Source organism: Marmota flaviventris, chromosome X (assembly GCF_047511675.1).
Source record: "Marmota flaviventris isolate mMarFla1 chromosome X, mMarFla1.hap1, whole genome shotgun sequence".
NCBI lineage: Eukaryota > Metazoa > Chordata > Mammalia > Rodentia > Sciuridae > Marmota > Marmota flaviventris.
This window is the reverse complement of record NC_092518.1, coordinates 69,105,771-69,249,949: the sequence shown is the minus strand read 5'-3', so window position 1 is coordinate 69,249,949 and position 144,179 is coordinate 69,105,771. Positions and strand designations below refer to the sequence as shown.

Here is a 144,179-nt window from a genome sequence, read left to right as displayed (position 1 = left end):
GTCCTAGGCTTTTGTTGGTTGGTAGACTTTTGATGGTATCTGCTATTTCGTCACTTGAAATTGATCTGTTTAGATTGTGTTTATCATCCTGATTCAATTTGAGCAAATTATATGACTCTAGAAATTTGTTGATGCCTTTGATATTTTCTGTTTTATTGAATTATAAGATTTCAAAATAATTTCTAATTATCCTCTGTATTTATGTAGTGCCTGTTGTGATATTTCCTTTTTCATCATGAATGTTAGTGGTTTCAGTTTTCTCTCTCCTTCTCTTTGTTAGCATGGATAAGAGTCTGTCAATTTTATTTATTTTTTTCAAAGATCCAACTTTTCGTTCTCTCAACTTTTTCAATTGTTTCTTTTGTTTTAATTTATTTCAGCTCTGATTTTAATTATTTCCTGTCTTCTGCTGATTTTGGTGTTCATTTGTTCTTCTTTTTCTAGGGCTTTGAGACGTAACATTAAGTCATTTATTTTTTGACTTTTTCTTCTTTCAAGGAATGAACTCTATTCAATGAACTTTGCTCTTAGAACTGCTTTCATAGTGTCTCAGAGATTTCAGTATAGTGTATCTGTGTTCTCATTCACCTCTAAAAACGTTTTAATATCCTCCTGGATGTCTTCTGTAACCCATTGTTCAGTTAGTAGCATATTATTTAGTCTCCAGGTGTTGGAGTGGATTCTTTTTCTAATTTCATTCCATTATGGTCTGATAGAATGCAGGGTAGTATCTGTACTTTTTTAAGTTTGCTAAGAGTTGCTTTGTGGTATAGTTTATGGTCTATTTTAGAGAACAATCTATGTGCTGCTGAGAAGAAAGTGTATTATCTCATTGAAGGATGAAATATTATATCTATCTATATATCTATATCTATCTATATATCTATATCTATCTATATATCTATATCTATCTATATATCTCTATATATATATCAGTTAAGTCTAAGTTATTGATTGTATTATTGAGAACTGTAGTTTCTTTGTTCAGCTTTTGTTTGCAAGATCTATCCAGTGTGAAAGAGGTGTTTTATTTTTTTAATTTTTTATTGTTGGTTGTTCAAAACATTACATAGTTCTTGATATATCATAGTTCACACTTTGATTCAAGTGGGTTATGAACTCCCATTTTTACCCCATATACAGATTGCAAAATCACATCAGTTACACATCCATTGATTTACATATTGCCATACTAGTGTCTGTTGTGTTCTGCTGCCTTTCCTATCCTCTACTATCCCCCCTCCCCTCATCTCCCCTCCCCTCTTCTCTCTCTACCCCCTCTACTGTCATTCATTTCTCCCCCTTGTATTATTTTTCCCTTTACCCTCACTTCCTCTTGTATGTACTTTTGTATAACCCTGAGGGTCTCCTTCCATTTCCATGCAATTTCCCTTCTCTCTCCCTTTCCCTCCCACCTCTCATCCCTGTTTAATGTTAATCTTCTTCTCATGCTCTTCGTCCCTACTCTGTTCTTAGTTACTCTCCTTATATCAAAGAAGACATTTGGCATTTGTTTTTTAGGGATTGGCTAGCTTCACTTAGCATAATCTGCTATAATGCCATCCATTTCCCTGCAAATTCTATGATTTTGTCATTTTTTAATGCAGAGTAATACTCCATTGTGTATAAATGCCACATTTTTTTTTATCCATTCGTCTATTGAAGGGCATCTAGGTTGGTTCCACAGTCTTGCTATTGTGAATTGTGCTGCTATGAACATCGATGTAGCAGTGTCCCTGTAGCATGCTCTTTTTAGGTCTTTAGGGAATAGACCGAGAAGGGGAATAGCTGGGTCAAATGGTGGCTCCATTCCCAGCTTTCCAAGAAATCTCCATACTGCTTTCCAAATTGGCTGCACCAATTTGCAGTCCCACCAGCAATGTACAAGTGTACCCTTTTCCCCACATCCTCGCCAGCACTTGTTGTTGTTTGACTTCATAATGGCTGCCAATCTTACTGGAGTGAGATGGTATCTTAGGGTGGTTTTGATTTGCATTTCTCTGACTGCTAGAGATGGTGAGCATTTTTTCATGTACTTATTGATTGATTGTATGTCCTCCTCTGAGAAGTGTCTGTTCAGGTCCTTGGCCCATTTGTTGATTGGGTTGTTTGTTATCTTATTGTCTAATTTTTTGAGTTCTTTGTATACTCTGGATATTAGGGCTCTATCTGAAGTGTGAGGAGTAAAGATTTGTTCCCAGGATGTAGGCTCCCTATTTACCTCTCTTATTGTTTCTTTTGCTGAGAAAAAAACTTTTTAGTTTGAGTAAGTCCCATTTGTTGATTCTAGTTATTAACTTTTGTGCTATGGGTGTCCTATTGAGGAATTTGTAGCCCGACCCCACAATATGTAGATCGTAGCCAACTTTTTCTTCTATCAGACACAGTGTCTCTGGTTTGATATCAAGCTCCTTGATCCATTTTGAATTAACTTTTGTGCATGGCGAGAGAAAGGGATTCAGTTTCATTTTGTTGCATATGGATTTCCAGTTTTCCCAGCACCATTTTTTGAAGATGCTATCCTTCCTCCATTGCATGCTTTTAGCCCCTTTATCAAATATAAGATAGTTGTAGTTTTGTGGATTGGTTTCTGTGTCCTCTATTCTGTACCATTGGTCCACCCGCCTGTTTTGGTACCAGTACCATGCTGTTTTTGTTACTATTGCTCTGTAGTATAGCTTGAAGTCTGGTATCGCTATACCGCCTGATTCACACTTCCTTCTTAGCATTGTTTTTGCTATTCTGGGTCTTTTATTTTTCCATATGAATTTCATGATTGCTTTCTCTATTTCTACAAGAAATGCCGTTGGTATTTTGATTGGCATTGCATTAAACCTATAGAGAACTTTTGGTAATATCACCATTTTGATGATGTTAGTTCTGCCTATCCATGAACAGGGTATATTTTTCCATCTTCTAAGATCTTCTTCTATTTCTCTCTTTAGGGTTCTGTAGTTTTCATTGTATAAGTCTTTCATCTCTTTTGTTAGGTTGATTCCCAAGTATTTTATTTTTTTTGAGGATATTGTGAATGGAGTGGTTGTCCTCATTTCCATTTCAGAGGATTTGTCGCTGATATACAGGAATGCCTTTGATTTATGCGTGTTGATTTTATATCCTGCCACTTTGCTGAATTCATTTATTAGCTCTAATAGTTTCTTTGTAGACCCTTTTGAGTTACTAGGTATAGAATCATGTCAGCTGCAAATAGTGATAATTTAAGTTCTTCTTTTCCTATTTTTATGCCTTTAATTTCTTTCGTCTGTCTAATTGCTGTGGCCAGTGTTTCGAGAACTATGTTGAACAGAAGTGGTGAGAGAGGGCATCCCTGTCTTGTTCCAGATTTTAGAGGGAATGCCTTCAATTTTTCTCCATTCAGAATGATGCTAGCCTGAGGCTTAGCATAGATTGCTTTTACAATATTGAGGTATGTTCCTGTTATCCCTAGTTTTTCTAGAGTTTTGAACATAAAGGGATGCTGTACTTTGTCGAATGCTTTTTCCGCATCTATCGAGATGATCATATGGTTCTTATTTTTAAGTCTATTGATGTGGTGAATAACATTTATTGATTTCCGTATATTGAACCAGCCTTGCATCCCAGGGATGAATCCTACTTGATCATGGTGCACAATTTTTTTGATATGTTTTTGTATCCGATTCGCCAGAATTTTATTGAGGATTTTTGCATCTAGATTCATTAGAGATATTGGTCTGTAGTTTTCTTTCTTTGAAGTGTCTTTGTCTGGTTTAGGTATCAGGGTGATGTTGGCCTCGTAGAATGAATTTGGAAGTTCTCCCTCTTTTTCTATTTCCTGAAGTAGCTTGAAAAGTATTGGTATTAGTTCCTCTTTAAAGGTTTTGTAAAACTCTGCTGTATACCCATCCGGTCCTGGGCTTTTCTTAGTTGGTAGTCTTTTGATGGTTTCTTCTATTTCCTCAATTGATATTGGTCTGTTTAGGTTGTCTATATCCTCCTGACTCAATCTGGGCAGATCATATGACTTAAGAAATTTATCTATGCCTTCACTATCTTCTAATTTATTGGAGTATAAGGATTCAAAATAATTGTTGATTATCTTCTGTATTTCTGAAGTATCTGTTTTGATATTGCCTTTTTCATCCTGTATGCTAGTAATTTGAGTTCTCTCTCTTCTTCTCTTCGCTAGCATGGCTAAGGGTCTGTCGATTTTGTTTAGTTTTTCAAAGAACCAACTTTTAGTTTTGTCAATTTTTTCAATTGTTTCTTTTGTTTTGATTTCATTAATTTCAGCTCTGATTTTAATTATTTCTTGCCTTCTACTTCTTTTGCTGTTGTTTTGCTCTTCTTTTTCTAGGATTTTGAGATGAAGTATGAGATCATTTATTTGTTGTTTTTTTTTCTTTTTTTAAAGAATGAACTCCAAGCAATGAATTTTCCTCTTAGAACTGCTTTCAATGTGTCCCATAGATTCCGATATGTTGTGTCTGTGTTTTCATTTATCTCTAAGATTTTTTAAATTTCCTCCTTGATGTCTTCTATAATCCATTGATCATTCAGTAACCTATTGTTCATTCTCCAAGTGATGTATGCTTTTTCCTTCCTTCTTTTATCATTGATTTTTTGTTTCATTCCATTATGATCAGATAAGATGCATGATATTATCTCTACTCCTTTATATTGTCTAAGAGTTGCCCTGTGACATAATATATGATCTATTTTTGAGAAGGATCCATGTGCTGCTGAGAAAAAAGTGTAACTGCTTGATGTTGGGTGGTATATTCTATATATGTCAATTAAGTCTAGGTTATTAATTGTGTTATTGAGTTCTATAGTTTCCTTATTCAACTTTTGTTTGGAAGATCTGTCCAGTGGTGAGAGAGGTGTGTTGAAGTCTCCCATGATTATTGTATGGTGGTCTATTAGACTCTTGAACTTGAGAAGAGTTTGTTTGATGAGCATAGCTGCACCATTGTTTGGGGCATATATATTTATGATTGTTATGTCTTGTTGGTGTATGGTTCCCTTGAGCAGTATGTAGTGTCCCTCTTTATCCCTTTTGATTAACTTTGGCTTGAAATCTATTTTATTTGATATGAGTATGGACACTCCTGCTTGATTCCGAAGTCCATATGAGTGATATGATTTTTCCCAACCTTTCACCTTCAGCCTATGTATGTCTTTTCCTATCAAATGCATCTCCTGTAGGCAGCATATTGTTGGGTCTTGTTTTGTGATCCATTCTACTAGCCTGTGTCTCTTAATTGGTGAGTTTAAGCCATTAACATTTAGGGTTATTATTGAGATATGGGTTGTTCTTCCAGCCATATTTGTTTATTTTTGTTACTAAACATGGTTTGTTTTCCTCTTTGATTATCCCCCCCCTTACTGTCCTACCTCCCACTGTTGGTTTTCATTGTTATTTTCCATTTCCTCTTCCTGTAATGTTTTGCCGAGGATGTTTTGAAGAGATGGTTTTCTAGATGCAAATTCTTTAAACTTTTGTTTATCGTGGAAGGTTTTAATTTCATCTTCCATCCTGAAGCTTAATTTCGCTGGATACACAATTCTTGGTTGGAACCCATTTTCTTTCAGTGTTTGAAATATGTTATTCCAGGATCTTCTAGCTTTCAGAGTCTGTGTTGAAAGATCAGCTGTTATCCTGATTGGCTTACCCCTAAATGTAATCTGCTTCCTTTCTCTTGTAGCTTTTAAAATTCTCTCCTTATTCTGTATGTTGGGCATCTTCATTATAATGTGTCTAGGTGTGGATCTCTTATGATTTTGCACATTCGGCGTCCTGTAGGCTTCTAGGATTTGGGATTCTGTCTCATTCTTCAAGTCTGGGGAGTTTTCTCTTATTATTTCATTGAATAGATTGCTCATTCCTTTGGTTTGGAGCTCTATACCTTCCTGTATCCCAATGACTCTTAAGTTTGGTCTCTTTATGTTATCCCATATTTCTTGGATGTTCTGCTCATGGTTTCTTAACAGTCTTGCTGAGCTGTCTATGTTCAAAAATATGGAATGCTTCACAAATTTGCGTGTCATCCTTGCGCAGGGGCCATGCTAATCTTCTCTGTATCGTTCCAATTTTAGTATATGTGCTGCCGAAGCGAGCACTGAAAGAGGTGTTTTAAAGTCACTCCAAATTATTGTGTTGTGGTCTATTTGACTCTTGAATGTGAGAAGAGTTTGTTTGATGAACATAGATGCTCTATTGTTTGGGGCATATATATTTATAATTGTTAAGTCTTGTTGGTGTACAGTTCCCTCGAGCAGTATGTTGTGTCTTTTTTTATCCTTTTTGATTGACTTTAGTCAAATTTGAAGTCTGATTTATTTGATATGAGGATGGAAACTCATGCTTGCTTCCACAGTCCATGTGAGTGGTATTTTTCCCAACCCTTCACCTTCAGTCTGTGGATGTCTTTTTCTCTGAGATGAGTCTCTTGGAGGCAGTATATTGTTGGGTCTTTTATTTGTATCCAATCTGCTAGTCCATATCTTTTGATTGGTGAGTTTAGGCCATTAACATTCAGGGTTAATATTGAGACATGATTTGTATTCCTAGCCATTTTTTTTTAATTTTTGGTATTTAACATGACTTGGTTTCTCCTCTGAATAGAATTTCCTTTAGTGTAATCCCTCCCTCTGCTGATTTTCATGGTTGTTTTTCATTTGCTTTTCTTGGAATATTTTGCTGAGGATGTTCTGTGGTGCAGGCTTTCTAGTTGTAATTTTTTTTTTTATTTTTGTTTATCATGGAAGGATTTTATTTCATCATCAAATATAAAGCTTAGTTTTTCTGGATATAAGATCTTGGTTGGCATCTATTTTATTTCAGGGCTTGGTATATGTTGTTCCATGATCTCCTGGCTTTGAGGGTCTGGGTTGAAAAATCTGATGAGATACAAATGGGTCTCCCCTGATATGTGACCTGATTCTTCTCTCTTGCAGCTTTTAAGATTCATTATAATATGTCTTGGTGTAGATCTATTGTAATTCTGTACATTTGGTGTCCTGTATGCCTCTTGTATTTGGTTTTACAATTCATTCTTCATGTTTGGGAATTTTTCTGATATTATCTCATTGAAGAGATTGTGCATTCCTTTGGTTTGAAACTCTGTGCCTTCTTCTTTCCCAATAACTCTTATATTTGGTCTTTTGAGGCTGTCCCATAATTCTTGGATGTTCTGTTCATGGTTTCTAACTATCTTCAGTGTGTGATCAGCTTTATTTTTAGGTTGTATACTTTGTCTTCATCATCTGATGTTCTTTCTTCCAAGTGATCTAGTCTGTTGGTTATACTTCCTATTGAGTTTTTTTATTTGATTTATTGTGTCTTTCATTTCAAGGATTTCTGTTTTTTTTTTTTTTAGATTTTCTCTCTTTCTCTCTTGAAGTAATCTTTTGCTACCTGTATTTGCTCTCTTATCTTATTGTTGGAGTGATCAATTTTTGCCTGTATTTGCTCACTTAGGTCATTCTTTAATTTACTGATCATTTTAATTATGAACCTTCTGAACTCCTTCTCTGATATTTCATTAACTTTGCTGTCTGTGGGTTTTCTTATTATAGATTCCTGGTTTGTATAGGGCACTTTCCTCCTTTGCTTTTTTTTTTAATGTTTTATATGTGTCTTCCTTTCTTGCAGTGTGGATCTGAGATATTACATTTTCTTCCCTATATTCTTGAAGTACCCATGCAGATTGTCTGTACCTCACATTGGCGTTGGGCTTCTGGACCCTGTTGGTGTCCCTCAATGAATGCTACTGCATCCTGGATCAGGATCCTGTGCAAGTTAGTGTGGGTGAATCTGGGCCTCTTGGCTTGACCTCCCTTGGTGGTTGAGAGCAGGGGTCCAGAAAGGGCTGCTGAGGGTGGTCTGGTGTGGATCTTGCTTCCCTGGGTAGTCTGCTGATCTGTAGGGATGGTCCTGCACCAGAGGCTGGAAGGGATGGTCTTGCACCAGATGCTAGGATCTGGTGGGTGTCTGTCCTTCTGGGGGAGGGGTGAACTGGGTCTACTGAGAGCATGGGTCCTGTGAGGGCTGCTGTGCATGGTCTCTAATGCTGAATTTTATCCAATTATTTTTATCTATCCTAATTATTTCATTAATATTTTAGATTTGTGAAAGTGGTCAATTACATTATTCAGTTTTCTAATATTAAACATACATTTGTTCCAGGAATAAGTCTAATTGGGAATGATATATCATCATTTTATTGTATCATTTTTATTGTAATATTCTGTCTATATTTTGTTTAGGAAGTATATATCTATGTTCATGAGTGATATTGCCTTTAATTATATTTTTCATCCTGGCCTGGATGGATTTTAGTGTCATGTATATTCTTTTCTCATAAAATTAGTTGAGTAGGTTCCCTATTTTTCCTATTCTCTCATCGAGTTTTTGTAATATACATATACCACCTAAACCTAGAGCTTGTGGGTCAAAAGTTGGACAATTTATTCATTTTTAAAAATTTTTTTAATGTTTCTTTAACTTGTTTATAGACCTTTATTTACTTATTTATATGTGGTACTGAGAATCGAACCCAGTGCCTCACACATGCCAGGAAAGTTCACTACTGATGAGCCACAGCCCCCGTCCTATTCATTTTTATTAGTGGCCATAGTGCTATTCATGTTTTATATTTGAATCTGAGTAAATTTTGAACATTTTTATTTTTGAGAGAATTTTTCCATTTCTTCTGAATTTTCAAAATTACTGGCATAATATTATTTTCTTAAATTTCTAATGTAGTGACAATTCTTTTATTTTAACTCCAGATATTGGCTATCTGTCTCCTCCAATTCATTCTTTCTATCTCCCAAAATTCTCTATCTGAATAAGTATTTCCAGAGAACATTTCATATATAATATCAATTCTTTGAATTTTGTTGACAAATCTTTTGCTTCCCAAGTTATAATAGGCAAGTATTTTTCCAAAGGTTTTGAAAATTAATGGCATGAAACACCACATTTCCAGTCCCTGATTTCAGTTTTCATACTAGCCAATATCCAGCCTCTTAAGCAAAGCTATTCATTTTATATTCTATCATGCTTTCATTCCACTTTAAGATACAGATTCTATATTACCCAGAAAAAAACTTCAAAGTACACTTCTTGTACTTTTTAAAAGAAATTTGTAGGTATGAGTTGATGGGTTCAGATTTATTTTTGGTTGGGAATATTGGATGGACTTCATTATTTTATTCAAATCTATATATTTACTGATTTATTTATATTAGTCTTATGGATTAATTGCATGTTTTTTTCTATTTATTCATGTATTTTTGTCAATGTTGGCTTTATACATCTTAAAGCTATGCTATTAAATATAAGCAAATTCATTTTTTATATTAACATGTTAAATTAAAACTTCATTGTCATGAAATGACTTGCATGACCTACAATAATGTTTTCTAAATCGCGTTTTTTTTTAATATAGTTGTACTATTTTTAAAGAATAAAATAATTTGAAATGCTAATAACACAAATAATAAATAAATACACAGTAGAATGTTAGTTTAACATTTAGTTATTTGGCATTTGTTTATTTTAAATAGCAAATAAAATTGAATATATTTATCTTATATAATATATTGGTTGGAAATATTTAAACATTCTAGAATGGTTCAATTAAGCTGATTTACACAAACATTACCCCTTGTACTTTCTTTGGGGTGAGAACATTTAAAATCTACCTTCTTAGCAACTTTGGTGGAAATAAAACAAATTAACTATAGTGACTATTTTATGTAATAAACCTCTTGAACTTGTTTCTCCAATCTAACTGAAATTTTAAATCCTTTGATCAATGTCTTTCCAACATATCTCTCAACCACTGATAGTTACCATTCTATTCTGTACATCTCTATATAAATGAGATTATGCAGTATTTGTCCCTTTGTTCTTGACTTATTTCACTTCACACAATGTTCCTCAGTTTCATCTAGGTTTTCACAAATGGTAGAATTTCCTTCTTTTTAAGGTGAAATGCTATTTGATTGTGTACATCCATCATATTTATCAGTTCATCTATTGCCAAACAACTTAGGTTGATTCCAAATATTGGCTATTGTAAATTATTTTTTGAATACATTCAAAACTTTTTTTTCATAGTGACTGTGCTAATTTACATTCTAACCAAGACAGTAAAGGTTTTATTTTATTTATCATTCTCACCAGCATTTTTTTTGTTTGCTTCTTTGTTGATAGTCATTCTGTCTGAGGTGAAATGATATCTTACTGTGGTTTTGATTGGCATTAGTGAGGTTGAACATTTTTTCATGTAACTATTGCCTGTTGGGATGTCCTCTACTTGTCCATTTTTTGAATCACTTTTCCATTTTTTTGTTTGTTTTGCTATTAACTTATTTGAATTTTTGAATTTGTTATGTATTCTGGATATCAATCCCTTTTCAGATATGTAATTTGAAAATATTTTCTCCCATTCTGTAGGTTGAATTTTTACCTGATTATTATTTCCTTGACTGTATAGAAACTTTTAAATTTGGCCGTTTTTGTCTATTTTTGCTTTTGTTGCCTGTCTGTTTAAGGACATATCCCCCAAAATCATTGCCCAGACCAATTTAATGAAGCTTTCCTCTCATGTGTCCTTCTAGTAGTTTCACTGTTTCAGTGGTACATAACTGATATTGGGTTGATTTTTGTATATTCTGTGAAATAAGGGTCAATTTTATCCTTCTCTAGGTTGTTACCTAGTTTCCCCAAACTCACTTATTGAAGATACAGTCCTTTCCCCACTGTGTTCTTGGCAATGTTACTTTCCATTGAAATCTTGGTGGAAGCTTTCATAATCCCCTAACTCCAGAATTCTGCATTCCTCAGAACCAGCACCACATGGTTGACACCAAGGTCTGCTTCCATCTCCAACAGTAGCCAAGTCTCCAGAGTCTGTGACTGTAACAGCCTCTGAGTATCTGGGTGTCTGAGCCTGGTGAACAAATTACTAGGCTCTATGCAAGAAAGTTGTCTCTCTGGTCTATTCTCAAAGAAAATTTTTACTTTTATTCCTTTGAGCCTGAGATACTTGTGGTCTTGCCAATTCCTGAGATGTCCTCAATCTATCTTTTTCATTGCCTTTGGGCAAAGTCTTTAGCATTTCTTTAGTGGCAGCAGTGACTTTAACAATAGCAACTTCCTTAGCCACAGTTTTTTTCCCAGCTTTTAAGTGAAAGTTTTCAAATCTTTCTGCTCTGTTTTCTGCCTTGGATATCTCAATAAACTTGGCTATAAGACTCCAACAATACCAATGCTACTGCCTGAATGCTATGTTGCTTAGAAATTTCCTCTGACAGATTGACATGCCCATCACTTTTAAAATCAGCCCCACAGAAAATTTCAGGACACAGGCAAAATGCAGACAACTTCTTAGCCAAAATGTAACACAAATAGCCTCTAGTCCAATTTTCAATAAAATCCTCCTCTTTTGAAACCTCACAAACTCTGTATTTACTGTGGTCTTATGAGCTCCTACCAGAATCACCTAGGATGCACTGCTTACAACAGTCTAAAGACTTTTCTAGCTTGCATCACTAAAATTTCCACAATTCCTTCCAAATTCCAAAAGGCCCCAAAAGCCTCTGAATCACATGATGAGGTGAGTCACAGCAACCACCCCACTTCTCAGTACTAATTTCTGTTTTAGTCAGCTTTTTCAATGCTGAGACCAAAAGACCTGACAAGAACAATAAGAGGAGATAAAGTTTATTTTGGGTCTCACAGGTTCAGAGATCCCAATCCATAGACAGCCAACTCCATTCCTTGGGTCTTGAGGTGAGACTGAACATAATGGCCAAAGAGGGTAGTGGAGCAAAGTGGCAAAGATCTCACACCAGGAAGAAGAGTGAGAGCTCCTCTTAGCAAGGATAAAATAATATGCCCCAAAGGCAAGCCCCCAGGGACTCACTTCCTCCAGCCACACACTAATTGCCTATAGTTACCACCCAGTTAATCCCTGTCAGGGGATTAATTCACTGATTGGGTTAAGGCTTTCATAACCCAGTAATTTTACCTCTAAACTTTCTTGTATTGTCTCACAGATGAGCTTTTGGGGGATACCACATATATAAACCATAACATAGTGCAACTAGCAATTTATGAGTGTACCTTTTCCACCATATTCTCACCAGTATTTGTTATTTTTCTTATTCTTAATAATTGCCATTCTGATTGGAGTGAGATGAAATCTCAATGTAGTTTTTATTTGTATTTCCCTGATTTCTAGGGATGTTGAACATTTTTTTCATGTATTTGTTGGTCATTTGTAATTTTTCTTTTGAGATGTCTCTGTTTAGTCCTTATACCCATTATTAGGGTTGTTTGAGGGGGTGCTAAATTTTTTAGTTCTTTCTTTATTCTGTACATTAATCCCCTGTTTGAGGATCTGGTGCAAAAATCTTCTTCCTTTCTGTAGGCTTTCTCTGCAGACAGAATTGTTTCCTTTGATGTGCATAAGCTTTTTAGGTGGATACTGTTGCACTTGTTGATTCTTGGTTTTATTTGTTGACTGTAGGTATCATGTTAAGGAATTTGTGGGCTGTATGATTATGTGGGAGTGTTGTGCCTACATTTTCTTTGAGCAGATTCTGAGATTCTGGTCTGATTCCTGTCTTTGGTCCACTTTGGGTTGACTTTTAAACAGAGTGAGAGACTGGGATCATTTCATTTTTCTACATGTGGATATTCAATTTTCCTAGCACCATTTGTTACAAAAGCTATCTTTTCTCCAATATATGTTTTTGGCACCTTTATGGAGGGTCAGATCACTATATCTATATGGATTTTTCCATGAGTCTTCTATTTTATTCCATTGGTCTTCATGTTTGTTTTGAAAAATCATCTATTTTTTTAAATTTTTATTGCTACATATGGTTCTATTTAATAGTGGGATTTGTTGTTACATATTTGTACATGTACACAAAATAATGATATAATTTTTCATTATCATTCCCCAATATTTAATGCCAGCACCATACTTTTATGATCACCATAGATTTGTAGCATATTTCTAATTCATCTGTGTGGTGCCTCTATCTTGTTCCTCTTGGCAATTATTGCTTTGGGTTTCTTTTTTTTTTTTGGGGGGGGGGGATCTTTTGTGGTTCTATCTGAATTTCTGAATTGTCAAACTACTATGTAAAATTGTTTTCATGATATTAATTTTTTGTACTCATTTACTTCCAAACATTCCCTAGCCTTAGATTTTAGATGATAATTTTAAAATCTTGTTCAATTTTGGCACTATAATCCTATACTTTTTTCCTTCAAACTGGAGCTTTAATTCCTTTACACTTAATGTAATCATTAATCACCTGTAAGCAAAAAATACCATGTATTAGAACAGTTCCTTTTCTTTATTTATGGACACAATACCTTTATTTTTTCTATTTATTTACTTTTTAAATTTTATGTTGAGGACTGAACCCAGTGCCTCACATGTGCTAGGTAAGTGCTGTATCACTAAGCTACGACTCCAGTCCCCCTTTTCTTTTTCTTATGCTTGTTTACATTTAAATCATTTAAAATTTTAATGTTTCTTTATGATATTTGGAAATCATGCATTTTATTCACCTTTAGTGTTTCCATAATTAATTATAATATCTATATTTAAAAAATCATAGTCCAAATTTAAAGAGAAATTTGCATATGTTTATTACAGCATTGTAGTTATGAACAGAAGTTGGGTTCATTTTGATAAAATCATACATTAATAGTATTTTTTTTACTCCATTGCAGTCCTCATTCCCAGTTCCCCTTTCCCTATTCTCCCTCCTGTACTATATTGATCTCCCTTTTGCTCATTTATTATTTACTTTTTATTGGTGTAATATATGTGTGTGTATATATATGTATGTGTGTGTGTGTGTGTGTATATATATATATATATATATATATATATATATATATATATATATATAAATTTTGTAAAATTGTTTCTGCATTTTTCCCTTTTCTGTCCCTCCTCTCTCCCTTTAATCTTCTTTCCCTTTTCCACTGATTTTCACTATGTAGATATAATATACTATGCCCCCACCCACCTGCCTTCTTTGCCTTAATTTGTTCTAGCTTGCACACATGAGAGAAAATATTTTGTTACCATCAAGGGGTGCCAAGTTTGTTGTCTCCATTCAGCAAAGAATTGAAGAACAGGATACGGAAATAGCAAGCTAGAAGCAGATTTATAGAAAAGAGCTAGAGAAACAGAGATATACATCTCTGAAAAGAATGGGCCCCATATCTGAGAATCCTGCAGGGGAATTTTGCCTTTTTTTTATGGTTCCTGGAATTTTGTCTTCTCCTCTCCTGTCCACATGCTCCTCACAATTATTGACTGGTGCCTCCTCTGTCAATACATCTGCTTTATTTTTCCCATTGTATCCCCTGCTTAGGAGCACAAGTACTGAAGTGTCTGTGTAATTGGCTCCCCCACTTGTGTCCACAAGTGCTTTCACCAAGCTGTAAGTTGACCTTGTCAGAAGACCCTCTCCATGCTCCTTTGTTCTTGCCCTGCCCCCAAACACCTCACTGACCAACTCTCCCTTACTACCTAAGCCCTTCTATAGCTCCCTAAATTTGACCCTTGATTTTCTGATTCTGGCTTATTTCACTTAGCATCATGTTCTCACGTTCCACCATTTTCAGAAAAATGCCATAATATCATTATTTTTTATGGCTGAGTAAAACTCCATTGTGTATATATAACACATTTTCTTAAGCCACTCATCTACTGATATTTATCATGGCTGATTCCCTAATTTGTTTATTGTGAATTTTGCTGCTATGAAGTGGAAGTATCACTATAGTATGCTGATTTTAGTTCTTCTGGATAAATGGCAAGGAGTGGGAAAGCTGTGATATATGATGGTAATATTTCCTTTTTGAGGAATTTCCATGGTGCTTTCCAGTCTGCCTGTACTAATTTGCAGTCACACCAACAATGTATCAGTATGTTTTTATACACACAGCCTCACAAGCAATTGTTATTATTTATTTTCTGATAGTTGCCATTCTGATTAGAGTGAGAATAAATCTTAGTATACTTTTGATTTTGCATTTCTTTGGTTGCTAGGGATGTTGAATATTTTCTCATATATTTCTTGGGGATTTGTGTTTCACCTTTTGACAAATGTCTGCTTAGTTCTTTTGTCCTTTATTATTGCATTGTTTGTTTGTTAGATGTTAGGGGTTTTTTTAGATTTGATATTATTATGGATATTACAGGAGCTCCTCTTAGAGGAGCAGCTGTCAAAGATTTTCTCCCATTCTGTAGCCTTTCTCTTCACATTCTTAATCATTTCCTTTGATGTGTGCAAGCTTTTTAACTTAATGCTGCCCCACCTATTAATTCTTGTTTTATTTGTTGATCTTTAGTGGTATTGTAAAGGAAGTCAGTCCCTGCACCAATATAATAGAGAGTTGACCCTACATTTTCTTCTAGAAGTTATAAAGTATCTTGTCTAATGCTTAAGTCTTTGATCCACTTGTATGTAGCATTTGTGTAGGATGAGCAATGGGGATCAAGTTTCATACTTCTACATATGGATACCCAGTTTTCCCAGCATCATTTGTTTTAAAAAAAGGACTTATCTTTATCCAACATATATTTTTGGCATTTTTGTCAAGTATAAGAAGGGTGTAATTGTGTGAATTTGTCTCTTTTATTCTATTCCATTGGACTTCATGTATATTTTGATGCCAATATCATGCTGCTTTTATTACTATAGCTCTCTAGTATAATTTGAGATTGGGTGTTGTGAGGCTTTGTGCATCACTCTTCTCGCTTAGGATTGTACTGGTCATTTTGGTCTCTTTTTACTACAAGGGAATTTTAGGACTTTTCTTTTAATTCTATGAATAATGTAATTGTTATTTTTATGGTGACTATTGGATCTGTATATGTATTTGCTAGTATGGCCATTTTGACAATATTATTTCTGCTTATTAAATTTCCTGTGAGATCTTCTCATCTTCTATGGTCTTCTTCAAATAATTTTCTTCTTCTATAATTTTCATTGTATAGATACTTAACCCTTTTTGTTAAATTAATTTCCAATATTTTATTTTTTGATGTGATTGTAAATGGAATGGTTTTCCTGATTTCTGTCTCAGCAGACTCACTGTTGGAGTATATGAAATCTATTAATTTTTGAGTGCTCATTTCGTATCCTGCTACTTTGAAGAACCCATTAATCAGCTCTATAAATATCTGTGGAGTGGTTTTAAGTCTTCTTCTAAATAAAGGATCATGTCGTCTGCCACCAGAGATATTTGACATCTTCTTTTCCTATTTGTATCTTGTTAGTTTCTTTCCCTTGCCTGATTGCTCTGGCTAGAGTTTCAAGAACTATATTAAATAGAAGTAATGAGAGTGGACATCATTTTCATGTTTCTGATTTTAGAGGAAATGCTTACAGTTTTTGTCTACTCAAAGGATGTTGGATTAGGGTTTGTCATCTATAGCATCATAATGTTGAGACTGTTTTTTTTTCTATCCCTGGTTTTGCCCAGTATTTTTAACATGAATGGATGTTGGATTCTATCAAAGACATTTTCTGCATCTATTGAGATAATTATATGATTTTTGTCCTTAATTCTGCTTAAGTGGTTAATTACATTTATTTGTTTGTATATGCTGAAGCAATCATCCATCCCTGGGATGACACACACTTGATCATGGTATATTATTTTCTTGATGGAGTTTTGAATGTAGTTTGCTAATATTTTATGATGGAATTTTGCAACTATGCTCCTAAGGGATAATGTTCTGTTGTTGCTTTTTTCCAGATATGGACTTAGGATGATTTTTGTAACATTATTATACTTGTGTCATAGACTATATTTTGGAGTTTTTCCTTGTTTTCAATTGTATGAAATAATTTAAGAAAGACTGGAGTTAGTTCTACTTTAAAGATCTGGCAGAATTCAGGTAAGAATATATTTGGTTCTGGGATTTTCTTTCTTGGAAGGCTTTTTATTGTTGTTCCAATTTCATTATTAGATATTGGTTTGCCTAGATTTTCTATGTCTTTCTGGTTCAATATGGGCAGATCATATATGTCTAGAAATTTGTCTAAGTCTTCTGTATTTATCAGTTTATTGGAGTATAAATTTTCAAAATAGTTTATAACTATCATCTGGATCTCATAACTGTCTGAGGTGATATCTACTTTTTTAATTCTAATTTTATTTCTTTGGGTCTTATTTTTCTTTGGGTTGGTTTGTTTATGTGTTTATCAATAGGATTATCAAAGAACCAACATTTTGTTGCATTGATCTTGCATATTGTTTTCTCCATTTCATTAATTCTTGGCTCTGATCTTAATTATTTCTGTCTGTCCCTGATTTGAAAAAAAAAAGTGTTTTTTTTTTATTTCATTTGTAAAGGCTTGTGGTATAACGTTCATTTATATAGGATATATATTTTTAATATAGGCAATCTGCTATAAATTATTCTCTTAGAACTGCTTTCATACTGTCCTCAAAATATTGATATGTTGTATTTCTGTTCCCATTTGTTTATAAGAGTATTAAAATTTTCTTACCTAATTTCTTCTGTGATCCATTCTTCACTTATGAATGCTGTTCAATCTCCATGTGGTTCTGTGGTTTCTGGAATTTTTTTGTCTTGCTGTTGATTTCTAGTTTCATCCCATTATGATCTGATAGGATCCATGGCATTATATCAATTTTGCCATATTTGCTAAGCATTTCATTGTGACCTAGAGTATAGTCTATTTTGAAAGTTATTCCATGAGCTGCTGATAAGAAGGTATATTCATGGTTGGAGTTGTGGCTCAGTTGTAGGGCACTTGCCTAGCACTTGTGAAGCACTGGGTTCAATCCCCAGCACCACATAAAAATGAATAAATAAATAAACAAAATAAAGGTATTTTAAAAATGACACCATGTTAAAAAAAAGAAGGTATATTCAGCTATTTTGGTGTGAAATATTCTTTAGTAGTTAATTAAGTGCATTTGATTTGTTATATTATTAAGTTTAAAATATCTTTATTGATTATATGTTTGGATAAACTGTCTATTGGTTATAATGATGTGTTGAAATCACGAGTATTATCATATTGGGGTCTATCCAGGATTTAATATCAAGTAGATTTTTAAAAATGTAATTATGTGTACTAACATTTGGGGCATATATATTCACTATCATTATGTCTCCTTGTTGGATTGTTATCTTTACCAGGATGTAGTGGTCTTCTTTATCTATTCTAATAAATTTTTTGCTTGAAATCTTCTTAATGAGATATGATAATAGCTACTTCTACTTGTTTGTATACTACTCTTAATTATTTTTATTTTTATTTATTTTCTGTGAACCTTAAAGAGCTCTAAGAAATAAATTCCTAAAAATTGAATCTCACAAGATGACATGAATATTCCTTCATCTAACAAATATTCATTTAGAGTCATCCACATATTTACTATCTTATTTTCTTTCATCACTTTTACACTTTCACAATATTTCTTAAAACTTTTCTTTTTGAAGGTTGTGTCTTTCAATTTATTTTCATTTGATAATAATTTCATTTTCAACACTACTTCAAAGAAATTATCAATAGATATAGAATTCCAGATTGAATATTATTTTCCCAGAACAAGGATTGTACCATTCCATCATCTTTGTGGTGTGTTTAGATATAGAGTATAACCAAAAGCTCATGTGTGAGAAAATGTAAGAACATTCAGAAAGAAATAATTAGACTATGAATATTTTTACCTAATCAGTGGATTAATATACTGATACAGATTAACTTGATGGTAACTGAAGGGAGGTAGAGTGTGACTAGAGGAGATAGGTCACTAGTCATGTGTCTTTGGGGTTAATATTTTGTCCCTGGTGAATGGAGCTTTCTCTTTACTTCCTGATTGTTATATTCTGAGATACTTTACACTTCCATGTCCTTCTGCCACGATATTCTGTCTGACCTTGGGCCCAGAGTGATGGAGTCAACCAACCATGGACAGAACCTCTGAACCCTTAATCCATGGTCAGCCAACTCCATCACAGTTTACCCTTACCCTGAGTCATCTAAACTTTGATAACCTGACTTATAAAATTTATGTTTTTTTGAGATTCCCAAATACTTTCAGGGCTAAAGCAGCTTCTGTGCTCTCATTGTATGTTTGGGTTTTTACTCTCCCTTCATTTTTTCCTGATAATTATGAGCTTTCTTTCATTTATTCATTGCTTCTAAAGATTTTTAAAATACATGGTTTGATCCAATATTTTGTTTTTTCCCCTACAATAGGCTTATTGGAATAACTTAACATTTTATTACCAAATCGCAGTATTTCTCTTAATTTCTTAGAAAATTAGCTATGCATTTAAAATAATGTTGCAACTTTTCCATCATTTGTAGGTGTAATGTAGAGAGAACATTTTCATAATGTCCAAAATGGAAGTCTACCCAGCTTATATTTAATGAATCTCCCATTATACATGTAGAAAAAAATGTTCCAATGAGCCAGGCCAAACTGTGTGGAGTCAGTCTCAACTCTACTCTTCTCCTTCAGCCCAGTACCTCAGCTAAGGTAAGCCTGAGGTGCCTGTAATGTGCTTCCTTTTACCTGAGCTATTTTCATAGAGCAGAGTTTTGTAAGGTGATGGGGATTGAACTCAGAGACTTTCACATGTTGGCAAGTACTGTGCCCATGGTATAAACCCCTAGACCCAGCAGAATTTTAAAAATATGTCCATGGGTATTATCCTAGTCCAATGTTTCTTACTCCTATCTTACTACATCAACCACTTGGAAAGTAAGACAGAGTATACCAGTTTAGTACTTTTTTATATTTTCTTAACTTAAATTTATAAAAGTTTCTCCCTGAAACTATTTTTATGCCTAATTGTATGTCTTTTGAGTTCTCCATTTTGTCTTAATCATTATTTCTTTTCCTGTAGAGTATAATGCAGAGGGTGAGTAGGTGGTAGTGTGGCAGTGGATGAAGAATTTTAAGCATTTAATTCCTCTAAGGAGCGTGTGTTACCAAAATTAGTTCTGTATTATAGTATGGGAAATCTACATTATATTACATTTGATTACTGTTAAGAGACATCCAATTTCAAGGTCTCTGGGTCATTTATACTATCTCAAAAATGTCATGCTTGATAGGAGTTTACATTTCCCCCTATTAGTTCCTTCTTTTGCTCTGCTTTCTCAAATCTGGAATTTACCTTCAGCCATTACCTCAGGATAAAAAGTTCATATATCTAGAAATCCCTTGTTACATTTGGAATGCCAAAAGTATTCTCACCTTTCTTCTTTTGTCAAGTGATGGTATTACCTTTTAGAAATCTGTGGTAATATCATCATCTAATATATGCTATAATTCAGATGGTGATGTAATTCAGATAAAAATGTCTTTGTACATAGAAGGTAGGCACTAAAATGGAATAATATCCATACTTTAACAATTCAGTCACTCTCTAAATTTGTAGTTACTTAATGATAAGTACACTTAATCCTACTTGTATAAGATCTAGAATTTTCCATGTGTATAAGCAATTTCATGTGTCCTGCTACTGTGTTCATTCAAGCTTTATAAAATAAATAACATGCTCTATCTATTTACCATCTGATAATGTCTTAACCTTCTTAAGGTCTTCATTTAATGTAATGTTTAATTCTTTCTGAAAATTTAACATTTATCATACCTTAAAAGTGTATTATTTTCAGGAGGCATTTAAGAGTACAATCACTTAAGACCACAAATATACATATCCAAACTGAAAAATGAATAAAAATTGTGTTTCCTTCTACCCTTTCTATTTAACATCCACCTCCATTTATCTTCCATTCCTTTTATAATCTTAATGCCTACCAGGTCTTTCCCTCTTCTCCTCATCTAATAAAAGGGCAAATCTGCTACTGTTAAATTTTTTCATAGCATGTAATAATGATGTAAGAAATTGTTTATTTTTCTCTCATTTTTCTAGGGAAAGATGAACCCTGCAGGAAGATGTCAGTTCCCACCCCAGGCCCAGGTAACAAATGTACAACAACGAACACTGGGTAAAGATTCCAATTTCCTGAGGAGCAAGGTATCTGGAACTTTCTTACTAAATTTTTAGTGACCTCAAGTAATTCTGGAAACTCTATATGCTTTGAAATTCTAAAGCTTATAATGATCTGACTCAATGCCTTTAGCCTTGACCCTTACATTATCATAATCATTCCTCAGGTTGGAGGTGATAGTGGATTATTTAATGCAGCTTGGTGCCCCTGACATCTGGATTCATCTGTACCACCATTCCAGGGTCACTGGATGCAGGCCACCTTTTCCTGACCTCTCAACCTACCATTTCCTTTTTGAGTATAAAAACGAATATTTAACTTTTTCCATTGTATAATGCCTGAAACCCTAAAATAATTGCAGCTAGTCCTTTATTCATTTTTTCACTCATTCAACAAATATTTATTGAGTGCTTACATTGTACCAGACAATGGTTCAACTTCTTGGAATGCAGCTGTAAATGAGACAGACAAGATAATTTACCTCATGAAGCTTACCATCTAGTGGGGACAGGATATACAGTAAACAAGTAAAGATTATATGATTTCACATCATATAGTGATAAGTTGTATGTGCCAAAAATAGGACTGTTTTGGAAGAAAGTGTATCCTTTATTTTTGATAGTTGTTCAAGTTATAATGAGCTTAATAGACTTTCCTATACTCAAGAGTTCATATTACTTTCAAGGCATTTTAGCATGCAAAATATAAAGTAGTCCATTCCTGACAGGAAGTAGGGGTTATCAAAAGTTGGTTCTGCTGTGTGATGCTTTCGATAGAAGGTGGGGTGTGAATATGAATATAAGAATGTCTCACCTTGGACATCAATGTGAAACTAAAGAAGAATAGGTCCATTTAGGGCTTGCTAGGTACTGAACTCATGATTACCTTTAACATAATAATTATTGAATATTTAAATATATACAAAATTAAAGAGAGAAGAATGAAGTCCATATATATCCATAACTCAAATTCAAAAATTGTCAATATTTTGCCACATTGACTTAAATATTTTCTTTCATTGACTATTTGAAAGCAAACCTGGACTTCATATATTTTTACCTCTACATATTTCAGTTTGTATCTGTGTAAGAGTGGACATTTTTTACATAATCACAATGCCAATATCATCCCTTCTAAACTGGAAATAATTTATTAGTGCCATATTTTACTCAGTGCATAATCAACTTTCTCCACTAGAGTCTTGTTTCAAAAAGAATGTGACTATTGCCTGAGCACAGAAGCAAATATAACAGAGTGTTTAGGAATAATAGGACTTCAAATTTAGGCATAATTACCATTGAATTACTATTTCTTTTACATAAAAATTTTTTGAGGCTCTCTAAAACTTGGTTCCTCCTCAAAAACTGGAGATAGTAATCCCTCATAAATTTGTTGGAGAGCTTAAATGAGTGAATATTTGTAAATAATTTATTTTAGTATGTAGTGTGAAGCTATCGTTTAATAAAATGGCAATCATTAGGATTATTAGGCTACATATTAAAAAGTAACAGTATACCTAAATAGGGAAAAAGTAAGTCTTGCCTTTTGCAAGTACTAGCTATGAAAAAAAAAACCCTGTTTCTCCTTACAAAACTCATGTTAAAGGCATTTATATAAATTTTCTTTATAAATTTCTGCTTTTTGTCATTAAAATTATCCATATCCAATATTTTCATCTGTAAAACGAAGTTAACTCCCTCCTCTCTGGATTTAGAAAGTTAAATAAGATGACATATATAACTATATCCAGTATAGTGTTTATAATTTTGGAAGCTTAATAAATGTAGATTAAATCTGAGTGAAAAAAGATCTGTTTTATTTGATTGCTGCATTAAATTATCCACATATGCTGAGTCTTCCTAGTTTATTTCTCATGACATACATAAATTAAAATTACAACAGAGGATATTGCTTAGGAATAACTTTGGAAAGAGAATTGACTACTTGAATATTTGTGGTCCATAGCAGCCCTATAATTCTAAGTTATACTGAATGTTTTTTGCACAGCTTTGGAATATCAATGTTGACCTTTCACCAGATAGAGATTGTCTTTTAAATTTGAGGGTATTGGTCATTGTCTCCTTCCAGGTGACTTCTACTTCCAGGTGAGTGCAGAACATGGAGAGTAGCCTCACTATAAGAAATTTCTGTCAGAAGGAACTAATCTACAAACAGATGAAATTCATGAGGCTCAAAAAGGAAGTTCCCATGATCTATTGCAAAGTTACCCATTTTGGCCAAGCATTACTTTCAGCTTCATACTTTTTCACACATTGTTTCAGTATCCACCTTCTACCACCTAGGCAGATACTTCCTCCGTATCTGATCACTGCGTTTCACTTAGACCACTGAGTTTCAAATCTTGCTTTAAACTTTTAGTCAGAACTCTAAGCCATATGATGCAGTCCCTGCCAGACTCAGGTTGAATTTAAAACTCTCTTGACCAACATTCTCTATCATTAACCACCTCAAATCAACTTCCCTAAAAGACACATCTGATAGCTCTGACTTCACATTATTTAAGGATGCTTTTGATTCTTGTTTATAAAGTTAAAGGTATAGCTTAAGTAAGGTAAATCATTACCAAATAGCTTAGCTATTCAATAGCAATATTCCAAAAGAGTACATGGGACTCTGTATAATTGCTAAGTAAATTATTCTATTTGTTTTTTTTTTTAACTCAATTTGTAAGGCACTAATACACTGAAATGTTTTCACTACTTCCACAGACTCATTTATTTCATATGTACTTCATATTTAAATAGTAACCAATAAAGCTCTAACCCTATAGATTTATATTTTTAGAACATATAGATGACTCTTGGGCTTCATACCAGTGGGAAAAAATGTGTCATATTGCCTGATCGCTCCCACCAACCCATTGTATTTTCTTTCCTACACATTGTCACACCAAATAAATTTGTGATGATTAAATGGAACTCAATTATGATACTCAGTAAAGGGATATGTACCCAGATAACATATCATTAGTTAGTATTCTGAAGCTGACTGGGAATTTTTATTGAAGGTAATATAAGAAGAATTAAAATAAACATTTATAAGACACATTTATAAATACTGATACAACACTTTCATAGTCTGTGTAATGCAACCAGTATTATAAAATTCTGAAAATGGTTCATGAAAACTTTATTGCCAAATATTTTTTCTATGTGTCATTTAGAAATGTACCTTAATAAAACAACGATTATCATTTAACTTTGAAAGAAATATGTCATCTTATGAACCTTTATAGTATATTTAAAGAACTTCATACTTTTGAGTTTGTTGTTGGGATATGATCTCAGAAGATGCTACTTTTCTGTCCATATGCAGGTCATTCCAGCCAGGTGTTCCCAATTATTTGCTTCCACCTCCAGAGCCCTGTCTAGCCATACTAGGATTATTAAAGTTCAAGCACAAAGCTAAAGAGATGCTTCACTGATCAAGATCCACCATGGTATTAATGTCTGAGAATTTACCTATGCATTTTCTGTGCTTTAAGCTTCTATGACATCACTATTGCTTGATTTGTTTTACCCATTGACCACACACTTATTTAATTGATAAATCATATTTCCCTGGCCTGAGTTTATCCTGTTTCATCTCTAATTTCCTTTTTTTGGTTTGTTCTTTACATATGCATCTGCCTGAATTTTTGCCTACTATTTGAGATCCTAATGCAGCTTTCCCAATAATTTGCCTGCTTTCTGATGTTTATTTTCTTTAACTCAATCATTGATTTCTGTAATACAGTCTGAACATCTCTAGGCCCCAAATCTTAGCTGTTGTGAATTTTGCTACATGTATCACTTGATATATTTTCCCCCAACTATCTATAATTTGGACTTTATTGTCTTGTTCTATATATTGATTTCTATATATGAGACTACTTTGTTCCATAGTTTCAGATCATTGGTTCCACATTGACATAACTACAGGCCTTTCCTTGTCAAACCATAGATCGTCAACATTTATCCACTCACTAGGATTGAAAAATAACATGATTGTTAATAGTCATTTTCAAATTATTATAAACTCTAGTTGAGCAAATATATCATTTAGTAAATTGTTGATCAATTGTACTAAGATAATTCACTTTGTACTTCCTTGTATTTTATTTTCCTTATCCATAAAATGATGGCAAAATCATATAAAAATGAGGCAGTATTTTCTCTCATCTAATTTTTTCCAAGATAGCTATTTCAAATCTTTAAATTTTTAGTTCATAGTAAGTTTTCAAAAGCTTGATAAATTATTGTGAACTTTTAAGAGTTAATTTTCCCTTTCTTTCTCAATACTCATTTAACCCCAAATATTGGTCTAACATAATAGTTTTCTGCTGCCTTCTTTTGTAACCATGTGAATAGCAACATATTTTGGCACTTTTTCAAATACACTTTGCTTTTTTAGTCAACAGTATTCTCAAGGCATTACCCTTAATTTGAACTGAGGACCTTACTGGTCTCCTCAATTCTTCAGATATTCTAGTTCCTTTAGGGATAAATAAGCCTTCTGAGTTCTTGGTTGATATCCTTGAGTTGATTAAAGACAGTACTGATTTGAGGCATTCTGGGACAGCTTATACTTCATATTGCTAAATAAATAATGAAACCCTTTCCAAACAATTTATCTGTACTATTACACTCTTGTGATAAAATATTTCACTGTATACATAGTCTCAAATCATTTAACTGGATATTTATTTACCTAGAAACTACCTACTCCAACAAGTTTATGTATAATCCTCCGGTGCCATAAAAATATCATTATGTTTGTGTTTGTATGTTTCCGGAAAAAAGATGCAAGGCTTTTCGCTTTATCAAAAGTATTTATAATGCCCCATCTGATTGAGCACCAATTCCAAATTTAAAGAAAGGCAATTAAAACTTACAAATAGGAAACTTCTTTTCCCAAACAATAGGATTCTACAAGCTTCCAGAAGTTGGTCAAGGTAAATATGCAGGTCTTGTATATATCAATACACAATTAGCTTTATTAAAATGAACTTGAAAATGAACTGCTTATTAACAGAAAAAATAATCAGGAAAAATAAAAGTTTTTCTTTCATGTATAAAGTCCTATGCTGACACAAAATTCACTGGTAAAATGTTTTATTTATATCTGATCTACTGAAGAATAAGAGATCAATAAATTCATTGTCTTCTATTACTGGTGACGAAACCTAGAACTATCCTTCCATTCAGCTCCATCAATCCAAAACCTGAAAGGCTAAGTCCACTTCTGCCTTGAAGGCATTTTCCTGATGAATTTCCATCTAATATTAACTGAAAATTAGTAAATTCCATGTTGACTTTAGTAGTCACTAACTATAAGTAAGTCTTCTGCATTCCTGATTTATTTATAGTCATTATGCTTGAACACCCCCAGTGACTTAGGCCTTTTGACTCTAGAAAATAGTACCTATCATTTTTGAATACTTCCGTTTTAAGTTGACACTTGTCTCCATCAGTTGTCTATTTTGGCCTTTGTTCTGTCCTCTGGAAAGCCACACAATAAATCACATCTATCTTTACCCCAGCAATTTTTCAAATATTTGAAGATAGTTTTATCTTGTCCAGGTTTTCTCCTCTTTAACCTATGCTTTCTCGGTTCCTGGAGTTTCGCCTCATATCATATATTTTTTGAATGCCTCATAATTCCTGGTTTCTGAAGTCATAGCCATGGGTGGATTATCTCTTTAAAAATAAAGATAATCAACAGAATAAAGCAAGTGTGGTACGACTAGAGCAGAGATCAGTAGAACTCTTAAATACTCTTAGCTAATATACTTTCATTATTGTAGTTTATTATGAATTATTTTGGTCAACAACTATGTTCTATGAGCTCATGTTGAATTTTTAATTTTTTAAGTGAACCTTTTCCAACATAGACATTTATTGCCAATCCTATACTTTTGCAAATGAGTATTGTAAATCTAGTGGGAATTATTTGGAGAGCTTTAAGCCAGGGGGTGTTTTGACATGATTCAAAAGTTATAAAGAATATTTTGACTTGTGTTAAAAGAAAGTATTGAAGAAGGACAAGAAAGAAGGATAGGAAACCATGTATTAGGCTTTCACAGTAATTCAAACTAAAGGGGATGGGACGTTTACCTAATAGACAATGAGGAAGAGGTAAGGGATGCTCAGATCTGGGATATATTTTGAAGGTACAGCCTTCAAATATACTGGTGAGTTGGATATAGATTGCAAACAGAAAAGATGAAAAATAGCCGAATGAATTTAATTAATTTTTTTTGTTATCTGGCTTTATATATGTCTTCTCTTCCAGTTAGAATATGAAATATTCAAGGATAGGAGATGTGCTCTTCTTTTTTTCTCATATTACCTAAGTTCCAAGCACACAGTAAATACTTTATAAATGTGTTAATTAATCATTAGTAGGTCATCTCCTAATTATTCACACTCACCCTTATCATTTCTTCTTTGAAATGATTTAGATTCTATTATTTGTATTCATTCCTACTCTTAACAGACTGATCTAGAAGCTGGATTACTTCTACAACTGTCTGCTTTCTCTCATTCCAGTCTATCCTAATCTTACCCAAAATCTACATTAATGACTAGAAAACAAAATTGCTTTCACTCATTCATTCAAGAAATACTAGTTTGTCTACTTCGTGTCCAGAAATTTCCTTTAAGTAGGGAACATCTCTTCACAGAGGTTTGACCACAGGTTTGAATCAAGTGAAAGAGTAAGTCATACAAATATCAGAGGGCACAATATAGGACAAGTTCTTTGATGTGGGCATCAGCATGACTTTCTTGAGAAATGGAAAGAAGGCTGGTATAATTGATAAGTGAGTTAGTGGCAGAATGGCAGGGGGTGAGGTCAAAGAGATGTTAAGGTCAGATCATTTAGGACCTTGAGAACATGGTGAGAAATTTGCAAGCATAGTATGAGAATGGAAGCCATTGGACAATGGATCTGAGCATGAATTTATTTTTGTTAGAAGAAAATCACTTAAGCTGCTTTGTAGATCCTTGAATGTAGAGGATTGTGGTCTCATATCCTAGGGGTATTGGTGGCTTCTAATCAAATCAAAGTTATCTGCTTATTTTCAAAGGCTCTTATTATCAGCCTATCCTATCTCCCACTAGTCTCAAAATATGCCATCTTTTGTCAAACTGGCTTCATCATGGCCCTACTCACATATATATTTGTACTTCTGTACCTTTGCCTATTCTTGCCCTTTAAACCTGGGCTTCCATTGTCTCCAATTGAGTAGTCAAATTCCAACTACAGAATGTGCCCCAACTTTCCCACCTTACTGATGTCTCCAGACAAAAAATAATCTAGCCCTTTTCTGTAGTTTATGACTGAGCATATGATCATGTAATTTATTACATTGTTGTTAATATTTACTTAAAGATAGTATTATCTTCCAAATGATGTTACAACTTCTATAATTGCAGAGAACAAATAAATTCACCATCTCTCATGGCATCCAACATATTTGTGCAGTGTTGTGCAGTGTTGACTGATGCAACATATGGCTTGAATTTTTCCCTGTAATGGAGATCACCCAGGTAACTTCTGACAGAATAGGGATTGAGGTTAGGTGAAGGAAACCCATAATTTCTTGTTTCAGCAAATGCAGTGAACCAATTACATATAACACTACACTCATTCTTACTAGAAAGTTCCAAAAACTAGATGGATATGATCTTGCATTTAATAAAACGGAAGGGAATTACCTGTCAGTTGAATGCTGACTGCATTTCTTTCTGGTATCACTTGATTTTGGTAGTGTAGGACAATTTCACTGAAAACAAATCTCAAGTTGAAAGACCAGGCAGCACCTGCTCAAATGTCTGTCATGTAACTACTATAGTCACTGGGATGTTCACAGCTATTCAGAGAGAAAGAGGTACAGAGAGGCCTGGCCATAGGTCCAGCTGATCTATGCAGGGAAGAGGCAGCCCCACTGCAGGCAGCCATCTCTGTTCCCCCTCCCCACTCTTGGGTTCTGGGCTGAGGCCAGGGACTGTCCGGAGCTGATCTCGGATTTCCATTGGCCGCTGTCTTTTGTGACGTCACGATCATGATGAGAATTGATGATCGGACACGCTGATTTCATTGTCTGAGGCGGCAGTGGAGACCCAGGAAAAATCTCGCTGAATCCGCCTGCCTCAGCACTGGCCAGATCTGGGATCCTTTGACCCCTTCCGTGACCGTACCACGCCCGGAGGTAAGCACCCTACCTGGGTGAGTGTGAAGGGCGAAAGAGGGCGGGCAAGGCACCGTGGTGATACTGTGCCCCGTGGGGTGCCCGGTTCAGTGGCCTAAAGAGGCAGTCAACAAATTGGTGCGGCTTTTGGAGAGCTAACTGCCTCTACCCTACCATCAAAGGCTGGCGGCAGTTTGAGGTTAAAATCGAGCGGAGGCTAGGGATACAGTGGTCTTTGCCAGAGAGCGCAGTACCTTGCTCCGAGAGAGGGCTATGTTTGGGATGCACTTCTGGCCGGGTAGGAGGAGGAAGTGGCATCTCTGCCTCAAAGAAAGGAGGGGGTTGAATTCTACCACTTCTAGATTTCACTGGACAGTAAATTACTCAGCCCCACTCTGATGCACGGAGGGCGCTGCGCCTGCGCATCAGAACCTTGATGGGGGGTGTGTGTTTCACTGTGAGGAGAATAGGTTTTGAGCTTGCGCAGGCGCTTTTCCGTTTCGCTGGAGGGGGTGGGGCTGAGCCCTCTCTGGGCTGAATGTGGGAAACGTTAGGGAGTTGGCCTTGGGATGTTTTTAATCGCCTGCTGATGTGGAGGGAGCTGCCTTTACTTTTAATCTGGCATACTGAGTATACCCAGACCCGGAATTGGGCCCAATAAATGGATTTAGTAAATTTGAGAAGGCAAAATTTTAATCTCCAGATATTAAGATTGAAATGACAGAAAGAACTTGAAGAAGAATTTGTAGAATAGAAAATTCTTAGTTGAAAAATGATTTGGAGGGCAGAGGTTGTGGCTCAATGGTAGAGCACTTGCCTAGCCTGTGTGAGGCACTGGGTTTGATCCTCAGCACCACATCAAAATAAATGAATAAAATAAAGATATTCTGTTCATCTACAACTAAAAAAATATTTTAAAAAGAAGAAAAATTATTTGGGGAAAAATAAAATGCATTAATTATTCAAATAAATATAACTTTTAATCTTTAAGGACCTCTGATTTGTGGTGACATTCATTGATTTGAAGGTTAAACTCTGGAGAGACTCAAAGAAAATTTCCTTTTTGTCTTTCTTTCTTGGCATTCTCTCACAAATATTTAGTCTCTCTTTCAAGTTTGGTGCTGTCCTTTTTTTAGTGTCCACAGAAGTCACATCCTGTTTTGAGGGATTTTGTTCAACACCCCTTCATTTGGAGAGGCACTTTACTCAGCTATTATGAAGAACAACCTACTTGTCTGTCCTTGGTGGGAAAATTGTAGAACATGGTTAATGATTCACTCTACAATCTGATCATAGATTCCTAATCAAGGATCTGGATTTTTCTCCATTTCTCACAGTTAAGACATTATCAAATATGGGCAAAATTTCCTTTGAATGCACTCTCATATCATCTTTCCACTTCCCTACAATCTAAACTCTCATTAACCCTCCAGTCACTAAAGGAGCTTTCTACTCAGCCTTCACCTCTGTCCAAAATCCTTAGTAATTCCACCAGATTAATGATCTGTGAACACATTTCATTACTATTTTCTCTAACCAAAGTATTCTTGGATCTCTGTTTTCTATTGTCCTAAGACAAATTCCACTTGGATTTCAAAGAACTTCATAATATAGCATCAGTGAGCCACGGGAACCTTATTTTACTTTATTCTTCAGAGCACAACTGTTCTTAATGGCCCCTGAACAATCTACCTACATAATGTTACTCCTTATACAACTATCATACCCTTCACCTAGGAAACCATCTCTTCTACATAATTCAAATCTTATGCACTTTGGAAACTCAAGGTATACATCTTCATAAATGCCTTTCAAGTCTAATTCAAACTATGCTTATAGATTGATTGTTTTGAGGTGTTAAGATTATCTCTCTTAGAATTGTCACATAAATTCTTATATTTGTCACTTTCTTATAGCCAGTTTTCTATTGTCATTTTATGTTTTGGGGTGTGTGTGTGTGTGTGTGTGAGAGAGAGAGAGAGAGAGAGAGAGAGAGAGATCTACTTCTTTATCATCTATCCACAGTTTCTGGCTGGCTAATAAAAATAGCTATAGCCATCTAGCCATCTAAGTTCTTTTTTTCTAGGACACAAATTTCCTGGGAAGTGAAGTAATATTGTTATAGAGAGAACTCTATTCATGTGAAAACTTATCCATCTTTGGTCAGGTGAGTGATTTTCCAGTGCCTAAATAAACCTCAATGTAAATCAGGCAAATGGCATTATGGAAAATCTCTACGTAGTGAGTGGCCTCCAAATGTGTCATGTCGTCATAAAAAGACCAAAGGAATATTAGCCCAGAAGTGACTTTGTCTCTATTTTTTTCAGTTTTATAAGTGCTACATTTACAAATATTCCATTTTTCAATTCTTCTATGTGATGACATTGCTACATGTTTCTTCAAATATACTATTTACTCACTTTTTATTGCATTATAACTTCAAATGCTATTTCACATTAATGACCTCTTGATAATTTTTATTTGTTTATTCCTTGATTCACAGCTGATAATTGATATGTTAGTATTATATAATAGTTTGGTTGTCACTTTCCTAACTCTTGAGCATCAATCTGCATTGTTCCATAGAATTCAAGTTTTACTTCAGTGATATTGTAATCATCATTTAGCAAGCAGGTTTTCATAGATTTTACTTGAGCTACTGCTTCACTCTGAGGGAACATCCCAAAATTACATCAAAGTTTGTGGTTTAGGAATATGAATACAAAGCAACCCTTGAAAATAACTGTCATAAATTATTATAAATTAATTATGAATATTGTTTATTATGATGGGAAATCCTTTTACTTGAATATATATATATATATATATATATATATATATATATATATATATAAATTCCATTTAAGCTGTTTTAACTTGTAGGCAGTAATTAGTAGGATATTCCTAGACTTTTACATGTAGACCAATAGACAAAATTGATTAAACTCTGGATAGAAAACAATGCTTAAAAATATACTGTTCATTTTAGAGGGCTTAAAATAAAAGATAAAAATTGGGATTTTTTTTTTTGTGTTTTAAGATTTTTTTTTATAATTCCTATCTGAATGACAGGAAGGTATTGGAGTTTTTTTTATTTAAGTTGTAGAGTTTGAGTTGAAATTTGAAATTCTCTAATAATAAGCCTGTCTCCTCATTTTACACACTGAGGAGTCAAAAACCCAGAGAAGTGAAGTACCTTGCCAGTATTAGTGCCAGACATTGTGCCATCAACTTTATATACATTATCAATTTAAAACCCCACATCTTGCCTATGAGATAATTTCTAGTATTATTTTCCATTTTACAAATGTGACAGATACTCAAAGCAATTGACTTACCCAATACTATAAAGCTACTAAACGTCACATTGAGGACTTACATATGAGTCTATTTGAATCATGAAAAACTATGCTTCAGCAAGGTAATATAATGAATTTTGTTGGATATTTAGCTAGAATACATGTCTCCAGAATCACAGCTCAATGTATGATGTGATTGTGTGTTTATGTTTTCCATGAACACATTAACACTTCTACAAAGCCAGGGAATTCTAAGCTTAGCCAAGGGTGTGTATTTATATTTATTTTAAATATTTTATTGAAATAAATTCAGTTTTTTTTATTGGTTGTTCAAAACATTACAAAGCTCTTGACATATCATATTTCATACATTAGATTCAAGTGGGTTATGAACTCCCATTTTTACCCCAAATACAGATTGCAGAATCACATCGGTTACACATCCACATTTTTACATAATGCCATATTAGTAACTGTTGTATTCTGCTACCTTTCCTATCCTCTACTATCCCCCCTCCCCTCCCCTCCCATCTTCTCTCTCTACCCCATCTACTGTTATTCATTTCTCTCCTAGTTTTTTTCCCATTCCCCTCACAACCTCTTATATGTAATTTTGTATAACAATGAGGGTCTCCTTCCATTTCCATGCAATTTCCCTTTTCTCTCCCTTTCCCTCCCACTTATCATCCCTGTTTAATGTTAATCTTTTCCTCCTGCTCTTCCTTCCTGCTCTGTTCTTAGTTGCTCTCATTATATCAAAGAAGACATTTGGCATTTGTTTCTTAGGGATTGGCTAGCTTCACTTAGCATAATCTGCTCTAGTGCCATCCATTTCCCTGCAAATTCCATGATTTTGTCATTTTTAGTGCTGTGTAATACTCCATTGTGTATAAATGCCACATTTTTTTTTTATCCATTCATCTATTGAAGGGCATCTGGGTTGGTTCCACAGTCCAGCTATTGTGAATTGTGCTGCTATGAACATAGATGTGGCAGTATCCCTGTAGTACGCTCTTTTAAGGTCTTCAGGGAATAGTCTGAGAAGGGCAATAGCTGGGTCAAATGGTGATTCCATTCCCAGCTTTCCCAGGAATCTCCATACTGCTTTCCAAATTGGCCGCACCAATTTGCAGTCCCACCAGCAATGTACAAGAGTACCCTTTTCCCCACATCCTCGCCAGCACTTGTTGTTGTTTGACTTCAGAATGGCTGCCAATCTTACTGGAGTGAGATGGTATCTTAGGGTGGTTTTAATTTGCATTTCTCTGACTGCTGGAGATGGTGAGCATTTGTTCATGTACTTGTTGATTGATTGTATGTCCTCCTCTGAGAAGTGTCTGTTCAGGTCCTTGAAATAAATTCAGTTTTGATATAAAACATTTTTCAATTTTGTATAAATTATACATTTTTAAAAACAATTTATTCTGCTTTTAAGATTGTACTGTATGGAGGGTATTATATTTTTATACAGCATAATTCCCAATAGAATATAGGACATCTGAATTGTTGATTTTTTTTTATGGTGGAGCCAGCTTAAATTGAAATTAGTGGTCTCATATGCTTGCATTGAATACACTATATTTAGGTATACTCATTTGGAAATAAAAGGTGATGATTCTTTAAAAAGTAGTCTGTATAAGAAAGGAGTTGGAAGATCTGGGGAAATGAAGGTGATTCAGTGGTAGATTGCTTGTCTGGCAAGGTGAGATCCTGGGTTAAATCCTCAGGGCCACATGAAAAACAAGGAGCTGAAGAGCACAGCATATTCAGAAACTATCACTGACACCCTGAAAATTTTCTAGTCTGCAAAAACTTAAAGAATAAGTTGAAACCCATCTGTCAAATAGAGTCAACCTTGTGCCAGCTGGTAGCCAAATTGTTTGTATTAAATCAGAGATCTAGGCACACTGCAACTGAGTATGTGAGATTGTACCATGTCACTCAATGAAACACTATATTTTACATCTGCCATCTGTAAATACATTTTCAACAATAAGTTCCTTGTTGGTCTCCTATTGATTTGCATCTATACTCATGTCTAATTAGGTTAATCCTTAGAATCATTAAATCTGGTATTTGTCAGAGTGGCAAAAATTCAGGAAGACAGCTCCTTAGCCTCTCTTCCCATAGAATTGGGGACAATTTCTTTTAACATTCTTAAAATAGCCATGCAAACATGCGACTTACATGACTCCCATGCACATTTTCCCATGTATAAAAGCATTTGTGTATGCTGCATATGTAAGATCATATAACTTTTAAGAGGCAGAGCCAGGACTTAAAGGCAAGTGTCACTCTAGAGACTACACTTGACTGCTAGCCTACTAGTTAATAGGTCATGAAGTTGGAATGGGATCTACCATAACTTAAAAACAAGTGTGTAGTGTATGTGTGTGTTTGTGCATGTGTGTTTGTTCCCTAACATCTTTTTCCTCTCAGGAGTGAAGAAATATATATATATATATATATATATATATATATATATATATATATATATATATATATATATATATATATATATATATATATATATAATTTATATATAGGTGTATATTGCTGAGGTTTAGGGGGAAAGGGGTCATTGTGTTAACCTTCAATGGCTTCAATGGCATAAGGCACAAAGACCCATATTCTTCCCTATTTTCTAACAAACCAATAGTAAAACCATCTCTTCATTGAATTTTATGAAACAATAGATTATAAGATTATATGTTTCATACTACACTAATTTATTGCTTTAATACTTTCTTATTTAGTTAGGTTGATCTACCTGTTGTATGTTTTATGGATGGAATAACTGTGCCATTTGAGAAAGTAATTATCTGAGACCCATTTCCCAAATAGCTTTGCCCTTTCATAGACCAACAATTTATTGTGTTGAAATTTCCTCAACAGCAACAATTGGAGGAGACCTGGGGCATTGTGAAATATGGTAGAAGAAATATATTCTGCACTAGTGGGAAGCATTATGTTAGATATTAGCTTTCCCATCCTTGACTCATCTCTAATATTCTAAGACAACAGTATACCCACATGAAATTATTTTTGAATATGTATGTTATTAAAGTAACCATTCAAGTTTTTTTATTTAGAATTTCTAAGATTACTCCTATCATCAATAAATGGCTAAAATATGTAGAAAGTCATTTTGAGGCTCCACCCCCATCCCTAGTAAATACATTATGAAGAGAGAGATTTTTTTTAAATCAGTATTTATTGTGATATGAAGCAAATTTAATTTTCTGTTTGTGTTTGGTTCTACTGTATCTATTAAATTATTGCTATTCAAAGTGTTTTCCCTGGAGTGTCAAGAAAGGCATCATCTCAGAAGTGCTTATAAATCGAAAAATCCCTGACCCTACTCCAGTCAGCCAAATCAGAATCTGCATTTCATTGTGATCTCCAGGTAATTCATAGGCCCATTAAAATCTGAAAAACACTGATATAAAATGAAATCTGATTTCTTTAACAACTTATATTTTTAAGAGCTGTAGGTCATAGAAAAAACTGAATTTCCTCTTGCCTGTATTCACAAGTGTAAAGAAATATGTAATCAACATATTCTCCATTGTATATTATCTGACTGTATGGATCAGCTCTGCTCTATTCTGGAGTTAATATTGTCTCACTGAGATAGTAACTATACCTGTGTTGTAGACAAAATTGTTAAGATTCTGGGTGAGTCCATTTGTTTTAATGATAGCAATAACCTTATTATTGAAATAATAATTATCCTAATTACTAGACTTGTTTAAGAGTATCATGGAATAATAGAGACAGATTGGGGACACTATCATGAACATCTTTAAGGGGAACTGTTTACATTATGCTTACTGCTGTTATATATTTCTACAAAATTAGTAAATTAAAACAACATAATTTTATTATTTTATAGCTGGGTGTCATAATGCATGCCTATAATCCATGTTGAGACATGAAGAACCCCAGTTCAAGGCCAGCCTTGGCCAGCCAAAGCCCTATCTCAAAATACAAAATAAAAGGTTTGGAGGATATAGTGCTATATTAAGGCACCCCTAGATTTGACCTCCAGTATAAAAAATATTATTTTATGATTTTGCTGGTCAGAAATATTAAAAGATGCTCAACAGGTTAATTCAGTGTGTCAGCAAGGCATTCATTTCTTGCGAATTTAGGGAAGAATCTATTTCTTTGCCTTTCCCAACTTCTAGAGTCTACCCATTTTCCTTGGCTCATGGCTTCCTTCCTCCTCAAAACTAGCAATGGATTATAGAGGGTCTCACATTTTATCACTCACACTAACTCTTCTGCCTCTATCTTCTGCATTTAAGGAAAATTGTGATTGTGCTGAGCATACTCAGATAATCTATGGTTACCTGATTAGCCCTTTTAATCCCAACTGTAATCTTTTTTTAAAATACTTTTTTTTTTAGTTGTAGATGAACACACTATCTTTATTTATTTATTTTTTATGTTGTACTGAGGATCGAACCCAGTGCCTCATATGTTCAAGGCCGGCCGCTCCACCACTGAGCCACAGCCCAAGCCCCTCCCAACTGTAATCTTAACTCAGTTTTTACATGTAGCCTAAATATTCACAGATTCTAGAAATTATGACATAAACATCCCTTGGGAGATATTATTCTGCTAATACAGGAATTAAAACCCTTTTTGGCTTATAAAGGAAGTTAGCATCCAGTCTTGTTATTGAAGTGGTTAATTAATGCCATGGGTTGCGTTGCGTTCACCCACCCCATTCATCTATTGAAGTCCTAACCCTAACCCAGAGCACTGCATAATTAAACCTTATTTTTAAATAAAGCCATTGTAGATATAATTAGTTAAACTAAGATTAGGCCATACTGTACTAGAGTGGCTCCTAAACTAATATGGCTAGTGTCCTTATAAAATGGGTGCATTTGGATACAGTCATGTGTACTGGGAGAACACCATATGAAAATTTAGACTGCCATCTAAAAATCAAGGAGTGAGCCTGAAATAGATTTTTCCTTCACAGTCCTGAAAAGAACAAACCTTACCAATATGTTGATTTCAGACTCCTAGCCTTCAGAACTGCCATCTGAAGGCTAGGAGTCTGAATACATTTCTGTTGTTAGAGCCTCCCAGTTTTGGCATTTTGCTAGTTTGGTAGCCCTACCAAACAGTCAGGATTGTCCTATACAATATAAAATATTATCATATTCAGAAGCCCTTAATTAATAAACTTGTGTTGTATAATATTCTAGGTGGACAGATTGATTTAGACATTAAAAAGCTTGATAGCCATTAGATACTTTTAATAAAAAAGGTTCTGATAAAATGTAGTAAGTGCAGTTGAAGTCCTCAAAATCAAAACACTCTTAATTACAACCATTCCAGCTGTTCATTGCCCACTTTCAAACCTTCTGCTTTAAATAGAAGTAAAGACAAACCCCTTTGTTCTTTTGGTTCTCTTGATCTCTTTGAAATTGGTTTAATGTTTATGTTCAAAATATGGTACATTAAAGTTGTCATGAATACTGTATACACATAATAAATAAATAAATGAATAAATTGTTAAATACATGTGGTGATACATTTTTATATCAGCAGCTTTTTAGAGAAGTGATTTGGAGAGAAAAGGGTTGTTTTGGAAGATGCTCTGTTCTGATTTCTCAGTAGTGCAAAGTGTGTCTTCACAATTTTCAGGTAAAGTGTAGTTCCTACGTAGCTTTAATTATCTTTTTAAAAATGGATATTAGGTTACCTGAATTAAATATTAGTGGTAAAATAACGTTGCTGAGTATGACCATTATCAGACTTTGCATAATATATTCCACACATTCAGACCTGGTTGATAACCACCAATGAATATAATTATAATGGAATATCCTGGAGCACGTTACTTGTATGAAAATATCTCCCTCTGTATCTTATAACTAGATATAAATATGACTGGCCAGGAGAAGTGTGGTGCCAAAAAATTATTAGGGGTTAGTGTTAATCCTATTCTTCAAACACATATAAGCCTATAATTTGACAATAATATATTATTTCTTTCTTAATGACACAGGTAACACATAGGGCAGGATATCTCAAACTGAGGTCCAACAATACCTAGAAGTCCAAGCATGTATTTTCAGATCTTCAAATTTTACAACAATTTTCAATTTGAATTTGTAGTTCACTAGCAGTCTTAAAATGAAAACAGCAAAATGAGCAGAAACACATTTACACCCAGAGTATTTTTACCAAGTTCAAAGACAAAACTCGTTCATAACATTTGAAAGATATCTGATGGAATAAGAATTGAGTCTCTTCAGGCAGAGTTCCTCAGAGACCCAAAGATAGATTTTGTTGATCTGGAAAGATTTTATTTTTGTTTCCATTTTTCAAAGGAAGAATAAAGAAAGGACTTTGCCCGTGGTTATCAGATTTTGGGTTGTACTCTATGATGCTGTTAAGTAAATAAACAGTTTTTATTTAATTAAACATATTTTTCATTATGTTTACAAAATTATAGTCTATTATGTACAATATGAGATGTTTTGATATATGTATACATTGTTGAATGACTAAATTAAGCTATTAACATATATACTGCTTCACATACTTAGCATTTTGTGGTGAAAACGTTTAAAATGTATTATCTTAGCATTTTTCAATTATGCAATACATTGCTGTTATCTATAGTCACCATGTTGTAAAATAGATCTCATAAACTTTTTTCACCTGTATAATTGAAACTTTGTATCCTTTTTGATTTGTATCTACCCAATCCCAGCCTCTGTTAACCACCATTCTACTCTGTTTCCTAGAGTTCAGATTTTTTAGATTCCACATATTAATGAGATGATGCTGTATTTATCTTCCTTTGCCTTGCATATTTTACTCAGTGTAATGTCCACCAGTTTCATACATGTTTTTGAAAATGACCAGATTACTTTTTTTTTAAAAAAGCTAAATATTGCAGTGAGTATATATTGCATTTGCTTTATCTATTTATCCACTAAGGGCCACTTATATTGATTCCACCATAACTTTGGTAGTGTAAAGTGGCAATGTACATAGAAGTGCAGGTATCTCTGCAACCTACTGACTTCATTTCTTTGGAGTATATACCCAGTAGTGGGATTGCTGGGTCATATTCTAGTTCTAATTTTAACTTTTTGAGGAAACATCATACTGTTTGCTTATAATGGCTGTACTAATTTATATTACCAACTACGGTTTTCTTTGTGAGGACAAATTTATGCTTCCACTATTTGATTAATTAAATACATATGTACATATCTGTGTTTATATAATTTGCCTACTCACCACTAGATGGTGTGCTTTGAGGGACTCTTCCTCTAACCCCTAAAGGTCAGGATGTGTTCTTAATATTTTTTTTTCTCCTAGGTTTATATAGACTGTTATAAAATTGGAAATAGGAGGTATAAGAAAATTGGAGAATTCATCTCTTTGCTTCTAGATGAAATTCTCCTTAGCTCTTAATATAGACTATGCAAATCTGACTTAAGAATCACTAAAAGAATGTCTAGTTTAAGTGAAGAAATAGGTTTTAATCTTTTTAAATATATTTTAACTACAAATGAAAATTCTTTCTGGGAGTATGGTGGGAGGAGAGGGTGGATGAAATTATGTGGATAATGAAAAAAGTTGAAAGAGAGCTAATAAGAATAAATTCTGAATAGAGTGAAATCAAAAGAACATATATTATTTTGATATAATCAATAATTTATTTATAATCACTGTCCCAATGTGTGGTTATGGTAAATTTTATAAATCCTCCCTGAACAATAAATTAAAATGAATTCTACATTTTAAAGGCATTAATTTAGACTGTAAGTTACAAGATTGTGAAATATTAGTTAGTGGTTGATGCTTGTAGCAGTGTGAACACTTCACTATTGAAAGGTAAAAGTGATTTACTTGCACAATTTTTTAGAGTTAGACATGTAAAAGGCAATACAATTTAATCAACAAGTATGTATGAATCAAGGTAGTATGTAGTTTATCACTAAATCCTATAAATCATTGGTCATTAACTGCCATATACATTCTGTATGAGAACAGAGCTAAAGATATGGGGAAATCAGTCACTCAGTTGAAGTCCTGTTTATGCTTGAATCACTGATTATCTGTTTGAAATTGATCTTTTTTCTTTTGAATGATATGAATTTTGATATTATGTATACAATAAGGTATTTATAGTTTATAGCTATTTTAATCTTAACATTAATATGTGATAAAAGCAAGTGTTATTAAAAGCTAATAAATCATTATTAATAAAGCATTCTAAAATCTAGGATTTTTTCTTGCTAATGTAGTTTTCCTTTCATACAAATATAACCCTCTTTAGAATTTACACATTAGGGATGTACCATAAAATCATGTGTATTCCTGTAAATATATATGTATGGTTGTGTGCTTATGTGGTGTGTGTATGTGGAAGACCTGGACATAAAATTGCCTTATAGCTTGTGTTCATGGCACTGTGAATATATGTAAAGCTTTCATGTAGTTGGTGAACATAAATATTAATTGCATAAAATCTTCAAAGGTTTTAAAATTTAAGTCAGTGTAGACTTTCTTTTGCCATGAGAAAGTCATTTACTGGTTTGTTTTTGGTATCTCATATCATAATTCTATGTAAGTGATAGAGGCCAATTGTACCTTTAGAAAGAAGGATCAGAAATGTGTGCAATGCTTGTCAGTAAATTATAGCCCACTAAACACATAATGAATATCCTTCCATGGTATTTGAAAGACAGGATATCCACACTAGAATTTATGCTTTGAAGATACTGGAATTCATTTTTGCAATATCTCCAAATTCTGGCAAGTTACTTTTAAAGTAGGTGAATAGAACAGCTTTTTGTAAAGACAAGGATCATTAAACTTAAGTGATAAAGTGACAGCTTCTGAGCATAGATTTACAATAGCAATTATTTTATACATGTTTAAATTTCATTAAGTTTGAATATTAGTTTGTAATTGTATATTTAATCAAGTTTTTCTTAAATAAAAACATCATTTATTAGATTTATTTTAATAAATCTTACCTAGTTTAATATGTCATCTTTTATTTTTAATATTAAGTTTACATTAAACAATTCTGCAGACGCATTTATATATGAGAACACTGTTCCCATTGATGTTGTGCTTAAGTTTTGCATTCTTAAACATTTTAAAAGATCAAATTCTCATCACATAGATGGAGTCACGGGGTTGTTTTTCCTTTTGCTATCATAGCAGAATAATATGAAGTTTATATAAAAATGATGCAGAGGGGATTGGTGTTTGTGAAAATAATTGTTCCCAGTAGGAAGGAGGACCAGTTGGTTAAATAAATGTTAACTATTTACACAAATAGACTTTTTTATAGCATATTATACTTTAGCAAGTACTTTGATGAATATAACCCATCAGGAAAAGAAAAGTAGGAGAGTTTTCTAGCCCCATTTTCCAGATGAAGGAATTGAGGTTCAAGAGGTCAATTATCTCTGCTATAGTTACAAGACTAACAAGTAATGAAGCTTAATAGATACGAATATATACAACTCCTGATGTGTTCCCACCCCATCATTCTAAAAGGCCACCTTAACTTATTTTTACAGCCATCATGAAGTATTAGGAAATAAGATTTCGTCTTTCATCTCAAATATTTAAAAAAAGCAAAATAGGAAACAATAGATTTCAGACCTTTGTCCACAGGCGGTACAGGACTTATTTCTGAGAGATGGGAAACGAATGTTTAAATAGTATGAGTGTCTCAACTGACTGCCTCAGGAACTTCAAAAAGGTATAGTTCAGGGAAAAGGAGCTCAAACTGCCTAGGAATCTGAGTTGAGAAGCCAGTTCAGGGAGGACAGGATGGCTAGATTTTGAGGGACACTGTAATACAAACACTGCATAGAGAAAAGAAAATAGCACATAGAACTATGTGTATAATTTCAAACTACTATTATTGTGCCTTTAAATTCAACAATGTAAAAAATTGACCACTTTCCTAAAAGAATGGAAATTACCAAAAACTGCTTTACAATGAATATAACTGAATATTTTGTGTCTAATTAAAGGAATTGAATTTTGAATTATTTTTTTTTTCCTTTAAAGAGCTCTTCAGACCCAAACTACTTCACTGTTGAATTTCACAAAACATTTAAGAGAGAAATGCAGGTTGAATATTCTTTATCTGAAATGCTTATCAGAAGTCTTTTGGAGTTCTGATTTTTTAAAAATTTGAAATATCTGTATATACATAATGAGCTCTCTTGGTGATGAGACCCAAGTCTAAAATGGAAATTTATTTATGTTTCATATACACCTTATACACAAAGCCTGAATGTAATTTTCTCCTTTTTTTTTTTTTTTTTTTTTTTTTTTTTTGTACCAGGGGTAGAACCCATGGTGTTCAATCGCATGAGCCAGATCCACAGCCCTTTTTATTTATTTTGAGTCAGGATCTTGCTAAGTTGCATAGGACCTTGGTAAATTGCTGAGACGGGCTTTGATCTTGTGATCTTCCTGCCTCAAACTTCCAAATCACTAGATTACCTGCCTGTGCCACCACACCCAGCCTACAATTTTAATGAACCTGTGTTTTGACTTTAATCCATTACATGAGGTCAGGTATGGAATTTTACACTTGAGTATCATATTGATATTCAAACAGTTTCAGGTTGTGGAGAATTTCAGATTTTTGAATTAGTGATACACACTCTATTTAAACTCTAAGGAAACACATACTTTGAAGTTCATTTGAACTCTTACTTTGTCCAGGCCTTGTTGAGGAGGCTGGAGAATAAAACACAAGAAAATTTGCTTCCTGACCTCAAGGAGTTTATAGTATATGAGATAAGTTAAGGAACTTCTCTTTCTGCCATACCTTAAGATTTGCATAACAGGTTAAGATAAATCAAAGCAGATTATCCTTAATTATATAGACAGTTGAGAATAAAATTCTTCCTCTGTAAAATCAGCAGTGGTGAACTTGGATGTCTGGCTTCCTTTCTCAGACATTGGTATACTAAAAGTGATGGAATGCCCAAATAGTTTAATATGCAAGTTCCTTCTGTCCAACAGTCTTAAGACTCTACAGCTTCATCCTTATTCATTTTTCTCTATTGTTGAGAATAAATTAATACTACATACAATATTTTTATTTACCTTAATAATTCAATATTAAGCAAAAGAGGTTATGGTTGCTCAATTTATTAAATAATTAGTGTCATAAGATATAATTTACCTCAACTGCATATCCACATGCACAAAGGGACTGATTTTATTTGAAATTTCTATTCCATTATTACTCAGAGTAGAGTGCAAAATAAAATACTCATTAAACTACCATAAACATTCACTGGCATAAAGAAGCACAATATTAATCCCTTGTTTGTATGGAATGCTTCCAGCAAAATCAGGGAATAATTCTCAAAATCTGAAAGGTGGGGCCCCAATGATAGAGTCACTGGTGAGCTTCTCAGGCCTTTCCTAAAAATCTCTGATGTTTAAGCAGATTACAAGAAATAGATCAACGAAAATCAACAAACCCCAGCAAATTAGAAGAGTGAGCTGGAATAAGGAATCACTAAAGGAAAACTACTGAAGGCATAACAAATGATAGCAGATAACAAGGAGATTGAGAGACAAATGTTAAAAAAAGAATATGTAAGAATCAAAAGCCTTTTAGTAAAGGGACATACATCCTTACATGATTATTAGAATATCATTTAATAAATCATGTTTATAATGATTTCCTGGTCTTATAAAAGACAGTTTAACAGTTTTTCATACTTCCTACTTAAAATATCAAGCAAGTGCATACCGAAGTTCAAAAGTATTTCCCTCTAATATCATTATATGAAAAATAGTTTCATGTAATAGTTATGAAAAATAAAATTTTATCATTGTAGGGGTATATACTTTAGCTTCCCAGAATGAGTAATCTCCCAAGATATATTAGAGATGAAAATATGGGGGTGACCTGAGAAACTGCAATTATTTTCACTCCAAATTTTAAAGACAACAAAACATACATGATTACATGCATTGTCCTGATCAAGAAAATTTAAAAGCCAAAAGAAAACTCCTGGAATTTTTTCTAATATCTTTAATTTATTGCAAAAATTTCAAAGGTTTAATTCATTCAAAACTGTAGTTATTCATATTTTTATTTATAAAATACTTCTGAGGAATAAAAATGGTTCAGTGGGGTGTTTTGTTTCTTAGATTCCCAACCAGCAATTTCAGTCCCAGAATGTTAGTCTTTAGAAAAAGTCAAATAAGTATTGGTTAAATTTGACTTGGAATAAAATTCCTTAGAGTTTAGTGTGATTTAATTTTTTTTAATTGCTAGACTTTTACTTCTAAGATTTTACTTCTAACTTTTTTCTGCTGATCATAGCTAAAATCTCTGGCCAATATTTTAAAAATAAAAAATTAATGGACTGTGGGATCTGAAATGTAAACAAAAGCAGGCAGATTGTAGAAGGGCATCAGAATTTAGAAAAACAGTGATAATTGGATGAGTTTCCCTGTTTTGTTCCATCCTCCCTCTTGAGGCTTTGAAGCAATATATGATCCCAACCATGGGAATTTATAGTGGTACATTTCTGGCTGAAACTGAAATAGTAGCCTGCTGTCTCAATAATATGAAAGGAAATCCTAAGTCAGTCTCTCTCTGTGTCTTTCTCTCTGTTCCTCCAAGTCTTCCTTCCTCTTTCTTCTACTGTTCCTCAAGAATTACTCTAGTTTCAGAGCTGTAATTCGTGGATAATGGATCAATCAAATAAACTCTGAGAGAAACTCTGGCTAGAAGATCAGAAAAGTGATCCTTGCATGGGGACAATATGTGAACAATCCCAGAAAGGAGAGGGCTGGAGAAGGGAATCTTTTAATAGTGTCTATAAGCTGGTAGAAAGCTCAGGCTTCCTCTTGAGTTGCTCATGAGTGAGACAGCAAAAGCAGGATGTCAAAGGCTTTGGAAATGGAACTAACATTGAAAAAAACACTCATATGGTACTAGTGTGAGGATAGACCCAAAGCAACATAGCAAAAGATTTGAAAATTGAACTGATGTGTCCACAGAAGGCAGAAGGAAATTACAGTCTAAAACTGACAAAATTGATTATCTGTGAACTGTATTTCCCCAAATTGCACTTCCCCAACTTTATCCAGAGATTCTAACAAATAATATTCAAAGGAACCAAGATACAATCTAAATTTACTCAATAATAGGTGCCAACATTAATATGATGACCCAGATGTTCAAATTATAAATGTTAAAGCAGCTGTTAAACTATGCTGTCTTAGATGAAAATAAATACCCTGGAAAAGGGTAAAGTGTTAGAAGTTCTCATCAAAGTAATTCAAGCTAGAATATAGCACCACATGGAAACTACAGAGCTGAAAAATTCCAGTATCTGAAATTTTAAGAAGTTTCTGTATGGTCTCAATAACATAATGATGATGACAGTGAGATGAATCAGTGGATTTTATGATAAATAAATGATCCCATTTGATAAATAGGGGAAAAAGGATGGCACAGTATGAACAGATCCTCAGGACCTGTGGGATAATATAAAAATCTAATATTCATATAACTGATATTCGAGAAGAACAGAGGGAATTGGTATAAAAATTGTGCAGAAAAATATTTTATTTATATTAGGCAAATAATGGATGGAAAAGCTCCAAATTTGGTGAAAAATAAATTGACAGATTTAAGAAGATCAAAGTGCTTGAAACAATATAAACTCAAAGCAAATAATGCTAAGGTACATCAGAGTCAAACTGCTGAAACTCCAAGATAAAAATATGTTGAAAACAGCAAGAGATAATTATATATAATTATATATAATTATTTGATACTATGGATTGGATTCAGGGGTGCTTGACCACTGAGTCACATCCCCAGCCCTATGTTTTTTATTTAGAGACAGGGTCTCACTGAGTTGCTTATCACCTCACCCTTGCTAAGTCTGGCTTTGAACTTGAGATCCTCCTGTCTCGGCCTCCCAAGCCATTGGCATTACCGGCATGTGCCACTGTTCCTGGATGATAAACAATATTGGTAGAAAAAATCATCTGAATGATTTCAGATTGCTCATGAGAAATCATGGAGCCCAAAGATAGTAGAAAACATTTTTTAGTTGCTGAAATAAGAGTTGTCAACCCCAAACCCTATAACCAGTGAAAATGTCAAGAATGATGATAACATAAAGATTTTCCCATGCAAAGTAAAAACAAAAACAAACAAACAAAAAACCAACAGCAACAACAAGAATGACAAAAAAACAGCTTTCATCAACAGATCTATAAAATGTTAAAATAAGTTCTTTGGAAATGTTACCAGAAGAGAACATGAAACATTAGGAATGAAAGAAGATCAAAATAAATGGTAAATATCTGAGTAAATAGGAAATATTATTTTTTTAAGTTCCCCAAAATAAATATAATTGTTGAAAGTAAAAAATAAAATTGTCTATTGGGGTTTACAGTGTACCTAAAAATGTAATGCATATGATAACTATAACATAAAGGGGAGAGTATAAAGGGACCAATCTGGTTGTAATTGAGGTTATAAAATATTAACTGCATAAAATGGAAAAATTAGATATGGGTAATATAATCCCTAAAGCAACCACTTTAAAAATGCAAAAATGGAGTCCTAACTAGGATAAGATATTTTCCATGCTTGTATAATTAATATCAAAATGATACTACTGTCATGTATAACTAAAAAGAACCAATAAAAATAAATAAATAACATGAAAAAATAGCTAAATAGGTTAGTGAAGTATAACAATACTAAAATTAATATTTGAAAAAAAAATCCAAAAATGTTGGAAAAGGTAGGATAGAAAAAAATGTCAGAGGGTCAAGCAGAAGACAACTAATAAAATGGTATGCAAATCCAAATATATCAGTAATTACATTAAATGTATCTTGTCTAAACATAATGACATCGTCATGCTGGATTTTTTTAAGTCAATTGTATGCAATATAAAGACATAGATTGAAATTAAGAGCATTGAAAATATTATAAGTGAAACAATCAGAACAAACTTGGAGTGTGTGTATGTATATATATATATATATATATATATATATATATATATATACACACACACGCACACACATAAAATCTGATAGTCAAATGGAAAACAAGGAATAGTACTATGAATAAAGAGGGGGTATTATTAATGATTAAAGAAAAATGGTTAAATAACCAAAAAGATATAACAATTCTAAATGTGTATGTGCCTAACAATCGGTCTTCAAAATATATTGGCAAAAACTGATAGAAATGAAAATAGAAATAGGCAAATCTACAGTTAGACAACTATTCCTCTTTCAATAATTAATACAACATATAGTCAGAAAATCAATAAGGATATAGGCAATCTGAACAACCCTAATTCAAGAAGACATAATTGATGTTTTTGAACTGTGCACCTAACAGCAGCAGAGTATACATTCCTTTCTGAACATTCACAAAAAAAAAAAAAAAATGAAAGAAAGAAAAAGAAAAAATTACACATACACACGTTCTGGGCTATAAAATGAACTTTTAATAATTTAAAATGTTTTAATCATACAAAGTACATGCTCTAGTCATAGCCAAACTAAACTAAAAATCAGTAACAGAAAAATACTTAGAAAATCCCTAAAAGTTTTCATTAAGAAACAAGCAAGGGGCGTTAGAATATATTTTGAACTGGAAGACAATTAAAATACACTCTATCAAAATTTGTAGAAGACAGTCAAAACAGTACTTAGAAATAAAGTTGTATGAGTTATTGCTTATATTTGAAAAAGAAGAAAGGACTCAGATCAGCAATATAAGCTTCCATCTTAAGAAAATAGAAAAAGAAGAGTAAATTCAATACAAACAAAGCAAAGTGAAGGGAATTAAACATAAGTGTAGAAATCAATGAAAATGACAACAGACAAAAAATATTAAAAAATCATTGATGCTAAAAGCTAGCTATTTCAGAAGATCAATGTAGGTCATACTTCTTGCTAAGCTAACAAATAAGAAGAAACAAATTAAAAATATCAAGAAGGAAACAGGTACATCATCACAGACCCTGCAGACATTTAAAAATAATAAGTAAGTTTAATAAGCAATTTCACAGCTTTAAATTCAGCAATTTATATGAAATGGGTCAATTCCTTGAAAGATACAAACTATTAAAACTCAATCAATATGAAATAATTTGAATAATACAGAAGTGATTTGTAATTTAAAACTTTCCAGCAAAGAAAACTTTATGTTCAGATGACTTCATTGGGGATTTATAACAAAGATTTGAAGAAAAAAAGTAGCAATTCTATATTATATTCTCTAGGATATATAATTAGGAAATCTACTCATTACTCTAGTACCAAATACAGTACAAGAAAAAAAATGATAGTAAAATATCCCTCACAAATATAGTTTTAAAAATTGTGAAGAAGTTGGGCAAGGTGGCACACACCTGTAATCATAACATCTCAGAAGGCTATGGCAGTAGGATTATGTCTTTGAGGGCAGCCTTGCCAACTTAGACCCTGTCCCAATAAAATTTTTAAAAAGCACTTGGGGGGGGTGCGGGGGCTGGGGTTGTGGCTCAGTGGTAGATCGCTTGCCTAACACATGTGAGGGCCTGGGTTCAATCCTCAGCACCACAAAAATATAAATAAAATAAAACAAAGGTATTGCGTCCAACTACAACTAATATATATATATATATATATATATATATATATATATATATATTTTTTTTTTTTTTTTAAAGGAGTTGGGTATGTAGCTCACTGATAAAATGTCTGGATTTAATCCCCAGTACCACATATCAAAAAATCCTGAACAAACTATTTACAAATCAACTCAAGTGATGTATAAAAAATAAAATTCATTAACACTAAGTAAAGTTTATTCCAGGAATAGGAGAAGAAATGAAAGGTTGCTTCACTATTTGAATATCAATTAGCATATATTATCACATCAAAATATTAAAGAACAGAAATTATATAATAATCACTACAGATTAAGGAAAATAATTTAACAAAATTTACCATCCACTCATGGTAAGAATAACTCTAGTAATAATAAAAACTCTTGGTTTAATAAAAATAAAAGGGAACTTAACCTGGTAAAGGGCAACTCTGAAAAACCTATAGCTAACATCACACTTAATAGTGAAAAAATTAATCCCTCCCTCTAAAAATCAAGAACAAGGCAAGAATGATCACTTTTATTAAGACAAGAACCTGTAGATCCTAGATACTGCTGTGAAGCACCATACAGGGGGAAAAATGCATGGATATGAGAAAAGAAGAAATAAGACTATCTTTATTTGTGTATATCCTGATTGTGTAGAAAATACCAAAGAACCAAACCAAAAGCTTCTGGAACCAATATGTGAGTTTGCAAAGTTTCAGAACATTAATTCAATATATCCAAATGAATTATATGTTGATAAACTAGGAATGAACAATTGGTGATCTTTTAAAAATGCCATTTAAAATAGCACCCTGCAAACAAACAAACAAACAAAAAAATACATAGGTCCCTAAATTTAACAGAATGTGTTGGATCAATCTCTGTGTTGAAAACTATAAATATCTGGTGAAAACTCAAGGATCTAAACAATTAGATATGTTAAGGAATCAGAAGAACTAAGATTGTTAAGATGCCCATTCTTCCTAACCCAATCTACATTCAATGCAGTAAATACAATCTCTAATATAATCCTAGCAGGATTTTTTGCAGGCATTGACAAAATGATTCCATATTTCATATGGGAATGAAACTGTTGGAAAATAATCAAAATTGAACAAAATCCATTAAAAAAGCACAATCTATAAAAAGAAAATAAAAGTAAATGTGTTTTATAAAAAGTAAAAACTCTGTGAAATACATTGTAAATAAAATAAAATACAAACCATAGAAGGAAGAAATATTTTCTTATTATATTTCTTTTTTTATTGATATAAATTATTTTTTATTGGTTGTTCAAAACATTACAAAGCTCTTGACATATCATATTTCATACATTAGATTCAAGTTGGTATGAACTCCCAATTTTACCCCAAATACAGATTGCAGAATCACATCAGTTACACATCCACATTTTTACATAATGCCATATTAGTAACTGTTGTATTCTGCTACCTTTCCTATCCTCTACTATCCCCCCTCCCCTCCCCTCCCATCTTCTCTCTCTACCCCATCTACTGTAATTCATTTCTCTCCTTGATTATTTTCCCATTCCCTTCACAACCTCTTATATGTAATTTTGTATAACAATGAGGGTCTCCCTCCATTACCATGCAATTTCCCTTTTCTCTCCCTTTCCCTCCCATCTCATGTCTCTGTTTAATGTTAATCTTTTCTTCCTGCTCTTCCTCCCTGCTCTGTTCTTAGTTGCTCTCATTATATCAAAGAAGACTTTTGGTATTTGTTTTTTAGGGATTGGCTAGCTTCACTAAGCATAATCTGCTCTAGTGCCATCCATTTCCCTGCAAATTCCATGATTTTGTCATTTTTTAGTGCTGTGTAATACTCCATTGTGTATAAATGCCACATTTTTTTAATCCATTCATCTATTGAAGGGCATCTGGGTTGGTTCCACAGTCTAGCAATTGTGAATTGTGCTGCTATGAACATCGATGTGGCAGTATCCCTGTAGTACGCTCTTTTAAGGTCTTTAGGGAATAGTCCGAGAAGGGTAATAGCTGGGTCAAATGGTGGTTCCATTCCCATCTTTCCCAGGAATCTCCATACTGCTTTCCAAATTGGCTGCACCAATTTTCAGTCCCACCAGCAATGTGCAAGTGTACCCTTTTCCCTACATCCTTGCCAGCACTTGTTGTTTGACTTCATAATGGCTGCCAATCTTACTGGAGTGAGATGGTATCTTAGGGTGGTTTTGATTTGCATTTCTCTGACTGCTAGAGATGGTGAGCATTTTTTCATGTACTTATTGATTGATTGTATGTCCTCCTCTGAGAAGTGTCTGTTCAGGTCCTTGGCCCATTTGTTGATTGGGTTATTTGTTTTCTTATTGTTTAATTTTTTGAGTTCTTTGTATACTCTGGATATTAGGGCTCTATCTGAAGTGTGAGGAGTAAAAATTTGTTCCCATGATGTAGGCTCCCTATTACCTCTCTTATTGTTTCTCTTGCTGAGAAAACACTTTTCAGTTTAAGTAAGTCCCATTTGTTGATTCTTGTTATTAACTCTTGGAAAATAAAATAAAGGTATTGTGTCCATATATAACTAAAAATATTTAAAAAAATAAAAATAAAAACAGTTCATCATCTTATAAATTAAAACATGTAGTTAACATATGACTCAGTGATGCCACTCCTAGGTATTTACTCAAGAAAATGACTACTTACCTATACACATGAAACTTTATGCAAATGTTCCTAACAGATTTATCCATAGTTTCCAAGTACTTGAAAGTGCCCAGATGTCCTTCCTTGGTTTAATGGATTCAGGTATATTTATATAATGAAATATACACCTAAATCTAAGAAATAAATATTTAAAAAAATACAATGAAATGAAGCAAACTGCTGATAACACCAAACAACACAGATAATCTCAGGTCACTATGCTGAGTGAAAGAATTTATGCTCAGGTGACTATATACTATAAGATCACATTCATATGGTATTATCGAAAAATCAAAATTGTAGGAATAGATCATTGGTTGCTAAGAGCTGGGATGACTGGAGAGATCTATTACAAAGAGGCCATACAAGGGAAATTTTTGGAGTAATGTAACTATTCTGTGTCTTCAGAAAATTAGTGGAGACCTTGCTGTTCCGAATGTTTCAGAGAGAAACCCTCAACTCATTCCTGTGCCCTCTATTACATAAAATTTTTCTCTAATCAGATCTTTTAACTTTTGTTAGGGAAGTACCTGTTGGAGAAAGAAAAAAAAAGTCAGGGGTGTAAATTGCAATGTATTGCTGTATGAATCTATAATTTCCTTATTAGATGGCTTCACTGTTCAAAGTATTGAGAAGAAGGGAAATAATTTTTATTTCCATGTCAGGGTATTTTATCGTATCCTTATGTAGTATACTAGAAAAAAAAGCTGTTTGGTTGATCTTATCATGTTTGTATTGTTGCTGTTTTCCTAATTAAAAAAAAAAAAAAACACTTTTCCTTGAGCAAAGATTTCTTTCTACCAACTTTTAGGAATACCAATTTCAGTATGATTGCTTTTCCCAAGGTGGTAAATTCTTTTAATCAAATTGCAAGTGTTCTTTATAGAAAGGAAGTGCCATAATTAATAAAAAAATAAAGTTTGACTTGCTTTTTATTTATAAGATTCACAGTTCTTTGCCATTGATAGTAAATACTTCTCTACTGGAAGAACAAATAAAGTTTTCTATTTTCTTTTATTTCTCCTTTTTTTTTTAACTTGTCTAGTTTCAGGGGTGTCAGTTATTTAAATATTACTGTTATATGGTTTATTTTTACTAAAATGTACATGAATTTGGGTTTTTATTTGCATATTATAGTTATAAAATAATTGTTTTGGTTAGTGTTGCCTAAAGTGACCAAACTTTCACAGTCACTAAACTTTGCAATTTATTTTTAAGCTTTAAGAAGAGCTTTAGATGTAATATATAAAAAGAACCACTTTATCCCAAAAAGAGGGGAAAATAAAAGCAAAAGCAACCTTTTGTTTCAGAGCACAGCTTCTAATTCTAAGACATATGCCAGATGCCTCCCTTGACAAAGAACAGTGAGTGTCCCTGTTGATAATTGACCACATATCACATATGGCTACCACCGTCTCTGGCTTTACTATCCATAAATATTTATTTCAGTGAAAGAACCCTTTTTCCCCTATGCACACTAGCCAGATAAGGGCTTTCCTTTTTTTCTTTTCGTCTTTAAAGCTTGTGCTTTTTATGAACAAATTCAGTGTGTGTGTATGTGTGTGAGAGAGAGAGAGAGAATATATATATATATTTCAGTGAGAAGCTGTCCCCATTCAGCACACAAATTACTGCCCATTACTGGCAATTGATTCATTTAAACAAATTTGCAGCTTGAAAGCACTGAAATTGTATCAAAAAAAGAGAAGTGTACAAATGTTACACATACCAAATTTTTATTCCAATTTTCAGAGTATCTTCTTTTATTTTTAGATGAATCTACGTTCTGTATTTACTGTAGAACAACAAAGGATTTTACAGCGTTATTATGAAAATGGAATGACAAATCAAAGTAAAAATTGCTTTCAGCTCATATTACAGTGTGCACAGGAAACTAAGCTGGACTTCAGTGTAGTCAGGGTAAGTATTGAGGTCTTACACTCAAATTTATAGCTGTTTATTTCAAGTGACATTTGTTTAATATGAGAAAACAATTCAGGGCATGAAGTCACTAACTTTATAAACAACTTCATTTCCCTGGTATAACAATAATAACTTTAATAAATTTGTAGTATATACATACCTTTTAAATATTTCAGTTTTTAACTAATAAATATATTTAAGATTGCTTATTGATCTTATACTTCCTTTAATCCTCAAATTAATCTAGACATAACACCCAAATGATAGTGAAAAAATCATTTTCCAAGGGAATTCTGTGTACATATTTTTGTTGTTTTTGTGTTTGAATTTTCTTCAGGCTTTTATGACTTTAGTATTTTTGTCTTTTCAGGAAAACCTATTATTTTTCATTCTAAATAAAATGAACACACTTTGATGGTTAGCAAGTGAGGAACAGAAATCCCAATGGAGGAAATTATCACAACCATAGTTGTTCAGCTGTAAAAAAAAATCAGAGCTGTTACACATTCATGAAAAGCAATGAGAATGTGATAGAGAGGAAGCAAGAGATAAATCTAACAGAACTAGTCACGGATTTGATTGAATGCATAGGTCCTTTCATGTTTGTTTAAACATGCTACAAATCCTCTTGTCTTGAAACCTTAGTGATTCAATGATTAGCAACTTTCTCTTCTTTGGCATACATAGGGTAATTTGGGGAAGAGAAAGGACTTCTGTTTTAAGTTTATTTTTGCTGTTCCATTACCTTCAAAGACCCTAGAGATAAAAATCTTTTGATACTTAGAATTCTTTGGAAAATATTTCTTAAAGACTGAAGGATATCCTCACCTTCAAATAGGGAATTATGCCACCAATTCTAAGGGAAAATATCCATCATTCTCAGATTTGTGTAAGAACTATAAATCTATTTATTGCTCTAAATGCACTGCTTAAAATTACCTTTACTAAACTTCAGAGGAAAATGTTTAATTCCTTTAACAAGTAATGTGGAAATATTTCAGATTGATGAGATCTCATTTTATAAGTACAAACTCTGTTTTTTCCTATAGTAATTTTCTTTTTTTCCCCCTTTATCTTGCATTACATTAAAGTGAAAAGCTTTCCCAGGCAGCTGCATTGTGGGCTATCTTTGTATTTCCAGTTTGTTATTACAATATTCCCCTCATGATTACCTTGATTGTCCTTGAATACTGATTGTGGAGATACAGATATTTATACTCCAAATGTAGGATTACAAGTATAACATTATATAAGGTAGAAGGAATTCTGTAAAACAGATTTATTAATTCCATTCCAGGCGAATAAGAATAGTAAATAAACTCAGACTTCCCAATCTAAATCCAAAAACAAATTTTGATAACTTTTCCATTCAAATGTAAAGGGATTTGTTAGTAAATTCACCAGTAAAAAATAAAATTCCTCCTTCCATATTTTGCCTGGTCTATATGTACTAACTTGGAAGACATCTGTTTTTATTATTTTAATAGAGTATTTTTATCTTTCAAAAGAACTCAAGTTCCACTGTATTAAGAATTTAATTCCAAAATAAAGATAAAAGGTGAAAACATCCAAGCAAAAATAAATATAATGGGGAAAAGAAAAAAGGTAACAAAGAATGAGGCATAGGAAAAGGAAAAGAGATTTAGACATGTGAATTTCTGAGAACTAAGATAATTTTATGAACACCAAATATTGTGACTAAAATTTTATTTTTTCCCTATGTAGTGTTGCTTTGTTAGTTCCTCACTGAAAATTCTCCTTTTATTGATATATGTAACATGTTTTTTTTTTCATTCTCACAATGAGGCATTTACAATAGGAATTACCTACATCTAATAAGTAGTCAATTTTGGATGGTCAATTTTGGATCTTATAACTTTTGGTGAACTTTAATAAATCTTTGGGAACTCTCAGGCAATGCATTTTCCTTACTGTCAACAATTTTATGTGGGATTATTTAAGTGTATAGTTTTGTGCTTTTCTTCAGTAAAAAATATGGAAAGTAATTGAACATTTACTTTTTGACTCATGATTTTCATTATAGAAATCAATTATTATTCTGTGCTATAAAATAATAATGCTCAAAACTTGTTCATGTATGTGGGATTATTTTCACCTTTATTAAAGAAGCTCAAACTGCTATTTAATGATTTCTTACATTGATTTTGTTTTCCTTTTTGTTTTCTCCTGGGTGATGTATAGTGAACATTTCTAATTTAGTGATATCAGGGTGCCTACCATTGACCACCTCTACCACCAATGCCCTTTCTATTTTGTTGTTTCTAATTTGCTGTAAAATAGGATACCAGGTTTTTTCAAATTACATATAAATTCATAGAAAGGGGATTCTAAGGTTAGGGGTTCTTCTATCAGTGAATTACATGGGTCTTGTTACATCTTGTATTGTCTGTGTTGTGGAAAGTGAGATTGATATCTATGTTGATAGATAGCTGTGTTTCATATGTACATGGTATTATTCTAGTTTATTTTCTTTATTGGCACATAATATAAATATTTACTAAAACACATATGTAACTATACATAATATACTTCTATATGTGTAAACCTACAAAATTATAGAAGCCATAAATTTGCAATGCATTAAGATCATTCTGGAACTTCCTAAGTTAGCTAATGTGTGATGAGAATATAGTATGTTATGGATTTTTTGAAAGATGGCCAGAGCTGCCCTCAAGATATAAGAGTTCTTGAATCCAAATGTTATCTGTTCACTGTGCTCTCCCATTGAAATGTTTCAATATAATGCTTGTATACTTTTGTTAAAATTATGTACAAATCTGTCATGTTTTCCACACATTTTTCTTAACTTGAAAAGCCATGTCATTGAAGCTGATTTAGGATATTTTTAAAATTAACCCTTCTGGGAATTTTATCTTCCAAAGATATTTTTCCTTATATATTTCTCTATAGTATATACTTTGAAATATTTTTGTTTTTCTCACTTGTTTTCTGTGACATTTATACTTATATGACCTTTGACCTCTAATTCTTGCTTCTACTGTTTTATGAAAGGAAATCAGAGTCAGTTTAAAATTTCCACTACCTTATGTTAAAGAAAAAGTATCATTGTGTTTTATAGAACATTTTCTTTGTGGAAAAAATAATTACAAAAGTAGATTAGACAACAGAGATAACTTTTAGTAGTTTCTACTCATTACACATGGGATAGTGGAAGAGGATTATATTTTGAGGTTAAGTAGAGGTTGACTGAATCTTTTCTCTAGTACTTGTTGGCAGGATGTCCTTCCACAAGCTACTTATTTTTCTGAACTTCAGTTTCTTCATATACATATATTTATATATGTGTATATATACTATATAGATATATATGTATGTATGTGTATGCATATATATGAATACACATATATGTGTACATATATGTATATATATAAATAAAACACATAAGGGAATCAATACATATTAGCTTTTATTTATAGCATTGCAGTGTCATTAATGTTATGTATATAATCAGAAATTATATAAATAAACTTGGAAAATTCAATAATTTGTGAGGTTTTCTGGAGCACATCATAGGAAAGTTATCCAGATATATCTACACCACATTTCTGCAAGACTAGTACATTTATTTTTTTCATTTATTCATTTATTTTGTTTAATTCTTAGGAGATTAATGTGTTTTGGTAGTTTATCATATGGTATGCATTATGAAATAATTACAGAGTCTGATAATCACATTAAGGAATTTAATGTTTCTTATTGCATATTTTAAGAAGAACCATGACTCAATGCAATAATACTAGGTAATTATAATAAATTACTTATATAAAAGTATGCATTTTATAATCAAATCTTAAGTGCCAACCACTGGCATTATTTTTATTAATAACTTTTTTCTGTTTATGGAAGTAATACATATTCATTGTATAAAACTTGCTAAGTAGAGAAAAGTGTAAAGAAGAAAATCACTATCATAAATTAATGACAAGCAAATACAATTGCAATGTGTGACAAAGTGTTACGATCTTTAGCAGAAAATTGTTCTTACAAATCACTTCAAAATGACAAATACCCCAATATAAAAGTAGGTAAAGGAAATGAATGAGCAATTCTATCAAAGTAATATAGTAACCATAGAAACTCAATTCAAATCAGCAATTATTTACCTTTTATTAACTCCAAAACTAGTGAAGACTAAAAAAAAAGAAAAAAATGAAAACCTTTAGTGAGAGTGTGAGGAAACCAGAACAGTCATATTTTTAGGGCAATGGAAAATAGCAGACCTTAGCAAATATCCGAGAATTACATTCTAATGAACCAAAAGAAAAAAAGATACATTTTAAATAAGTTTTATTGCAATATGGCTTATAATAATGAATGTTTCTAAAAATATTATAAATAGCTATCAGTATACATTAGAAAGTTACGTATATGTGCAACATAAATTGTTAAGCCTTATGATTGCAAATGTATATATGTTTAAAAAAAGCATTTTCTATTGACATTAAAGTATGCTCCCAATATTTTACTATTATTTGTAAATATATGATGAATATATATTTATATGTTTACATATAAATTTTGCCTACATCTGTTATTACATTTTATAATAGAGTCCTAGAAATGTATTTATTAGGTCAAAAGGTATAAGCATTTTTAGAATTCTTGATATATATTAATTGGATAGGTTTTGTGGAGGAGAGGAACAATAATATAGTCTGTTTTCAAAGTTCCTAGATATTTATCCAGAGAGTCCTTAATTAGCTGTTTAGCTACTTTCTCATTTATTGTTAGCTTTTTATTAACCTTTGCATAGGTCTTGATCTTATGATAAATAAGAATAATATTTATCACTTAGAAATTATTTTTTCTTGTTCTTAAACTTTTTCATAATACCGTTTTTTATCCTTTCAGACGTGGGTTGGTAATAAGCGAAGAAAAATGAGTAGTAAGAATTCTGAATCAGGAGGAACAACAGGAACTGTTTCTGGTACCGCTTTGGCAGCTCCAGACATTACAGTCAGAAATGTGGTTAATATAGCTCGACCCTCAAGCCAACAGTCTTCTTGGACATCTGCCAATAATGATGTCATTGTAACTGGTATATACAGTCCGGCCAGTTCATCAAGTAGGCAAGGGACAACCAAACATACAAATACACAAATTACAGAAGCACATAAAATTCCTATTCAAAAAACAGCCAGTAAAAATGATACTGAGTTTCAGTTGCATATTCCTGTTCAAAGACAAGTTGCACACTGTAAAAATGCCTCCCTGCTCCTGGGTGAAAAAACAATTATTTTGTCAAGACAGACAAGTGTGCTAAATGCTGGCAATTCAGTATACAATCATACAAAGAAAAACTGTGGAAGCTCTTCTGTGCAAACTTCTGAAATGACAGTACCTCAAAAGCCATCTGTGTGCCACCGACCTTGCAAAATTGAACCAGCTGGGACTCAAAGGTCATATAAGCCTGAACATACAGGTCTGGCATCACATAACTTATGTGGACAAAAGCCAACTATTAGAGACCCTTACTGTAGAACACAAAACCTGGAAATCCGTGAAGTGTTTTCACTGGCAGTCAGTGACTATCCCCAGAAAATTCTGGGAGAAAAGGCCACACAGAAATCTAACTCAGCAGAAGGAACTTGTTTGTCTATTGCAATGGAGACTGGAGATGCTGAGGATGAATATTCCAGAGAGGAAGAGTTGGCTTCGATGGGAGCACAGATACCAAACTACTCAAGATTTTATGAAAGTGGCAGTTTCCTTCGAGCTGAGAACCAAAGTGCAACTTTGTCTGGAACAGGAAGAAATATGCCAAATTCACAAATGGTGAATATCAGAGATTTGTCAGACAATGTACTGTATCAAAACAGAGACTACCATTTGACACCACGGACCTCATTACATACAGCATCTAGTACGATGTACAATAATACAAATCCATCACGGAGTAATTTTTCTCCACATTTTGCATCATCAAATCAATTGAGATTATCACAAAACCAAAACAATTACCAGGTAATGTGTAAACTTATTTTATAGAGGTTATTAAAAGCTATGTTTGGCTTAAAAACTGAGTTTTATAGTTAGATTTGGGACCTGGGTCATTTAACTTATGTTCTGAAGTAATGAGATTTTTGCTTCAAAGTAGTGGTTTGGGGTCAGCTCCTTAAAGAATCTAGTGCTTTCTTTGTCATGTTTAGACATGATGAGCTTTTTTAAAAAAGATGAAATGTAGCCAATTTTATAACATGGCAGCCTTCCCCTGACATTTAAAATGATTTTGGTCAGAAACTGGTAGCTTTATGGGAAGCATGGCATTTTCCATATCTAAAATAGGATTAAATTGGCTAGGCTTATCCTCTTGAATGTAGATTATTCTTGTAATTATTTTTACTTGCAATTTGGGGAGATGACATTCGATGACTGGTGCCTTCCTTGGGTACTTAGGCAAGTCATTTTTTTTTACCTAGGTGCTAATGACAAAGTCAAAGCCTGAGGTATCTCAGACAACCATTTTTTTTTGAAAGCAAACACTTTATTAAAATGTTGAATGGAACATCAATCAGAGATTTATAGAATGTTTATAGGGAAATAGCATATTGCAAAAGTAAGAATTAAAGACATTTATGACCTGTAGATGAAATACATGTTACTTCTTAACAGTTTCACATGTAAAATTGTTTCAGTAGGGTTCAGATAATCTTTTTAGCAGTGAAGTATAAATCTACATCAGAACATCTCTTAAAGTCACAGATCTTCTATCTGAAAAAATATGCTTTCAAGGATTTGAATAATAGGCCATAGATGTTTGTCATTTTCCTTGCTATTGACTAGACCTTCCTACCTGTTCTACCACAATACTTAAGGTTTATCAAGATTTAAGGGGCTTCCAGGCTATTGTCAAGTAATTTAAAGAACTGTCTTAATTCCCTCCATCTTATATCATCATACCTCAATGAAAAGCAATAATATTATAGGAAGCAACTTTTAGGCACCTGGCCTTAACAAAAGTGGGATTTGATTATCATGATTACTAGTCTTTTTTATTGAGAATTTCTAATTGAAAACTCTTTGTTATTCTTGCTCTTTATTAAAGCATACTTAAAGTAACATTAAATCATACCATTAATATCCTCTCCAATTAAAATCCTTCCTTTCATTAACCTACTCTTTTTTATTTCTTTGTCCACTTACTGTTGTTTGTAATAATAGTAATGAAATAATATTTACCATTTGTTAAGGGGCTACCAAGTTCCAGACACCACTATCAGTTCATATACCCCATCTGGTTTAATCTTCACAATTATCTGGACAGATAGGCACTTTTCCCATATTTCAACTTCTTTCCAAGGAATACACAGCTGGGAAATGAAGAATCAGGAGTACAACTCAGAAAGTGTATTATTCATATTTTATTGTTTCTCCTTTTCCATACAGTATAATTATTTCAAATCTATTTGAATTACTAGAAGGCCTGAGAAAACAGAGTTTAATTTTTAACTTTTTCGTAGACTTATAACTCCTTTACAAATAATTTAATCTTTGGTTTTAGAATTTTATAGTCTGTATTGTTTTCTGACAGAACTTTTATGGAATCAAATTTTTATGAAAGAATATTGTAAGTGCAAAAACACTTAGAGATTGCTTTTTGAATAATAATATCCTTAAAAGAAAGACACCCTGGAATAACTATTTAGAGCATGTACTTAGAGCCTGAACAAACCTGGATTCATACACAGGCTCTGCCACTTTTTATAAGTGTGACCTCATGCAACTAACTTAAGCTGTCTATATTATAGTTTTGACATTTGGTCAAGGGGTTTCATAATGACTACTTCACAGAAAACCTGTAACATGAAATGATACAATCTGTGTAAGGCTCTTTGTATATTCCCTGACACAAAAACTTTCTTATGCATATGAATTCACGATTTGAAAGTTAATGAAACTCTAATAGTCTTTACATTCTACTTCAAGTAAAATATTGCAAAGCCCACAATTATCACAGGGTAATTGAGTACGAAATAGCATTTAGTACTTGCTGAGAGAACACTTGGAGGTTAGATACCACCCTCATCATAGCTATTAAAAGGCAATATTCTTGTTTATGTTATTCTAGACCTCCTCAAGCCAACTTTATCTGAGAGAGTATGGTGGGGTGTTTGCAGAGAACACTTGGTAGATCACTTTGCCCTTTCTCTTAGTTGAGATTTGGGGAAACCAAGGCAGCCAGATGAAGTGGAGTACGTGAAGATTATCCTTCCAAGAATGTGGGGAAAAAAGGTACACTCATACACTGCTGATGGGACTGCAAATTGGTGCAGCCAATGTGGAAAGCAGTATGGAGATTTTTTTCTTGGAAAATTGAGAATGGAACCACCATTTGACACAGCTATCACTCTCCTCCGTCTGTACCCAAAGGACTTAAAAACAGCATACTACAGGGACACAGCCACATCCATGTTTATAGCAGCACAATTCACAATAGCTAAACTGTGTAACCAACCTAGATGCTCTTCAGTAGATGAATGGGGAAAAATGTGGCATATGTACACAATGTAATATTATTCAGCAATAAGAGAGAATAAAATCATGGCATTTGCAGGTAAATGGATGGAGTTAGAGAAGATAATGCTAAGTGAAGTTAGCCAATCCCAAAAAACCAAATGCCGAGTGTTTTCTCTGCTATAAGGAGTCTGACTCCTAGTGGGGTAGGGAGAGGGAGCATGGGAGCAATAGACAAACTCTAGATAGGGCAGAGGTGTGGGAGGGTAGGGGAGGGGGCATGGAGTTAGATATCATGGTGGAATGTGATGGACATTATTATTCAAAGTACATGTATGAAGACATGAATTGGTGTGAATATACTTTGTATGCAACTAGAGATGGAAAATTGTGCTCTAAATTGTTATAAGAATTGTAATACATTCTGCTGTGACATATAAATAAAAAATTAATTTTTTTAAAAAAGATTATCCTTCCATGTTCTGATGAAGGTGCATTACCAACACTTGCACCAGGACAAAATAAATCCTATGCTCATCTTGGCAAATTATCTAGCTGTGAAGCTATAAGCAAACAAGCAGTTCTCTTGAGATTCTGATGCTGGGACTATATAACAGAAATATCTACCTCTGCCCTTTGATAAACTGGTAATCTTCAAGCCAAGATTCTATTTCTGGAGAATAGTTTGGTCAGAAGCTATCTAAGAGAAAGAATACAATTGAAGGAAATTGTAGAGTATACTAACAAGTTGAAATCAGCTCAGTTGTGAGGACTCTTGGGAATAGAATCTTAAGGATTTCAGTGGTATTAAGGTATTAAACAAACTGGTAGGAGGTGACAACCAGGATACCATGGATCTGCTCCATTTCAGAAGCTTTCCAGGCTAACCTCACTGATGGAGCCAGAATGCAATCATATTAATCTCCAAAGTGCCATTCACTTTTTATGTTACCTCTGTGTCAGACCACCTGTTTCTCATGAGTCATGTTATGAATTAAATTTATTAATAATCATCTATCTGAAGATATTGAAGCATCCTAGAAGACAGGTGGTACAAATATGGGATTGATTTTCACTATTACTTTAGTTTGATAAGTAGCTGCATTCCCATCCCTGGTAAGGTCTTAAGAGACAATATAAGTAGAACACTTTTGTCTTCTTTTAAAAAGCACTTTACAAATGTACTATATACCCATTAGTACAGTAAAAGTGTTTTAATAGTTATGTCTCAATTTATTCAGAACTTACATGCTTTGATGCTTTTTAAAATAAATATGAAAATTTAGTAGCTGTAGAAACTTTGAACATAGCATCCTATACTAACACAAATTATATTTGTATGTGAGGAAAATGAGGACCATTAAGATTGAATAATCTGGTCAAAATAATTCTTTGGAAATTATTCAAGTTTTTTAAAAAGTAATGATAATCTGAGTTGAGTAGGTAGAGTCAGCAGGGACCATTTTTAAACAATTTTATTAAGATGCAATTCATATAATATAGAATTTACACATTAAATGTATATAATTCAGTCATTTTTAATGTTTACAGAGTTCAAGCAGTACCAGAGTCTAATTTTAGAACATTTCATCACTTCAAAAATGAACTTCATACCCATTAGCACACCATATCCACCATCCCAATGCCAAGTAACCACTAATCTACATTTTGTCTCTGTGTATTTATTCTGTATATTTAATACAAAGGGAATCATACACCAAGTGCACTCTTGTCACTGGTTTCTTTCAATTAGTATAATATTTTTGAGGTTCATTCATGTTGAAGCATGTATCAATTTTAATAATGATATTATGTATTCTATAAATGTGTATGTCTTTTTGCTTTCTAGATTTTTAATTTCTTTAAAAAATTTTATCAACTTTTCAATAGATGAAACTTGGAGTTCTTAAATTTATTCCTAAGTGTGTTATACTTTCTGAAACTATATTCAATTGAATTGTTTTCCTAATTTATTTTTCCTATTTTGTTTAATAATAGCATAACAATTCAATTATGATGATGAATATTCTAGCAGCTTCTATTTGTTTTGTATTCAAATATAAAAGCAGCAGTCCAATTTTTATTTTCCACATTGAATATTTAGTTTATTGCATTTTAATTGGGAGATTTTTAATTACTGCTTCAATTTCTTTACTCATTATTGGTCTTTTCAAATTTTCCTTTTTTAATGTTTCAGTCTTAGTAGGTTGTATGTGACTAGGAATGTATCCTGTTTTTTCTAGCTCATCAAATTTGTTGTCATATAATTATTCATAAGATATGCTCTTATGTTCTTCTATATTTCTGTTTTATCAGAAGCAATGTCTCATTACATAGATGATTTTATTTGCCCTTCATTTTTTATTTTATCAATTTAAATACTTGACTATTCTATCTTTAAAAAAACTTAGTTTCATTTTTATGTTTTCAATTGTCTTATTTCTTTTCTCATCATCACTATTTCCATCCGCCAACTTTAGGCTTAGCTTGCTTTTCTCCTTGAGGTTGGTTGTAAAGTTTGATTGTTTATTTGAGATCTGTCTTTTTTAAATATAGGCATTATTTTTTGCTGTTAATTTCCCTCTCAGAACTTGTTGTAGTTCATTTTCTGTTGTTATAACAAAATACTGGAAACCAGATAATTTATAAAGAATGGAAGTTTTTTTGGTTCACAATTGAGGAGACTGGGAAGTCCAAGACCATGTCATAGTCAACCACATGTTATCTGGTGAAGGTCTTTTTACGACATCATCACCATTGCATATCACATGGTGATGCAGAGCAAGGCTACTTGCTTGGGTTTCTATTTCTCCTCTTATAAACCAGGAATATCATCCTGGAGGCTCTACTCTAAAGACTACATCTAATCCTAATTATCTCCCTATGGCCCCACATCCAAATACCATTAACATATGAATCAGGCTAGTAAATGTTGACTCAGCCTTGTTGGGGACACCTTCAAACCATATCAGAACTACTTTTGCTATATCCTGTAATTTTTTCCTATGCTGTGTTCCATTTTTGTTTGTTTCAAGACTTTTTTCTTTTAAATTTCTTCCTTCAATTTCCTCTTGGACCCATTGGGTGTTCATGACTGTGCTATTTTGTATTCCATATAGTTTTGAATTTTACATTTCCAAATTTCCTTGCTATTGGATTTGAGTATCATACCAGTGCAGCTGGAATAGATACTTGACATAATTTTTATTTTCTTAAATGTATTAGTTTTATATGAACTAATATATGAAATATACTATAGCTAAAACAATACTCAAGTCTGCTCTTACTGATTTTCTGTCTTGAGCTTTCCATTTTTAAAGTGAGTTATCAAAGTCTCCTAATAATTGTGCCTTGCTATTTATTTATTCTTTCAGTAATTTTAATATTGCTTTAGGTTTTTAAGCATTGAAATATTTGGAAAAGATATATTTATAATTGTTATATATTTTGTTTTCAGTTCTGGCCTTTAAAAGCAGGTCCTCACCGGTGCTAGCCAAGTCCTGTATAACAGAGCTACATCATCAAACATTTTTTTTTTTAATTTTGTTAACTTGCCTAGGCTGGCCTCAAACTTGTGATTATTCTGCCTCAATCTTCCCAGTGACTAAAAAAGTGCACTGCCATGCCTGCATGTTGACCTCTATGTCATTAGATAGTGAATTTCTTTATCTCTTGTGACAGATTTTTATGGAAAGACTCTTTTTTTTTCCTAATGTAAGTATAGCAACTCTTTTGGTTACAGTTCAACACTTAATATCCTGATTCATATGTTAATGGTATTTGGAGTGGGGCCATAAAGAGAGATAATTAGGGTTAGATGTAGTCTTTAGAATAGAGCCTCCTTGATGACATCTGTGGGTTATAAGAAGAGAAATGGAAACCCAAGCAAGCAGGAATAACTTTCCTCATCCCTTCAATTTCAGCCTATAAGTGCTCCTAAAGTTAATGTGAGTCGCTTGTATGCCATCTATTGTTGGATCTTGTTTTTTTTTTTTTTTTTTTTTTTTCCCCCAGTCCATTCAGTCTCTCTCAGTCCTTAGGAGAATTTAATCAATTTATACTTAAAATAATATTGATTGGTAAAGACTTAATATTATACTTTCTTACTATTTTCTGATTTTTAAAAATTCTTTTGTTCATTCTTCTTACCATCTTCCTGTGTGATTTGATGATTTTTGTAGTATTATTCTTGGTTCCTTTTTGTTAATCTCTTGTGTATTTACTAGAGATTTTTTTTTCTTTTTGTTTACCATGAGTCTTGCATAAAATGTAAAATAATTGTCTTAAAGCGTTTTTTGTGTAAATCCAATGCATGCATTTCTTCAGGGACACTTTTTTGAGATTTATTTATTTTCATTGAAAAAGCAATAAATTCCTGTTTCTTTATATTCTTTATGAATATGAATTTATGAATTTTTAAAATTGGTTATTTGGAATAAATGTACATCCCTCTTTGCATTCTGGACGCATGCTGTTGGAGACATTCATTTATCAACCTGGCATGACATTTTATATCTCTTGGAACTTTTCTTTATATCTTCCCTGAGCCTGTGTACATGATATTTACCAGTTCTTCTATATGCATAGTTGCTTTTAATGATCTTAATTTGCCTAAGGGTCTCAATCCTTCTTCTCCTAGAGCCCCTAGATTTTTATTATATTCCTCAATTAGTAGTCTTTTTCTTCAAGTTTCTGTGGTCAGCTAACTCCTTATTGTTTTCATAAGTCTTGCCAATAGCTTCTTACAACTTCCCCTAGCTTGATATTTGAGTTACTTCACTTTTATCTGTTTAAACTACAGATAAGGAAATAAAGAGACCAATTACTCAGATACCTCCCCAGAAGGTTAGAACTTTGAGAATTAAATCAAATTCAGTCTGATTCTTGTTCACAGAGGAGACTGGGAATTAAGATACTACTTCCTCAATAGTATGTTAAACTACACCATGAAGTAGATGTGAGAAGGGCTAATAAAAATGTCATGGAATTTCACAAAATTTTGAATGTGTTATTTTCTTAATTGGGTATTTGCTTGGTTGCTCTATTTTTATATGGTTTTCATTGTTGCTACAAAGTTATTTTAGGCAGCCATTAGTTGTTTATTTAATGTTTCTAACAGGGGGTGTAGAGCTTCTTAGTACTTAATCTTCCTGACTTCTCTTTGTTGATTGTTTTTTAAATTGCAGAGTGCATACATCTGTGGATATAGAGTTAGTGCAACAAATAACCAGGGAGTTTCCATTAAAAGCCCATCGTTTGGTTCAATATAAAATTGTATGTAAAGTAGATAGGGAGCCATGATTCCTGGTAAGAACATGAGTCCAGTTCAGCTTGATAAAAACAGTAAATCTTTGCTGTTGTTTGGAGATCTGATCTCTGACTACACATGTAATAAACTATTTCATTTCAGTTACAAAAGTATAATTATAATTAAAAACTAATACTTGACAATTCATTTTTGGAAAATAGCAAGTAACTTTTGTAGTTTTCTCAAATGTCTTTTTATGAGTAAAATTAGATAATATGTTGAAATATTCTAGAAGTTATAATTTCAGATTTAAATTTGTAATTGTATATCCCTTTGAATTTTTATATGATTTTCATATAAAAATTTGAATCACAAGATAATCATCCACATACTAATTTATTTTATTGTACTTATATCCTTGCATTATATTAAACTGCCAATATTCCAGAAATCAGGTTTGTATTGTTATGGTTAAGTACTATTGTAATTTTATTAAAAGATCTTATAATTATAGTTTCCTTTATCTTAATCTCTCTGTATCTATAAAATTTAACCAAGAAAATATAGAAAAAAAAATCCCACTTTGGATGTCAGTTGCAGGAACTTTTCAAGCTACTAAACCTTTTAAACATCATTTTCCTATCATTTAATAGATAAAATTTTGTGTACTTAAAAGTGTTAATTGCTTGCCCCAAAGTAGTAGTATTAAAAGTAATCTGAAAAGATAATCTAATTTCTCAAATCTTTGCTGGAGACTTGATGGAGAGAAGAGGGGAGAAGATTTTTACATATGCCAGGACACCCTACTTTTTTCCAGAACACATTGTTCTCAACCAGAATTATTACTCACCTCCCTACAACATCTTACCCCATGCAACAGTCTTGAATATTGCCACTCTTGGCCTTTTGTTGCATTTCAGAAAGTCAGAGCTAGTGAATAATGAAGGCCCAAATTAATTCAATCAGTCATCAGCAAATATTTATTGAGTGCCTATCATATATATATATATATATATATATATATATATATATATATATCCAGTAGTGTTCTCTGTGCTGTATACCTCATAATTGAAAAATCACATAAGGAACCCTGCCAATTAAGCAGAATGATTGATAGGTTCTCGTGCTCAACTAATACCAAAACAACCCATAGAAATTTAAAACATTGATTTATGAATCTGTTACAGCTGAACTTTCTGAAAGACCCAGTTACTGCCTGATTGTTTTAATCAAATTATATTTAATAAAACACTAATTAATATAATTCTAATTTTCCTGGTTCACATAACAGTATGTTCAGATACTAGCAATAAACAAATTTTTAAACAAATGAACTTTTAAAAATTGTGTATTTGGGATATTTGCAGAAACATCATTATATAAAGATTCATGATCCTCCCACCTTGGCCTCCAAATAGCTGGGATTACAAGCATTCCAACAGGACTATATTTCCATAGTTTCCTTTATATTAGAGTCCTTTGTGTACCTGTCTTCGCTCTTTCTCTCAAAGTATAATTCTTGCCCTCCAGGAAATTACCTTTTATTTCCTGTAGCACACAAAATAGCACTTCATATAGAAGATATGCTTGATAGACATTTGAATGGAATTCAAAATATTTATTTTGGAAAGTTATATACACTAATTTTAATAATGTTCAATTAGTCATAAAGTTTCTTATGTTCTTTTACAATTGCTTTAAGAGCCTGAGGGATTATTTTAAATTCTTTCAGTGGTGACAAATCATCAAGTGTTCAGGGAAAATTTGATTTTGGAAAATAGAATTCATTCTGAGCCATGGTTAGCGAATAATATGAATGCTCAATCTGGGCTCTATAGTTTCAGTTAAAATAAAAGTAATGTGAAGAAATGAGATAATCTTTGCATGAGACATGAAGTGACAAATCCAGAAGTTCCCAAAATACTTTCAACAATGGCAACATAATTGTGATGAATTTCTTACATCCTAAATTTTCTACTTGGAAACTTGCAGCATTAATTTGGCCATGTAAATACTAAAATATTTGTTAAATAAGCCTTGTCTCCTTGTAGATTCATTTTATAGTTGTCCAAAACAGGATCTTGAAACTATGTTTAGAACTAAAATATCACTTAATCATGAAGTTATGGCCCTTCTCAGTTAAGTATTACATTTTATAGCTTTCAGTGAGTGAGAATCCTAATATCAATATTGCACGAAATAAAACTCCCGAAATTTAGGGAAACATTTATCTGTACTATGAATCAAAACAGGTTAAAAATTCAGCTATGCTGATTATCCATTCCTGAGTTTTACTGAAATGTAAGGAACTAAAAGACTATTAGAACAGGAAAGGTGAGTTGAATAAATAATTGAGTATCATGCAACTTTTCAGTAATCACTGTTTGGGGGCTCTGTCTTTTTTTTTTTTCAATTCATTTGGTTTAACATATTTTCTCTAGAAAATCTATGTAGCAAGTTGTGAATTGTGGATGGGAATGTATGCAGTGATACTCCATAACAATTGGATATTATGTGATTATTTTAGCTGATTTACCTTTCTCTTTTTTTTTTGTTCTTTTTAGTTATACATTACACAAGAGTACATTTTGACATATTATACAAATTGAAGTATGTCTTATTCTATTTAGGATCCCAGTCTTGCAAATGTATATTCCTCTCATCCTCACCCCCTTTTTGTGGGTTACCTTCCGTATATCAGAGAAAACATTTGACTTTTATATTTTGGGGAGATTAGCTTACTTCATGTGGCATGATAGTCTCCAAATCTGTCCATTAGCAAAAAAATATCATAAAGTCATTCATTTTTTATTACTGAGTAATATTCAAATGTGTATATATATATATACCACATTTTCTTTATCCATTCATCTGCTGAAGGACACCTAGGTTGGTTAAATAATTTAGCTATTTTGAATTGATCTGCTATAAACATTGTTGTGGCTGCATCATTGCAGTATGCTGATTTTAAATACCTAAGAGTGGTATAACCAGGTCAAATGCTGGTTCCATTTCTAGTTTTTTGAAGAATCTCCATATTGTTTTCCAGAGTGGTTGCACCAATTTTTAGTCCCAGCAGCAATTTGTGGGTGTATGATTTACCTTTCTCATTGGAGCTAACAATCAATTGATTTTGCAAACCCAATTATATATTGATGGAAAATTAAGAGTGTATACATTTTAAAGATTTTTTCAGAAGAAATCTTTTTATCACCTTAAGTAAAATATTGAAAAAAATAACTCATTAATACTTTGTCCGTATCCCCTACCATTTAGTTGTCATTTTACTGCCATGGTATTTTATATGTTTTACATATCCTTAAAAGTATCTGGAGTTATGAATTTTTTTAGCCTATGCCTTGCATATTGGTATCTTTGTAGCTCAAAATAAAGTGGCAGGTATGGTGGCCAGGAACTTTGAAAATTTACCTGAAGTTAGAATAATTGAGGTTATTTCTTAACTCTTACATGAACTATTTGATCATTATGCATTCTCAGGAGATATATTACTATATAAACCATCACTGTATACAACTTACCAAAACATTAAATGTTTGATTGAATATACATTACCAACACCACTTCCTATCAAGGCTGTTTTGACTTTTCAGTATCTCAGAGAGAAACAAGTGTATAGTAGGGGAAATAGGGCAAGCAACAAATATGGAGTATTATTTAATCCTTGTGTATCCCATGAAAAAAAATGTGATTAAATCCTTGTTATCATTAATCAAAGTTCCAGGACCACCTTAGTCTTTGTGAACACTCTCCAGAATTCACTCTCATCTATTCCCTTGCATATCTGTACTGAGATAATTTATTTATGGTCATTTGTCTTAGTATACTTTACTTTAAAAAGAATAATCATACTATTAGATAGGATTTTATAGAAGCATTGTTTCAATTTCAGGTGTGATACATAGACTAGAGATTATTGAAATTATTAAATCCTTGGCTACTATAATAATTTTTTTCTATTTTTAAAGGTAAAATGTTTCAACATTTATGGGATTATTAGACAGCATTTGATCAATAGCACTTGTATGCAGTGCAAGAAATATGTGCTTGAGGTTTGCAACATTGCAAAATTTCTCTACCAATGCTAAACACTGGAATGTACTTAAAAAAGAACATATTTTATGGAACACGATTTTTTTTCTAGAGAGGTTTCATGTACACATGATAATGCCTAAAGTTTCACATTTTCTGTTTTTTGCAGTCGTACATTGTTTACACAAAGTCATTTTTTTATTAACACTTAAATTTCACCATTTAATAACAAAGTGGGGAGGACATGGTGAATAGACTAATGAAATCACAGTTTGGAGAAAAATGTTTCATCCATTCCTATTATAGGCCTAAGATTTAATAAGGCACACGTAGTAATGATTATATTATTGCTGGTTTTGGAAAGTAAACACAGGTAATATGTTTAAAATGGTTTATAGTATACACCTTTCATTATGAAGTCATCTATTGCTTGATGATGATGCCTATTTAAAATGTTCTTGAAAATTTTTCACTTATTTCATAGGACACTGCTTTTCATTTTAATTATATCTTCAATAGATTTCTAAACACCCAACATGGCACCAGCAATTCTAGAGCCCCCCCCACCCCCATTCCCCCCCACCCCCCCCACACACACAGTGTCCTAGAAACCTTCTTGAAATTGCAGGAAAACTTTACACCACTTCTAAATTTTTTTCCACAAATTAATCCATTTAAATACTTAGGGAGCAAAAAAAATGCACATTTGCATATGCTCTGAATGCAAATGTATCTTGAAATTATGTATATTTTTTTTTCATTCTGATCAACATTATATGTAGTGTCAATGTATACTATACTGAGATTTGATTTGTTGTTTTCACAGATTTCAGGAAACCTTACTGTGCCTTGGATTACAGGGTGTTCTAGAAAAAGAGCAGTAAGTAATCTTTTATTTAAAGCAACAAATGTTTTTTATCTCCTGTTAATAGGAATACCGTTGAGAAAAATTTCATGATTTGTGTAAAGCTGGCAAAATTTAACCTTTATTTAACCTCAATGAACACATTTTGATTTCAGAATATTTATATATACTACAAAGAAAATCTTAAATATAGTAATCAACACTCTGAAATCAGTGGGTAGTTTTTTTGAATAATCAGTGGGTAGTTTTTTCCTGCTTTAAAATGTTCAAAGTAATTCATAAAATATTACATTTTGCTTACATTTATTGAGCCTGGTTAATTTTATAATTCAATTGAATTATTATTGATATAAAATATATTGATTGGTATTAAATTATTTACTATTTTAATGCAATTCAGTATTTACAAGTATCTTACAAATAAGGTTTTTATTTTTTCCTCTGGCTTTTTTGCAGAAACTTATGATTTTTTTAAGGTTAATATAAGTTTAGTAAAATGGTGTTTTACCAAAGAACCTAATTCAGATGATCTGCATAGGATCCATTAATATGCCCTGGGAAATAATGCAAGAGACGACCCATGAAGAATTATGAAAGGTGGAAAGAAGAAGATGACTGGTTAGGAACTCCAGGAATTGAAACCATAAGGTGTTTTGCGCTCCTTCACACATTTAATAGTAGATGGCTATCCAAACTAAGCAACTCATTACCCTTAAACAGGCAACAGAAAAAAAAATGGATTGTCTCATTATTCCCCCACGTGGAACATGTGTCCACATGAGAGACTTGTAACATTGGCAAGGGAGATAAATTCAAAGTCCCCACGATATTAAACAGACAAGGAAAGTGCTTTCCTTCCCAAGGCTTGAACCTCTCCTCCCTCTCTTGGAAATATTAGGCAGCAATGAAAAGGAAGATATTGCAACAAAGAGCAGACAGGTCTGCAGAGCCTCTTTGTCCTACTAAGCTACATAATTCTTCCCTTCACCTAGAAAATTAGACTAGAACGAGGGGTCAAGCTAAAACAAACATACATTCCTAGAAGTGCTCTATTCATCCCTGAAGAATGGTGAATCCATTTTCCCACTTAAAGACAATGATCTGTTGATTGGCACTAACAGGAGGAATCTCCTCACAAGTACTTGGGTTGGATAAGGTCTTCCTGTCCACTTAAGTGGCACTAGAAAGGATCAGTAAAAACCCCGGTGACATAGATAAATCAGTAAAAACTCCATATAAAAATAAAACCACAGAGGTTCTGAAAATTTTATCACTGGAATCATAATCCATAAAATTAGCCCATGACCTTTGTGCTAAACCTAACTGACTGCTTGCTTAAGTAAAAAGATTAAATCAGACTGAAAGTCTCCTAAATTACCGACCAATGTTAAGGAAACAGTTGAAAATCACCCATCATAAAAAGAAACAGGAAAATCACAGCTTGAATGATAAATGACAATCAACTGAAAAAACACTAAGATAAGTCATATTATGGAATTACCTGACAGATAGTTTAGAACATCAATTTTAAAAATGCTTCCTCATAAAATTATAAATTATCTTGAAGCCAATGAAAAAAAAATAGAAAACCTCAGTAGAGCAGTAGAAGCTGTCAAAGTATTATAGAACTGAAAAATGCAACTAAAATTTGAAAACTTCCTAGATGGTTCAATATTAGAGTGGAAATGAAAGAGAACAGAATCAGTGAACTTGATAATAGATTACTAGAACTAAAATACAAAGAAGAACAGAATGTTTACAATCTGTTTTGACTGAAAAATAATGGACTGATTTTTTAAAAATATTTTTAGTTTTAGATGAACACAATACCTTTATTTTATTTTATTTTATTATTTTTAATTTCTTTATGTGGTGCTTGGAATCAAACCCAGTGCCTTCATATGCTAGGCAAGCACTTTACCACTGAGCCACAACCCCAGTCCTGGGCTGGATTTTATTGTATGTTAATGATATCTCAATGAAACTTTAAAAAACTACTCAATTTAGATATTGTAAAACCTTATAAAATTTAAATATAATGACAGTATGTGTGAAGAAAACTTAACTTTCAAAATGACATTTATAAAATGCACATTGGATTTTAAAAGCAATATGATAAATAGGAATATGTATAATATCTCAAAAAATTTTATAGTTGTGGTAAGAACATTTAACACAATATACACTGTCTTAAAAATTAAACACAATACAATGTTGTTAATTATAGGAATATTGTCATATAACACATTTTTGGAACAGGCTACTTTTTCAGTTTATTGATCTTTACTTAAATGAAGTATATATAAAGTTGTGTTTTGATTTTTATAAACAATCATAGTGAAATGATTATTATACCCAAGAAAATTAGCATATCCATCTTCATACATATCTACCAATTCTTGTTTTCTTTTTATCATTCTTTTTTGTGCCTAGTTCATTCTTTCTTTTTTATGATAAGTGCAACTCCAATCTAATCTTTTAGTAAATATCCAATATATAATACCCCTTTTTTGTAATTGTTTATACTGGTGGGATAATATGTGGCATTTCATTACATATACACAATATATAAGCATGTCCACAATGTGTAAATGTGTAAAATTCAGATCATAGTAATTGGCATATCTGTCACTTTAGACACATATCAGGTTTTTTTTGTGTGTGTGTGTGTGTGTGTTGGGAATATTCAACATTTCTTATATTAGCAATTGCCAAATATTCAATTTATTTTTGTCAACCGTAGTTTATTCAGAGTTTATTTATTGTGTATGATGTGAGGTAGGAGTCCTGCTTCATTCTTTTGCTTGTGGTTATCTAATTGTTCCAGGATTCCCCAATGGTTGGACTTATATAATTGTCAAAACTCAATTGACTGCAGAGGTCTGATTTATTATTGGACTCTTAATTCTGTTTAATTGATCTATTTAACTTTGTGTCAATACTGTACTGTGTTGAATACTTCACCTTTCCAGTAAATTTTTAAATAGAATTATGAGTTCTTCAATATTATTTTTCTCCTTTAATTTTATTTTGACAATTCATAGATGACTACAATACTGTATATATTTTGGGTCCTGCTCTTCAACTTCTGCAAAAATTATAGTTGAGATATTGAGGAGAATTTCATTGAATCTGTATATTGCTTTGGGAAAAGATTGACATCTTAATGATATCAAGTCTTCCAATCTATGAATATGGGATATCTTACTCAGGTCTTTATTTACTATTAACAGTGCATTTTTTAAAAGAATTAAAAACTAAAGGATGAATGTTTTCTCTGATAAACAAATGCTGATAAATAATGGGGAGATAGGGAAAAAATGAAGGAATTTTGGTTTGTGCAGAGGGGAGTGAAGGAAAGGGAGGGCGTGTGGGAATGGAAAGGACAGTGCAATAAAATGGACATTATTACCCTAAATACATGTATGATTACAATCCCCATGTGACTGCACCATATACAGCCAGAGGAAGGAAAAGTTGTGCTCTATTTGTGTATAATGTGTCAAAATGCATTTTTACTTCATGTATGACTAATTAGAACACATTAAAAAATATTTTTGTCTTGAACCTCTTTGGTTAAATTTATTCTTATATATTTATCCTTTTGATGCTATTATAAATAGAATCATTTTCTTAATTTCCTCTTTTGCTTGTTCATTGCTAGCATATATAATAAATTTAGTGCATTGATCATCTATTTTTCAAATAGGATAAATGTGTTCATTAAGTCTAAGAGGTTCTTTTGTGTATTCTTTGCAATTACCTCTACATAGGATCATGTCACCCACCAATAAATATTATTTTTTCCCAATTTGGATGCTTTTTTTTAGTTCTTTTTAAATTTTTTCCTTTTTCTTCCTAATTATACTGGTTTTTACTTTTAGTGCAATGTTGAGTAGAAGTGATGGAAACAGGGGACCATGGTCTTGTTCTTGATCTTGAAATATTTTTCAATTTTTCATTATTGAGTATACTATTAGCAGAGGATTTTTCATAAATTCCTTTAATGAAGTTTAAGTTCCTTCTGTTGCGAACTCTGGAGTAATTTTAGCAAAGTGTGTAGAATATTGTTGCATGCTTTTCGATCACCAGTTGACATGGTCACCTGAGATTTTTCCCCCCTTAAATTCCATTAATGTGGTTTGTTATATGATTGAAGTTTTTTTGTGATGAACCACCCTGACATTTCTTGGATAAATCCCAGTTAATTATACAGTATAATCCTTTACTATGCTACTGAATTCCATTTTTATTTTTTGAGGAATTTTATGTCTATATTCATGGAGTTGTTTGTATAGTTTTCTTGTGATTTTTTTTTTTATCTAGCTTGATGTCAGGATGCTTGTATCTAGCTTGGCATCAAAGAGTGAGTTAGAAATGTGACTTTCTATTCAATGTTTTATAAGAGCTTGAGTATTGATATTAATTCTTTTTAAAGTAAGTGTTTGGTAGAATTCACCATTGAAGCCTTATGGTAGTCATGGGGGATTGGTTGTTTTCTTGTTTGTTTTGTTAAGAGGTGTTGATTATAGATTTGATTTCATCTTTACCTGTCATTGATTTCTTAATCCAATGTTGGTATGTTGTATGTTTCTCAAAATTTATCCATTTCTTCAAGGCTCCTTAAATGACAGAATATAATTATTCACAGTAGTCCCTTATGATACTTGTATTCAATTCTGGAGTACAAGTGCATGGTACCAACATTAGCTCAGTTCTGGTGAGGACCTCATAGCAGGTAGCAACACAATGGAAAAGGCAAGTGCAAGAGAAAGAAATCACTGGGTGAGACAAGAAACCATAGATAAATGGCATACATATTTTAATGCAAGCAAAATTGGCTACAGTTTGTGTAATTAAATGACATGAATTATCTTAACACTGTCAGTTTACAGCTATGAATATTTTAAACATATGGTCAAAGTAATTATGTTTTTTTCTCTTCCACCTGATATTTTTATGGTAGAGGCAGTCATAGCAGGATAATTTCCTTCCACATATATATATTTTATTCCAAAAAACTGCTTATATTGGGATGGGGCTGTAGCTCAGTGGTACACTGCTTGCCTAGCACATGGGAGGCACTGGGATCGATCCTCAGCACCACATAAAAATAAATAAATAAAATAAAGGTGCTCTGTCCATCTACAACTAAAAAATATATTTTAAAAAATTGCTTGTTTTACACCTGCTATCAAATAAATTTCAAATCTTTAAGATTATATTTGTTTTATATTCATTGTAGAAGTTTTCATATTCACTGATAATAACACAGGGATAAAATTTTTGAGTTTGGTTACATTTTACAAGAGCAAAGCTTATTTTTAGATCTTTGCTGTATTTTAGTAAGATTAAAATATGAGAACACAAAAGGACCTTACAATGCAATGAGATTAAAGGAAAGAAGAATTTAACAGGCCAATGACTATTGTGGTTCATATTTTTATTAAAGAATACTTGGTTACATGCAGGTTTTAGTGGAGGCAAACACAAGTTTGTAAACAGTATAAATACTTATGAACCACATACTTTGTATACACATTGCCGCAGTCTGGCTGGACATAATTCAGGAGCCACTTGTCAAAAGAAACGAACTTTATTTTTAGAACACACACACCAAACCACCCAGCTCCTCAGGAAAAACCTTCAGAGCCCAACTGCCACCACAGGCTTCCCACAAGCCTCTCAACCTCCCCCACTCCTCCTGCTCTTGAGGCTGATTGGCTTGGTCGAGTGGGCAGAGCCAAAAAAAGTCCCCCAATGAGCAGCTCCGTGGTCTGAAAGGGCGTGGGAAACAGCCCAATCAGCATCACTGCAGAGGAACCAATCAGTTGGCAGCTAGAAGTTTGCTGGGGCTGCTGTGAGCCAATCATCAGCTGGCAGCTGGAAGTTTGCTGGGGCCCCTTCTGCTGTGGCTCTCAACAACACATAGCAGTGTTCATTGACTGGGTAAGAAAAGATCCTATGTATTGAAAGTTTTGCTACCAATTTCTTTCCACATTTAAGATTATGCAAAAAGTTATTTTCATTAAATATATTTTAAAATTTCATATTTTACATGAATATGCATAATTTGATGACTATTCATGATTCCAAAAATGTACTTAATATTTAAAAATGTAACACTTTCTGCTGTTGGATTAAAGATTGTGAGAACCATGTTAAGTCACATAAATTTTACTTAGTGCTCAACTACTTAAATTGTTACTGATTAACTCCTATTAAAAAAATTGTTGGTGTATATTAATTATACAGATTAGTGTGTTTCATCGTAACATTTTTACATGACATAACATAAATTTGATTAATTTAATCCCCATTACATCTCCAGTTTCTCCCTCCTCCCTCTCCCTGATCTCCTTCCTCTACCCACTATATCTCCCTTCTATTTTCATAAGAATAACTTTTTTTTACTCTCTAACTTCCACATATGAGAGATAACTTACAACATTTTATCTCTTTTTTCCTATAAGTTTATGACCTCCCTTCTATTTTATGTCCCAACAGTTGTTGTATTGCTGTATCTATACACTCCAAGCCATCCACATGCTTATTCTATTGCACCAATAAGATAATTTTTTCAAATTCCTTTTTGGTGTGAGTCTCCTATTTTTATTTACTTTAACTAATCTCTTTTTTTAAAGAGAGAGAGAATTTTTTAATATTTATTTTTCAGTTTCTGGTGGACACAACATCTTTATTTTATCTTTATGTGGTGCTGAGGATCGAACCCAGCGCCCCGCGCATGCCAGGAGAGCGTGTTAACACTTGAGCCATATCCCCAGCCCCTAGGTGGCACATTGCAGGAGCTAGTCACAGATTCCCTGTAAGCTCAAGAACTGTGCTGCAGGGTAACAGACCCCTATATTTAAGTTACTCAACAAACAAGGTTCTTCAAAGAACACATAGAAGCAAGCAGTACCAAATATGAACCTGAGATGCCATAACTGAGGGGTCTGTAAAAGAGCTAATGAAAGCTATGTCTGTGTTCTTATAAATGGTGGAATGATATTGACAAGGCAGGAATTCAGACACTTTCCACAGCTAGCTATAATCCAAGTGACATATGTGCTCCACAGGGGCTATCTCTCAAATGTAAATAGTAAAAATGTAAATCACAAACCTGGTGTGAATGTGCAATGTATAATTTCTAAAAGATTCAGAAAAGTAGGCAGGATGAAATGCCCTTAACAGAGAAGCTGGCAAAATTCCAAACATGGCCAACTACAATTCCTCTTTCTAGAAGAGTACGATATTCCCTCAAGTATCTGTGATTCTCCTTGTAAATAGCCTCCCCCTAATAGCACCTTGTACTTTTTTTCTTGTTTTGGATACAGGTGGGTGTGTTGGAAGAGGTAGGTGTCAGAGGACACTAATGTTTATTTATTTCCGTGACTATGAGCCTGATTGATTTTGCATCAGTTTTCTCATTTAATCATTTTAGCAATCCTACATGAGAGACAATATCCATTTTAAAATAAAGAAACTAAGCCTCAGAGATTAATGAACTTGCCTACAATTAGGAAGATTCTAATCTAAATTGGGACTTTCTGGATTTTCACTATTTTGCACTGAGGAGAAAAAATTAAAGAATGTATGCTGTTTCTGGCTTTTAATTTTTGTTGTTGGAGAAGAGAAGTTTTGTATGTATGTTAAATGATGGAATTCACATTTACAAGTTTGCTCTTGTACACAGAAGATAACCAGTAATTCCTCTATTTTTATTGAGGCTATCACCTGCTAAGTTCAGAGAGAAAAATATTATTCAATTCTATCCAAAATGATGTGTCCATTTCTCTAGGGAGTTCCTTAAATAGTGTACTTATCTGAATTCAATGTGTTTAAGCTTAGCTCTAATAATAGGGGGGGTTTTGCTTCATTTCTGCTTGTCAGTGGAAAGAAGTTTTCTATTTGTATTACACTCCCTTGGCAGAAAACTGTGACTGAAACTGCTTGTCAGACAAATAAAATGTTAGCTGAACTATGCCAGTAGAAGCTCTAGAGATCACTGTTTGTCTTTTAAGAAAAGTTAAATGAAAAATAACAGGTAGGGACCAGAGTTGTAATTCAGTGTTAGAGCTCTTGCCTAACATGTACAAGGCCCTGCATTCAATCTTGAGCACTGAAGGGATAAAAAGGGCAGCTAGTTCTCACATATGGTGCCTTTGGAAGGAAGTTGGGCCAGGGATTTTCATGACACTACAGACGGTTTCAAAGTTATGGTGGTTCAATATACTATATTTTTATGCTTTTTATTTATAAAATAAATACACATTAAATATAAAATGTACTTGTGAATTTGACTTTTATATTCTCACAGAATAGCAGTATGTGGCAGAATACACTTTCCTCATGCTGGGCAACAGCAGTAAACTACAGTACACAGTCAGCCATGCAATTGTGAGGGTAAACAACAAATACTCTACAGTGTACCATGTTGCTAAGCTATGACACTTAGTAGGTTAGGTGTATTAAATTTATTTTTACTTCTAGTATTTTTAATTTATGATTTGTTTATTGGTGTGTAACCTCATAGTAAGTCAAGGAGCATCTACACTCCAGAGACTAAAAATTCAGACACACCGTACCCAGAGTAAACAATGTTGTAAACAGAGGGAAGTTCCAAGAATAAATTACAAGGGGCCTTAGGATTATTAAACAATTTGGGTTAGTAATAGTTCTCTACAAAAACAGAACCAGCAGGATTAATGGAGACAAAAAATTGGCTCACACGTTTGTAGAGGCAGACGAGTACCAAGATCTGTACTTCTTCAAGCTGGAAGTAACTCCGTGAGACCCATGTCAAAAAAAATCTAAAAATGTGCTGGGGATGTGCTTCAGTGGGTAAATGTCCCTGGATTCAGTCACCTGTTCAAAAAAAAAATTAAAAACCTTCTGTGCAACAAAGGAAACAAGAACATGAAGAGAGAGCTTACAGAATGGAAAAAAAATGTTATTGGATACTCCTCTGACAGAGGATTAATATCCAGAATATATAAAGAATTAAAAAAATTAATACCAAAGAAAAACCCAATCAATAGACAAATGGACTTAACAGAAATTCCTCAAAAGAAACACAGATAACCAACAAATATATGAAAAAAATGTACAATGTCTTTAGTAATCAGGGAAAAGCAAATCAAAATTGCTGAGATTACATCTCCCTTCATCTAGAATGACAATCATTAAGAATTCAAATATAGTAAATGCTATTGAGGATGCAGGAAAAAAGGAACACTAATAAACTGTTGATGGAGTTGTAAATTAGTACAACCAGTAAGATAATCAATATGGGGGTTCCTCAAAAGACTAGGAATGGAATCACCATATGACCCACCTATGTCATTGCTTGGTATTTACCCAAAAGAACTAAAATCAGTGTACTATAGTGATACATGTATGTCCATATTTATAGCAGCACAATTCACAATAGCCAAGTTGTGGAAATAACCTAAGTGTCCATTGGCAGATGAATGGATAAACAAAACTGTGACATATCTGAATAGATAAATAAAATGTGTGTGTATATACATTGTGTATATGGATTTTTTATTTTTATTTGTTCTAATTAGTTAGACATGACAGCAGAACGAATTTTAATTTTAATTCATTTTACACAAATGGAGCACAACTTTCATTTCTCTGGTTATACAAAATATAAAGTCGCATCACTTGTGCAATCACACATGTACCTAGGGTAATGATGTCCATCTTTCTTACTCCTATTCTCCCCACTCCCCTCACTACTCTCTGCCCAGTTCAAAGTTTCTCCATTCTTCCCTTGCCTTTCCCACCCCATTATGGATCAGCATCCACAAATCAGAGAAAATATCCGGCCTTTTTTTTTTTGAGATTGGATTATTTCACTTAGCACAATATTTTTCAATTCCATCCATTTACCTGTAAATGTCATAGTTGTATTCTCTTTTAATGCTGAGTAATATTCCATTGTTTATATATACCACAGCTTCTTTATCCATTAGTCTATTGAAGGGCATCTAGGTTGGTTCCACAGTTTAGCCATTGTGAATTGAGCTGCTATAAACATTGACGTGGCTGCATCACTGTAGTATGCTGAGTGGGATAACTGAGTCAAATGGTGGTTCCGTTCCAAGTTTTCTAAGGAATCTCCAGACTGCTTTTCCAGAGTGGTAGCACCAATCTTCAGTTCCACCAACAATGTATGAGTATACCTTTCCCCCCACATGCTTGCTAATGCTTATTATTGCTTATATTCTTGATAACTGCTATTGTGACTGGAGTGAGATGAAAACTTAGGGTAGTTTTGATTTGCAATTCTATAATTGCTAGAGATGTTGATCATTTTTTCATGTTTGTTGATAAATTGTATATTATCTTCTTCTGAGAAATGTCTGTTCAGTTCCTTAGGCCATTTATTGATTGGGTTCTTTTTCTTTCTTCTTTTTTTTTTTTTTTTTTTTTTTGGTGTTAAGTTTTTTAAGTTCTTTATATATCCTGGAGATTAGTGCTCTATCTGAGGCACCTGTAGCAAAGATTTTCTCCAATTCTGTAGGCTCTATCTTCACATTACTGATTGTTTCCTTTCCTGCAAAAGAGCATTTTAGTTTGAATCCATCCCATTTATTGATTCTTGGTTTTATTTCTTGCACTTTAGGAGTCTTGTTAAGAAAGTCAGGACCTAATCTGACATGGTAAAGATATGGGCCTATTTTTTTCTTCTATTAAGCCCAGGGTCTCTGGTTTAATTCCTAAGTCCTTGATCTACTTTGAGTTGAGTTTTGAGTATGGTGAGAGATAGGGGTTTAGTTTCATTTTGTTGCATAAGGATTTCCTATTTTTCCAGCACCATTTGTTGAAGAGGCTATCTTTTCTCTAAAGAATGTTTTGGTGCCCTTATGTAATATGAGATAACTGCATTTATGTGGGTTTGACTCTATGTCTTCTATTCTGTACCATTGCTCTACCTGTCTATTTTGGTGCCAATACCATGCTGTTTTTGTTACTGTAGCTCTGTAGTATAGGTCTGGTATTGTGATACCTCTTGCTTGACTTGTTGCTAAGGATTTCTTTGGCTATTCTGAGTCTCTTATTTTTTCAAATGAATTTCATGATTGCCTTTTCTATTTCTATGAAAAATATTATTGGTATTTTCATTGTAATTGCATTAAATCTGTATAGTGCTATCCAAGAACATAGGAGATCTTTCCATCTTCTAAGGTCTTCTTCAATGTCTTCCTTTAGTGTTCTGTAATTTTCATAGTAGAGGTCTTTCACCTCTTTTGTTACATTGACTTCCAAGTATTTTATTTTTTGGGGGGGGGGGATTTACTGTGAATCGGGTAGTTTTCCTAATTTCTCTTTCAGAGGTTTCATCACTGATATGTAGAAATTCATGTGATTTATGGGTGTTGATTTTATATCCTGCTACTTTGCTGAATTCATTTATTAATTCTAGAAGTTTTCTGGTGGAATTTTTGGATCCTCTAAATACAGAATCATGTCATTGTCAAATAGTAATAGTTTGAGTTCTTTTTTTCCTATTTCTATCCCTTTAATTTCTTTTGTCTATTTACTCTGGCTAGAGTTTCAAGGACTGTGTTGAATAGAAGTGGTGAAAGAGGGCATCCCTTTCATGTTCCAGTTTTTAGAGGGAATGCTTACAATTTTTTCTCCATTTAAAATGGAGAAAATAGATAGCTTTTACAATAGAGTTTTATTATATCATCAAGAATAATATAATTTTCATTTGCAGGAAAATGGATGGGACTATAGAAATCATGCTAAGTGAAATTGGGCATACTCATAAATTCCAAAGGTCATAGGTTTTATCTTTTATGTGGAAATTAGAAAATAACGAAAAAAGGAATTCCTGAAAATAGAAGAGAGATCAGTGGAGTGGAGGAAGGGGTAAAAGGGAGGAGAAAAAGGGAGATACAGGGGAAGGAAATGGACGAAATTATGAACTGTGCATGTATGATTATATCACAATGGATCCAAGATTGTGTATAATTATAACAACAATTTTAAAAGAACAAGTGATTCATGGCATGTGTGTGTGTGTGTGTGTGTGTGTGTGTGTGTATATATATATATATATATATATATATATATATATATATATAAAATACTCTATATATTAATGTACACAATATAATGTACTATATATTACACTATATATATATGTGTGTGTGTGTGTGTATATATATATATATATATATATATATATATATATATATATATATATATAAATTTGAAAAATAAAATTAATCAGATTAGATTTTTCTCCCAGAAAAATCCATGAAAGAGGACTTTTTATGAGGTCTTGATATTCAGTGTCTTATAGGTAAGAATATATTTTCACTGGAAACAGGGTTGGTATAAATAGAGAGGGATGATATATCTCTAGCATAATGTTTTGAAAATTCATATGCATAATATAAATTGTGAATACATTGCTAAAAGAAAAATGTACTAGACCTGATTTTAAAATATCATTGTTTATAAAAAAGATAACATTTGTTTTGTACAGTTGTTTTTACTGGGGCATAGAAACTTTAAAAATAAAAAAAGAAAGAAAACTATTATTTGTTGACTATTATTATTGCATTTTTGGTACACATTAATTTTATTTATTGTTATATTTCTGCATCTGCATTCATTGTTGATTGATCATGTCTATCTATCCATTTTTCACTTTCCCAACTCCCCATCAACCTTTCCATTCCCTAGTATACTCTCTTCTACATTCAGAGCCACAATTTTTAGTTGCCCATATATGAGAACATAATACTTGCCTTTCTATGTCACGTTCATTTCACCCAACATGATGTCTTACATTTCTGTCCATTTTGTTTCAGAAGACAGGATTTCATTCTTCTTTATGGATGAATAATACACCATTGTGTATATATACCATATTTTCTATATCCACTCATCTGTTGATGGGCACCTAGTTTGATTCCACATATTAGCTATTGTGAATAGGATCACAATAAACATGAGAATGCTGATATATTTTTTTTTCATTCTGATTTTATGTCTTTTGGAATTATACTTAGGAGTAGTATAGCTGAATGATATGGTAGTTTTATTTTTTGATGTTCTTCCATATTGCCTTCCGAAGTGGTACAATTTTTATATTAACACCAATGGTGAATAAGGGTTCTCTTTTCTATACATCCTTGACAGCATTTGTTATTTTTAACTTTTTCATAGCACCCATTAATATTGGAGTGAAATGTTAACTCATTATAGTTTTGATTTGCATTTTCATGGTGGCTAATGATATTGAGCATATGTTCATGTATTTATTGTATTCCTTCTTTTGAGAAATGTCTCTTCAGATCATTTGCCCATTTTTCATTGGATTATTTGTTTTTATGACATGAAGCTACATGAGTGCTCTATGAATTGTAGATATTAATTCTCCATCATGTGAGTAGTAATATATTCATCCATTCTGTAGGTTGTCTCCTCATTCTGTTGTTTGTTTCCTTTGCTGTGCCAAAGCTTTTTAATTTGATGTACTCTCATTTGTCAATACTTGCTTTTGTTACCTTGGCTTTTGGAATTTAATCCAGAAAATTATTGCCTTTATCATTATCTTGAAGGGTTTCACCTATGTTTTCCTATAGTCATTTCAGAGATTGAGGACTTACATTAAGGTTTTTAATCCATTTGAGTTGATTTTTATACAGAGTGAGAAATAGTGTTCAAGTTTCCCATCTTCTGCATGGGCATGCATATCCAATTTTCCCAGACCCTTTGTTAAAGAAACTGTCTTTTCTCCAATGTTTTTTTTTTTTTTTTGTATGTTTGTTGAGAATCAGTTGACTGTAGATGTATGGTTTATTTATAGATTCTCTATTTTGTTCCATTGGCTTATGTATCTATTTTTATGCCAATATGCTGTTTTCGTTGGTAAGGCTCTGTAGCATGTCTTAAAATCAGGAATTCTGATACCTCCATCCTTACTTGTTTTGCTCAGGATTGCTTTGGCTATTCTGGTTCTTTCACGTTTCTATATGAATTTTGGTATTTTTTGTAGTTATGCAAAAATATTATTGGTTATTTTGACAGAAATTTCATCGAATATATAGATCACTTTGGGTAACATGAATATTTTAACAATATTAATTCTTCTGATCCATAAACATGAGAGACCTCTCCATCTTCTATACTTGTTTGTTCAGGGATTTTATTATGAACATATGTCGAATTTGTCAAATGATTTTTTTGCATCTATGAAGGTGATCAAGTTATTTTTGTCACTTATTCATTATATTTGATTATTTTGTTTATTGACTGTGTGTGGAGAAGCATCTTGCATCTCTGGAATGAAATTGTGGTATGATCTTTCCAATATACTGTTGAATTTGATTTGCTCATACGTTATTTAGGATTTTCACATCTGTTCATCAGTTTATAGTTTCCTTGTGTGTGTGTGTGTGTGTGTCCTTGTACAATTTGGGTAACTGTGTAATGATGTCCTCATAGAGTGTTTTGGATGGGTTCCTTCCCTTTCTATTTTGTGGAATAATTTGAAAAGCATTGTTTGCTTTAGAAGTTTGGTAAATTTCAGTACTGGAACCATCTCATCCTTGATCTTGTAAGTCTTTTTATTGCTATTTCAATGTCTTATTTTCTTAACAGTCAATTCTAGTTTTTTGTGTCTTTTTGGTTCAATTTTCATAGGTCATATGTGCCCATAAATTGGTACATTTCTTCTGAATTTCCTAGTGTGTTAGCATATTTTTTTTCAAAATAATCACTAATGATCCTTTAAGTTTCTGTGGTGTTAATGTAATGTTTTGATTTTTTTAAAAACATTTATTTTATTTTTTATGTGGTGCTGAGTATCAAACCCAGGGCCTTGCACATGCTAGGTGAGCACTCTACCACTGAGCCACAACCACAGCCCCGTAATATTTCCTTTTGAGATCTAATTCTCTCTCTCTCTCTCTCTCTCTCTCTCTCTCTCTCTCTCTCTCTCTCTTAATTTAGCTAAAGGTTTATCAATTTTTAAAAAATATTTTTAAAGAAAAACTCTGTTTCTTTTACCCTTTGTATTATCATTTTATGTCTGTTTCCTTTAGTTAAGCTTTAATCTTATTTTTTAAAAAATATAGTTTTAGATGGACAGTATTTATTTATTTATTTATATTTGGTGCTGGGGATCTAACCCAGTGCCTCACACATGCTAGGCAAGTGCTCCACCACTGAGCTATAGCCATAGCCCTGCTTTAATCTTTATTGTTTCTTTTCTTCTAGTAATTTTGAGTATGGTACATTTTCACTTTTCTGAGATCTTGGGATGCATCATTAGGTATGTATTTAAGATCTATTTTTTTAATATTTAATATTATTTTAGTTGTAGGTGGGCACAGTATCTTTATTTTATTTTTATGTGGTGCTAACGATAGAACCCAGGACTTCACACATGCTAGGCAAGTGCTCTTCCGCTGAGCCACAATCCCAGCCCAAGATCTATTTTTCAATGTAGGCTCTCACTGATATTAGTTTTCCTCTTAGTACTGCTTTTGTTTTATACAGCAGATTTTGTATGTTACTTTCCATTTTTGTTTCAAGTAATTTTTAATTTCCTTTATAATTTCCTCAATTACCATCATGCATGCAAGTGTGTTGTTCAATATTCATGTGTTTGTATAATTTCTAAAGTTCTTCATGTTGTTGATTTCTAGTTTTATTCCATTGTGATCAGGAAAGATATAGGATATGATTTAAAATTTTAAAATCCATTAAAACTTATTTTGTTCACTACTGCATAGTCTATTCTGATGAAAAGAGTATTTGTTCCAAAGCTGTTGGATGAAACAGGATGTAAATGTCTGTTAAGTCCATCTGATCTGCAATGTAATTTAACTTTGTTTTTTCTTTGTTAATTTTCACCTGACTGGTCTCTCTGTTGGTGAGAGTGTTGTATTGAAATCCCCCACTGTTATGTACCAAAGCCTGTATCTCTCTTTAAGTGTAATAGTATTTGTTTTATTAGATTGGGAGCTCCAATAGTAGGTACATATAAATTTACAATTGTTATATATTCTTGAGTAAGTGATCCTTTGATCATTATATAGTATCTTTCCTGGTTTCTTCTTATAGTTTTCATACTGGTGTCTATTTTGTTATATGAATAGCTATTCCTGCTTGGTTTTAGATTCTTTTTACTTGAAATATTGTTTTCTATCCTTTCACTCTCAGTCTGTGTGTATCCTTACCAATGATTTGAGTTTCTTGAAGGCAGTATAATTGCTGGCTCTGGTTTTTTAGTACATGCAATCAGTCTGTGTCTTTTAATTGGAGAATTAAGACCATTTGTACTCAAAGTTATTAATGGTAGTTATGAATTATGCATATCATTTTGTTGAATTTCTTCTTATTATTTGAATATTCAACTTACTCAACTTCATCTTTTGATGGTTTACTATACCATTACTGCTTGATCTTTTTGCATTTCTCATTTTTATATCTCTGGATCTAATGGGATTTATACTTTCACATGCTATCATGGTGGTAGTTCTCTTTCTTCCACTTCAGAATGCTGGACTCTCTTAAGCATGTTTAGTAAAACTAGTCTGGTAATCATGAATTTATTCAATTTTTGCTTATCTTGGAAGCTATATATTTTTCATTTGGTTCTGAAATATAATCTTTCTATATGTAGTAATCTTGGTTGAACTTATTTTCTTTCAGGACTTGCAATATATCCTTTCATATCCTCCTGGACTAGAGTGTTTCTGCTAAGAAGTCCACTATTAATCTAATGGATTACCTTTAATTGTGTCTTGGCAATTTTCTTTTGCAGATTTAAAAATTTTTTGTTCTTAATGTCTCACAAGCCCCTCCTCATTGTGTTACTGCAGTTAATGTACAGTATTCAAACAACCCTCTTTATCATGGGCACTAAGTGCAATGCCTGCTCATCTCTGAGTAACAGGATCAGGACCCTGCTATACCACAAAATGATTTAAACAATCCAATCACATCTTCCTGTGGGAATCAAGGATGACACACAAAACCTGCCTCTCTCAACCCCTGCTTTTTCATGCCATTTCCAAGTGCAGCCTCATGTGGTCCCATGTAGCATACAGTATTCTACAGCAGTAAGAATATGTAAATAATATAATTCAGTTGATCCTGTGTTGGGATATAAGTTTATATATTAATTTTCACCTGACTGGTCTATCTGTTGGTGAGTGTGTGATATTGAAATCCCCCACTGTTATTGTACCAAAGCTTGTGGCCTATGGCCATCCTCATAACTCTAAGACAGTACTCCCTTCCTCACTTATACAAAGAAAAGTTAGTCATCAAAACACACTAGTAGAAATTACACATCATAATTATTGAAAATATAAAATAAGATATACGTTCATGGATATCTGTCTCAGCATTATTTTTTAATACAAGTAACATAAAATAACAAAATGCCCAGTAATAAATAACTATATTGTATAGTATATATAGGATACAGTACAATATTTTAGCTAAAAAACAAACAAACAAAAAACTACCCTTTACTTTTCCTTTGTGAGATGTACACAAAATAAAAAACAACTACCACATGATCCAGAAATTCCAGTTCTATGTATATATGCAAAAGTTTTGAAGGTAGGATCTCTAAGAGTCATCTACCCTCCCATAATCATTGCAGCATTATTCCTGGTAACCAAAATATGAAACAACTTAAATGTCCACTGAAAGAAGAATGAATAAATAAAATATGGCATGGGGGGTGAATATATATATATATATATATATATATATATATATTGATAATGAATATATATATATATATATTCATTATCAAAAATGTAAATCCTGTCATTAGTGACAACCTTGGTGAACCTGGAGGACATTACACTCAGTGAAATTAAGCCAGTCACAAAATGATGAATACTGCATTATTTTTATTTTTAGATGTAGATGGACCCAATACCTTTACTTTTTCTGTTTATTTATTGATTTCAAATACTGCATTATTTAACTTATATAAATCATCTTTTTAAATAGTCAATTATATAGAAGCAGAGACTGGAAAAGCGGTTTCTAGCAGCAGTAGCAGGGAGAGGGAAATAGTTAGCATATATTCATAGAATGAATAAGTGCTAGAGACATTCCAGAAAAAACTGTGCCTATAATAATTAGTAGTATATTGTACACTTAAATTTTTATTGAGAAGTTTGATCTCATGTTAAATGTTTTTACCACATAAACACACACAAAGATTAAGGTATATCTATCTACATTGATATAGAAAGTTTTCATGGCATACTATTGAGTGGAAAAATTTGTAATATCAATCCATGTGTTGTGGTTTTTATAAGAATATGTGTGCATTTTTATCCTGAAATGATACTGAAGAAATTACTAATGGTGGCTGTTTTTGGTGTCAAGATTGTGGGTTTACAAGTAAGGAAGGGAGCAAGATTATAGCACATTTCATAACTTCCTGATTATCTGACTCTGTTTTGTTACAAGGGTTAAAGGTGTAGCTCACTATATAGCTTGTCCAAGGCCCTAGGATTGATCTCCAGCACTGGAAAATAAATAAGTAATTAAATAAATACATGTAAAACACATGATCCTTGCTGATTAAGGAGTTTATAATCTAGTGGAGAGATGAATAAAATTTTACAAGATTAGTTTGACATCTCAACAGCATGAACTATCATCAAAACTGAGGTTCTGGATAGGGAATGGTAGTGAATGAATAAAAACTAATGAAGGAAGCTGAATGAAGTATTACTTGAATTAGAAAACTTACCTCAACATTATAAAGACTATATATCATATCAAATGGAGAAAAACTGGAAGCCTTTCCTCTAAAATCAGAAATTAAGACAAGGATGTCCACTCTCACCACTTCTGTTCAATATATTTCTTGAAACTCTATCCGGAGCAATCAAGCAAGAGAAGAAAATTACAAATAGGAAAAGAAGAAGTCAAATTATGTGTTTCCTGATGACATGATCCTATATCTAGAAGACACAAAAATATCCACCAGCAGTCTTCTAGAGTGATAAATGAATTCAGTAAAGTAGCTTGATATAATTTTAACGTTCATAATTCAGTATCTTTCCTGTATTTCAACAGTGATTCTGCTAATAAAAAAATCAGGAAAATCATCCCATTCACAATAACATCAAAGAAGATACATGGGAATTAATCTCACCAAGGAGGTGAAATATCTCTACAATGAAAATTACAGAACACTGAAGAAGAAATTAAAGAAAATCTTAGAACATGGCACAACCTCCCATGTTCTTAGATAGGGAGAATTAATATTGCCAAAGTGGCCCTACTACCAAAAGCAATATACAGATTAAATGCAAGACCCATCAAAATATTTGTTGTCATTCGAAAGAACTTCATCTAGGTACAAATATATAGCTCAGTTCCACATTTAGCTAAGATTTATACTTAGAAAACTCTGTACCCCATATCAGACTTTTGTCACTTAATGTTATTTTTAAAAGAAAAGCAAAGGACCTAATTAATTCCCAGAAGTATCATTGAGATTTGTGAAAAGGCCAGAAGATTTCTGTTATATGTCAATATGAGGTGAGCAAAGCCACCAAAATTATCTGGTTACTTGTGCCAAGCCTCAGTTTTCACCTAGATTTCCTGGGTTATTAGAGTTCTACTCTTTTCTCAAAATATACAAAATAATTGCCTGTCTTTACCTGAACCACAGCTAAGTCTTCAGGATGCTAATAAAATAAAGGTGCTTGAGATTCCAACAGAAAGATAAAACTGACTTTAACTTTGGTCTTACATTGAGAAAACATCACTTTCTCCTTTAAATGTCCATTTTTCCCCTTTTCTAAATGGGTATTCAGTTTTAATTCTAATTGATTTTTATTACCTTATTTATTTTCTTAGTTAAAATATGCTCTAAGGGAGCTTTAAAAATAAACGCTCTTCCCCAATAAGCTTCTACTTAATAGGCATTGTCATAAAAGGTCGCCTTTAGCATTGCTAATGCTAAGACCCCAGCACATTTCTAGCAAATCAAATCAGGTTTTATTTAGTTCAATTTAAGGGATGAATCAGCTTTGCATGTCCTCTAAATGAATTACAAATTAACTGGCTGAGTGTGTTCAGTGTTCTGTTCATTATTCCTTCCATTCTGACAGTAATACAGCTTAAACTGCAGTGGAGATTTTGGTGCAATGGAAAATTATGGGAATATTTATGTTGGCTGTTTTGATGAATTATTTGGAACTTCCTAGAATTTTATATTGTTTATGTTTTTCTAAGTTTTGAGAATTTAATCTACACAATATTGTGCGGTTGATGTAGGATGAGCTCTTAATATGATCATCAGGCTGTTAAAAAATAAATAAAACAATTTAGGGCTATTCCTCTTGAAGACAAAAAGCTGGGATGACATGCTTTGATTCATTTATTGGGAACTTGTAATTTAGTATTTGGAAATATAATACATGTTACTCAGGGGGGTTTTTTCAAGTAAGGAGAAAAGATATACCTAATGATCAAATATATTAATAGATACATCACTCTTGTTACTAAGCTGAGAATTCATATATTACTTTTCCTCCTTGTGGCTAAAATTAATTTAAAACATACTTGTTCCCAATTGTTTAGTATTACATCATTTTTGGCCATTGTAATTTTTTAAAGTCATGAGTTATTGTTTTATATATCATTTTCCACTGTTACCAAAATATGATTTAGGAAAGATTCCATTTTAGATTTCATTTAGAAAGGAAATGTTAAAAGCCATCTATGTCTAGGAAGTGTGTGATATCTTGCCTCTCTTTTGGACCAGACAGACAGAAGGCAGCAACAGAAACTCACACCTCGTGCCATCGTTTTCAACATTTGTATTAAACTCACATTTACAGTCAATCTCTCTCTCTCTCTCTCTCTCTCTCTCTCTCTCTCTCTCTCACACACACACACACACACACACACACACACACACACATACACTTTGTCTTTTCTCTCACCACAAATATACAGATACACAGACAAATACACAGATACACATAGTTTCAATTAAAGTCCATTTTTGGATTTTTCCACCACCCATTGAGATAATTGGAGAATTCATAGGGATAAAGTCTGTAGAAAAAAATCAGAGCTATTTATGTTTCTAACTCTGTCATGGACTCTGTATGCCCTTATTGAATGAGTCCTTTGACCTTTATTTCCTGAAACCTTATCAGCAAAATGGAGGTCATTATCCTATCATGTTTCTAATTTACTTCCTATGGTTGCCTCTAGGATTCATTGAATTAAAACAATGTAAAGCCCTTAGTTTCTAGAATAAAAAAAATTTTGAGAACAAAAAGGTTAGGTTTATTGTGAAAAATTTTGAAGCCGTAAATATGTTTGCTTTCTTAGAGCTATATTATCCTCTTAAATTTTAATTACTTACCTATAAAATTAATTACAATATAACTAGAAGGTTTGTATGGCAAATCTAGATTAATTTATCAAAAGGCACTGATGTAATCATATCTTTGGTTTTTATCTGTGTGTAGTATTTGAATGTGAATGTGTTTTATACAAAAAATGAAGAAATATATATTAAATGTTAGCAAGTATTATTTACAAATTCGGGGTGACTTAAATTCTTATTTATCTACATTTTTGACAATGAATAAGTATTATTTGTGTAATTGTAATTACTCAAAACCAACATATTAAAAATTTCTGATAAAAATCCAACTCTTGGCTAGGATTGTGGCTCAATGGTAGAGCATCAACCTAGCACATGTGAGGCCCTGGGTTCGATATTCAGCACCACATAAAAATAAATAAATAAAATAAAGATATTATTTCCAACTACAACTAAAAATAAATATTTTTTAAAAATCCAACTCTTAATCCTAGCACATCAGATTATATTTTGGAAATAAAATAAATGAAAATACTCATTTTCAGAATAAGGAAACAGAGAATTATGAAATGAATTTACCTACTATTTTACATTTAAAGTAACAGTATAGCTCACCCTGATGACCCTTTCTATAACACTGCTTTCTTTGTTTATTCTAATTTTTTAATAAAAAATGTATTGTTTAGCTACAGGACCGTACTCAGTTCAGTGATCGAGACTTAGCCACCCTGAAGAAGTACTGGGACAATGGTATGACCAGCCTGGGCTCTGTTTGCAGAGAGAAGATTGAAGCTGTTGCAACTGAATTAAATGTTGATTGTGAAATAGTTCGGGTAAGGCATTTTCAATAATTGTCATGCTATTGTTGATGAGTGGTATAAATGAAAGCTTTAAAATACCACACAAAGTGCTAAAAACAATGCCATCAATAAAATGAAAGGATAACCCACAGAATGATAGATTCTTAAAATTATGTATTTAATATTAAACATATCCAAATATGTAAATAAATCTTACAACTCAGTTATGAAATGGCAAATACGGCAGTTAAAGATAAACAAAGGATCTGTGAAAACATTTCTCCAAGGAAGTATGCAAATGGCCAATAAAGACATGAAAAAATGTTTAACATCATTCCATAATGAGATAACCACTCAACACATACCATTATACTATAATAAAGAAGACAGACAATAACAAGTTTTGGTCATGATTTAGAGAAACTGGAACCCTTATACACTGCTTGGCATAATGTAAAATCTTTTAGCCACTTTGGAAAACTGTCTTCAAAATTTTAACATAGAGGTATCTTAGTTCTCAACAATTCTATTCTATATAAATACTCAATTTAAAAGAAACATATATCCACCCAAAAACTTATACACATATATTCATAACAGTAGTATTCACAATATTCAAAATGTGGAGACGATCCAGATGTCTACCAAATGAATGGAAAAACAATATGTAGTATATGCATATAATAGAATATTATATAGCCATATAAAGGAATGAAAAGTAGACACAGCCTGCAGAATGGATAGGCCTTGAAAGTATCATTCAAAAGCAAATAAGCTAGTCACATATTATTTTACATATTATGTGATTCAATTTATATGGAATGTGCAGAAAAAAATAAGCAAATTATAGAGATAGAAGGTACATTAGCAATGTCCACACCCGAGGTTAAGGAGGACAGGGTAATGGCTACTAATGAATAGGGGTTTCTTTTTGTTCTGAATCAATCTAATTAATTTGAAAGTAGAGAATTGATATTATTGCACATATCTGTGAATCCATTGAAAATGTTTTAACTGTATACATTAAATAAGTGAATTATATGATGTTAAATGTATTTCAGTAATGCTATTAAATTATATGAGGTAATCAGAAATAAATCTCACATATTCCTGTAATGAATGATAGATTTAAAAATATGCTGATTAATTATGAAAACCTTAATAGGGGGTTTTAGGTAGTGGTGGTGCTGGTATTTAACAATCAGCTGTTTAAGGAAAATGACATTGTGACATTATTATTTATTAATTTCTGTGGTATAAAATTTCCCACCCTAGACCAGGGGTGCACACCTGTAATCTAAGCTACTTTGGAGGCTTAGGCATGGGCATGAAGATTGAAAATTCAAGGTCAACCTGGGCAACTTAGACCTTGTCTCAAATAATTATTGTTACAAAGGCTGAGAATGCAGTCCAGTGATAAAGCACTTACATGTGCAAGCCCTTGGGTTCAATCCCCACTATTTAATAAAACTAAAAAAGATTTTCATCATAGCCAGGCATGGTGGTGCATGCCTGTAATCCCAAGAGGCTAGGAGGCTGAGGCAGGAGGATTGTGAGTGCAAAGCCACCCTCAGCAACTGCGAGGCACTAGGCAACTCAGTGAGACCCTGTCTCTAAATAAAATACAAAATAGGGCTGGTGATATGGCTCAGTGGCTCAGTGCCTCTGAGTTCAATTCCTGGTACCCCCTACCTCCCCTCAAAAAAAAATATTTCCACCATAGCTGATGTGTCTTTCAATTCAAAGTTGTGAAGAGATGCTAACAAGTGAGTCTTGTTAGCAAGTAAGAACTGGCTTCAGCAAACACCAAAGAATCATCCCAAGAGATCCACAGAATAGTACTATTAAAGAACAAGTGACAAAACATAAACTTATTCTAGAAGAAATAAAGTATTTCCTCACATACATATGAAAAAAAAAAACAACATAGGGAGAAATGGTGGAATACAGATTTCTCAAAACGAATGCTATTTTAAAAATAGATAATATCCTGTTTAGAGCCTTGCTCTTTCTTGTTAGAATTCAGATGGGAAATCAATTTCAATTCTGTATTTACTGAGTATGATGCTATATGTTAGTTATACTAACAAGGAGGGAGAAATGCATTAGACACTTCCTAATTTTAAGGAGCTTAAATTCTAGCAAGGATGACACAAAGATACAAATGACAGAAGAAGAATTGGAGTGGGATCATTGTATGAGAATCCTAGGTAAAAGCCAAAAAGAGGAAAGTGTAGAATATATGTCCTCATTGTCATATTTATTTTTAATTCTTTAAATCAAAGTTATACATGCATATAGCTTAAGTCATTCTATAGAATTTGTCAAAAAATGAACATTCCTCACTTCTCCACTCCTACTGTTTTCCAATAGCCAGAATCAAACACTTTCCACTCTGTTAGATGATTCATTTGTATTTACTTCCATCTATACATGATGTGCTATATTAATTAAATTTACATTTAGCTGTTAGTTACAAAAACTCAAAGTAACATGGACTAAGACAAATAATTCCATGTGTAAGTCCAGTAGCTAGCATAGTAGTTCTGTTCTATAAAATTGAAACCATGATGCCTTCATCTTCTATTTTGTTATCCTATAATGCATCCTCTTCAAAGTCCAAAATGATGGCATATGTAATCTAAGCAGTACAACAGAGAAGGGTAAGAAAAAGTGTCAAAGGGTGTTAAAAAAAAAAAAAACACCTTTTAAAGGGTAAAACTGCCATATGATATTTGAACTTATACCCAACTGGCTAAAGATCATTCACATGGTCATCCCAAACTACAGCGAAAGCACGAATATTATTTTACTGTGACATAAATGTGCCCAGCTAAACCTGCTATTATTCTGGAAAAAGGTGAGAATAAGTATGGGGAATAGACAAGTATCTTTTCCATATCTATTTATATTGCTACTTCTTGATTTTTCAACATTAGACTTTGTCTATTCATTTTTTGAAATGCAAGGATTTTTTCTTAAAAATTCTCTTTTAGAATTCTTTCATCGACCATTTTATTTACATACATAATTCCTCTCCCATTATCCTCCCTTAATATTCATCAATTTGATACTCAATATTAACATTATTATGACTATATATAAATGTGTTACATCATTCAATTGGGTTGTACAATATCAGTTTTTTCCCTTTCTGCATAACATTATTTTATTACCCTGAAGTTCATAATTTACTTAGTTTTTGTTTTTTATATTATGTTTGCTTGTTTAGATTTCTGTGTGCTTAATACTAGTATATCCTCAAACACTCTCCCGGTTTTTTATACCTCCTTTCAATTCATTCATAAACATTTGGTAGTGAAACAAATCCTGAAGCTATATTTCCTGTAGTCTTCTGATGTTTTCCAGTCTGGATTGGTTACTCTCTGCATCTGGAATACAACTTTTATTCTGAGATTCCCATTTTTATATATTTATCCTTTTGATCTACCTTCAGTAACTATGCTCAAACTATCTGTCTACTGAGTTTTTTTATTTTTTTTAATTTTCTGTGAATATGTCACTGATATTAGTAAGGAATCTGTGCCATTTTCTGCCATAGAGCCTTCTTGAAATCCCCATATTGCAAGAGACAGGAGAAAAGGACAGCAGCTTTTTTAAAGCATACAGTGAAAAGATAAAATATCCAGGGAATTCCTGACAAGTATTCTATCAATGACCAAAGCCATTGACATGAGAGCCCTCACTGAACCATTACTATGTGCAGAATACTGTATCCCTGAAGCAAGTCCTAATTAGAAGAAAAAGGAGGAAGAAATGATACTATTTGGGTTATATATTATCTATTATTTCTGGTGATTTTTGAACATGTCAGGATGTTTATGTCAAGGAGAAAAGGTGAAGATGTCATGTGTTTTAAGAGGGTTTCTTTATAATATCTGGTAAATTACACTAAAGAAGAATGTGTTTGCCATACAATATATTCTCTAGATTTCAGGAAATCACTTAGATGTTCTAAAATCTAATATACCTTCTAGTTATTGATGACATTATGATAGTTATTGATAACAAAATCTTTGTCACAGGCTGTTAACCATTACTCACAATATAATTTGGAAATTTTAGATTTATTTTTCCTTTTTATATAGTTGTTCCCTGTGCTTATTCATGGGAAGTATGTTCCAAGATCTCCAGTGGATTCCTGAAGCTGCAATTAATGCCAGATCTTCTATACACTATGTTTTTCCATACATGTATGCCTATCATTAAGGTGATTTCAAAATTAGACACAGAAAGGGCTCAAAGATGGCAGAATAAAGACACTCAGTACTAGTTTGCTTCTCCACAGAATAGAAACAAAGTTAACAGGTGTGTAACTGCTTGTGTGAGCACTAGAAATTGACAGCACAGAAAACAAAACTTGGTGAATTCCATAGATTATGGAAAACAGTGAAGCAAGAGAAGAGAAACAGGTTAGCACCTGGTAACTGGCACTTCCGTTGGGAGAAAAACAGTTTCAGGTAGAATGCTGCATCTTGCATGCCAATAGCTTAAATAAAAAGGTGACCTGGAGTCTTCACAACAAGCTAACTTTAGAGAAGAATTTCACTGCATCTTTCAGCAAACTCTTAAAGTACTATATTCAGCAGCCATCTTGAAAAGAATTGTATTGTCAGAGACCAATCTACTTTGGGGATAAGATAACTCAGCAAAATCACATCCCAGTGCCCCTGTGGACACTCCACTGCATTGACTGAGCAGGAGTAGCCATGCTTGAGAGAAAGTCTCTGACACAGACCTGCTGAGAGATTTATGTTGCAAGGAATGCAGGCTGTGACAAGAGACAGAAGTGGAAGGCACAGTGGTTCAATTATACTGCCATGTGTGGTTTTGCATGTGGTGGGGCAGGACTGAAGGCACCAAAATCAAGAGTAGCCAATCACAGAACCCAATGGTTCAGTTGCTCCTTCCAGCCTCAGAAGCATTCTGAGGATCTTTCATGGCTTTGACATTTACCACAACCTCTAAGTGCATAGACAAAAAACCTCCAGAGCAAATACACACTCCACATGATTCACCTTCCAAAACTTAGTAGGTGAGAAGGGCTCACTGTGGCTTTAACATTTGCCATAACCCTAGGTGCAAAGACTGAAAAACTGCAGATAGAATATGCAGATAGAAATGGTCAACACATTTTGCTTTAATTTATTCAGCAAGAAACAAAAGGAGCAACTGCATACAACACCAATATCTTTGGCAAGAGCTGAGAAGAATTAAAACAAACTGTAGTCACAACATATTACTGCTTCTCATCCCTACCATCTGGTATTAGAAGACCTGGAGAGAAGCATTTCCATGCAATTTGGCTAGGTAGAATTTTTATTTGTTTTTTTTTTCTCCATCCATTCTATCTTTTATTATTGTTTTTAATAATGTTATGTATTCCTTCTTTGTTCCACATTTAACTTTTTATTTATCTGTATTTATTATTTAATTTATATTTCTTGTTTCTCTTTTTTCCTGGTGTCTCACAGTATTAGTTATCATACCAGGGCATTGAACATATTGTGTGAGTGCTCTACCTATGGGCTGTACTCCAAGTTCGACTAGGAGGAATTCAGCCGAGTTCCAATCACAATCCAGTCCCAAACAAACCCTGGCAGAAATTTTTTGTTTATAGAAAAGAGTGGACATAATATAATTGATCTAAACCTCTATCCAGATGGTCATTGATAGGGGGAGGATGACATCCAGCTCCTGGGCAGATGCCCCACAGTAGAATCAGAGAGGAAAAACACAATAGTTAATGGCATCACATCTATGTCTGTCCTCTACATTAGTGGCATCCACACCTTGTCAGATCATGGAGAGATGATAAATCTGAAGGAAGTCCCATGAGTAGGAGTTGAGAGTCTAGCCCTCAGTCCTCACTGTGAAAATGAAAGGCATTAGTCAGGCTAAAAAACAATTCAGCTGAAAGCCTCAACAACAGATTAAATCCAGAAGAAGAAAGAATATAAAAAACTGAACATTATGAATTTTAGGAGGTGACATGCTTCCTTATTCTTCATATTTCTTACGTTTCTATGTTGAGATTTGTACATTTGTTGGGATGACTATCTCTCCTTTTTAAATATTGTGCCCTTTTTATATGCAGCTTTCTTCTGCCATTGTGAATTGGGGTGTCAATTTGTTATCTAATGTTGATTTTATTTCCAACTTGACTCCATAGTGTAATTTTTTTCCTGTAGCTTCTTTGTTTGTAATTTGTGAGTTTGAGCACAGAGAATACTCTATCAGTGTTGAAGAGGCCCATTGTCTCTGTAAGATTTGTAAGAATGGGACACTCTGCTACTTCAGGCAGTTTATGATATAGGTAGCAGAATATTTGAGATGTGCCATTTGTGGTTACTTCTACTTTGGAAATAGTAGACCCTATTAGGAGTTGCAGGTTTCCACAGGCACTGTTGTTAGTAACTGTTACTTGAAAGTGATTCTGATGCTGGTTGCTCCAGTTAAGCTTAAGGGCTTGAAGCTCTTCTTATGGTTGGAGTCTGCTGTATGTCACCTCCTAAAGTACATAAATTTGAAGTAATATACTTCAAAGATATCAAAATAGATGAAATGTTAGAAGAAGAATTCAATTGTGTTAAAAAATCTCAATGAAATCCAAGAGAATACAAGTAAACAGTTGAAGAAAATAAAGAAGACAATGTAGCACGGTAAAGAGCAATTCATATTGGTATTTTTGAAAAAAGAACCAAACAGAAATCTTGGAAATGAAAGGCAGTTAGTCAGATTTAAAAAAAAAAACAAAAAAAACAACTAAAAGTCTCAAACCGTTTAAATCAATCAGAAGAAAGAATTTTGGATATTGAAGACATATCCACTAAAATATTGCATTCAGACAGCAATAAAAATTAAGAAAGAATGAAAAGAAGATACAAGTTGTCTGGGATACCATCAAAAGATCAAATGTCTATATAATCAGTATACTGAAGTAGAGGCTACACACTGTGGACATAGAGAACATAGTAAAATAAGAGCAGAAAACTTTTCAAATCTTGGGAAAGACTTTAATGTGCAGGTATAGGATATATTAGGAACCAAAAATAGACATGACCAGAAAAGAACAAGTTCATGACATACTACAGTTAGATTGCCAAAAGTACTGGACAAAGAAAGAATATTAAAGACTGCTAAGAGAGCATTGCCAAATTACATTTAAAGGCAAACCCAGTACGGTAATGACAGATTTCTCAGCAGTAACTCTAAAGGCCAGGAGGATATGGAACATAGTATCTCAAGTGCTAAAAGAAAATAACTGGCAAAGAAGATTGTGTTTTCCAACAAGATTAATATTCAGAATCAATGAGGAATAAAAGATAATCCAGGATAAACAAAAACCAAGGGAGTTCATGACCACTAGACTATCATTACAAAAAAAAAAAATGCTTAAGGAAAATCTATGTGCAGAAGAGGAAGAGAGACAAACACAATCATGTTTGCATGTAAAAGAATAAAACCCACTAGAGGATGAGTCATACAAATCAGATAAGAAAAATCAACTCTATCAATACAGTAAACCATCAATTTTTTAGGTTGAATAAAATAGGAACAAATTAACATAGAATACTCTAAACAACCAAAAGAAAATCAATAAAGTGATAGGAAAAAGCACAAATCTTTCAGTACTATCTATGACTATAAGTAGTAGTCTTCATTCTCCAACTAAAAAATGCAGATTGGCTGAATGTATTAAAACATAAATTGTAGCAGTGTTTTCTATACAAGAAACTTACCTCACCTGTAAAACCATACACATATTGAAAGTGAAAGGATGGAAAAAAGTTATTCTAAGCAAATGGAATATGAAATCTAGCTTCAATAGCTATAAGAGACAGAAAATATCACAATATATTGATCAAAGGAACAATACACCAGGAAGATATAGTTATTGTTACTATTATAAATATATATGCAGTAAATGTTAAATAACACAACTTCATAAAACAAATTCTACTAGAAATAAAGTGTGAAATAAGCCTCAATTCAGTAATAGTGTGTCATTCTAATACCCCACTCTAAACAATAGACAGATCGTGCAGGAAAAAAAATCAACAAAGAAACATGGAGTTAAATTATAGTAGAGACAAGTATGACTTAACTGACATCTGTAGAATACCCCTTCCCACAACTGGAGAATACACATTCTTTTCATTAGTATATAGAATTTTCCAAAATAAACTATATATTAGAACACAAAGCAAATTTTCACAAATTCAATAAATAAATTTCTTGCATCTTATCTTAGAATGAAAATAGAGGTCACTGGCAAGAGAGACTGCAGAAATCATACAACTACAAATGCATACCATATCATCCTAAATGGGGAAAAAACTGAAAGCATTTCCTCTAATATTAGGAAAATGAAGAGGTGCTCATTCTCATCATTCTTATTCAATTCAACACTATTACTTCCAGCCAGAGCACTCAGGCAAGAGAAAGAAATAAAAACATACAAATAGGAAAGGAGGAGCTCAAATTACTGCACAGTTCTATACATAGAAAATCCTAAATATTTCACCAAATATTTATTTATTTAATTTTGGTGGTACTGGGGATTGAACACAGAGGTGCTCTCTACCACTGAGCCACATCCCCACACATTTTATTTTATTTTATTTTATTACTTTGAAACACATTCTCATTACATTGCCCAACCTGGCCTTGAACTTGCAATCTTCCTGCCTTAGCCTCCCAAGTTACTGCAGTTACAGCTATGTGCCATCACCACCCCCCCCCCCGGCCCACCACAAGATTTTAGAACAGACAAATTCAGCAAACTAACAAGATACAAAATGCAGTAACTTTTCTTATATATCAATAATAAACTTGCTAAGGGAGAAATTATGAAAGCAGTCATATTCATAATAACTACCAGTATGATAACTAGGAATAAATGTAAGAAATTGAAAAACTTCTGCAATGAAAATTACAAAACTCTGAAGAAAGAACTGTAAGAAAACAGAAGAAGATAGAAATACCCCCATGTTCATGGACTGGGAGAATTAGTGTTAAAAATGACTATCTCACAAAGACAACTACAGATTTGATGCAATCCATGTGAAAATTACCAATGACATTCTTCCTATCACTAGAAAACATCCTAAAATTCATTTGGAAACACTAAAGATCCTGAATAGCAAAAACAATCCTGAGAAAACAGAAATGCTGAAGGTATGGCAATTCCTGGTTTATAAACATAATACAAAGCCATAGTGATAACAACAACAACAAAAAAAAACACATAATGGTATTGGCATACAAACAGACCCATAGAACAATGGAACAGAAGACCCATAAATAAGTTCACACATATTCAGCCAATTGATTGATTCTCAACAAAGAAGCCAAAAACATGCTGGAGAAAAGACAGCCTCTTTGACAAACAGTATTGGGAAAACTGGATACTCTCATGTATAAGATTGAAACTAGAGTCCTGTCACCCTATTCAAAAATCAAATCAAAATGTACAAAAGAGGTTAATATAGGATGAGAAACTTTGAAATGGTTACAAGAAAACATGGAAAAAATCACATTAAAATTTTGGCACAGGTAATGATTTCCTGCATAGAACTACAATAGCCCAGGAATCAAATCAAAAATTGACAAATGGAATTACATATAATTAAAAAGTCCCTGTATAGAAAAGGGAGCAATCAATGGAGTAAAAGACAACATAAATAATGGGAGAAAATCTTTTCCAGATAATCCTTTGACAGAGGATCAATATCCTGGATATGTTAAGAACTAAAAAAATTTAGCAATGAAAAACAAATGAACTGATTAGTTAATAGTCCAATGTTCTGACCAGATACTTCACAAAGTGAAGTACAAATGACTAATAAATATATAAAGAAATGCTTATTACCTTAACCATCAAGGAAATGCAAATGAAAAATATGTTAAGATTGTATGTTACCCCAGTTATAATGAATACTATCAAAAATTAAAAAAATAATAAATGCTGGTGAGGTTGTGAAGAAACAGGAATCCTTAGTGCACTTTTTGTGGGAATATAAATTAATTAATATAGCCACTTTGGAACACTGTATAGGGGTTCCTCACGAAAAAAGCAAACAACACCACCAAAAAAAAGAAAAAGAACTACCATATGATCATCTACACCACCCTTGGGTATTTATTCAAAAGAAATAAATTTAGCATACAAAACATGTTTCCATACAAAGGTTTATATCACCAGTACTCAAAATTAGTCAAGATAGGAATTAGCCTAGGTGATTTTCAGTAGATGAATGAATTGAGAAAATATGGTTTATACACACGAAGGAGTATTATTCAGCTAAAACAAAAATAAAATCTTGCCATATGCAGGAAAATGGATGGAACTGGAGTTCATGATATTAAGCAAAATAAACCTGACACGGAAAGACAAATAAGTTTTTCCTTTATATGTATAAGCTAAAGGGGAAAAATCTTTTTTAACCTGAAAGTATAAGTGAGACTATTAGGCTCTGGAAAGAGATCATGGGTAGGGGTGAGAATGAGAGGTAGGGAAAGGAAGGAGAACAGAGCAGACATAATACATGCATCTGTAGAAATGTTAACAGTGTAATCCATTAGTTTGTGCAATGAATATGTTTTAATAATTATAATAATGAAAAATAAGAAAATTATGCAGAATAAGAGATTAATAGTAATATAATAAAATAGAATAATTATAACAATGTACTATAATAAAAATCACATGAATGTACTCTCTTGAAAGTGTAAAGACATATATTAATATATTCAGACTGCAATTGACCACAGATGACTGGAACTTAAGAAAATAAACTTGTGGATAAATGAAGGCTATTGTACTTCTAAGAAGCATAGGAAACAGATTTTGTATACTTTTCCTTTGACTTTATTGAATATTAGTGTTTCTTTAACTTGAAATGTCATTCCCAGGTTAGTGCCCATTATGTATTGACTTATCCATTTATTCAGGTAAACTGAATACCCATTATATGCCAGACCTCTTCTAAGTGTCATGTGAAAAATGCAGCTTTCCCAAAGAACTTGTAGTTTCCCATCATCATTTTTTAAAATATCTTTGTACTTCAGTTATCAGGAAATGAAGATAATATATCATAGGGCTGTTTTGAAATATTATATGTGGATAACATGAAGCACAGTAATTTCTCATTAAAGTTATCTTCCTCTCCTGTGTTGTTGAAATTGCCCTTTCATCTGTGTTAGGATTATAGTAAATGTATATGACAAAGTAATTTTGTGTGGTCAGATATTTGTATGAACAACATGTTTGAAGTAAATGTTTAAATGTTTGAAATACAATTAAATTGACAAACTTCATGGAAAACATGTACTTTTTGTTTAAAATTATATTTATATTCAAAAGAGCATGGTTAAATTAGAAGTTGATTTCATAGAACAGTACTTTTCAATTATTATGTAAAAACTTTCTTATCTACATAAACACTGGTTCAAAGTTGGTGAGCACCTTGGGTTTGAATTCAGTATCTTTAATATATTTGCATGAAATGAGGCCGAATTAGAGAACAACTTGCCCAAGATAACTCAGGCAGCCAGTCACTAGAGGCCAGTTCTCTTTACACCCAGCCTAACATCATTTCTGTTTATAACTTGGTAGTTTATGCCTCTTCATAAAAGTTATCATGGATACTTATTAAAAATATTGATTACTCAATTCTATGCCTGTAGAATCAAAAATTGCAAGGAAGGACCTGAGAATCTATGTTTCCCTTTCCCTAATAGTATCCTTTTTATTAATTATACAAATCAATGAGTCTCACTGTGAAATTTGGGCACATGCATATAACATGTATTGATCATGTCTATACTCCTTTCTACCATCTTTTGTTCTTCCCTCTCTCTTCTCTCCCCATCTTGTACATTCAGTCCATCTTGTACATTCAGATCACTCTTTTTTCTGGTACCAGGAATTGAACCCAAGGGCACTTAAAACCTGAGCAACATCCCCAGCCCTTTTATTTTTATTTTTTTAAATTTTGAGATATAGTCTTACTAAGTTGCTTGGAGGATTGCCAGGTTTCCAAGGCAGGCTTTGAACTTGTGATTCTCCTGCCTCTTCCTCCAGAGTCACTGGGATTAACAGGTGTGTGCCACTATGCCTGGTTTCAGATCATCTGTTTTTAAAGCTTCCACATCCCATAGAAAATATATGGTACTTTTTCTTCTGTGTATGATTTATTTGTTTAACAGGTTGAACTCTAGTTGCATCCATTTTCCTGAAAATTATAGGATTTACTGCTTTTTTACTCTCACATCTTTTATTTATTTGATGATTTTTTTATTTGTTCTAATTGCTTACACATGACAGTAGAGTATATTTAGACGCATCATATATAAATGGAGTATAACTTACCATTCTTCTAGTTGTACATGATATAGAGTTACACAGGTCATGTAATCATATAATAATGTCTGATTCATTCTACTGCCAATCTTACTCCCAAACCTCCTCCCTTCAATCCCTTATGTGTAATCCAAAGTACCTCTATTCTTTCCTAGCCCTTATTGTGAATTAGCATTCACATATCAGAGAAAACATTCAGCCTTTGGTTATTGGGGATTGGCTTCCTTCACTGAACATTATATTCTCTAGTTCCATTCATTTACTGGAAAATGCCATAATTTCATTCTTCTTTAAGGCTGAGTAATATTTTGTTATGTATATATACCTCAGTTTCTTTATACATCTGTTGAAGGGTACCTACCTTGATTCCACAGTTTAGTTATTGTGAATTAAGCTGCTATAAACATTGATGTGGTTGTGTCACTGTAGTATGTAGATTTTAAACCCTTTGGGTATAAACCAAGAAGTGGGATAACTAGGTCAAATGGTGGTTCCACTCCAAATTTTCTGAGGAATCTCCATACTGCTTTCCATATTGGTTGCACCAATTTTCAGTCCCACCAGCAATGTATGAATGTACTTTTTTTCCCCACAACCTCACCAACATGTATTGTTGCTTGTATTCATGATAATTACCATTCTTTTTTTACTATTTTTATTTATATATGACAGAAGAATGCATTACAATTCTTATTACACATATAGAGCACAATTTTTCGTATCTCTTGTTGTATACAAAGTATATTCACACCAATTCGTGTCGTCATACATGTATTTTGGATAATAATGTTCATCACATTCCACTATCATTTTTAATCCCTGCTCCCTCCCTTTCCCTCCCACCCCTCTGCCTTATCTAGAGTTTGTCTATTCCTCCAATGCTCCCCCTCCCTACTCCACTATGAATCAGACTCCTTATATCAAAGAAATCATTCATCATTTGGTTCTTTGGGATTGGCTAACTTCACTTAGCATTATCTTCTCCAATGCCACCCATTTACCTGCATGATTTTATTGCCATGATTTTATTCTCTTCTATTGCTGGGTAATATTCCATGGTGTATATATGCTACATTTTTTTAAATTCGTTCATCTATTGAAGGGAATCTAGGTGGGTTGCACAGTTTAGCTATTGTGAATTGTGCTGCTATAAACATTGATGTGGTTGTGTTCCTGTAGTATGCTGTTTTTAAGTCCTTTGGGTATAGACCAAGGAGAGGGATAGCTGGGTCAAATGGTGTTTCCACTCCCAATTTTCCAAGGAATCTCCATACTGCTTTCCATATTGGCTGCACAAATTTGCAGCCCCACCAGCAGTGTATAAGTGTACCTTTTCCCCCACATCCTTGCCAACACTTATTGTTATTTGTCTTCATAATACCTGCCACTCTGACTGGAGTGAGATGAAATCTTAGAGTGGTTTTGATTTGAATTTCTCTAATTGCTAGTGATGTTGAACATTTTTTTCATATATTTGTTGATTGATTGTATATCATCTCCTGAGAAGTGTCTGTTCAGGTCCTTGGCCCATTTATTGATTGGGTTATTTGTTTTTGTTTTTTTTTTTTTTTGGTGCTTAGCTTTTTGAGTTCTTAATATATCCTGGAGTTTAGTGCTGTATCTGATGTGTATGTGATAAAGATTTTTTCACCCTCTGTAGGCTCTCTCTCCACATTATTGATAGTTTCCTTTACTGTAAAGAAGCTTCATTCTTCTTTATAGTTGAATATACTCCATTGTGTCTAAATACCATATTTTGTTTATCCACTCATCATTTGACAAGCACCTATCTAGATTCCATATCTTGACTACTGTGAATAGTGCTAACAATAAACATGGTTGTGCTGGTATCTATTTTGTATGCTTATTTTACTTGCTTTATTTATACATACATCTAGGAGTTGTATGGTTGGGTCATGCAGAAGTTCTATCTTTGTTTTTTTGAGAAACTTCCTCCAATCATAATTTTTATGATCAGGTAACTTTGAAAAAGACTTTGCTACACTATGTCATTGTCTTTTAATATTTTAGATGGTTCTTTGTAATACTTGTTCAAGAGTTGTAATTTATATTTATATTTATGTATTTGTTCATTATAATCACTTGTAGTTTGTAAGTTCAATATCCATCAGAATACAGATTGTGCCTATTATGTTCACCACCATATCCCCAGCACCATAGCAGTGCTTGGTACTTAATAGTTGTTTTGTACTATTTGTGGAATTAGTGAATGAATTTCTTTTTTTTAAGAGAGAGAGGGAGAGAAAAAGAGAGAGAGAAAATTTTTTAATATTTATTTTTTAGTTTTCGGTGGACACATCTTTATTTTTTATTTTTATGGGTGCTGAGGATCGAACCCAGCACCCCTTGCATGCCAGGCAAGTGCGCTACCACTTGAGCCACATCCCCAGCCCTAGTGAATGAATTTCTAACAGAAAGATATACTCTATATATCATGCACAGATTACCAAATATATAGTAACATATATTTACACTAAAAGTTTGAAATATAGGTTCATATTGTTTAACGGAAATGTGCTTGGAAATGTATGGGATCTGATGGTACTCATTTTAATAACCATTATATTTTTGATGTTAATACATAGAAATTCTGGTAGAAAATATATAGTGTTAATCTACAGATGTATTACCACCTCAGAGCTACATTTATAATCAGGAAAATACAAGATTTGGAAACCAGTTCCCTGATTTTGCACATAAGTAGCTTGAGGCCCATAGTGACAAAATAACTTGTTAATGTATCATACAAAATTATTTTAAAACTGTGTATTTCAAAATTAAGAGTGTTTAATTTGAAACAAAGAAAATATACTCTAGAATAGCTGGAATGTATAGGGAGTTTGAGCTGATGAAAATCTGGAGGAAAGAAATGGAAACATTGCCAACAAGAAAAAAGAAAATAAATATTGAATCAGTTTAAGAATGAGAAACTTTAAACAAAACTGTGCAAAAACTGGACTTAGTAAACTTGCACAGTATTATGTTCCATATTCCTGGAGTTTTTATGCAAAGGTAATATGGAAACTTAAGGCTCTCAGTGATTGGGTTGATGCCCTCCCTCTTATCAAAGAGTTAACTTCTCAGTCTACCTATTCCAATACTAATGTTTTACAGCTCATCCTCATGAAACACATGAAATATTGTTTTACTAGCTATCTGGGCATCCCTTAGCACAATTAAGTTAGCCTATAAAATTAACCAAGTGGCTACAACAAAATACTGGAGACTGGGTGGCTTATAAGCAACAGAATTTATTTTTCTCACACTTATAAAGGTAGAGAAATCCAAGGTCAATGTGCTAGCATATTTTGTGTCCAGTACAGGTCTAAACAGATAGTGGTGTTTTTGCTGTATTCAAATGATGGAAGGGGTGAGGGTGCTCTCTGGGGTTTCATTGGAAAATGCACTAATGCCATTTATGAGAGTTTACCCTTATGATTTGTTAAACTTTCAAAGGCTCTATCTCCTAACACTATTACCTTGATGATTTGGAGTTCAATATTGTAATTTTGACAGGAGGATATGAATATTCCAACCATAGCAACTTCTAAGATCACTTCCATCTTCAATGATTCTATAAAAATGTAATAAACCCACTAGAAATGTATTTATATAGAGTCATTTCCCATTGCCTTTTAGTTTGAGGAGTATCAAATAGGAAATATTTTAGCCTTCTTATGCAATAAGTTCCCATATACTTTCAATATTCATATTACATATCTTATCTTTATCTTTGTACATTTCACAATCACTCAACTCTCCCAAAAATGTTGCAAAAATGTTGAAGATAAAGAAGAACTTGGTCCTTGTGTTCCTTTATTTTGTCCAATATATTTTATGACCCAAATGAAACAAGAAGTATTCTGAGGAAACTGGTGTCTTCCTCCAATTGTTTATACTATCACTGCAGCAACAGGGTCCAGGACTATTGTAAAAGAAAAAACTTTTGCATTATAATTTTTATACATCAGAATTCACAGATGGAAAACAGAGAGACCACTGACAATTTGAAGGTATTTTAGTAAGAAGTTGCAGTTCTTTACTTTTTCTGAAGTCTACTATTCCATTTTCAGTGAGATAATATAATGGGAAATTGAAAAAGATCAAAAATTTTTAACTAATATTCCTTCCAAGGGGGAAGTTAGTAAAATTAGAAAAAAATTATACCCATAAATATTTTTATTTTCTTTTGTATGGTTTTAACTTGGCAGTTTACAAAACAATCCATGTATTTCAGACTTCACATATAGTATTGGATGCTAAACATATCCAACATCCTAAAGTTCCTGAATTTGAAGATTTCCCAACAATTACAAAGAAAAATTGGTATCATTGGACTAACTGAATAGTTCTTCTGTGTTGCCTTATATGTATTGGTTTGAAAAATCTTACAACGTATAAAGGTAACTTCATTCATGCTTTGTATTTATATTTCTAAGGTAGCTTTGTATTTCTGTAGTCCCTGTTATACAGAAGAAATTCTGGTTGAAATACAAGGAAGGAGTATCATAATCCAATTTAGGACTGAAATTTAAATCTATAATCATTATGAGTTCATGTTTTGATAAAGTGTGGGGTTTAAGTTGAGGTCCATTTCATTTTCCTTTGGATATCCAATTGTTTCAGCATCATTTCTTTTTTTTTTAATTTTTTTATAGTTGTAGATGAATGCAATACCTTTATGTTATTTATTATTTTTACGTGGTGTTGAGGATCAAACCCAGTACCTCACACATGCTAGGCAAATGGTCTACCACTGAGCCACAACCCAGGCATCCCCAGCATCATTTCTTGAAAAGACTACCATACCCCATCAAATGGTTTCTGTACCTTTGTCAAAAATAAGCTGAGCTCTGCATGCTTGTGTGGGGCTATTTCTGACTTGGGTATTTTGGTCCATTGACCTAATGTCTTTAAATTGAGTGTCAGGATTCCTTCCACTGTATTTTTTAAATATTGTTTTATCTATACTAACTCATGTCCCTTCCATAAGAATTTTACAATTATCTGTTAAATATATCCACAAAAAATCTTGCCTGGATTTTTATAGGAATTTTGCTAATCCTGCATATCATTTTAGGAGGAATTTACATCTTTAGAACACTGAGTCTTCTAATCTGTTAGCACATAATATTTCTCTATATATTTAGAACCATTCTTATTTCATCAGTGTTTTGTAATTTTTAGCACATAAATCTTGTACACGTTTTGTTAATTTTATACCTCAGAATTTGTTTTTTGAAAATAGCATTATAATTTTAACTATTTTATGTTGAGTCTGTTTGTGCTTTTCAATGGATTATTTCATCTCATCTAAACCATGATATTTGTGTGGGTAAAGTTGTTTTTATTATTCTGTTATTCCTTTCGTGTCTGCAAAGTCTATAGTGACATTCTTTGGTTCATTCCTGATATTAACGTTTTATTTTATTTTTCTTTCCTTGCCAGTCTTGCTAGATACTTATCAATTTTTCCTGTTGTTTTTATTTTAAAGCAGTTTTTAATTTTCTGTTGTGGAAGACTAGGAGGAAATAAGTAAGCTAAAGATTGGGATAAAATATTTGTCAACCACATATCTGACCAAGAACTCATATATAGACTATATGAAGGACTCTAAAATTACACTCTCTTGTGTGTTCAATCAAAAACTTCAATTAGAAAATGAAGAGAAATTTCACTGAAGAGGATATACAGATGGCAAATAAGCACATGGAAAGATGTTCAACATCACTACCAATTAGAAAAACCAAATTAAGAACTCAATGAATCTCAGTGGTAGAGTGCCTGCTTAACATGCATAAGACCCTAGGTTCAATCCTCAGGAAAGGAAGGAAGGAAGGAAGGAAGGAAGGAAAGAAGGAAGGAAGGAAGGATAAACTTGATGAACCTTCATTACACACATGATTGGGAACATCCAATTTTTTAAAAATTGTTGACAACAGTAAATATGGGCAAGAAAGCTGAAAAGTTGGGTATCTCATACATTACCAATAGTAATGTAAAATGGCATTGCTCCACTAGAAAACAATTTGGCAGTTTCTTATATAATCTAACATATAATCCCAAAATTGTATTCTTATTTATTTTCCCTTGAAAAATTGCAACTTATGTCTGCACAAAAATCTATTCATGAGTGTGCATAATAGCTTTATATATAATAGCCAAAAACTGAAAACAACATGTGTCCTTCAACAGCTGAAAGATTAAACAAACTTTGGTACATACATACCATGGAATACCACTTGGCAGTAAAACAAAATAGATTACTGATACAACTTAAATGACTCTCCAGGGAATTATGCTGAATGGGAAAAAAAGGCTGATTTTAAAAGATTTACTGCTGTATGATTTCACTTATATAATATTCTTGAAACAGATACAGAAGTAGACAATAGATTAGTGGTTGCCAAAAGTCAAGGATAGTGGGGAGGGATAAAGTTATGGTATAATAAAAGAACATAGAAATATATATAGTGTACAGTATCAATTTCCTGCTTTTGATATTGTGCTATAATATTGTAAAGTATAATTTGGAGGAAATGGAGTGAAAAATCACACAAGACCTATTTTTGAAATTTTTTTGTGATTCTAAAATTATTTCAACATGTTTCAAAAATTGATTCTAAATACAATAAAATTAAATTTTTAGAATAGAGAGCAATAAAGAGCACATTTTTACCTAGAAGGAACAAAACTTGAAATGGCATTTGAACTATAGGAATATAGAACTAAAGTAATGGCCTTATTTATTTATTTATTTATTTTGGAAAAAAAAAAGAGGCAATTCACTTTTGAGAGATTTGGTGAATTGATTTCCTCAGAAATAAGGTAAAAACAGAAACAAAGTGATCTCTACTAGATTGTATATTGTTCTAAAATCTGAATATTTAGATAAATATCCTGCTTGTGCTAATAATCTCTTTTGAAATAAAACAAAATTATTTTTATTTTAGCTTATTGACATAAATTCATTATTCTGTACCTGTTTATTCTTTTTATTCAAATTTTATGTAGCATCCATTCATTTTTAATGGCCAGACTGCTAAGTTTTCTACATTTATAAAACTCCCTCTTATATTTTTTTATAAAGACTTGGATTGGGAATCGACGAAGGAAATACCGTTTAATGGGGATTGAAGTTCCACCTCCAAGAGGAGGCCCTGCTGATTTCTCTGAGCAGCCCGAATCTGTTTCTTTGTCTGCACTCACACAAGGAGAGGAAGCTGGGCATGAAGTAGGAGAGGATAATGACAGAAATGATGAAGTATCCATCTGTTTGTCCGAAGGAAGCTCTCAAGGTACTTTATGTGCTTGCTACACCTCCTAATAATAGCCTTTATAAATCTGATGCATTTTTCTTGCTTTTTGGCTCACTGCACCTCAAATGTAGAGTTTTCAAAACACTTGACCAAGAATTTGTAAAGAAAGAGATTCATTTTTAATGTTTCCATTAAATAGTCTCCCCCATCAACTTACACAAGTAGCAGTCATCTACCACAAAAATGCTATTTATTTCAATAATTCATATATTATAATTAAATAAATGATTATCTTTATTTTATTGGAGTTCTGGTCAATTTAGATTAGAGCACTAAAATACACTGTAATGCAAGGGAGTATGGTACAACATAATGAACAACAGGCTTGGAGTGTAGCAAACTGGGTGCTTGCAAGTCCTATCTTTTCCATTATCTGATTATATGACTTCAGGCAAATCATTTAATCCACTGGGCTTTAGTTTACTCACTTGCAGAAGGAAATTAGATTGGATTGTCTTTAAAAACCTCTCAATATTTCCTTAAATGAAACTGCAAATAATACCATGGAATCATTTGTCCATGAGAAATGTATTTCATTTGACTTCAACCATGGAAATAATACTAATGCTACTTTTATTAACACTTTTATTAATGTTTAATTTAAATTTCATAAAATTCATCCATTTTAAGTGTACAATTCAATTATTTTATTAAATTTAAAACCATTACTATAACTAAAATCTAATCTTAGATCATTTTCATCACTCAAAAAAACCTATTTTCAGTCAATATCCCCTTCCATCCTCAGCTTTAGGGAACTACTAATCTGGTTTTTGACTACATAAATGTGCATTTTCTGCATATTTTAAATAAATGGAATCATACAATCTATAATAATTTTGCATCTGTGATTGAAAAACAAGGAGAATAATGTATTTGCCCATTTTGTTTGTTTTGTTTCATTGAGTCCTATTCAGGATACTAACACTCATACATTGACATTTTCCAGTTCATCATTTGCCTTTTAATTTTGTTTATGATGTTTTTCTGATGTCAGAATTTTTGTTGTAATTTAATATTGTCAGATTTACCAATATTTCCTTTATGATTCCTGACGTGGTTGTCATTTTTTTGTGATACAGCTATGCAAATATATCTCTATATTTGCTTCTGATATTTTATAGTATTATTTTTAAATATTCATATTTATTTCACTTATAATTTATTTTGCCTTAATGTGTGTTAGGAAAATGCCTAATTTTATATTTTCAAAGATGTAAATAGTTATCTCTGCACTATTTGTTAAATAATATATATCTTTTTTCCAGTGTGCTTAAGTGTAGCTTTGTGTCAAAGATGCATACATTTATATGCATACATACATAAATACATACACACATATGCATGAACCCATACAAATATACACACTAGGTGAAATTCTGAAGTTCCTCTTATGTTATGTGAATCTGACTATTTACAACGTGGCTTTATGAAATGTCTCAAAATCTGGTAGGATTCTTGTTATTCTTAGCTCTTGATTCTTCTGAATAAAATTTAGAATTGTTTAGTTTTTATCTTTTCCTAATTTCATCTTCAAAACCCATTCAATACTTTATTGGCATTGCATAAAATGGATAAGCTATTATAGAAATATTAATTCTGGTTTGCATTTATTGAGTTTTATAGAGCTGTCCAGCAAGCTCTTAGATACTATGGTCTGGAACTCAGAAGCAAGGTTAAGATAATGTGAAATATTTGAATCACCCACACCAAAACCAAAAACTCCTAGACATAAAAATAGAAGATTTATTGAGTAAGAAAAAAAATAAAGGACAATGGACAAGGACTGGGTGTTGAGAAAAATTCAGATTTGGGGACTAGAGAAGATAAAAGAAGCCATTAAAAGATCATTCAGAAACAGGAGACAAAGGAAAAAGGAAGATTTCAGAAAGAAGAGTGGTCATTATTATCTCAGTGATCTCGCAGACGTTGAGTAGAATGGAGAGGCCATTAAATCTGTTTTTAAGGGATTCTTAGAAAAAGCAATTAATACATGCACTGGCAGAAATTAAACATTGCAGTAGGTTAAGTAATAAAAGGGAAAGAAAAGCTGTCACTGTTGAGAGGGCTATGTACTTCAAGACCAGGTGTTTAAAATGTTATCAATTTATGAATGTGAAATGTTCAAGTTTCTCTCTTTCCCTCTTTATCTCTCTTTCTCACTCTTTTTCCCCATTGTTACTGATATTGGTGAAGATGGTAACAAAATTTAATATACAAGGAAATTGTGAAGCAGATTTAAAAAGCACCAAATTTTAAAAAAAAGAAGCATTTCATCACTTCTAATCCCTTTATTTCTAATATAGTGGGTTCATTAAACACAATTTTGTCTTCTCTCAGTCCTGGAGATACTTGGAAATTCCCAGTGATTCATGACAGGCTCTTTAGAACATAATGTCTGGCAGCTAGTTGAAGGCGAGTGGGGAAACAGGGATTTGTGTCTTTCTGAGAGTGGGTGGGAAAGGCTGTGAGGAAATATTCTGATAAAGTTCAGAAGCCCCTAGGTGGATTTTTATTCCTTAACTGCCACTCCCCCACCTATAAGGGAATTTTAGAAAAAAAGGCAGTTAATGGAAAAAAAGTGAAAGTTAATTTTAAAGCCCTCTATAATGGTCCACTTTTAATAAACCATTGCTCCTACACTGGCATTCTTTGTCATATAATAGCATGTTCTCTAGACAGCTGGCATAGTAATCAAGACCTAATGAGAAAGAGGAGAGAGAGAATTTAATGTATGAATCAAAAAACACTTGACGAGAAGTGCGATTGCCTAGAATTTCTCTCGGCGGCTTATTTTTCACAGCTGCATGATAACCTTTTCATTCTCATCAGAAATTGCAACAGAAAAGCATTTTCAAATACAGAAAAGAGCCCCTTTTTGTGCAGTTTACTACTACTTCTATTCTCTTCCTCATTTTGCTGATGGAGAATACTAATCTGATTGGTTTGACTGTGATCATTTTGTGAGGATTAAGTTAATTGTATCATCTGGTTTAAACTAATATCAAACCTTTAAATATGCTAACCATATTCTGTTACAGTTTATGAGAATGCAGTTAGATGTATGTCTACTTTGAGAATTTCATTAATTTACTCTTAGACATATACGTACAGAATGATTAGAGTAACAGATCATACCATTTCAAAAATCTAGCAACTGAAATTCAAAGTCCTTATAACACATCTAGTGATTCAATAGGATTTATAAAAAGAGAAAGATATCTTTAAATATGTGCTTAGAAATTACATGTTAAAATCAATAAAAATGCTATAAAATTTTCTAAAACATCTGCATAACAAACATAAGACTTTTTAATTGCAGTTAAAGGTAGGTTTTGCTGGAGTCAAAAAATGCTGCTATGTTGCTAATCTTTTCACAGTTTCAAATCCATTCCTTTATCTCTGAGGTGCTGATATGTCCCTAACACAGAGCTTCTGGCTTACCTCTAACATCCGTATTCTATCTCCTACTTTCCCCTCTTTGACTTCCTTTTACTATCCCTGTGCAGGGATGAAGAAAAGGGAGATATGGTTGGGACTAAAATTTTTTAAATCCTCCTAGTTCATCCCTCCACAAACTGTGAACTTCAGCAAAAGGAATGCTTGGATGAATGAGCTCCCTAATTTCAAGTTCTCTATTTTCTAAAACATATACTGATGGTTAAGAAATTTTGAATGTTTTGTACTATTCTGAGGAGCAAAGTGATTAAAGTTTGGGAACAATTAGCATCTATAATATTAATTTTTGCAGCAAAGCCTTTTTCTGCTGTATCTATTATGTGGTTGTGCACATGAAAAATAATTTGGCATACAATTCCCTAGTGTGAGTATGTAGCCACATCATAGAGTGCCCTCTAGAGTTGTAACTCATTAACAATTCTGCTTATTTATTTTCCAGTTAGCAGAGCTGCTTTTCTTAATAATCAGACTTATTAACAATGTTTATTTTCCAAGCTTTCACAATGTAAAAGGAAACCTTTCTTATTCAATGCATCACTTCACGTTTTTATTTAGAAATCCTCAAAATAGTTTTTATTTAAGTCTTCTAAAATAATCAAACCATGCATAAATATGTTGCCAGTAGAGCAAAACTGTGCACAAAGTTACAAGTAAATGAGAACAGGAATATATGGCAAACCTATAAGGAATAGTACCTATAATGATCTTGTTGGTGAGCAATATAACCCGTCTTCTGAGACCACCAACTCTGCAGCTAAAGCTGATGAAAAATTTTCCTCCCTTCATTTCATTTAGTTGCCAATTTAGTAGGACTTTAAAGGTCTATGATTTGAAATGTCTAAATAATGAATAGGTTTACAGTCCCTTTGTCTAGGAACCATTCTATTTTTTAAATTTAAATTGACTTATTTTAGATTCCACATATAAATGGGATCATGTAATTTTTTCCTGTCTAGTTTATCTTAGAATAACATCTTTTAAGTCCAACCACATTGTAGCAAATTTTAGGGAAAAAAGAAGATCAAATATATAGAAGTAGAAAATAAAAATTAGTATTAGAATAGAGATGGGGAATGGGACGACTTCAGTTAAAGGATGTGAAGCAGCAAGTATGTATGATGAATGAGTGGAAAGATCTAATGTAAAACATGAGGACTATCACTAATGATAGTGGATTGTATTCAGGGGTTTTTGCTAAATGTTTATAGCTGCTATTGCCCGGGAGGGTTTCACTATATGAAATGATAGATATATTAATTTGTTTCAGTAAACTAACCATTTTACTATATACATGTGCATTATAATATCTACCACTGAGCTACACCCAAGCCCCTAAAATTTATTTTTAAAATAGACCTAGTAAGAGACAGAAAAAAGATTAAATCAAATTTATAGTAGACTTCATATTAAAATTCTTGCTAAAGTTTTCCTGGATTTCTTCAACTTGAATTCTCTCATAGAATTCTCCTAAGTGAGTTCCTGGATTCTGCATGATTTCCTATTAATCATCCCTATGCTCATATAAGACACTCTTACATATGTTTACATGGGAAGGAATGGGCTCAGAAAAAATTTGGGAGGGCTGATATTTTTGTTATTCTTTCTAATGTGAAATAAAATCTCAACTGCCAAAGAACAGGGAAAATCTATTAATATATATCCAAATAATCTCAATGACATGTCCAAGAAGGGGGGGGGGCATTGTTATCCTGTTTTTCTAATGGTTAAAAGATAAAACAGGGGCAATAATGTATGCAGACACCCAGTGCCTTGAATTAGCCACTTTCCATAATTTAGCATGAAGAGTGTTTTAGTAAGTTGGTTTTTTTCCCCAAAACTACATTACTTTCTTTCCTAAATTTTTTCCTTCACTATTGTAAAATATTTAATTTAATAAGAAAAGGAGTATATCTTCATTGAAGAAAAATTTGGTAAATACAATAAAAACAGAAGTAATTCTACCTCTCAGTGATAACCCCTCTGGAAATGGGGATTAGGGGATATTTTGGCCAGTATTTTCTCTTAGCATATATACAAGATAATGATTTTAATAATTTTTTCCAATAGTAATGAACAATAAATTTTCTCCATAGAAATATTTATATACAATTAGAAAAATAAGAAAATTGAAAAAATCTCTATCCAGAGGTAATAATAGTAATATTTTGATGTAAACAGTGCCATTCTTTTTTTTCCTCTCCATTAAAATATGATTTTTTCTCCTTTACCCAATTAAAAGTATGTGTAGGTTTGGTCACCTTTATTTTTCATTTTACAGTAGATGGTTATTAATTTCCCTGTTGCTAACTATTCTTCTATTTCATTTTTAGTGGCTTTATAGTATTTATTGTAAAGATAGGTCCTAAGTGATTTCTCCCAGTCTCCATTGCTAATGATATAGGTTTCTTCCTTTTTTCTATTTAAATAGCACTGTAGAGACCATCCACACTTATTTCCTTAGGAAACATTGTTAGAAGTAGAATTGCCCATTAAAGCATTTGTGAAGTGAATTTGCCATCTGTATCTTTTTACAATAGAGACATTATTTAAGTGGTCTTGAGAAAAAAAAAAACACTCAATATTAAGTTTTGGGGTATGAAAAATGAAATTATCCTTTTTTCCCCTATAGAAGAGCCCAGTGATATTGTTCCAAATGAGTCAAGGGCTCAGAAAGAGGAGGACCACCATGCAGTATCCGCAGATAATGTGGTATGTACACTTTGAAATTCTTTCCTCATTACGTGATGGATTTCAAGACATATTTCCAGTTGGTGACAGAATCAGCTTTGTCAGAATAATGTCTTTCTCTACTTCACAAAGCAAAACAGCTTTTTTTAATGAACTTATATATGCTTGAATGATATCTTTGAATGCTTACTAAATAAAATTTAAAATGCCTCAATGTGTTTTATTTAGGGGATTTCAAATAAAAAACAATACTTATAAATATGATACTTTATGTATGAAAAGTTATTTTTCTCTAACATACTTAGCAAGTAGCAGATTTCTTCTCATTTGACAGAAAGCAGAATTAAAATGGAGTTTAGCCTGAGATCATGAAGGAAGCCTTTGTCAGTTATGGTACTTGTGTTCCAGACCCAGGATTTCTGACTCTGATTTCTCTGTGTAGACCATACCTATCTATATTATATTTAGAATTGTTTCTTTTTTCTACTTAAATTGAACTCTGTTACTCACCTTAAACATCATAGTAAAGGAGGAACAAAAATATTACAGTTCAACAGCAGGCAGAGTCAGGCTGTGTGTGGATTAATCTGGGTTTTGTGAAAATGTAAACATATAATAAGGTTCCCTCAGCAGCTGTTTTAGAAGCATTTGTTTTTACTTGACTCCGTCAAATAATATAGAAATTAAGACAATGTTAAGCAAAATCATGCATAGAGGGGAATAGGAAAAGTCATTGTGTATTTTTTTCCCTTTTGAATCAGTATTTTGTGCTTGATTGCAGTCATTAAAAGTATGCCCCGATAATGGATTTTTTTTGTTCCAAAATTACTGTGATATCAAAATTAACCCTGACTTCCATTACCAACATTATTTGTTTGTCCCTATGATCCTGCCACATCTGTTTAATAAAAATTAAGCACATACAATATGCAGTTTTGCTCTTGTTTGTTAAATATTTACAATATTTAATATTGTTAATCATATGTAGAATGCAGCTTAGGATTGCATTTTATTAAGTCCTGGCTGAAGTCTATGTTTGACTCTCCTAACACTAAATTCAACAGGTTACACTCCTAAAAAAAAAAGCTTTGATTTTTGAGGCAAAGTCATTTTTTCATTATGTAACAAAAAATATTAGTTTTCTAGAATTTTACATTTTGTAAATATTCCTAAATTGCACCAACTAATAATCTCCTTCTGATATAGATTTGAATCATAGTATATAAGCCATATACATGTATTTACAAATTGAAACCTCTTTCTCCTGAAAAAAATGCTCATTTTTAGCCTGCCTTGAATCTCCCTTGCAGCAGACATTTGAAGATAATGAATGAAGTCATTGCGTGGAATGACTCACAGTCACTTAGGCACCTAATTTTTCAAGAACAATTGATTTTCAGAGACAAAGCTCCAAACTTTCAAAGGTTGATCTCCTCTGCCTGTAACTTTGGAGTGCCCCCAATTATTCATGGATGACAAATCACACAGACATATAAGACCTATTTATATGCACAAATCTATACAGTGGCCTTTGGTGCCTTCCTTCCTGGATTGCTTAGCTCCTTTTTTTCCCAGAACCAATCCAAATAGTTAGAGAATATGAAAAAAATAAAAAAAAATATCATTTCTGAGGTCTAGGGAGAGCCAACATGATTAAGTCCCAAGTTTATAGTGATTATAATAGAAAACAAAACATTAGATTCATCTCCAGGCAGCGGTAGAAAGCAATTTCATTGCAGCTGTCCTTCTGATTCAGAAGCCTGGAGGTCAGAAACCCTGTAATGGTATCATATCCTCGTAGGCAATATTTCAAATATGATCATTCCACGTTTGTTTGCGACTTTTAATCACCATTTATATTGCTGGGTAGGAAGCCTAATTTCAAATTCTGTCTACAACATGCTGCTATTAATGTGCTTGTTCTTAAAAGACTTGTCTAGTGACTAGGTCTTGCTGAGCTTTTCCCTTTTTTAATGTTTCAGGGTGCTTTTAATTTTTAACTATGTTTTTTTACATGCAAAAGAAAAATTTAGAGCTGATATTGTCTTTTGGTTTTTGCTTTTTAAAAAAACGTATATGTGATTAGATAATTTGCATTACCCTCATGTTTATAGCTTATGGGCAATTCTTTTCATCAGGACTGAGCAATTTTGTTCATTCTTTGGACAGTTATTTAATTAGGACCTACTGTGTGCAAGATGCTGCACAAGCTGTGTTGTTTCTTCATTTCAAAGCTAAGGGCATTTTTGTCTCTCTGTTTGTCTTTTTCACCTACTCACTAGTTTCCATAGTGTCTAATGAAGAAAAAAAATCACCATGCAATTTTAATCATTACATCATAAACATCTGCTTTCAATTGTCTAGCTAATAGAGTGAAGTAAATTTGTGATTTTTAGAAATTGTATTTGCCTTTGGAATACACCATATGTTGATATTTTACATTAGAGGTAACAAAAAGGCCTGAGGAGATAAAAAAGAAAGTGCTTCCTATTGATAGTATGTTTACCATTAAAATAGACTATCCTTACAGGAAGTGAGTTCCCTGTCGCTGGAGGGCGCTATTTAAGCAGAATTGAATGCCTGTTTTTGTTGTTTTGTTTTGTTTTTTTAAGGGATATTGTGAAAAGTAATTTTCTATTTTAAATAGTATTAAAGTAGTTTTCTATATTCTAACAGTCATCAATTAAAGGTAAAAGGAAGGGGCACAAAATCACTGAATAACACTGAGGAGGCAGTTAATTTATCCCAGATAACCTAGTCTAGATAACTCATTTGCTAAACCTAACCTTAATTATGTGTGTTCTATACATTGTTGAATATAGTGAAAATCGTCTAATAAATATTTATAGAAACTTCTCTACTTGTATTACAGAAAATAGAAATTATTGATGATGAAGAAAGTGACATGATAAGTAATTCTGAAGTAGAACAAGTGAATTCTCTCTTGGATTTTAAGGTAAAATTAATTTTTCAAATTCTGAATTTATTAGGAGAAGGTATTAAATGAGGCAGACTTTTACAGTACCTATGTTACTCCCATTTTAAAGATTAAGCATTCTGGGGCTCTGCATTGATTATCTCAGGCAACTTGAATATCAATCAGAGTGCTGGATGTATTAATAATTGGTGGCTGGTTTAAGTGGGTATTATTTTATTATAGAGTTTGATGACCAAGTGTAATATTGATGTACAACAAGGTAGTTAACGTGAAATTCATGGAAATGCCTTTTTAAAGCAAATGTTCATTTTTTAACTAGTGGTGGAGTATGGTGGTATATACTTGTAGTACCAGCTAATCAGCAGAGAGACTAGGTGGGAGGATCACTTGAGTGCATGGGTTGGAGACCAGCCTAGTTGACACAGTGACACTCCATCTTAAAAAACAAATCAAAGGTAAAGCAGAGATTTTTTTCTAGTGATCCCTGATAACCATATCTTGAATTGCAACTTCTTCTGAAGACCATCTTTAAAAATATGATAATATACCTGTTCTAAGAGAAGTTTAAAAACAATTCCCAAAGCAAATACAGAATGAATATGAATAGAGATGACCTTTCCTTAATGTCACTTGTTACTAAACTGAAAGGCTTCCTTTGACAACGTGCAATACATAATTATGTTTTTATTAAATTTTGACATAAGCTATCAATCTGTATGTCAATATGTTTTCTGCATAGACATATAAATGGTATCCCTTTGTTAGTCAGTATCCTATCTTACTAGATAACTTTGGAATCTTCTGAAAATCTGGCTACATAGTACTTCTTTCCAAATACAAAAGTTCTTTTTTTTTTTAATATTGTCAAGTGTTCAAATCAGAGACTAGTAATCTTAAGATGTTATCAAAAATAGCATTTAAACAGAAAAGACAACAGCTGTTATTTTCTCAAAAATCTTTTCAGTTTTCCTATAATTGAAATTTATGTCACTTAACAGATTCTGTTTTCCAAATGTTCATAACATGTCAGGTTTTAAAATATTGAACATTGTAAACACAGAAGGAAATTGTCTTTTGAAATTTATTTGCCACTTGGTCAAAGAGCACAATACAATCCTGTATTTAAACTGTATTCCAGCTAACAGGATCATAAAGTTGTTGATTCTGAAGTATAAGAGATCATGCTATGCTATCCTACTTGGTCATATAATATTTCTAAATTCCAAGTTAAGGATTAAAATTACTCTGCAGGCCACCACTTGGCACAGGCTATGGAAACTACAGACGAGAAGCCTGGATTGCCCAGCTGTTAAGTTTGCTCCACTTAGCACTCTCAAACAGGTCAGATAGGGTCGGGCTCAAGACTCAGAGGATTCTTTCCAAGACCTCTCCCCTCTGGGATGACAGCCCACTTGAGAAGGTTTGGAGCTAAAGATCAGGAAGGCAGAGCAGAGTGTCCAGTCCAGAAATATCAATGAACATTTTTACTGAACTCTAAAGGACATATAGTAATCCAGTGATTTCCATTTTGGTAGATGCTGTGAGAACAAGAAGTCCTATCACATTAAAGGTATCCTTTATAACACATCACAATGTCACACCAACTTTTTTCTTTAATTATCAAAGATACACACCTATGTAAAAATATCATTTTATAATAATTATTTGTAAATATTTCCATTCACCTCACCTATGAATTGTTAGCTAAATTATAAAGTAATTATATAAAACCTCATGTATCAGTTATAATTGCAGATTTCACACTTCCCAGTTTAGAAAAGTAAACACTTCAGAGAAAATTGTTGTACCATCTTCCATTTACATATGCCTACTAATATTATTTGAGGATGAAAATCACTTTGTTTATTTCTTAAGTATATTCATCTTTTTTTGAAGACAAATCCTTATTTTACTCATTTTTTGTTACCTAGTTGTACAGCCTGGCACTTAGAAGTTCAATACCTAATTGCTGAGTGAGTGAAGGAACGAGTAAATTTATATTGTGAAATAATATCAATACTATTATTCAAGTGCTAATTTATATAAAATCAAATATGATCAGGAGCTGTATCATTAAAAATCTTCTTCCCATATGGAAACCATCTTTTATTCCTGGGATTTATTGTACCATATTGAAAGAATATTCCCTATGGTGCATTTGATAATCATTACTATAAAACCACCAATACTCAGTTTGGGTGTAGTGGAGTTTCTGATTGAGATACATCACTAAAAATCCATATTGCTAGGAGTTCTAACTAAACCAAAATGTTTATGAGACAAGCTGATGGGCACAGTAAGTGAGGCATGAGTAGTTAGCTGTATCATAAACTAGCACCTAAATTTTGATCTTCATGGAATCTTGGGTGCTCCCTAATTATTTTGGAGAAATATCAACAAAACTTACTAGGAATGAATGGAGGACTTTAACAAGAAAAATAAGCTACATTTTGTTTTGTGAAATTCAGTGTTATCTTACAAGTTCCACTCACAAGCACTCCATTTCCTAAGGAAAATCTCTAAAGTACACATAAATCACAGATTGTAATCTAGGAAGTGTTTAATAGGCTTGCAAAATACAGCTCCGTGAAGAAAATGTCTATAATATAAAACTGTATTAAATGTTTATGCTTTTGAAATATATGATAAATACTGATTAGGAGAAACATTTGCATGAAAAGTTAGAGATCTGCATATCAAAAGATTCTTTGTGACTTTGGCAAATTGGAATAAATATTTTCAAAATGTTTCTGATGGACCATGATGCAGCCCAGCAGGACTGTGTATTCAATGGAGACACTACTATAATGATGATAGCTATCTCCTGTATTCAAAAAGTCCTCCTGGTCAGCACTTTACTAATACTGCTGCTCTGAAAATGCCCTAATAAAAACAAAGGTTTAGAATTAGTAAAATGTATTGTGGCAGGAGCATGTTGAATTTTATTATAATGCTTACTTATAGCTTAGATTGTTGTAGAGTGCCTCTGGATAGGAATTTAGCTTGTGCAGATGTTTTACTTGATATTAAATAATCTGAAAAGGGAGCAGTTTTATCAAATAAAATAAATTCTAAACTAAGCTGATAAAATAAATGGTACAATAAACATGTTCACAGATTGAATGTGATTAATACCACAGCATCCTCTCAATTGAAACAACAAAATAACCATAGAATTAGCTACTTTTTCAATTTTTTTAAAAATTGTTTGTTATAGTTGGACTCAATACCTTTATTTTAATTATTTATTTTTATGTGGTGCCGAGGATCGAACCCAGGGCCTTGCACATGCTAGGCAAGCACTCTACCACTGAGCCACAACCCCAGCCCAGAATTAGCTAATTTTAATGTGTTTTATGCAGCTATTTGAACAAGGTCAAAGATTCTGCTATAATCTTTGAGTACATATTCGTGAGGTACAAAAATGTTAATATGATTTATGAATCAAATATATAATAATCATATATATATATATATATTTTTTTTTTTTTTTTAAATTATCCATCACCTGAAATACAATTTTTGTTGTAAGTACATCCGAAATTTGTTCTCTTAGTGATTTTGAAATGTATAATACATCATCATTTACTATATTCACCTCACCACATATACTATTCAGGTTAAAAATAAAGAAATTTTGTCATTTGCAAAACATGGATGAAATTAGAGACCATTATTAATTTCAATTAGTAAGCCATGTACAGAAAGACATACTTCATGTTCTTTCTTATATGTGGAATATAAAACAATTGAATTCAAAGAAGCAGAGAATAGAATGGTGGTTTTCAGAGACTGAGAAGTGAGGAAATGAGGAGATGAATGATAGTCAAAGTGTACAAATTCTTAGACAGGAGGAAGAAAGGGTGTTTTTGTTCAGAATTTATTGTGGGTTTCTTGTTTTGTTGTTGCTATTTTGTCTTGTTTTGATTTTGTTTTTCTTTTGCTGGAGATTGAACCCTGGGGGTCAAGAATGTTCTCTCCCACTGAGCTACACACCAGAACTCTTATTTTTTCTTGTAAGAGACAAAGTTTCCCTATTTTCTTGCTTTAGCCTCCATGGTAACTAGTACATGCCACCACACTCCTTGTATTTTTAACCAGGTTTAATGATATATAATTTACTCATAGAAAAAAAATCAGTTAAGTATACAATTAAATGAATTTTGACAAGTGCAAACAGTTGTGTAAATACTGCCTCAATTTGTTTATTCACTTGCTAATGAAGGTTGGACTGTTTTCAGTTAAGGAATATTATGAAAAAAAAAAGATGCTATAAATGTTTGTGTATAAGTATTTTGGGACATGTGTTTTCATTTCTCCTGATTAACTATCTAAGATTACAATTACTGGATGAAAATTAATATATTGAATTTATATCAAACTGAAAAAAATCCAAATGGATGTACCACTTTATACTCTCACCAGCAATGTATGAAAATTTTAGTTGTTCTACATTCTCAACAATACTTGATATTATTAATTCTCTTAACTTGAGCCATTGTAGTATGTTAGTAGTAGTACTTCATTGTGGTTTTAATTGGAATTTCCATAATGGAAAATTATATTCATGCCGAATAATTTTTCATATATCTTCTTTACTGATATATCCAAATGCATTGCCTGCTTTTTAGTTTGTTGCTGGTTCTATAAATGGTTTTTGTTTTCTTTTGCAATACTGGGGAATTAACTTAGGAGCATTCTACCACTGAGCTAATCCCTGGCCCTTTATATTTATTAGATTGAGTTAGGATCTCACTAAGTTACCAAGGCTGTCCTCAATCTTTTGATCCTCCTGCCTCAACCTCTGGAGTTGCTGGGATTACAGGATCTACCTGGCCTATAATTGGGATTTAAACCCAGTTTATAATTGGGATTTAAGAGTTATTTATGCATGCTGGATACGAGTACTTTTTCAGATATGTGAATTGCAAATATTTTCTCCCAATATAAGAATTGTGTTTTATTTTCTTTACTGTGTTTTTTGATGAGTAAATTATTATGAAGTCTTTTAAGTTTCATGCTATTTATGTCCTTTCAGAATTTTTTGCCTTACCAAAGGTCACAGTTTTTCTCCAATTTTCCTGTAGTCCTACATTTTTAGGTTTCACATTTAGGTATATATCAATTTCTTATTAAATATTTTTTATGAGATGAGGTGAGGGTTGATAACTGTTTTTCAGGTGGATTTACATTTTCAACCACTATTTGTTAAAAGTTTTCTTTGTCCATTAAATCACCTCAGTACCTTTATTGAAAATCAATCAACCATGTGTGTGTGGGTTTATTTCAGTACTGTTTGATTGATACATCTGTGTACCCTTATGCTATAAATACATTTTCATAATTACTGTAAATTAGATAGTAAATTCATTCAGAAGGCTTTCATGGCCATTAACTTATTTGAGTCTTAAAATCCTCAATACTATAATGTTAAGTTTGGGATTATTAATATAATATGTATTTTACTGATGAGTAAACCGACAGAGTGGTTAATTGGCCTACCATGTTTACAGTTATTAGTAGACCTAGCACTAGAATACCACTAAATCCTAGACTAGTATCGTTTCTGATATAAATTTTAAAAAATACTGAAGAGAAACTGATCCCCATATCAATGATTCACAGTGGTAGATTAAGAGATATTTTCTTTTTCTTCCTTTTTATTTTATTTTTAAATGTGTTCTAATTAGTTATACATGCAGAATGCGTTTTGATATATTGTACACAAATGGAGCACAACTTCTCATTCCTCTGGATATACACAATGCAGAATCACACCAGCTGTTCAATCACGCATGTACATAGGGTAATAATTTCCTATTCATTCCAATATCCTTCCCACCCCAATACCCCTCCCCTCCCCTCACTCCCCTCTGCCCTTTCCAAACTTCCTCTATTCTTCCATAGCCCCCACCCTCAATTATGAATCAGAGAAAGTATATTCCTCCTTTGGTTTTTTGGGATTGGCTTATTTCATTTAGCATGATATTCTCCAGCTTCATTGATTTAGTGGCATATATTATAATTTCATTCTTCTTTAAGACTGAGTAATATTCCATTGTGTGTATATATGCTATAGTTTCTTTATCCATTCGTCTGTTGAAGGGCACCTAGGTTGGTTCCATAGTTTAACTATTGTGAATTGAGTTGTTATAAACATTGATATGGCTGCATGGCTGTAGTATGCTGATTTTCAGTCCTTTGGGTATAGACCGGGAATGGAATAGGTCAAATGGTGTTTCCATTCTAAGTTTTGTAAGAAATCTCCAGACTGCTTTCTCTATTGGTTGCACCAGTTTTCAGTCCCACCAGCAATGTATGAATGTATCTTTTCCCCCACATTCTCACCAACACTTATTGTTGCTTATATTCTTGATAATTGCCATTCTGACTGGAGTGAGATGGAAACTTGGAGTAGTTTTGATTTTCATTTCTCTAATTGCTAATAATGTTGATCAGTTTTTATATATTTGTTGAATGATTGTATTTCTTCTTCTTGGAAGTGTCTGTTCAGTTGTTTAGCCCATTTATTGATTAGGTTATTTATTTATTTTGGGGGTGTGTTATGTTTTTTGACTTCTTTATATATCCTGGGGATTAGTGCTCTTACGTGAGGTAACTGTGGTAAAGATTTTCTCCAATTCTATAGGTTCTCTCTTCACCTTATTGACTGTTTCCTTTGCTGAGAAGGAGAATTTTAGTTGGAATCCATCCCATTTATTGATTCGTGATTTTATTTCTTGCTCTATAGGAGTCTTATTAAGGAAGTCAGGGCCTAATCCAACATAATGAAGATTGAGACCTACTTTTTCTTCTATTAGGTGCAGGGTCTCTGGTTTAATTCCTAGGTCATTGATCCACTTTGAGTTGAGTTTTGTTCAAGGTGAGAGATAGGAGTTAAATATCATTTTGCTACACATGGATTTCTAGTTTTCCCAGCACCATTTGTTAGAGAAGCTATCTTTTCTCCAATGTAGGCATTCAGCACTTTTGTCTAATATGAAATAACTGTATTTATGTGGGTTTTTCTCTGTGGCTTCTTTCCTGTACCATTGGTCTACATGTCTATTTTGGTGCCAATACCATGCTACTTTGTAGTATAGTTTAAGGTCTGGTATTGTGATGCCTTCTGCTTCACTCTTCTTGCTAAGGATTGCTTTGACTATTCTGGATCTGTTATTTTTCCAGATGAATTTCATGATTGCTTTTTCTAGTACTATGAAGAATGTCATTGGGATTTTCATGGGAAATGCATTAAATCTGTATAGTGCTTTTGGTAGTATGGCCATTTTGACAATATTAATTCTTTTTATCCAAGAACATGGGACATTTTTCCATCTTCTAAAGTCTTCTTAATTTTTTTTTAATTTAGTGTTCTGTAGTTTTCCTTGTAGAGGTCTTTCACCTCTTTTGTTAGATTGATTTCGAAGTATTTTATTTTTGTGGGGGCTATTGTGAATGGGGTAGTCTTCCTACTTTCTCTTTCAGTGAATTCATCACTGGTGTATAGAAATGTATTTGATTTATGGGTGTTGATTTTATATCCTGCTACTTTGCTGAATTCATTTATTAGTTCTAGGAGTTTTCTGGTGTGATTCTTTGCATCTTCTAAATATAGAATGATATGATTGGCAAATAGTGACAGTTTGAGTTCTTCATTTCCTATTTGTATCTCTTCAATTTCTTTCTTCTGTCTGATTGCTCTGGCTAGTGTTTCAAGAACTATGTTAAATACAAGCAGTTAACAATGGCATCCCTGTCTCAGTCCAGTTTTTAGAGGGAATGCTTTCAATTTTTCTCCATTTAGAATGATGTTGGCATTGGGCTTAACATAGATAGCTTTTACAATGTTGAGGTATGTTCCTACTCTCCGTGGTTTAGCAGACTCCTCATGGTGGGGAGCTAAGCAAACTACTTACAGATTTAGTAATAACAGTCCCCCTTCAGTATAAATCAATCTTTTTAGTTTTCAGTATTTGGCTTTCTGAATGATATATTCAGCATTGCTGTACCTGGTGTTGCTCTTAGAGCTAATTGGACTCATATTCTTAATTCTAATGCAAATGCTAACTGTTTGATATAAGAAGTGTCTTATATCAACTTCTCTTATTGGAATTTATTTGAATGGGTTTTTAAACTTACAGTGTTTTTTGTTGGTGATTTGCTTAAAGGGAAGCCTTTGAGTTACAGGATAATTCCTATTGTGCTTTATATTTCTTTATGTTTTGGTTTATTTTCTTTGTTGTCCCTCTGATCTGGTTGCTTTTAGAATTTTATTGTGCTTCAAACATGTACATTCTAATGTTAACATAAGGTAATTTTTAAAATATTTTTTTAGTTGTAGTTGGACACCATGCCTTTATTTTATTTATTTATTTTCATGTGGTGCTGAGGATCGAACACAGGGCCTTGCACGTGCTAGACAAGTATTCTACCACTGAGCCACAACCCCAGCCCAACATAGGGTAATTTTATTTTTTGATGTTTTCTCCCTCAGAATGAAGAAGTCAGATTCATTGAAAATGAGTTAGAGATTCAAAAGCAAAAATACTTTAAACTTCAGACTTTTGTTCGAAGCTTGATATTAGCTATGAAATCTGAAGATAAGGAACAACAACAGGTAGGTCCCAAAGAGACTAGTAAGCGAAAATGCATCATGTTGTAAAATAGCATGTCACAACTGGGTTCTTCATATCTTTTTTTTTTTTAACTTTATATTCCTGTTTGACATAGAGGAGAATGGTTGTTATTTTACGACATTTTTCAGTTTTCTTGAGAAAAGGAATTCAGATTTTTGTGCCACTGTAGTGGGAAACTTAAATAATTGATTCCATATTTTATTAATTCCAGATCACACTTTAGTAGGGAAAACTGATTTTTAAATTGATTTTAAGGAAATTCCTCAAAATGTTTGTAGAAACAGGGCTACCCTAACTAGAGAGGCACATATTAGGGAAATTTTATGAATGAAAAAGTGAGACATTTATTTACCTCTCTTCTGGAACTTTGTTGCCTGAAAGCCCTCTGCAGAATTCACAAATGTTTGAATATCTTCTATTATGTGATCTATTCAACACTAAGAAATTATGAAATTATTTTGTGAAATTCTTTGACCGGACTGTGTAACTTAATTTTCTCAATTTAAGTAAACTCTTTCAGTCCCCTACTCTAAGATGAAATGTCCCTTGTTTTTTGCTATGGATTTTTGTTTATAAATACCTTCCAAGTTACATTTCCTGTCTCATATTTTTATGTGAAATCTATATAATCATTAATTCATCTTAAAATAATTATAGATGTATTTTAAATGTGCCATTTAATATTAAAGGATGCCAAATTTGTCAGATTTATATAGTTCCATGCTGTTCCTGTCTGATATGTCAGATTTCTGTCTGATAAGTCCTACCAATATTGTGAGAGTCAGGTAACCATTGTTTAGAAAGCAGTTCCAGAAATTTTTATTCAGTGAGTAATGTCAGAAGTATAAATAAATTCACCTCCTATACCCAAGCAAGACTTCACATACATACCCTATCCCAACATCTCCATGAGGAAAGATTTGCGTTTTAACATCCCATAATTCCACTTTTCTTCAAAGAAAAAAATCTTTATATTATTAACTGATGTGTTGAAGCACAAAATTAAAACTAGAAGAGTATTCATGAAGCTCAAAATAGCATGTACATTACATGTTCAGTATCATGAATTTTATTCCTTTAGCCCTATACATACACCAACATCAAGATGGTAGCCTTCAGTTACCTTTGCCAACTTTAAGCATTTTGCTTTATCATGTGACATATGCCTATTTCATTACATATTAAAATGTGTTTGTTTTTTAGGAACCTAAAATACAGTTTATAAGTGAACATTAAGGTATTTTGAACATGGTCCCAAGAGTGTTCTAGATTTTAAATAACTCTAAAAAATTAGGTCCAACCAATGCAATAATGTGAAGCATGGTATTGATCTCAAAATCTCATAGAATATTTTAATTCAGTTTCATGTCCAGTTAACTAGTACTTACCTGCTATAGTTATTGCTGTCTCCTGACATCTGGGAATTGCATATAGACTACATTTTATTCTAATTATAATCTCATTCCTATTTAGGTTCTTTCCCCAAGACCACAAGCAAATAATAAAATAAACTAATCAGTGTTCTATTTTTCTCTTTCTCTTTTACTTTTCCTTTGAAAAAAGGCCAATGAACAAACATATGGGTAAAAAAATTGGCTGAAAGAAAGACAAAGTGATATAAATATTTTGCTAAATGTTATACCCTATATAATCAGCACCCAAAATATAAACTACTGATTTTCATGACTTTCATAATTGATATGGGGTATAATGAACCTAAAAATATGGTCTCAAATATAGAAGACACTAGTGGTAGTGCATAAAAATAGTCTAGGTGATCTCTTAAATTATTGATTTTTATATTTTGAAATATTTATGGATTCATTTACAGAAATAATTTTAGTCTACCTAATAAAAGATAACTATTGTGTCATTAGTTTCTTATTTTTAAAAATTCGTCATTGTTTTCCCATTAGTCTTATTTGGGAAGTTGATTGAAATAAGTGGTCCATAAAACAATTTGACATGGTAAAGAATTTCAGGGTTTAAGCCTATATGTTACACTCTGATTGAAATGTAAGATTATCAATAGGTATTTTAACATCAATGACCATTTTTTAAATCAAAATAATGTTGCCAGCATTGTTCTAAGCCATAAGTTCTTTTTACCCCTAATAATTCCCTATGAGATCCTAACCTGATCAATTGCCTTTATTGAATTCTAATTCTCCACTTTACAAAGAAGATAATAATGATAACATTATAGAACTTGGCATTCATACCTTAAGTTCTACAGTAACTGTTACAGAGACTGATAGTGTATTTGGGAAAAGCTTTAATAATCTCTTGGAAGAATGACACTTGGTCAGACCCTGAAGACAGCTGTCATTGATGAAGAAACTTTAATAAAGAAAGTTGTGTTTATGTTAGGCTCCATGAAAAAAAAAAGCAGTTCCAACAATTGGCATATTCTGAGCATTTGTTCAGTGTGGCAATGCTGCAGTCTATTAAAGTATCGAAAGAAGAATGCTGAAGTGGTCTTATTAATAATACCGTATACTGCCTCAGATATTAAAGTTTTACTATTTCTTACTACACTCAATTTAGTCAGTCAACTTCATCAATACAGTGGCAAAGAAATGAAAAACAGTGCTTCTCTGATGTGTAGGACTCCTTACTAGAATTTAGAATACTATCATGTCTTCTCATCTACTTGACTTTCCAGGACTCTATGCACATGGTCAGTGAGTGTTAATTTGAAAACTTTCCCCTCTTTACTATGGTGGTGAGTTAAATCCAGTGATATATTATTCATAGTCTGATTAGTCAATTCAAGCAAATGTTCCATTGCACCTGGACAGAATTAATGGTATCCCACTGTTATAGAAAAATAGTTCTGTTTCTGGGTACTGGACCCCAGAACCTTAGAATTCATGTAATAATTTAGGTACCTTTGCTGTGTAAATATTCTCCATTTCAGCAAGAATTTCATGAACAACTTAATGATATAAAATAAGAAACACCTTTTTATCCCAGATAGGAGGTAGTCTTTCCTTGTACATTCTGAAAAAATGAAGAATGTACTCTTGCCTTTGTGCTACACAGCAACAGGTATAAGATCTATAACTGTCACTTTTTTTAATAAAGAAAATAGAAAAAAACTGTCTCATTTCAACAGTGGATGTCATATGTTCTCCAACATGCCCTGTCTTTCTGTTCCTTAATTGGATAGCTTTCATTTGTTCCTATTCCCTTGGTCCTTGTTTACTGTTGTGCCTACAGCCCACACTACAAGTAATGCTGTCTAAAAATTTCCAGATATACTATATTATTTTTAGCACTGGGAGCAGCAAATCAATCATTTAGTACCAATTTCTTATAGTCAAGTGGACATCCGCACCATCGGCACATAAAATTGGATAAATTATTTATTTCTCTAGTTTAGATGCATGTTCTGCAACTCCAGATGAAATAATGAGACCATGGCAAAGCTTAGTTCATCAAACTCAGTGTATTCTAATTATTCCAGCAGAGAAATGAGCAGCCTCTAGATACATCATTACAACAGTTAGATTTAATGGTTCAACTAGCGCTAGTGGGTGCTTGGCCATCTGTAGATAGGGGCATAGTGTAAGGAAAGAGAAAAAAATCAGTGTCTTCTCAAGTTGTTAAAGTTTAATCTAAAGTAGACTAGTTGAACTTCTTTCCTAACCACTAAATTCATTCTCCCAATGAAGAACAAAATGTGGTTTTCTCTAAGTATAGTGAAACCAGGCATGGGTATTTTAATAAAGAATACAATTTCAAAACCCTTTAGCAGTGATCAGTGAACACTCAAATACAGTATGAAAATCACTTACCGCAAACACTTCAAAGTACTTTGTTCAGAACACTTGCTTATTTCCCTCCTGATTTTCTCCTTTAGACAGGGTTCTAATCTACATAACCCACACTCTCAACATCTAGTATTATGTTACCTCTTATTAGTGTATGAATATATTTTTTTCTTTTAGGTAAGTTAATTATATAAGATCCTGAAACATAATTGCTTTTTTCTTTAAGACCATGAGAATAAATCAAAATGAAAGGGCTACAACTATTAACATTAAATTGAAAAAGAGTCTATCCACATACTAATCCAAAAAATTGATTTTTCTGACTCAGGCACTGCTGTCAGATTTACCTCCTGAATTAGAAGAGATGGATTTCAATCATGCTTCACCGGAGCCTGATGATACCTCATTCAGTGTGTCTTCTTTATCAGAGAAAAATGCCTCAGACAGTTTGTGATTTGAGGGGGAGGGGAATATATGATGCAGTCTTTTGGCTGCTTAACAGGTGTGCATTTCAAGATAACTGTATTCTGTTGCCCCAATAATCTTCAGTTGGAAAAATGCATTGTCGAAACATTCTGTGAAAGATGAACAAGATATAATGGCTACAATGCAAAAAGCTGCATGTGAAATTTTAAAGCATCATTTGAGATTTTCTTCCAAACTGGAACTCTGGGAAAAATTTAATTTTAAACAACTTAGCTATAAAATTTATTATGTCTGATTTCTGAAAGACTTTTGCTTGGCTTTTTAAAAGAATCTTAGTAATAGTTTTAACCGGAGACACAAAAATTAAACCATTTCAACATTACTTATAAAGTTGTTATAGCTGGATTGGTCTTGTTTTTGTAGCCATTACATCTTTCTTCCTCTCTCCTTTTCCTATCATCCATATACACTTTTACTCAGGAAAGTGGATTGAAAATTAAAAACAAAACTTTAAAATATTATTCAACCTGGCTGAGTCCTGGGATTTATTTTTCAACCCTTATGAGAATTTGACTTGAGATAATGATTGAAAATTGAAATGATTTCTAGTATGTAATTGTAAATTGTTGGTATTCTTCTATTATCCGACCCAAATATTTTCAGGGATGGGAGAAAAATATAGAAAGTTAATTCACTAACATAAAGTCAAATAAATCATTAATTGTATAGAAACAAAATGTAAAAGATTAATCTCAATGGGAATTCTTCATTGCTGCCAATGGTAAACATTGATAAGATTTGTATTCTTGCAAATTTGTGTAACCATGTTAAATGAAATATTGCACAAATATTTCAAGTTTGTCACCATCTTCATAATATTTTTTCAGTTCTTACATTTTATGAAACAGGAGGTCAAGGTAAGCCACTGAGAATTTTTTTTTAATCTAGTCACTCAGCTTTGCCACAAAATTTACCTCATTTCCATGTCAGGCATGTACAGAGCCATCAGCCAAGGATAACATCCAAAAAGTGTTATATTACTTTGGTTGTAAATCCTAGTTCTCTGAATTTCCTGGATACTATTCTGTGAATATTCACCTAAAATGGGCATGGTACCCTGTTGTTCTATTAGTAACTACCAGATGCCAACACATTGCAGACTGTTCTTTGCAGATCTTCCTTTCTGGGATACCAGAAGATATTACCAAGACCCATAGAAGGGAAAATTCCAGTTTTGCCCTAAGCTCACAGTGCCAAATATTTGTGAATTGGCAGTGTGGAACTGTGTTTTATGGTTAAATTACTATCTATACCTAAAAGACTAATGAAAGCTAAATGGCTGTTGTTTTCATTTCGGATATTTTTTTAAAAAATTCAATGAGAGCCAATTCTTATCTTGGAATCTACTGATATTTATGAATACAGAAAGGTAATCATGAATGTCTTTGACCTTGAAATATCCCCCCTACACAAAGGGGAGGATCACTGGACAGTCCTTCATTTTTCAACTGTTTGTTTGACTTGATATTGCCACTATAATACTGTTATGGTTCCTTTGTTAGCAGAAGCATTTCAAGAACACAGGTATGCTCCCATTTAGCTAAGAGGTTCTTTGCAAACAATGTTTAGTATTCCTTGATGACAAGTCAAATTTGCATTCAGAAAAAAGAGCAAGCCCTCTGTAACAGAATCTCAGATGTTAATATTAAATTTATAGATTGCATCAATTCCTCCATGAGATGTAGTCCCCACTCTGTACAGAAAATAGAAACCATTTCTTAAATAGGAAGAATAAAATCCCCCCAGCCTGAAAGTTTCTCCTAGGATCATTAGTTATGGTGAGTCTTTCAACTCAAATTTATTCTGCCTCAATTTAACCCTCTTCTTAGCTAGTTCTCATTGTAAAGTAAGAATAGGTAAGTTTCTCCTACATAATTTAACACTGAAGATTGTATCTTCACACCTTAGAATTTAGTCACTGAATGAAAATATATTTTTTAGTTCCTGCTATAAAGAAGGCACTGTACTTGATATTGGATTTCTCAGCAAGCCGTGGACTTCAAAAAGAAATGTTTCTTGTTAAATTTTCAGGGATATTAATAATATTTATTTAAGTAGAAACTGTAATCAATTTAAAGATTCTGCTAGGTATGATTCCTAGAGGGTATACTAGTTTACACTTTGGGGAAAAAGCATAGATGACTTCCTTGTTCCTGTATAAAGTTCCATCAAACTAGAAACTATACAAATCATAACAGTAAATTTAGGACTCCTTTTATCTTATCATTTGTATTTAATTATCACAATTATTTCTTTTACCATCACTGGAATTAAAACACTTCTGAAATGAAATGTGGTTGTTCTTATCTTGGAAACAAAGGAAACAGCTGCATGCAAAACAACATAATTTGCAGATTGAAATTATGCACCATAGATTCTGAAAAAGATGTCAAAGTCAAGTATTAAAAACTAGTATATAGGGCTGGGGCTGGAGCTCAATGGCAGCACACTTGCCTGGCCTGTGTGAGGCACTGGGATCAATTCTCAGCACCACCTATAAGTAAATAAAACTAAATAAAGGTCTATAAACAATTTTAAAATATTAAGAAAAAACACTATTATATGGCTGAAGATGTAGCTTCGTGATAGAGTGATTGATATCATGTGCTAGGCCCCGGGTTCAATCCCCAACACCACAAAAGAAAAAAAAAAACTATTATGAAGAACATATTTTTTTACAGATATAGATTTTAAGGGAAAATACAGTTCTTATTAACATCTCCATGGAAGAGGGTAAAAATCAACTAGTGTTTCTTTCTTTAGGGCTTACAGTCTTAAAACAGACCATAGGAATAAAGATGTAGTTCAGTGGTACAACCTGTGCTTAGCATGCATAAAGCTCTGTATTAGATCCAAAACCCTGAAAAAACAAACAAACAAAAAAACTACAAGGTACTATATGAATTGTTTCTCAAACAGAAATCAATGTTAAAAAAAAAACTTTTTTTCTGTTAGCTGTATTTGGATGTCTGCTTTAAGCTTAGTATAACCAAGTTATTTTTAAGCAGGAAATATATATTTGAGAGCATTTAACTTCCAAACTGTGGACTTAAAAAATGAAGCCACCTTCTACCTTGCAATGAAGCTAAAATTAATCACAAGAAAATGAAAATTGCAGTTGCCCTGGAGAATAGGAAAATTAACACATGCACGGAAAATGTTAAAAGAAAATTGGCCTCTTCATTGAACTAGGGGATGTTTTATTGTAATGTTATTTATCAACAGCAAGACTTTTGTACTGCTATTGCAATAATGTGAAAGACATGTTTCTTATTGTTGGAGAAGAAAAGGCTGAGGCCCAAACACATCCTATGCTCTATATACTACCAAGATCTCAAAATATATTTAAAAGGCCATTTTATCCAAAAACAGAAACTTCTAGCTTAAGGGTTTTTGATATTCAGCAGTCTTACATGTTTGTAGGATAAAACAAAAATGGTAGATTTAAAAGAATTCTGGACTCTAGAGGTTTTTGTTTTGTCTTGTTTTGTTTGTTTGTTTGTTTGTTTTGTACAAGAGCATTAAACTTATATTCAGTGAATAGTTTCCTCATCTCAGCCTGATTGCTCATGATCTTTTTTTAAGAGAAATTTGAAAATGTTAACTGTGACCATTCTTCCAGATTGAAGTAATAGTATACCAGGAATATTGTTTATTTTTAATGTATTAGATTTCTATTCAGATCCTAAAAATGCACAATTGTGATAATTTACCTTTTTAAGGGAGTTGTCCATGCCATTGTGTCTAAATGTTAGGTAGATTTCTCTTTGAATTTGGTGTTATCCTTGGCAGACAGCACTGTATCATACCCTTCACCAAGCTATGCTCTGTAATGCTATAATGGAGGAGCTTACTAACTTTTGAACCTAAAATCAACATACCATTGCATAAAACAAGCCTTTATTAAGAGCAGATTTGCTAACGGGGAAAAGAGAATAAAGTGATATTTTCATGCGAATATAATTATGATTGTTCCATTAAAGTGTATACTGAGTATATATTGTTCCACATTGAAATTTATTTTGCATTAACTTACTAAGTAATTCCTTTTAGCAACCCTGCATCCCTTTTACTGGTACTACCTCTGAAGCATACTATCACCTTAAAACCACATCAGATTGTAATGTGAATTTTTGTAGGGTTTTTATTTAAACTTTTATAGAGGCAATAAATGATTTCCAACTAATAGACATCTATTTCTTATTTTAGTGTTTATTTTTGTCAGTCTTTGTGTTATAAGCCTTTTTCCCCCATTTAAAACAAATCATTTCCTCTCCACTAGAAGGTGTTGAAAAAAAAAAAGAGAGAAACACAAAGAGTAATAAGGTGTTGGAGGTCACAGTAGGGAGGACATGGAGTACTCAAGTGAAAATTTGATTAAATTTCAAGTTTATATATATATATACTCAAACTTTACTTAATGAAGAACTACTCCAACACCAATGAAATATTGTGAATATTCTGTAGCAGGCAACGGATTTGCCCACAAGGACATATTTAAATGGTAAAACCTACAAGTAAATTGCCACATTATAAACAAAAACAATAGTATTTTTACAAAGATTTTTAATGTGTCAGTGTTTAACTTTTCCTGTTTCTCTTTGACACCAGTTGAACATGCTTTTAATTTAGATCAAATATACCTTCTTTGTCAAAGCCTTATACCAATTACAGCTCTTCATATTACCTAACTAGTGGGGAAGGAAAAAGGGAGTACAAAGGATAAGTTTCAAATAACACATCATCATTTTTCCTTCACAGATAATAAATTTTCAAGAATGTTGCAAGGAGGGTTGGGGGTTGTGGCTCAGTGGCAGAACACTGGCATAGCATGTGTGAGGCACTGGGTTTGATTCTCAGCACCTTGTATCAATAAATAAAATAAAGGTTCATTGACAATTAAAAACATTTAAAAAAAGAATGTTGCAAGAAGAAAATCACATGCAAACATGCACTTCAATTGATACAAATCTTTCTCACATCTGTGAAAACATTGATTTAAGATGTTGAAATCTTTTGATTCCATAAAAATGAATGGGGATCATTATAAATCTATTTAAAAGACAAGTCAATGGATGATAATCATTCATCAGATTGATATTTTTCTCATCCCTTGATATTATTTTTTACAGTTTTGCTTATGTATTTATGCATATAAAGTACTTTATTGTAGACACATTGGAAAACATAGAAAACATAAAGAAAAATAAAATCACTTGTAGTTTCACCACCATATATTTATGACTGTTAACATCTTTTTTAAGTATTTATTTTTTTAGTTCTAGTTGGACACAAAGCTTTTATTTTATTTATTTATTTTTATGTGGTGCTGAGGATCTAACCCAGGGCATCGCACATGCTAGGCGAGCTCTCTATTGCTGAGCCACAACCCCAGCCCGACTGTTAACATCTTTTTTGTTTTGTTTTGTTTTAATTACTTATACATGACAGTAGCATGCACTTTTATACTATGATGTATCATACATAGATGGAATATAATTTCTCATTTTTCTGAGTATACATATTGTAGAATCACATTGGTCATACAGTCACATACCTACATACAGTAATAATGTCTGTTTCATTCTACTACTTTTCTTTTACCCACATCCCCTGTCTTCCCCTTTTTTCACTTCCCTCTACCTAATCTAAGGTAACGTTATTTTTTTTTTGCATTACAATTCTTAATACATATAAATACCACACTTTTTGTATTTATGTTTGTATGTATTTCATTCTAGTCATTTCCTCTGCATATAACATATTTAGCATAACTGAGATTATACTGAATATGCAGCTAAGTTTCCTGCTTTTCCCATGTGAGTATTTATCAACAAGGTGTTGATTAAATTTGGATCTAGCAAGGTAAAAATATTTAAAAATTTGTAAAAAAAAAATAAAAAAGCAAAATTTCTATTGATGAAAAGTAATTTACTATAGAGAATAAGGAGGTAGGTAGCTATTTACATAAAATAATACCTCTAGATAACCTAGATTTAAAACAAGTGTTGATGCTTATTTACTTTCACAATAATGAAGGTAGTATATTTTAACTGCAAGTTACAAGACATTTCTCTAAGACTACTTCTACCCAGTAATGCTTTTATTGCTTACACTACTAAAACTTACTAACTTAAAAGTAGAACAAAACAATTTTAGACTATGAAAATTAACCAATGAAAATTGGGTACACCAATATGCACTTAAAGTAGTTATTCTTTAATACAAGTCCAATTATTCTGTGAAGAATTTTTCTGTAACATTGTTTCTATTTATCATAGTCTTCTGTTTCAGATAATTTATTGGAAAGTTTCCAGTTCTGGGTTTACTGTGAGATAACTGTGAATATTTATATTTACATTTTTTGAGGTAATATAGTGTACAACAAGACTTACATTCAAGAACCCACTTTGTGATCTAGGCCATATGAAACTCCAATCTTACCCAATACCTAATTCACTCTCAGGTTAAATGTCAGGTCTTTAGGCAGACTTAATAATTCTTTGCAGCTGTTAAGACACAATTTCAGTGCTGACTCCAATAATGCTGGAACTGGTATAAAAAAATGCTTGTTAGGTTAAATTGCATAGCTCACAGTTTTAAAATCCAGAGCACAGGTTGAAACTCCATTCAGATTAGGAAGGAGATACAAGTGAGTACAACTTCATATGTTGCTTGTGTGGATAAAATACCAGATGCGGAGAAGGCCCTCCTGTCCTTTCTCACCCCCTCCATACCTCTGTTAGAGGTTTATTAGTAATAATTTATTGGGGTTAATTTGTTATGCAATCATCCCTGACAAAAAAGAAAAGAAAAAAGAAACCCTGATGTTTTGTCAAGCATCCATTCATACCATAGTGGGATTGCTTACATTCTTTACAACATTAAGTAAAGAGAAAGGCACTGAGAGAAGGAAAGTTGAAGAGGTAGGTGTTTTAAACTATACAGTGAAAAATATATAATCACTAGAAGCCTTTAGAGAATCATCACAATGGACACTAATATGTGGGTGGTGGGAAGAAGAGACAGAATTCTATACACTAAAATTTGGGTGATTAAAGGTATGTATAGTATAGTTCAGTAGTCTAGTTGGGATTGAATGTTCAACAGTTAAATTGTGCAGTTAAATATATCAGTTTTAACACTTGATATGTTATCACATAAGTTATTTGATCTTTTGGTGTTGCAAAATGTGAATAATGACAGTACCTATCTTAGAGTGTTGCTGTGAGGAATATAATAACATGTTATTTAGCACAGTGCCTAGTACACAGTAAGTACTTAATAAATGTTAGCCAATACTATTATTATTACTTCCAGAAAATGCAATTAAAAGGGGCCAAATACAACTCTGACATAATTTTGCCCTGAGCAGAAATGTCTCAATGCCAACATCTAGGAAAATAAAAACAACTCTAAACAATTTCACCTAATTATATTATTGTAATACAGAGATGTCACATTGAAAGGGCAGCAGGATTTTATTACTAGTGCCCTCCACTACTTCAGAATTAATAGTCTTTCCTCCTCATCAAAGAGCTGCTGTGATGTGCCCTGGCTCATTATCTTGCATTGAATAAAGTATGAATGCCATATAACATATTTCATTCACTTTTATTGACCCATGATATCTATGTTAATAAGGGTTATAATCTTGCATGAACCAAATCCTTTGTGGATAAAGCTTTTTCTTTAACAATTCACTTGGTAGTTTATATAACAAATATTAGTGTTCAATTCTCTCTCTCTCTCTCTCTCTCTCTCTCTCTCTCTCTCTTTCTCTCTCTCTCTCTCCCTCCCTCCCTCCCTCCCT

At 32.7% G+C, this 144,179-nt stretch overlaps 1 protein-coding gene and 1 non-coding gene across 2 annotated transcripts; one reads left to right on the top strand and one right to left on the bottom strand.

Annotated features, from left to right (window-relative positions):
* Nucleotides 1-5,995: 5,995 nt before the first annotated feature.
* Nucleotides 5,996-6,102, bottom strand: LOC139703382 (U6 spliceosomal RNA). The gene has a single exon (XR_011705759.1). It is a non-coding gene; the product is annotated as a U6 spliceosomal RNA (small nuclear RNA).
* A 47,568-nt stretch (nucleotides 6,103-53,670) lies between these two features.
* Nucleotides 53,671-136,334, top strand: Hdx (highly divergent homeobox). Its single transcript, XM_027930836.3, has 9 exons — nucleotides 53,671-53,817; nucleotides 58,714-59,826; nucleotides 72,444-72,497; nucleotides 94,539-94,685; nucleotides 114,152-114,359; nucleotides 120,469-120,548; nucleotides 123,400-123,483; nucleotides 131,963-132,085; nucleotides 136,209-136,334. Exons 1-9 carry the CDS (start codon nucleotides 53,671-53,673, stop codon nucleotides 136,332-136,334), a joined length of 2,082 nt encoding a protein of 693 aa, XP_027786637.2.
* The last annotated feature ends 7,845 nt before the right edge of the window (nucleotides 136,335-144,179 follow it).

Coding starts and splice junctions, on each gene's coding strand:
- Hdx (XM_027930836.3), top strand. CDS start 53,671: ATGAATCTACGTTCTGTATTTACTGTAGAACAACAAAGGATTTTACAG. Junction 53,818..58,713: donor TGGACTTCAGTGTAGTCAGG/GTAAGTATTGAG, acceptor TTATCCTTTCAG/ACGTGGGTTGGTAATAAGCG. Junction 72,498..94,538: donor GGTGTTCTAGAAAAAGAGCA/GTAAGTAATCTT, acceptor TGTATTGTTTAG/CTACAGGACCGTACTCAGTT.